The sequence below is a fragment of the Oncorhynchus masou genome, chromosome 24 (assembly GCF_036934945.1).
Source record: "Oncorhynchus masou masou isolate Uvic2021 chromosome 24, UVic_Omas_1.1, whole genome shotgun sequence".
Taxonomy (NCBI): Eukaryota; Metazoa; Chordata; class Actinopteri; order Salmoniformes; family Salmonidae; genus Oncorhynchus; species Oncorhynchus masou.
The window spans coordinates 6747986-6872609 of NC_088235.1; the positions used below are offsets into that span (position 1 = coordinate 6747986).

The 124624-nt window shown below is 45.9% G+C and overlaps 1 protein-coding gene and 3 pseudogenes across 1 annotated transcript; 3 read left to right on the forward strand and 1 right to left on the reverse strand.

Moving 5' to 3' along the window:
* The first annotated feature begins 4864 nt into the window (after window positions 1-4864).
* Window positions 4865-42730, forward strand: LOC135513374 (disintegrin and metalloproteinase domain-containing protein 9-like). Its single transcript, XM_064936300.1, has 23 exons — window positions 4865-5022; window positions 9511-9620; window positions 9725-9801; window positions 10189-10267; window positions 13085-13161; window positions 17157-17349; window positions 17499-17561; window positions 17915-17986; window positions 18614-18783; window positions 19554-19644; window positions 23606-23736; window positions 24678-24849; window positions 28323-28412; window positions 28648-28843; window positions 29227-29335; window positions 29816-29996; window positions 30339-30428; window positions 31040-31145; window positions 37855-37984; window positions 38750-38773; window positions 40580-40670; window positions 42131-42171; window positions 42291-42730. The coding sequence occupies exons 1-23, from the start codon at window positions 4953-4955 to the stop codon at window positions 42388-42390; spliced, it is 2463 nt and encodes an 820-aa protein (XP_064792372.1). The 5' UTR covers window positions 4865-4952; the 3' UTR covers window positions 42391-42730.
* Window positions 42731-47284: 4554 nt separating this feature from the next.
* On the forward strand, window positions 47285-74701 carry LOC135511810 (L-seryl-tRNA(Sec) kinase-like; annotated as a pseudogene).
* An 11314-nt stretch (window positions 74702-86015) lies between these two features.
* LOC135511811 (zinc finger protein Pegasus-like) lies at window positions 86016-89984 on the reverse strand (annotated as a pseudogene).
* Window positions 89985-90037: 53 nt separating this feature from the next.
* LOC135511812 (short/branched chain specific acyl-CoA dehydrogenase, mitochondrial-like) lies at window positions 90038-121538 on the forward strand (annotated as a pseudogene).
* Window positions 121539-124624: the final 3086 nt, after the last annotated feature.

Sequence of the window (124624 nt, forward strand, 5' to 3'; positions counted from 1 at the left end):
GTGGACATTGAGGTTTCAGCCCTTGGAGGTGACATTGAGGTTTCAGCCCTTGGAGGGGGACATTTAGGTTTCAGCCCTTGGAGGAGGGGAGGTGGACATTGAGGTTTCAGCCCTTGGAGGAGGGGAGGTGGACATTGAGGTTTCAGCTCTTGGAGGTGGGGAGGTGGACATTGAGGTTTCAGCCCTTGGAGGTGGACATTGAGGTTTCAGCCCTTGGAGGTGGACATTGAGGTTTCAGCCCTTGGAGGTGGGGAGGTGGACATTGAGGTTTCAGCCCTTCGAGATGAATATTGAGGTTTCAGCCCTTGGAGGAGGGGAGGTGGACATTGAGGTTTCAGCCCTTGGAGTTGGGGAGGTGGACATTGAGGTTTCAGCCCTTGGAGGTGGGGAGGTAGACATTGAGGTTTCAGCCCTTGGAGGTGGGGAGGTAGACATTGAGGTTTCAGCCCTTGGAGGTGGGGAGGTAGACATTGAGGTTTCAGCCCTTGGAGGTAGACATTGAGGTTTCAGCCCTTGGAGGTAGACATTGAGGTTTCAGCCCTTGGAGGTGGGGAGGTAGACATTGAGGTTTCAGCCCTTTGAGGTGGGGAGGTAGATATTGAGGTTTCAGCCCTTGGAGGTGGACAATGAGGTTTCAGCCCATGGAGGTGGACATTGAGGTTTCAGCCCTTGGAGGTAGACATTGAGATTTCAGCCCTTGGAGGTGGGGAGGTGGACATTGAGGTTTCAGTCCTTGGAGGAGGGGAGGTAGACATTGAGGTTTCAGCCCTTGGAGGGGGACATTGAGGTTTCAGCCCTTGGAGGTGGGGAGGTGGACATTGAGGTTTCAGCCCTTGGAGGGGGACATTGAGGTTTCAGAGAGAGAGAGAAAGATAATTGCTATCCCAGTTAACAATTCTAGGGAGAAAGAATGTTTTTGTAATGTCACCCGTAATGTCCCCCTAATGTTTGAGTGTTTTCCATTTGTCAGGGGAACATTCTATCTATGTTTTGGTGTTACAGTTAGGAGAACATGATGGCAGAAAGAGACAGGAAAGAGGGGGCAGTTTTCACTGGACTAAGAGTAGGACACATCCGGATGAACAACTTATTACACCTAACAGGAAGGTGTGGTTACTGCCAGGAATTTGAAACTGTAAGATAGAGAGAGAGAGAGAGAGAGAGAGAGAGAGAGAGAGAGAGACAGAGAGAGAGAGAGAGAGATGCTATCCCAGCTAACGTTTTTGTAACGAAAACTATACTACCTACTGTAGTAAACTGTAGAGTACTATACTACACCTTAGAATACTATACTACACACTGTAGAATACTATACTACACACTGTAGAATACTATACTACACACTGTAGAATACTATACTACACACTGTAGAATACTATACTACACACTGTAGAATACTATACTACACACTGTAGAATACTATACTACACACTGTAGAATACTATACTACACCTTAGAATACTATACTACACACTGTAGAATACTATACTACACCTTAGAATACTATACTACACCTTAGATTACTATACTGTCAGGATTTGGCCAGGGTTGTTCCGGTTTTTGGTCACTAGATGCCCCCATTGTGCTTTTTGACCTTTTGTTTTCCCTTGATCCCCATTATTATTTGCACCTGTGCCTCGTTTCCCCTGATTGTATTTAAACCCTTAGTTTTCCTCAGTTCTTTGCTCTGTGTTTGTATGTTAGCACCCTGCCCTAGTATTCTGTGTACTCTTGTTGATCCCGGTGGACGCTCTTGTGGAATTCTGTTTTTTTTTTGTTCTTGTTTATTTATTTTTGAGTATCTTTTGAGACTTTTTATGTTATACCTTGTGGATTTACCTTTGTTCTTGTGGAATTCCTTTTGAGCTTGTGGAGTTACATGTTTTCCTGAAGGACTTCACTTTTTACTTTATTAAATACACCGTCTCAAGTACTGCTGTGTCTGCCTCATCTTCTGGGTTCTGCTGGCTATTCGTGGCTCAGTTGGTTAAGTGACTGTTTCTCACTCCGGAGACCCAGGTTCGTAACCGGGTCCTGACAAACTCTCATCTCATATACATACCTATATACTGTACTCTATATCATCTACTGCATCCTTATGTAATACATGTATCACTAGCCACTTTAAACAATGCTACCTTATATAATGTTACTTACCCTACATTATTCATCTCATATGCATACGTATATACTGTACTCTATATCATCTACTGCATCTTTATGTAATACATGTATCACTAGCCACTTTAACTATGCCACTTTGTTTACATACTCATCTCATATGTATATACTGTACTCGATACCATCTACTGTATCTTGCCTATGCTGCTCTGCACCATCACTCATTCATATCTTTATGTACATATTCTTTATCCCCTTACACTGTGTATAAGAAATTTGTTTTGGAATTGTTAGTTAGATTACTTGTTGGTTATTACTGCATTGTCGGAACTAGAAGCACAAGCATTTCGCTACACTCGCATTAACATCTGCTAACCATGTGTATGTGACAAATACAATTTGATTTGATTTATTTGATTTGATATTTAATTTGCATATACCCTGCCCATTCGCCTCCCCCTTATCCCAATTTGTGCCACCCATAAGTGAAAAAGCTTTGTGTTCCCAACAGGTGATAGTCCAAAGCTTCTGCTCTTTTCTATCTGGTCAGACCCCCCAGTCCTACTTACAGGTTATGCAAAAGGTGTTATTTTAGTATTTCTCAGAAAGAAAGCCCCCCACTTCTATGTTCCTCAGGGAGAAAGCCCCCCACTTCTATGTTCCTCGGGGAGAAAGCCCCCCACTTCTATGTTCCTCAGGGAGAAAGCCCCCCACTTCTATGTTCCTCAGGGAGAAAGCCCCCCACTTCTATGTTCCTCAGGGAGAAAGCCCCCACTTCTATGTTCCTCGGGGAGAAAGCCCTCCCACTTCTATGTTCCTCAGGGAGAAAGCCCCCCACTTCTATGTTCCTCGGGGAGAAAGCACCCCACTTCTATGTTCCTCGGGGAGAAAGCCCCCCACTTCTATGTTCCTCGGGGAGAAAGCCCCCCACTTCTATGTTCCTCGGGGAGAAAGCCCCCACTTCTATGTTCCTCGGGAGAAAGCCCCCACTTCTATGTTCCTCGGGAGAAAGCCCCCCACTTCTATGTTCCTCGGGGAGAAAGCCCTCCCACTTCTATGTTCCTCAGGGAGAAAGCACCCCACTTCTATGTTCCTCGGGGAGAAAGCACCCCACTTCTATGTTCCTCGGGGAGAAAGCCCCCCACTTCTATGTTCCTCGGGAGAAAGCCCCCACTTCTATGTTCCTCGGGAGAAAGCCCCCCACTTCTATGTTCCTCAGGGAGAAAGCCCCCCACTTCTATGTTCCTCGGGGAGAAAGCCCCCCACTTCTATGTTCCTCGGGGAGAAAGCCCCCCACTTCTATGTTCCTCGGGGAGAAAGCCCCCCACTTCTATACTACATCTCTGGTTCAGGCTGTTGAAGAGCTCCACATTGTTATTCAGTCACTGCAGGCCTCCCTTTATGGACTCAAACTGGCCGTGAAAATCTGGTCTTGAATGTACAAAAAACTAAATTCATGACCTTTACCAGAGCCTGAACTCTGCCAGAGAAGGTTAGCATGGTCACATCTGGTGGTTCATCCAATGAAAAAGTGTCATCCTACAAAATATCGAGATATCTGATTGGATGACAAGTTGAAGCTTGTTCAGGCCACTTTTCTCTCTGTAATTAATTATGGTGACTTGTTGTGCTGTATATGCATGCAGCCTCCTCTGTCTAACAGAGACTGGACTCTGTTAATCACGCAGCCTCCTTTGTCTAACAGAGACTGGACTCTGTTTATCATACAGCCTCCTCTGTCTTACAGAGACTGGACTCTGTTTATCATGCAGCCTCCTTTGTCTAACAGAGACTGGACTCTGTTTATCATACATCCTCCTCTGTCTTACAGAGACTGGACTCTGTTTATCATGCAGCCTCCTCTGTCTTACAGAGACTGGACTCTGTTTATCATACAGCCTCCTCTGTCTAACAGAGACTGGACTCTGTTAATCACGCAGCCTCCTCTGGAACAGTCTACAATCCCTGCTTCATCTAGTTATGTTACTGCCACTGAATGGAATAATCTACAATCCCTGCTCCATCTAGATATGTTACTGCCTCTGAATGAATGTAAAATATTGCTGGGAGACTCTGTTACAGAGGAGTGTAAATGCTTGTTTTAGTCTGGATCATGTTGTATTGTATTGTTGTATGTTTTAATTCTGTAATGTATTGATTGTTGCTGCCTTCTTGGTCAGGTCTCCCTTAAAAAAGAGACTCTCTCTGTCTCAATGGGCTTTTCCTGGTTAAATAAAGGTGAAATAAAAAAATTAATAAAAATGTTTGGTGGGACATTGATGGGATATTCTCCTAATTCACAGAAAACTGGACACATGAATGAGCTTGCAAGGTTCCCATGAAACATGTTACGAACATGAATGTGTTAAGTTCAGAGAACATGGTTAACACCTTCTGGGTTCGATCTATTAGAAATTAAGGGAATGGCCTCCAGGAAACGTTCCTATGAAACTGGTAACGACCTATGGAGCTCCTCTGAAGGGAACGTTCTCTAAAGTTGTGGGAATGGTTTTATGTTAGCTGGGATGAGAGAAGATTTAAAAAAAAAGTGAATATCAGTAGATATAGTTTGCAACGTTTCGTAAAAACATTAAAGATAACTGGGGCTGACAGGTTGAATTTAGTTTCGGTCCTCTCTGGCCCACACTCCAGTACAGTAGGTGGCGGTAATGCGCCATAACGTTGGATTCCAAACGCAGATAAACACCACAGAAGAAGAGTAACTTTAGACACACCCCCTCTGGCTCACCGGCGCACCCCCCCCGAGCCTTCTCACCTGCCCTGTCCGCCTCCACAGCTGTCGTCAATGGGCAAATGTTGTAGCAAGGATCATGGTGGCGAAAAGTGTAGTTACTTTAGTGTTTCTAATTTGTTGCATCGTTGGAACCGAGAACAATAAAGGTGGGTGAGAGATTGAGATGTATTTTTTATTGCCTCGGTGTTAACCTTCTTCATTACGCTTGGTACCTGTTGCGATTACAATGCCTCGGGAATTTGATTGTGAAATGTAGCCTACCTGATAACAAGGCTACTTTGTCTATCATACCGTTTAACTCTACTTATTAACCGCTAATAGAGGCTATTTCACAACTATCCGCGACACGTTGTGCTTGCGCACAAAATAATTACTTTTGTTAGCGCTTGTTATAAATTCTGATCCAGGCTCGGTCTTATTGTTTCCGATGTGCCTGAAGGTTTGGGCTGTGATGTAAGAGCTGATCCTGGATCACTTTGTGATGCGTGGAACCGAATATGAAACGTCGGCTCAACAAATACAACATGGAATGTGGCACACCACAAAAATATATACATTTTGAAAAATGTAATTTCACTTGTTAAGAGACTAACATTTTTTAAATATTTTCTTTAGTTTTGCTATTTTTATTTAAGGTTAAGAAATAGAAAGTGGGAAGTTTACTTTAGTTTTTGTGTTCTGGAAGCCAAGAGAACTCGCTACAGATTGTTACATCAGATAATGTGAAGAGGACTTGCCACCCCGCATAGCCTGGTTCCTCTGTAGGTTTCTTATCTCCACCTGGCACAGCCAGAAGAGGACTGGTCACCCCTCATAGCCTGGTTCCTCTCTAGGTTTCTTCTTAGGTTCCTGGCTTTTCTATGGAGTTTTTCCTAGCCACCGTGCTTCTACACCTGCATTGCTTGTTGTTTGGGGTTTTAGGCTGGGTTTCTGTACAGCACTTTGAGATATCAGCTGATGTACGAAGGGCTTTATAAATACAGTTGATTTCATTTAAACAAATATTTGTGGTATATGTTACTGGGAGTTACAGGTTAGATACTGTTTGGCACAGAGAAGTGTTATCTACTTCCTCAATTCATGGAAACGGGGAACTTTTAAAATTTCCGTGTAGAGTTGCAGACGGTCTATTATGAATGTCGAAGATTAATATATACCTTTTTTTAGGAAATGTTTCTGGCTATGTTGTTGCTACGGTGGCTCAAGAGAGGCAAACAACAGTAATATTGCTGCGTTTTTCTTCTTCTAGTTTTTCAAGCCTCTGTGTTTCGGGAGTATGAGAGCACAGACGATATCTGCCAGGAGAAAGCTGAACCCGAGGTGCTTCCCACTGGGCAGCTGTAGAATGGTGTTGTTGGTGGTAGCTAATGTGGCAATTATTTCCCCCTCACATACGTTTATTTCAATTAAGATAGCAGCCTACACAATACATAACTATATGCCACAACATGAATGATTTTTCTTTGTTACAGTTCATATAAGGAAATCAGTCAATTGATATAAATGTATCAAGCCCTAATCTATGGATTTCACATGACTGGGCAGGGGCTCGGCCATGGGTGGGCCTAGGAGGGCATGGTCCCACCCTCGGGGGAGCCAAGCCCAGCCAATTAGAGAAAGTTTTTTTCCCCCACAAAGGGGCTTTATTACAGACAGAAATGTGGGGGTCCCGGGCTGGTGGGGTAACACGTGGTCTGCAGTTGGGAGGCCGGTTGGACGTAATAGAAAAATTCTTTAAAACGATGTTGGAGGCATTTTTTTTGGTAGAGAAATTAACATAACATTCTCAGGCAACATCTCTGGTGGACATTCTTGCAGTCAGCATGCCAATTGCACGCTCCCTCAGAACTTGAGACGGCTGTGGCATTGTGTTGTGTGACAAACCTGCACATTTTAGTGGTCTTTTATTGTCCCCAGCACAAGGTGCACCTGTGTAATGATCATGCTGTTTATTCAGATTCTTGATATGCCACACCTATCAGGTGGATGAATCATCTTGGCATTTTCCGTATGCACAACAATGTTCTCAAAATAGATGACTTAAATATTGTGGTTGCATAAGTATTCAGCCCCATTGTTTAGGCAAGCCTAAATTAGTTCATGAGTCAAATTTGGATGAAGAAGTCACACACAAGTTATATGGATTCACTCTGTGTGAAATAAGAGGTTGACATGTTTTTGTTTTAATTACTTCCTCTGTCATACATGTACATCCGTCCGTAAGGAGCCTCAGTCAACTATTGAATTTCAATCACACATTTAACTACAAAGACCAAGGGAGCTTTTGGAAAGCCTCATAAAGAAGGGCAGTGATTGGTAGATGGGTCACAATAACAAATCAGACATTGAAGGGCAGTGATTGGTAGATGGGTAACAATAACAAATCAGACATTGAATATCTCTTTCAGCACGGTCAAGTTAATAATTATGCAGTGGATGATGTATTAAAACCACCCAGACACAGCAAAGATAGTCGTCCTTCTCAACTGAGCTGCAGGACAGGAATTAACCTGGATGTCACCATGAGGTCATTGGTGATTTAAAGCATGGCTGTGACGGGAGAACTGAGGATGAATCAACATTGTAGTGACTCAACGATAACGACTGAAATGACATTGAAAAAGTATACATTATAAAAAATATTCCAAAACATGCATCAAGAACAACAACAAGGCAACAAGAAGTACTGTTAAAAACATTTTTAAAAAACAAACACTTTTTGTCCAAATGCACCAAAATAATTTGGGGCAACACATCACTAAGTTAAGGCGTCCGCATGCCTCCCTGTCGAAACAGGTCAGAACTGTTTGTGCATATATTATGACAACATTTTGTGACATTCGTGTTAGTTTTGGCAATAATCGCGCGACTACAATCTCCTTGAAATTAAAGTCAAAATGAATGACAGATTTCTTGAGTCATTTTAGATGAATTTAAGATGAATTCAGACTATATTTAGGAAGTGTATACTGGCTCATGTTTTTCAAGTGAATATCTTTTATGGGAGTATGTGAGCAGACTCGTTTGGCTAGCATAGCTGGGCTAGCATAGCTGGGCTAGCATAACTGGGCTAGCATAGCTCGGCTAGCATAGCTCGGCTTGGCGCCAGCGAAACTTAAGCATGCTGACACCTGGAATACCTCCTTATTTTCAAGCATGGTGGTGGAGGCTGAATCATGTTATGGGTATGCTTGACATCGTTAAGGACTAGGGAGTTTTTCAGAATAAAAATCAATGGGATTGTGCTAAGCACAGGCAAACCTGCTTCAGTTTGGTTTACACCAGAGACTGGCAGAGGAATTCACCTTTCAGCTGGACAATCTAAAACACAAGGCCAAATTCACACTAGAGTTGCTTACCATGAAGTCAGTGAACGTTGGCCACTCAGGTTACAGGTTTGACTTAAATCTACTTGAATATCAATGGCAAGACTTGAAAACTGCTATTGAGCTGTGATTCCCAACATCTTGACAGAGTTTAAAGTATAATGGCTAATATTGCACAATACAGGTGTGGTAAAGCTCTTAGAGACTTACCCAGAAAGACTTGCAGCTGGAATCACTCTTAGAGATGTACCCAGAAAGACTCGCAGCTGGAATCACTCTTAGAGACTTACCCAGAAAGACTCGCAGCTGGAATCACTCTTAGAGACTTACCCAGAAAGACTCGCAGCTGGAATCGCTGTTAGAGACTTACCCAGAAAGACTCGCAGCTGGAATCACTCTTAGAGACTTACCCAGAAAGACTTGCAGCTGGAATCACTCTTAGAGACTTACCCAGAAAGACTCGCAGCTGGAATCTCTCTTAGAGACTTACCCAGAAAGACTCACAGCTGGAATCACTCTTAGACTTACCCAGAAAGACTTGCAGCTGGAATCACTCTTAGAGACTTACCCAGAAAGACTTGCAGCTGGAATCACTCTTAGAGACTTACCCAGAAAGACTCGCAGCTGGAATCACTGCCAAAGGTGTTTTGTTTTAACATGTATTGATTCAAGGAAGTCTTATGCGAAGACTTTATTTTCTATTAATCTTTAAAAAAATGTTCACAAAATAAACTTTGACATCAGAGTATTTTGTGTAGATTGTTTATAAAAAAAAAAGACAATTAACCATTTGAATGCCACGTTGTAACACAATAAAATGTGATGAAATCCAAGGAGAATTGCGAGGCCCTGTATTTATGATGCAAGGTGACTCGTAGATCAGTCCGTCTCCATTCACCTTTCAGGTCGGCTTCAATGTCGACAGCACCTCATGAGTCACCAATACTCAGCAATGCATCAGGTTTTCCACTCATTTATTTCACTTGGGACCATGCCAGTGTGTCATCATTGACACATTTCAGTAGATTGATTGTTTTTTACTTGATGAATTAGCTGTTTTGTTTGATTGGCCGGTTAGACTTTGGCTGTGTGTCATCTTGGCCACTGGAACACGAGTTGGCCATCGGAACACGAGTTGGCCACCGGAACACGGGTTGGCCACCGGAACACGGGTTGGCCACCGGAACACGGGTTGGCCACCGGAACACGGGTTGGCCACCGGAACACGGGTTGGCCACCGGAACACGGGTTGGCCACCGGAACACGGGTTGGCCACTAGTTCATGGCTGTTCTTTCTACCCTTTTCAGATATTTTCAATGGACAAACATCTAAACTTTCCAGCTACACGGTTGTAAAGCCTCAGCGTGTTCACAGGAGATGGGCAAGAAATGCCGACAGACTTCCTGACTGGGGAAAGGTAAGGTTTCCTCTACAGGTCCCTCAACTCCGGGTTTCACACATGATGGTACATGACCACTGGTGTATTGTCATGTGACTGTGTTGTGTTGGAACTCATTTCAGACTGAAGAACCCGAGGAACGTTCTTATTCATTGATCATCGACAACAAGGAACATTTCCTACATCTACAAAAGAACACGTATGTCAGTTTATTTTCTATTACGCACTGGTAATGACCTTACGTACTGGCAATGACCTTACGTACTGGCAATGACCTTACGCACTGGTAATGACCTTACGTACTGGTAATGACCTTACGTACTGGTAATGACCTTACGTACTGGCAATGACCTTACGTGCTGGCAATGACCTTACGTGCTGGCAATGACCTTATGTGCTGGCAATGACCTTACGTGCTGGCAATAACCTTACGTACTGGCAATGACCTTACGTACTGGCAATGACCTTACGTACTGGTAATGACCTTACGTACTGGTAATGACCTTACGTACTGGTAATGACCTTAAGGTCACACAATTCTATTCTTGTGGAGTGATCAGTGTATTTGTTCTTCTTTTGTCATCAGAGAGTTTTTATCCAAAAGCTTTGTTCAGTTTTCCCATGATGCCAGTGGGAATCTGACGCCTACATATCCTAAACCTGATGTAAGTAGCAGAGACTCCATTACAGAATGACATTGGGTGGATTGTAAAGGGAGACTCGGGTGGGAGGTGGACTGACGAGCTGGGTGGGAGGTGGACTGACGAGCTGGGTGGGGTGGGAGGTGGACTGACGAGCTGGGTGGGGTGGGAGGTGGACTGATGAGCTGGGTGGGCGGGGGACTGACGAGCTGGGTTGGGTGGGAGGGGGACTGACGAGCTGGGTGGGAGGGGGACTGACGAGCTGGGTGGGAGGGGGACTGACGAGCTGGGCGGGGTGGGAGGGGGACTGACGAGCTGAGCTGGGTGGGAGGGGGACTGACGAGCTGAGCTGGGTGGGAGGGGGACTGACGAGCTGGGTTGGGTGGGAGGGGGACTGACGAGCTGGGTTGGGTGGGAGGGGGACTGACGAGCTGGGCTGGGCGGGAGGGGGACTGCTGAGCTGGGCTGGGCGGGAGGGGGACTGACGAGCTGAGCTGGGCGGGAGGGGGACTGACGAGCTGAGCTGGGCGGGAGGGGGACTGACGAGCTGAGCTGGGCGGGAGGGGGACTGACGAGCTGAGCAGGGCGGGAGGGGGACTGACGAGCTGGGTGGGGTGGGTCGGGGGACTGACGAGCTGGGTGGGGTGGGTCGGGGGACTGACGAGCTGAGCTGGGCGGGGAGGGGGACTGACGAGCTGAGCTGGGCGGGAGGGGGACTGACGAGCTGGGTGGGGTGGGTCGGGGGACTGACGAGCTGGGTGGGGTGGGAGGTGGACTGACGAGCTGGGTGGGGTGGGAGGTGGACTGATGAGCTGGGTGGGCGGGGGACTGACGAGCTGGGTTGGGTGGGAGGGGGACTGACGAGCTGGGTGGGAGGGGGACTGACGAGCTGGGTGGGAGGGGGACTGACGAGCTGGGCGGGGTGGGAGGGGGACTGACGAGCTGAGCTGGGTGGGAGGGGGACTGACGAGCTGAGCTGGGTGGGAGGGGGACTGACGAGCTGGGTTGGGTGGGAGGGGGACTGACGAGCTGGGTTGGGTGGGAGGGGGACTGACGAGCTGGGCTGGGCGGGAGGGGGACTGCTGAGCTGGGCTGGGCGGGAGGGGGACTGACGAGCTGAGCTGGGCGGGAGGGGGACTGACGAGCTGAGCTGGGCGGGAGGGGGACTGACGAGCTGAGCTGGGCGGGAGGGGGACTGACGAGCTGAGCTGGGCGGGAGGGGGACTGACGAGCTGGGTGGGGTGGGTCGGGGGACTGACGAGCTGGGTGGGGTGGGTCGGGGGACTGACGAGCTGAGCTGGGCGGGAGGGGGACTGACGAGCTGAGCTGGGCGGGAGGGGGACTGACGAGCTGGGTGGGGTGGGTCGGGGGACTGACGAGCTGGGTGGGGTGGGTCGGGGGACTGACGAGCTGAGCTGGGTGGGAGGGGGACTGACGAGCTGAGCTGGGTGGGGTGGGTCGGGGGACTGACGAGCTGAGCTGGGTGGGAGGGGGACTGACGAGCTGAGCTGGGTGGGAGGGGGACTGACGAGCTGAGCTGGGTGGGTGGGGGACTGACGAGCTGGGTGGGGTGGGAGGGGGACTGACGAGCTGGGTGGGGTGGGAGGGGGACTGACGAGCTGGGTTGGGTGGGAGGGGGACTGACGAGCTGGGAGGGGACTGACGAGCTGGGTGTGGAGGGCTGGCAGGATGCGAGGGGGGCTACATATACTACCAGTCAAAAGTTTGGACACACTTACTCATTTAAGGGTTTTCCTTTCTTTTTACTATTTTCTACATTGCAGAATAATAGTGAAGACATCACAACTATGAAATAACACATATGGAATCATGTAGTAACCAAAAAATGTGTTAAACAAAAATACATTTAATATCCTTCAAAGTAGCCACCCTTTGCCTTGATGACAGGTTTGCACACTCTTGGCATTCTCTCAACCAGCTTCCCCTGACATGTTTTTCCAACAGTCTTGAAGGAGTTCCCACATATGCTGAGTACTTGTTGGCTGCTTTTCCTTCACTCTGCAGTCTAACTCATCCCAAACCATCTCAATTGGGTTGAGGTCGGGTGATTGTGGAGGCCAGGTCATCTGATGCAGCTCTCCATCACTCTCCTTGTTGGTCAAATAGCCCTTACACAGCCTGGAGGTGTGCTGGGTCATTGTCCTGTTGAAAAACAAACGATAGTCCCACTAAGCGCAAACCAGATGGGATGGTGTATTTCTGCAGAATGCTGTGGCAGCCATGCTGGTTAAGTGTGACTTGAATTCTAATAAGTCACAAGCAGTGTCACCAGCCAAGCACCATCACACCACCACCTCCTCCGTGCTTCACGGTGTGAACCACATGTTGAGATCATCCGTTCACCTTCACTGCATCTGACAAAGACACAGAGATTGGAACCAAAAATCTCCAATTTGGACTCATCAGACCAAAGGACAGATTTCCACCAGTCTAATGTCCATTGGTTGTGTTTCTTGGCCCAAGCACACCTGTTAATTGAAATGCATTCCAGGTGACTACCTCATAAAGCTGGTTGAGAGAATGCTAAGAGTGTGCATAGCTTTCATCAAGGAAAAGAGTGGCTACTTTGAAGGATATTAAATATATTTAGATTTGTTTGGGTACTACATGATTCCATATGTGTTATTTCATCGTTTTGATGTCGTCACTATTATTCTACAATGTAGAAAATAGTAAAAATAAAGAAAAACCCTTCAATGAGTAGGTGTCCAAACTTTTGACTGGTACTTAACATGCATACGCTATGGCTGTATATTTCCACGTGGTGTTTTTAAAAGACATGCCTGTTTATAGCTGTGTGTGTGTGTGTGTGTGTTGCAGGTCCATTGTTATTACCATGGGGATGTGGAGGATCATGAAGAATCTTTGGTCGCCCTCAGCACCTGCTCAGGCCTCAGGTCTGTCTCTCATTCACTTATATAGAATAATACTACTAACCCTAAACTACAGAGGACCATGTTCTACTAACTGACCTATAGAGGACCATATTCTACTAACTGACCTATAGAGGACCATGTTCTACTAACTGACCTATAGAGGACCATGTTCTACTAACTGACCTATAGAGGACCATGTTCTACTAACTGACCTATAGAGGACCATGTTCTACTAACTGAACTACAGAGGACCATGTTCTACTGACTGAACTACAGACGACCATGTTCTACTAACTACAGAGGACCATGTTCTACTAACTGACCTGCAGAAGACAATGTTCTACTAACTGACCTGCAGAGGACCATGTTCTACTAACTGAACTACAGAGGACCATGTTCTACTAACTACAGAGGACCATGTTCTACTAATTGACCTGCAGAGGACCATGTTCTACTAATTGACCTGCAGAGGACCATGTTCTACTAACTGACCTGCAGAGGACCATGTTCTACTAACTGACCTGCAGAGGACCATGTTCTACTAACTGACCTACAGAGGACCATGTTCTACTAACTGAATTACAGAGGACCATGTTCTACTAACTGACCTACAGAGGACCATGTTCTACTAACTGGCCTACAGAGGACCATGTTCTACTAACTGACCTACAGAGGACCATGTTCTACTAACTGAACGACAGAGGACCATGTTCTACTAACTGAACGACAGAGGACCATGTTCTACTAACTGACCTACAGAGGACCATGTTCTACTAACTGAATTACAGAGGACCATGTTCTACTAACTACAGAGGACCGTGTTCTACTAACTGACCTACAGAGGACCATGTTCTACTAACTGACCTACAGAGGACCATGTTCTACTAACTGAACTACAGAGGACCATGTTCTACTAACTGAACGACAGAGGACCATGTTCTACTAACTGAACGACAGAGGACCATGTTCTACTAACTGAACGACAGAGGACCATGTTCTACTAACTGAACGACAGAGGACCATGTTCTACTAACTGAACGACAGAGGACCATGTTCTACTAACTGAACGACAGAGGACCATGTTCTACTAACTGAACGACAGAGGACCATGTTCTACTAACTGAACGACAGAGGACCATGTTCTACTAACTGAACGACAGAGGACCATGTTCTACTAACTGAACGACAGAGGACCATGTTCTACTAACTGAACGACAGAGGACCATGTTCTACTAACTGAACGACAGAGGACCATGTTCTACTAACTGAACGACAGAGGACCATGTTCTACTAACTGAACGACAGAGGGCCATGTTCTACTAACTGAACGACAGAGGGCCATGTTCTACTAACTGAACGACAGAGGGCCATGTTCTACTAACTGAACGACAGAGGGCCATGTTCTACTAACTGAACGACAGAGGGCCATGTTCTACTAACTGAACGACAGAGGGCCATGTTCTACTAACTGAACGACAGAGGGCCTGAGGCTATGTTCTCCTAACTGCAGAGGACCGCGTTCTCCTAACTGCAGAGGACCGCGTTCTCCTAACTGCAGAGGACCGCGTTCTCCTAACTGCAGAGGACCGCGTTCTCCTAACTGCAGAGGACCGCGTTCTCCTAACTGCAGAGGACCGCGTTCTCCTAACTGCAGAGGACCGCGTTCTCCTAACTGCAGAGGACCGCGTTCTCCTAACTGCAGAGGACCGCGTTCTCCTAACTGCAGAGGACCGCGTTCTCCTAACTGAACTACAGAGGACCATGTGCTTTTGTATTTGTAGACTTGTAGAATAAAACACATCTGGGTTGTGTTTTATTCCACATCCAGTGTTCCAATCAGAGGGTTCTCCAGTCCTCTTCTGTTCCAATCAGAGGGCTTCATCATTTCATAATAGTTTCCTGGTTTGTCTAACCAGTTATCCTGACTTTCTCTGTCCTCTAATAGTTTCCTGGTTTGTCTAACCAGTTATCCTGACTTTCCCAGTTCTCTAATAGTTTCCTGGTTTGTCTAACCAGTTATCCTGACTTTCCCTGTCCTCTAATAGTTTCCTGGTTTGTCTAACCAGTTATCCTGACTTTCCCTGTCCTCTAATAGTTTCCTGGTTTGTCTAACCAGTTATCCTGACTTTCCCTGTCCTCTAATAGTTTCCTGGTTTGTCTAACCAGTTATCCTGACTTTCCCTGTCCTCTAATAGTTTCCTGGTTTGTCTAACCAGTTATCCTGACTTTCCCAGTTCTCTAATGGTTTCCTGGTTTGTCTAACCAGTTATCCTGACTTTCTCTGTCCTCTAATAGTTTCCTGGTTTGTCTAACCAGTTATCCTGACTTTCTCTGTCCTCTAATAGTTTCCTGGTTTGTCTAACCAGTTATCCTGACTTTCCCTGTCCTCTAATAGTTTCCTGGTTTGTCTAACCAGTTATCCTGACTTTCTCTGTCCTCTAATAGTTTCCTGGTTTGTCTAACCAGTTATCCTGACTTTCCCTGTCCTCTAATAGTTTCCTGGTTTGTCTAACCAGTTATCCTGACTTTCCCAGTTCTCTAATAGTTTCCTGGTTTGTCTAACCAGTTATCCTGACTTTCCCTGTCCTCTAATAGTTTCCTGGTTTGTCTAACCAGTTATCCTGACTTTCCCTGTCCTCTAATAGTTTCCTGGTTTGTCTAACCAGTTATCCTGACTTTCCCTGTCCTCTAATAGTTTCCTGGTTTGTCTAACCAGTTATCCTGACTTTCCCAGTTCTCTAATGGTTTCCTGGTTTGTCTAACCAGTTATCCTGACTTTCTCTGTCCTCTAATAGTTTCCTGGTTTGTCTAACCAGTTATCCTGACTTTCTCTGTCCTCTAATAGTTTCCTGGTTTGTCTAACCAGTTATCCTGACTTTCCCTGTCCTCTAATAGTTTCCTGGTTTGTCTAACCAGTTATCCTGACTTTCTCTGTCCTCTAATAGTTTCCTGGTTTGTCTAACCAGTTATCCTGACTTTCCCTGTCCTCTAATGGTTTCCTGGTTTGTCTAACCAGTTATCCTGACTTTCTCTGTCCTCTAATAGTTTCCTGGTTTGTCTAACCAGTTATCCTGACTTTCCCTGTCCTCTAATAGTTTCCTGGTTTGTCTAACCAGTTATCCTGACTTTCCCAGTTCTCTAATAGTTTCCTGGTTTGTCTAACCAGTTATCCTGACTTTCCCTGTCCTCTAATAGTTTCCTGGTTTGTCTAACCAGTTATCCTGACTTTCCCTGTCCTCTAATAGTTTCCTGGTTTGTCTAACCAGTTATCCTGACTTTCCCTGTCCTCTAATAGTTTCCTGGTTTGTCTAACCAGTTATCCTGACTTTCCCAGTTCTCTAATGGTTTCCTGGTTTGTCTAACCAGTTATCCTGACTTTCTCTGTCCTCTAATAGTTTCCTGGTTTGTCTAACCAGTTATCCTGACTTTCTCTGTCCTCTAATAGTTTCCTGGTTTGTCTAACCAGTTATCCTGACTTTCCCTGTCCTCTAATAGTTTCCTGGTTTGTCTAACCAGTTATCCTGACTTTCTCTGTCCTCTAATAGTTTCCTGGTTTGTCTAACCAGTTATCCTGACTTTCCCTGTCCTCTAATAGTTTCCTGGTTTGTCTAACCAGTTATCCTGACTTTCCCAGTTCTCTAATAGTTTCCTGGTTTGTCTAACCAGTTATCCTGACTTTCCCTGTTCTCTAATAGTTTCCTGGTTTGTCTAACCAGTTATCCTGACTTTCTCTGTCCTCTAATAGTTTCCTGGTTTGTCTAACCAGTTATCCTGACTTTCCCTGTCCTCTAATAGTTTCCTGGTTTGTCTAACCAGTTATCCTGACTTTCCCTGTCCTCTAATAGTTTCCTGGTTTGTCTAACCAGTTATCCTGACTTTCTCTGTCCTCTACTTCTAATCGCGGACTTCAGCTTGATTCCAGGAAGTGTTGTTTAACCATTGTGGTGATCTTGTGAATGAAAAGTAATTTGTCAGCATTGATTTGTGAATCCGTCTGTTGCACTTCTTCTTCGTAGGGGTGTCATTCTCCTTGGCAACCAGAGTTATGGGCTGGAACCAGTCAAGCAGTCGCCAAACAACGAGCACCTCCTCTACCGCCTGGAGCACAGCCAATCGGAGCCCTTTGTCTGTGGAGTGACCAATGAGACGTCGCGCACCGAGAGTCACTCGCCTTTCGACCCTTCCCTCTCGATGACGGCACTGTTACGGGTCTGGATGTTTCCGTTACACAGCATGGCAGAATGTAACATGTGTTTTCAGGGGGAATCTTCTGGATGTCTGTCACACTAAACATGGAGATGAATGAATGTACCCGTCTCACCTAGGACTTCCTCTCTTCTTCTTCTTCTTCCGAACAGACAAAACGTAATCTACCTCAGACCAGATATGTAGAGGTGGTGTTGGTTGCTGACTTTCTCAGGGTAAAATACTTACTATTTTTCTAATTTTCTAGATGATGTATAACTTGTGTAGGCGAACAGAGGTTTCCCGACCTCTCCTCTTGGGCGCCCAGCCGTTCCATGCATTTGAACTATAACCCCAGCAGAGATTCAACTGGTCAACTAATCATCAAGCCCTTTTCAATAGGTCAATCAGAAAGGATAGTTCAGGGCTTCAACACAATTGTGAAAATGTCTGAGGGTCCTCGAGGAGAGGTTTCAGAGCCACTTGCCTCATGTATAATCGTAGGTTAATGCTACTCCAACGGGTTAGAATGTATTCCTACACGATGATCAGCTGACTGAGTTCTTCCTCTTTCTGACCATGACCACAGTACACCTACAAGAAGAAGAACGAGACAGCGGTGCGAGAGGAGATGGTGGAACTAGCCAATCTGCTGGATGGGGTGACAAAGCATCTTTCCCTCCTCTCTCTCTCCGTCTGTGTCTCTCTGTCTGTCTGTGTCTGTCTCTCTCTCTCTCTGTGTCTCTGTGTCTCTCTCTCTGTGTCTGTGTCTGTGTCTGTCTCTCTCTCTCTCTCTCTGTGTCTCTCTGTGTCTCTCTGTGTCTCTCTGTGTCTCTCTGTGTCTCTCTGTGTCTCTGTGTCTCTCTGTGTCTGTCTGTGTCTGTCTGTGTCTGTCTGTGTCTCTGTCTGTGTCTGTCTGTCTGTGTCTCTCTCTCTCTCTGTGTCTCTCTGTGTCTCTGTTTGTCTGTCTGTCTCTGTGTCTGTCTGTCTGTGTGTCTGTCTGTCTGTGTGTCTGTGTGTCTGTCTGTGTGTCTCTCTCTACTCAGTCTCAAGCAAACAACAATGTTACCCTGTAATGTACTTCATTAATCCTCATCATCCTCATTGAGACATAAGGCTACGATGAGCTCTAATAATTACAGTAGTTTTATATCGGGTGCAACAGGTCAGCTACCGGGTCCAGATTTGAATTTGAGTCTGCTAGACTATGTGGCTGTGTATCTGTTGTCTGTAAATAATTAGCATGACGTGATATATTTACTACGTATTGTTCTGTATTGGTCTCCAGTACTATAAGAGGCTGAATATCCGCGTGGTGCTGGTAGGCCTGGAGATCTTTAAGGACGCCAACCCCTTCAGTGTGGAAGGCTCTGCGGGGGAAGTGTTGGGACTGTTCGTCAACTGGAGGAAGACAGTACTGCTACCGCGGATCAGGCATGATGACGCACAGCTAATTGTGTGAGTGGAAGAGATGTAATGGTTCTGATTGGCTCATTTGGTAAGAGAATGATGCCTAATAGGTTTGTGGGTTCAGTTCCCATAGTGATCACTTGTACACATATTAACAATGTCCTGTAATGTTTTTCTCTCCTTGTTTCCCCAGTGGTCTGTTAGTTGATCATCTTTGTCCTGTAATGTTTTTCTCTCCGTTTCCCCAGTGGTCTGTTAGTTGATCATCTTTGTCCTGTAATGTTTTTCTCTCCCTGTTTCCCCAGTGGTCTGTTAGTTGATCATCTTTGTCCTGTAATGTTTTTCTCTCCTTGTTTCCCCAGTGGTCTGTTAGTTGATCATCTTTGTCCTGTAATGTTTTTCTCTCCTTGTTTCCCCAGTGGTCTGTTAGTTGATCATCTTTGTCCTGTAATGTTTTTCTCTCCTTGTTTCCCCAGTGATCTGTTAGTTGATCATCTTTGTCCTGTAATGTTTTTCTCTCCCTGTTTCCCCAGTGGTCTGTTAGTTGATCATCTTTGTCCTGTAATGTTTTTCTCTCCCTGTTTCCCCAGTGGTCTGTTAGTTGATCATCTTTGTCCTGTAATGTTTTTCTCTCCCTGTTTCCCCAGTGGTCTGTTAGTTGATCATCTTTGTCCTGTAATGTTTTTCTCTCCCTGTTTCCCCAGTGGTCTGGTAGTTGATCATCTTTGTCCTGTAATGTTTTTCTCTCTGTGTTTCCCCAGTGGTCTGTTAGTTGATCATCTTTGTCCTGTAATGTTTTTCTCTCCCCGTTTCCCCAGTGGTCTGGCGCAAGCATATGCAGGAGGGATCCTGGGCATGGCGTTCGTGGGCACAGTGTGTTCGATGGCCACAGCTGGAGGAATCAATGTGGTTAGTAGTGATAGGTTTTATATCTTAACCATTAGGTATAGTATTCACCAGTAGGTGTATATAGTATTCACCAGTAGGTGTATATAGTATTCACCAGTAGGTGTATATAGTATTCACCAGTAGGTGTATATAGTATTCACCAGTAGGTGTATATAGTATTCACCAGTAGGTGTATATAGTATTCACCAGTAGGTGTATATAGTATTCATCAGTAGGTATGTAGTATTCACCACTAGGTATATAGTATTCACCACTAGGTATATAGTATTCACCACTAGGTATGTAGTATTCACCAGTAGGTGTATATAGTATTCACCAGTAGGTGTATATAGTATTCACCAGTAGGTATGTGGTATTCACCAGTAGGTATGTGGTATTCACCAGTAGGTGTATGTGGTATTCACCAGTAGGTGTATGTGGTATTCACCAGTAGGTGTATGTGGAATTCACCAGTAGGTGTATGTGGTATTCACCAGTAGGTGTATATGGTATTCACCAGTAGGTGTATGTGGTATTCACCAGTAGGTGTATGTGGTATTCACCAGTAGGTGTATGTGGTATTCACCAGTAGGTGTATGTGGTATTCACCAGTAGGTGTATGTGGTATTCACCAGTAGGTGTATGTGGTATTCACCAGTAGGTGTATGTGGTATTCACCAGTAGGTGTATGTGGTATTCACCAGTAGGTGTATGTGGTATTCACCAGTAGGTGTATGTGGTATTCACCAGTAGGTGTATGTGGTATTCACCAGTAGGTGTATGTGGTATTCACCAGTAGGTGTATGTGGTATTCACCAGTAGGTGTATGTGGTATTCACCAGTAGGTGTATGTGGTATTCACCAGTAGGGGTATGTAGTATTCACCAGTAGGTGTATATAGTATTCATCACTAGGTATATAGTATTCACCGGTGGGTGTGTAGCAGAGTAGTCATTATAACCTAGCCAGAGACAGGACCCTAACACCTAGTAGACTAATCATTGTAACCTAGACAGGACCCTAACACCTAGTAGATTAATCATTATAACCTAGACAGGACCCTAACACCTAGTAGACTAGTCATTATAACCTAGACAGGACCCTAACACCTAGCAGACTAGTCATTATAACCTAGACAGGACCCTAACACCTAGTAGACTAATCATTATAACCTAGACAGGACCCTAACACCTAGCAGACTAGTCATTATAACCTAGACAGGACCCTAACACCTAGTAGACTAATCATTGTAACCTAGCCAGAGACAGGACCCTAACACCTAGTAGACTAATCATTATAACCTAGCCAGAGACAGGACCCTAACACCTAGTAGACTAGTCATTGTAACCTAGACAGGACCCTAACACCTAGTAGATTAATCATTGTAACCTAGACAGGACCCTAACACCTAGTAGACTAGTCATTGTAACCTAGACAGGACCCTAACACCTAGCAGACTAGTCATTGTAACCTAGACAGGACCCTAACACCTAGTAGACTAGTCATTGTAACCTAGCCAGAGACAGCAGACTAATCATTGTAACCTAGACAGGATCCTAACACCTAGCAGACTAGTCATTGTAACCTAGACAGGACCCTAACACCTAGCAGACTAGTCATTGTAACCTAGACAGGACCCTAACACCTAGTAGACTAGTCATTGTAACCTAGACAGGACCCTAACACCTAGTAGACTAATCATTGTTTCCTAGACAGGACCCTAACACCTAGTAGACTAGTCATTTTAACCTAGACAGGACCCTAACACCTAGTAGACTAGTCATTGTAACCTAGACAGGACCCTAACACCTAGTAGACTAGTCATTGTAACCTAGCCAGAGACAGCAGACTAATCATTGTAACCTAGACAGGATCCTAACACCTAGCAGACTAGTCATTGTAACCTAGACAGGACCCTAACACCTAGTAGACTAGTCATTGTAACCTAGACAGGACCCTAACACCTAGTAGACTAATCATTGTAACCTAGACAGGACCCTAACACCTAGTAGACTAATCATTGTAACCTAGACAGGACCCTAACACCTAGTAGACTAATCATTGTAACCTAGACAGGACCCTAACACCTAGTAGACTAGTCATTGTAACCTAGACAGGACCCTAACACCTAGTAGACTAATCATTGTTTCCTAGACAGGACCCTAACACCTAGTAGACTAGTCATTTTAACCTAGACAGGACCCTAACACCTAGTAGACTAGTCATTGTAACCTAGACAGGACCCTAACACCTAGTAGACTAATCATTATAACCTAGACAGGACCCTAACACCTAGTAGACTAATCATTGTAACCTAGACAGGACCCTAACACCTAGCAGACTAATCATTGTAACCTAGACAGGACCCTAACACCTAGCAGACTAATCATTGTAACCTAGACAGGACCCTAACACCTAGTAGACTAATCATTGTAACCTAGACAGGACCCTAACACCTAGCAGACTAATCATTGTAACCTAGACAGGACCCTAACACCTAGCAGACTAATCATTGTAACCTAGACGGGACCCTAACACCTAGTAGACAAGTCATTGTAACCTAGACAGGAGCCTAACACCTAGCAGACTAGTCATTGTAACCTAGACAGGACCCTAACACCTAGCAGACTAATCATTGTAACCTAGACAGGACCCTAACACCTAGTAGACTAGTCATTGTAACCTAGACAGGACCCTAACACCTAGTAGACTAGTCATTGTAACCTAGACACGACCCTAACACCTAGTAGACTAATCATTATAACCTAGACAGGACCCTAACACCTAGTAGACTAATCATTGTAACCTAGACAGGACCCTAACACCTAGTAGACTAGTCATTGTAACCTAGACAGAGACCCTAACACCTAGTAGACTAATCATTGTAACCTAGCCAGAGACAGGACCCTAACACCTAGTAGACTAGTCATTGTAACCTAGCCAGAGACAGGACCCTAACACCTAGTAGACTAATCATTATAACCTAGACAGGACCCTAACACCTAGCAGACTAATCATTATAACCTAGCCAGAGACAGGACCCTAACACCTAGTAGACTAATCATTGTAACCTAGACAGGACCCTAACACCTAGTAGACTAGTCATTATAACCTAGACAGGGCCCTAACACCTAGCAGACTAATCATTGTAACCTAGACAGCTAGTACCATCTGAGGCTGTGGTTGTCAGTGTTGTGAGGTTGTCAGCCACCTGATAGGTTTAGATTATTCATGAGTCAGTCAGATGTAGAAGACAATAGTGCAGTTTGTTCTCAGACACACCATGGCTTCCTCCCGAATGGCACCCTAACGAATGGCACCCTAACGCATGGCACCCTAACGCATGGCACCCTAACGCATGGCACCCTATTCCCTTTTAAAACACTACTTTTTTACCCGGAGCCTTAATCAACAGTAGTGCACTATATAGGGAATAGGGTTCTATAGGGCTCTGGTCTAAAGTAGTGCACTATATAGGGAATAGGGTTCTATAGGGCTCTGGTCTAAAGTAGTGCACTATATAGGAAATAGGGTTCTATAGGGCTCTGGTCTAAAGTAGTGCACTATATAGGGAATAGGGTTCTATAGGGCTCTGGTCTAAAGTAGTGCACTATATAGGGAATAGGGTGCCATTTGGGGCTCATGTCATTAATAACACAGGAGTTAATCTGCTATGCAAATGTAAACAGGTAAAACCAGTCCACGATGACGAAGCACAGTGTCTTTGTGTCATTCCACAGATTCTTCTTCGTGTCGTAATGTACCGTGTGTAATTCCATGTTCCAAAGGCTCCTGCTAACATTTTATAGTATTCAGATGGTTTTTTCAACTCCTTTTGTGCTTTTGGTTTAAATCAATTATCATTTTCTCCTAAAACATATATATATATATATATATATATATATATATATATATATATATATATATATATATATTTTAACCATTCCACATCTGAACAGCATGTGGTCTTCTATCTCCACAGTATAGTGGGGACAATCTGGGCTACGTCTCTACTGTCGTGGCCCACGAGATGGGCCATAACCTGGGCATGAATCACGACACCGGCCGCTGTAGCTGTAATGGAGGGAGCTGTATCATGGCTGCCTCGGCAAGGTAAGTAACGTACTGGCCTCGACCGCCACAAAAAACCTAAAGCAACGTTCTGCTTTTCATTTTGACCCTTTTCCTGAGCGTTGTCTTTTTCAGAGGCCATCTGCTCTTCAACCTGTTTGTTGAACTATATTATTATGTAAGGCTGACATTATTTACACATCTGCTGAGTTTATTTATTTATTTTTTATTTTACCTTTATTTAACTCGGCAAATCAGTTAAGAACAAATTCTTATTTTCAATGACGGCCTAGGAACAGTGGGCCTGTTCAGAATGACAGATTTGTACCTTGTCAGCTCGGGGGTTTGATCTTTCAACCTTCCGGTTACTAGTCCAACGCTCTAACCACGAGGCTACCCTGCCGCCCCACTATATATACAAAAGTATGTGGACACCTCTTCAAATGAGTGGATCTGGTTCATTCGGGCCCACACCCATTGCTGACAAGTGTATAAAATCTAGCACACTGCCATGTAATCTCCATAGACAAACATTGGCAGTAGAATGACCTTACTGTGGAAACGTCTAGGGGCGACAACGGCACAACGTCGGCACAACGTCAGCACAAGATGTGTTCATCAAGAGCTTCATGAAATGTGTTTCCGTGGCCGAGCAGCCGCACACAAGCCTAAGATCACCATGTGCAACGCCAAGCGTCGGCTGGAGTGGTGTGAAGCTCACCACCATTTGCAAATAAATTCATTAAAAATCCAACAATGTCATTTTCTGGAAGAAAAAAAATCTCATTTTGTCTGTCATAGATGAAGTGTACCTATGATGAAAATTACAGGCCTCTCTCATCTTTTTAAGTGGGAGAACTTGCACAATTGGTGGCTGACTAGATACTTTTATGCCCCACTGTATGTCTCATAGAAATGAAGTCGTGTGACTGATTGATTCCATCGGTATTCATGTACAGCGGCGTCTGTCTTCCCCTCCCTAGTGGATCCACCCTCTTCAGTGACTGTAGTGCCTCTGACTTTGAGCGCCTGGTCCTGCGTGGAGGAGGGGTGTGTCTGTTGAACCAGCCCTCCCAGTCCAACATCGTCTCTGTGGCTAAATGTGGCAACGGCATGTTAGAGGAAGGAGAGGACTGTGACTGTGGAACACCCCAGGTACTGTCTCACTCACCTGTCTTCCTGTCTGTCCTTACCTGTCTTCCTGTCTGTCCTTACCTGTCTTCCTGTCTGTCCTGGGTGCCTCAACGGCATGTTAGAGGAAGGAGAGGACTGTGACTGTGGAACACCCCAGGTACTGTCTCACTCACCTGTCTTCCTGTCTGTCCTTACCTGTCTTCCTGTCTGTCCTTACCTGTCTTCCTGTCTGTCCTTACCTGTCTTCCTGTCTGTCCTGGGTGCCTCAACGGCATGTTAGAGGAAGGAGAGGACTGTGACTGTGGAACACCCCAGGTACTGTCTCACTCACCTGTCTTCCTGTCTGTCCTTACCTGTCTTCCTGTCTGTCCTTACCTGTCTTCCTGTCTGTCCTTACCTGTCTTCCTGTCTGTCCTGGGTGCCTCAACGGCATGTTAGAGGAAGGAGAGGACTGTGACTGTGGAACACCCCAGGTACTGTCTCACTCACCTGTCTTCCTCTCTGTCCTTACCTGTCTTCCTGTCTGTCCTTACCTGTCTTCCTGTCTGTCCTTACCTGTCTTCCTGTCTGTCCTGTCGACATGGTGCCTCACCCATGATACTAGTGGGACAAAGTTACCTATTGAATGGCTTTCTGTTATGCTTGATTCGTTGATTCATTCAAACATTGAATGGCTTTCTGTTACGCTTGATTCGTTGATTCACTCACATTGAATGGCTTTCTATTATGCTTGATTCGTTGATTCACTCACTCATTGATTGATGATGTATAATTGATTCAGAATGATTTTTCTAATATATATAATATTTCTAATGTTACTTTGTGTAAATGGGAGCTTTGACTGAGTGTTGTATTTTGGATTCATTAAGGATCCCTATTAGTTCCTGCCAAGGCAGCAGCTACTCTTCCTGGGGTTTATTATGGATCCCCATTAGTTCCTGCCAAGGCAGCAGCTACTCTTCCTGGGGTTTATTATGGATCCCCATTAGTTCCTGCCAAGGCAGCAGCTACTCTTCCTGGGGTTTGTTATGGATCCCCATTAGTTCCTGCCAGGGCAGCAGCTACTCTCACTGGGGTTTATTATGGAACCCCATTAGTTCCTGCCGAGGCAGCAGCTACTCTTCCTGGGGTTTATTGTGGATCCCCATTAGTTCCTGCCAAGGTAGCAGCTACTCTTCCTGGGGTTTATTATGGATCCCCATTAGTTCCTGCCAAGGCAGCAGCTACTCTTCCTGGGGTTTATTATGGATCCCCATTAGTTCCTGCCGAGGCAGCAGCTACTCTTCCTGGGGTTTATTATGGATCCCTATTAGTTCCTGCCAAGGCAGCAGCTACTCTTCCTGGGGTTTATTATGGATCCCCATTAGTTCCTGCCAAGGCAGCAGCTACTGTACCTGAGGTCCAACAACATTAAGGCAGTTAAATATAATTAAACATTTACATTCCAACAGATTTCACAACACATTATGTGTGTTCTCTAAGGTCCATACTTTACAGTACATAGTGTGTGTGTCCTCCCAGTCCCACTGTTTCATAAGGTGTATTTTTGCCTGTTTAAAAACAAATCTGATTTTACTGCTGCATCAGTTACCTGATGTGGAATAGAGTTCCATGTGGTCATGGCTCTATGTAGGACTGTGGAATAGAGTTCCATGTAGTCATAGCTCTATGTAGTACTGTGGAATAGAGTTCCATGTAGTCATGGCTCTATGTAGTACTGTGGAATAGAGTTCCATGTGGTCGTGGCTCTATGTAGTACTGTGGAATAGAGTTCCATGTAGTCATGGCTCTATGTACTGTGGAATAGAGTTATGTAGTCACTGTGGAATGGAGAGTTCCATGTGGTCATGGCTCTATGTAGTACTGTGGAATAGAGTTCCATGTAGTCATGGCTCTATGTAGTACTGTGGAATAGAGTTCCATGTAGTCATGGCTCTATGTAGTACTGTGGAATAGAGTTCCATGTAGTCATGGCTCTATGTAGTACTGTGGAATAGAGTTCCATGTAGTCATGGCTCTATGTAGTACTGTGGAATAGAGTTCCATGTGGTCATGGCTCTATGTGGTACTGTGGAATAGAGTTCCATGTGGTCATGGCTCTATGTAGGACTGTGGAATAGAGTTCCATGTGGTCATGGCTCTATGTAGTACTGTGCACCTCCCATAGTCTGTTCTGGACTTGGAGACTGTGAAGAGACCTCTGGTGGCATGTCTTGTGGGGTATGAATGGGTGTCTGAGCCGTGTGCCAGTAGTTCAAACGGACAACATGTCAGTGCTTCTTACAAGAAGTAGTGATGAAGTCAATCTCTCCTCTACATTGAACCAGGGCATATTATTGATGTTAGCTCTCCGTGTACATCCAAGTCATTTCCCATGTCCTTCTTTTGTGGCACGTGACAACACGACTGGACAGTAGTCCAGGTGCCACAAAACTCAGGCCTGCAAGTGCTGTTAAGACAGAGCAGTGCTTGATTATGGACAGACTTTAACCCATCATATCAATATGTTTTGACCATGACTGTTCACAATCTAGTGTTACTCCAAGCAGTTTAGTCACCTCAACTTGCTCAATTTCCACATTCATTGCAAGATTTAGGTGAGGTTTAGGGTTTAGTGAATGATTTGTCCCAAATACTATCAGCTTATTTATATTGCCACCCATTCTTAAACTGACTGCAGCTCTTATTGCAGTGATTTCACTTGCTGTGATCGCTGACGTGTATAATAATGAGTCCTCAGCATACATAGACGAACACAGCATTTTCTCAGAGCCAATGGCAGCTCATTAGTAAAGATTGAACAAAGCAAGGGGCCTAGACAGCTGCCCTGGGGAATGCCTCACTCTACCAGGATTATGTTGGCTTCCGTTAAAGAACACCCTGTGTGTTCTGTAAGACAGGTAACTCTTTATCCACAATATAGCAAGTGGTGTAAGGCCATAACACATATGTTTTTCCAACAGCAGATTATGACCGATAATGTCAGAAGCTGGACTGAAGTCTAAAAAAAAAACATCCCCCAAAATCTGTTAATTTTCAATTTCTCTCAGCCAATCAGTCATTTGTGTTAGTGCTATGCTTGTTGAATGACCTTCCTTATATTTGTGCTGAAAATGTTAACTTGTTTACAGTGAACTAGCATTGTATCTGCTAAAAACAATATCCACAAAAGTTTAAGGGTTGGTAACAGGCTGATTGGTTGGCTGTTTGATCCAGTAAATGGGGCTTTGCTATTCTTGGGTAGCGGTTTGACTTTTGCTTCTCTCCAGGCCTGGGGGCACCTTCCTGTAAGGCTTAGATGGAAAATAGGAGTGGCAATATCGTTCAATATTATCCTCAGCCATTTTCTATAAAAAATGTCAGGTAGCTTGTCATGGTTGATTCAAAATTACAATGCATGTATTTTATAATTTGGTCAGTTATCCATGGATGTGTATAGGTTCAGAATTTAGTTTTTGACATGCATAAGTTTACTAATCTTGCCGATATTGCAGGAATGTACCAATAAATGCTGTGACGCAGCCACCTGTAAGTTGACCTGGGGATCGGCCTGCGCTCAGGGAGGCTGCTGCAAGGACTGCAAGGTTAGTCCAGCTGCTGTCGGTCTTCAAAACCGTATGGATTAGGGCGCTCCCCAAACCGGACAGCAAATCAATGATTTTCAATTAAAGCAGTTTGTTGGTGGGGGAGGGCCTAGGATTGTGTTGAGCTATTTCGTCAGAGGTTTCAACTTGGGAGGTGTCAACTTTTGATTTTAATGATGAAAACCGATTTTGAAAATGAATGTTTCTCCGGCCTAATTTCTCTCCAATTTTTCAGATCAGTGTGTCAGGGACACCGTGCAGGGGATCTGTCAACTCATGCGACCTCCCAGAATACTGCAACGGCTCCACATCCTTCTGTCCATCAGACTTCTATTTCATGGATGGGCTTCTCTGTGAGAACGACGCGGCGTACTGTTATGAGGGCCGCTGCCAGACCTACGACTACCAATGCAAACATCTTTTTGAAACGGGTACAAAATAAACATATTTATATATATGATTTTATTTTTATTTTATATATTTTATTTTATATATTTTATTTTTATTTTATACATTTGATTTTATTTAAATTTTATACATTTGATTTTAATTTTATATATTTTATTGTATTTTTATTTTATATTTTTTATTTTCTATATTTGATTTTAATTTTCTATATTTTCTTTTAATTTTATATATTTTCTTTTAATTTTATATATTTTAATTGTATACTTTTTATTTTATATATTTGATTTTTATTTTATATATTTGAATCAAGAAAGTAACTGTGACCTTGTGTCTGACAGTTAATATTTTCCTTCTTTTATTTCTTAAGTCTGAAATTTTAAATGTTTTGATTTATGTTTCTTCCCAGGTGCAAGCAAAGCAGCAGACATCTGCTTCCAGACGGCGAATCTAAAGGGGGATGCGTTTGGGAACTGTGGAATGACGTCGTCAGGAACCTATGTGAAATGTAGTTTGGCGTAAGTGATCTGAATTCGCCATTCATAATTGACAATAATTCATAATGAGAAATGTTTAATTACTGTTAAGTTTTAGAACACCTACTCATTCTAGGGTTTTTCTTCATTTTTAATATTTTCTACATTGTACATTGTAGTGAAGACATCAAAACTATGTTATAACACATATGGAATCATGTAGTAACCAAAAAAAGTGTTGGTAGGTTGAGAGAATGTCAAGGCAAAGGGTGGCTCTGTAAAATATATTTTGAATTGTTTAACACTTTTTTTTGTTTAACACATGATTGTAATTTTGACATTTACATTCTTGCCCCCGGGGCGGAGTGTGGGGCCCGGCCCCCCGGGGCGGAGTGTGGGGCCCGGCCCCCCGGGGCGGAGTGTGGGGCCCGGCCCCCCGGGGCGGAGTGTGGGGCCCGGACCCCCGGGGCGGAGTGTGGAGCCACTACTGACTCCCTCCCTGTCTCCACTGTGTTCCTGCAGTAATGCCATGTGTGGGAAGGTACAGTGCACTAACGTAAACACCAACAACCCTCCTCCTGGAGGCTCCGTCAGTAACCAGATCATCGATGGTTCTTCGTGTGTCAACGCAGACTTTAACCTGGGCTCTGATGTTCTGGACCCTGCCTATGTCAACCAGGGCAGCCCCTGCACCAAGGGGAAGGTAAGATTAGCATTTTTGGTTTCAGTGTCTTCAACTTTGTCCCTTTGTGTCTTTCTAAGATGATGTCACTTCCTCCACAGGGCGGGTGGTGTGTGTGTTGAGCCATTTCTTCCACAGGGCGGGTGGTGTGTGTGCTGAGCCATGTCTTCCACAGGGCGGGTGGTGTGTGTGCTGAGCCATTTCTTCCACAGGGCGGGTGGTGTGTGTGCTGAGCCATTTCTTCCACAGGGCGGGTGGTGTGTATTGAGGCGGCAGGACAACCATAATGCCTTGTAGTCATTGCTAGTGGAGGTTTGTTTGAATCCAGAGATGATATCCAGGACTCCTCTCTTCTTCTTCCAGGCCTGCCTTGACTTCCAGTGTGTGAATGCCTCAGCTCTACTGCCTGTTGACCTCCACTGTGACGCCAGCAACACATGTAACAGCCGGGGGGTAAGACAAGGTCTCATTCTACATACATCGCGTACAGGCCATCTGATTGGCTCTTCTGGGGAGAGATCTCACCCTCTGGAAGGGGTTGGGTACATCACGTTTTACAGGCCATCTGATTGGCTCTACTTGGGAGAGAGACCAGTGTCTATTGTATTGGCTGGTTGATTAGTTAATTGATTGGCTCTACTTGGGATAGACCAGTGTCTATTGTATTGGCTGGTTGATTAGTTAATTGATTGGCTCTACTTGGGATAGACCTGTGTCTATTGTATTGGCTGGTTGATTAGTTAATTGATTGGCTCTACTTGGGAGAGAGACCAGTGTCTAGTGTATTGGCTGGTTGATGAGTTAATTGATTGGCTCTACTTGGGAGAGAGGCTTGTGTCTATTGTATTGGCTGGTTGATTAGTTAATTGATTGGCTCTACTTGGGAGAGAGACCAGTGTCTAGTGTATTGGCTGGTTGATGAGTTAATTGATTGGCTCTACTTGGGAGAGAGACCAGTGTCTATTGTATTGGCTGGTTGATGAGTTAATTGATTGGCTCTACTTGGGAGAGAGACCAGTGTATTGGCTGGTTGATTAGTTAATTGATTGGTATATCTCCCCCAGGTGTGTAACAACCAGGGCCACTGCCACTGTAATGACGGCTGGGGACCTCCTCACTGTGCCAAGTCAGGGAGAGGGGGCAGTGTGGACAGCGGGCCTGCACAGATAGGTAATCTTCACTGCACACCTTTCCTCTGTCTACCTGCCTGTCATTATAGAGGGGTACTGTTCACTGCACACCTTTCCTGTCTCTACCTGCCTGTCATTATAGACAGGTACTGTTCACTGCACACCTTAACTCCCTCTACCTGCCTGTCATTATAGACAGGTACTGTTCACTGCACACCTTTCCTGTCTCTACCTGCCTGTCATTATAGACAGGTACTGTTCACTGCACACCTTTCCTGTCTCTACCTGCCTGTCATTATAGACAGGTACTGTTCACTGCACACCTTAACTCCCTCTACCTGCCTGTCATTATAGACAGGTACTGTTCACTGCACACCTTTCCTGTCTCTACCTGCCTGTCATTATAGACAGGTACTGTTCACTGCACACCTTTCCTGTCTCTACCTGCCTGTCATTATAGACAGGTACTGTTCACTGCACGCCTTTCCTGTCTCTACCTGCCTGTCATTATAGACAGGTACTGTTCTGCACACCTTTCCTGTCTCTACCTGCCTGTCATTATAGACAGGTACTGGTACTGCACACCTTTCCTGTTCTACCTGCCTGTCATTATAGACCTTTGCACACCTTTCTCTGTCTCTACCTGCCTGTCATTATAGACAGGTACTGTTCACTGCACACCTTAACTCCCCTACCTGCCTGTCATTATAGACAGGTACTGTTCACAGATTACCTTTCCTGTCTCTACCTGCCTGTCATTATAGACAGGTACTGTTCACTGCACACCTTTCCTGTCTCTACCTGCCTGTCATTATAGACAGGTCACTGTTCACTATCACGCCTTTCCTGTCTCTACCTGCCTGTCATTATAGACAGGTACTGTTCACTGCTGACCTTTCCTGTCTCGACCTGCCTGTCATTATAGACAGGTACTGTTCACTACACTTTCACTCTGCCTGTCATTATAGACAGGTACTGTTCACTGCACACCTTTCCTCTGTCTACCTGCCTGTCATTATAGACAGGTACTGTTCACTGCACACCTTTCCTCTGTCTACCTGCCTGTCATTATAGACAGGTACTGGTCACTGCACACCTTTCCTGTCTCTACCTGCCTGTCATTATAGATAGGTACTGGTCACTGCACACCTTTCCTGTCTCTACCTGCCTGTCATTATAGACAGGTACTGGTCACTGCACACCTTTCCTGTCTCTACCTGCCTGTCATTATAGACAGGTACTGTTCACTGCACACCTTTCCCTGATTACCTGCCTGTCATTATAGACAGGTACTGATCTTCACTGCACACCTTTCTCTGTCTCTACCTGCCTGTCATTATAGACAGGTACTGGTCACTGCACACCTTTCCTGTCTCTCACCTGCCTGTTTATAGATAGGTACTGGTCACTGCACACCTTTCCTGTCTCTACCTGCCTGTCATTATAGATAGGTACTGGTATCACCTTTCTGTCTCTACCTGCCTGTCATTATAGACAGGTACTGGTCACTGCACACCTTTCCTGTCTCTACCTGCCTGTCATTATAGACAGGTACTGGCACACCTTCTCCCAGACCTTTCCCTGTCTACCTGCCTGTCATTATAGAGGTACTGGTCACTGCACACCTTTCCTGTCTCTACCTGCCTGTCATTATAGATAGGTACTTCCCTGACACCTTTCCTGTCTCTACCTGCCTGTCATTATAGATAGGTACTCACTCACCTTTCCTGTCTCTACCTGCCTGTCATTATAGACAGGTACTGTTCACTGCACACCTTCCTGTCTCTACCTGCCTGTCTATAGATAGGTACTTCCCTGCACACCTTTCCTGTCTCTACCTGCCTGTCATTATAGACAGGTACTGGTCTGCACACCTTTCCTGTCTCTACCTGCCTGTCATTATAGATAGGTACTGTTCACTGCACACCTTTCCTCTGTCTACCTGCCTGTCATTATAGACAGGTACTTCCCTGACACCTTTCCTGTCTCTACCTGCCTGTCATTATAGATAGGTACTGGTCACTCACCTTTCCTGTCTCTACCTGCCTGTCATTATAGATAGGTACTGGTCACTGCACACCTTTCCTGTCTCTACCTGCCTGTCATTATAGACAGGTACTGGTCCTGCTGGTGTTAGTGTGCTCTATGTGTTTAGAAGGATACTGTTCCTGAAATATGCCTCTGGACCTGCCTGTCATCTGTCATTATAGGTAGGTACTATCACTGCACACCTTTCCTGTCTCTACCTGCCTGTCATTATAGATAGGTACTGGTCACCACCTTTCCTGTCTCTACCTGCCTGTCATTATAGAAGGTACTATCACTGCACACCTTTCCTGTCTCTACCTGCCTGTCATTATAGACAGGTACTGTTCACCACGCCTTCCAGTCTCTACCTGCCTGTCATTATAGACAGGTACTGTTCTGCAAACCTTAACTGCTCTACCTGCCTGTCATTATAGACAGGTACGCTCTGCAAACCTTTCCTGTCTCTACCTGCCTGTCATTATAGACACTATCACCACCTTTCCTGTCTCTACCTGCCTGTCATTATAGACAGGTACTGTTCAACACCTTTCCTGTCTCTACCTGCCTGTCATTATAGACAGGTACTGTTCACTGCACACCTTTCCTGTCTCTACCTGCCTGTCATTATAGACAGGTACTGTTCACACACCTTTCCAGTCTCTACCTGCCTGTCATTAAGACAGGTACTATCACCACGCTTTCCAGGCGCTCTGCCTGTCATTATAACACTGTTCACTGCACACCTTAACTCCAGACGCTCTAGGTAAACCTGTCATTACGCTAGACGTCATTATACTAGGTAAACACTACACCACTGTCTCTACCTGCCTGTCATTATAGACAGGTACTGTTCACTGCACGCTTTCCTGTCTCTACCTGCCTGTCATTATAGACAGGTACTGTTCCAGCACGCCTTTCCTGTCTCTACCTGCCTGTCATTATAGAAGGTACTGTTCACCACGCCTTTCCAGTCTCTACCTGCCTGTCATTATAGACAGGTACTGTTCACCACGCTTTCCTGTCTACCTGCCTGTCATTATAGACAGGTACTGTTCACTGCACACCTTTCCTCTGTCTACCTGCCTGTCATTATAGACAGGTACTGGTCAAACACCTTTCCCTGTCTACCTGCCTGTCATTATAGACAGGTACTATCACTGCACACCTTTCCTGTCTCTACCTGCCTGTCATTATAGACAGGTACTGGTCACTGCACACCTTTCCTGTCTCTACCTGCCTGTCATTATAGATAGGTACTGGTCACTGCACACCTTTCCTGTCTCTACCTGCCTGTCATTATAGACAGGTACTGGTCACTGCACACCTTTCCTGTCTCTACCTGCCTGTCATTATAGATAGGTACTGTTCACTGCACACCTTTCCTCTGTCTACCTGCCTGTCACTGTACTGGTCACTGCACACCTTACCTGCACACCTTTCCTGTCTCTACCGCCTCCAGATAGCTACTGGTAAACACTTTCCTGTCTCTACCTGCCTGTCATTATAGACAGGTACTGGTCACTGCACACCTTTCCTGTCTCTACCTGCCTGTCATTATAGATAGGTACTGTTCACTGCACACCTTTCCTCTGTCTACCTGCCTGTCATTATAGACAGGTACTGGTCACTGCACACCTTTCCTGTCTCTACCTGCCTGTCATTATAGATAGGTACTGGTCACTGCACACCTTTCCTGTCTCTACCTGCCTGTCATTATAGACAGGTACTGGTCACTGCACACCTTTCCTGTCTCTACCTGCCTGTCATTATAGATAGGTACTGTTCACTGCACACCTTTCCTGTCTCTACCTGCCTGTCATTATAGATAGGTACTGGTCACACACCTTTCCTGTCTCTACCTGCCTGTCATTATAGACAGGTACTGTCACTCACACCTTTCCTGTCTCTACCTGCCTGTCATTATAGATAGGTACTATCACTGCACACCTTTCCTGTCTCTACCTGCCTGTCATTATAGACAGGTACTGGTAAACACCTTTCCTGTCTCTACCTGCCTGTCATTACGATCCAGGTACTGGTCACTGCACACCTTTCTGTCCACTGTCTCCAGACGCTCTAGGTAAACACTTTCCTGTCTCTACCTGCCTGTCATTATAGATAGGTACTGGTCACTGCACACCTTTCCTGTCTCTACCTGCCTGTCATTATAGACTAGGTACTGGTCACTGCACACCTTTCCTGTCTCTACCTGCCTGTCATTATAGATAGGTACTGGTACTGCACACCTTTCCCTGTCTACCTGCCTGTCATTATAGATAGGTACTGGTCACTGCACACCTTTCCTGTCTCTACCTGCCTGTCATTATAGAAGGTACTGGTCACTGCACACCTTTCCTGTCTCTACCTGCCTGTCATTATAGACACTGGTCACTGCACACCTTTCCTGTCTCTACCTGCCTGTCATTATAGACAGGTACTGTTCTCTAGGTAAACCTTTCCTGTCTCTACCTGCCTGTCATTATAGACAGGTACTGTTCACTGCACACCTTTCCTGTCTCCACCTGCCTGTCATTATAGACAGGTACTGTTCACTGCACACCTTTCCAGTCTCTACCTGCCTGTCATTATAGACACTGTTCATCACCTTTCCTCTGTCTACCTGCCTGTCATTATAGACAGGTACTGTCACCACACCTTTCCTCTGTCTACCTGCCTGTCACAGGTACTGTTCACTGCACACCTTTCCTCTGTCTACCTGCCTGTCCTGCACACTTTCTCTAGGTATAACACTGTCACTGCACACCTTTCCTGTCTCTACCTGCCTGTCATTATAGACAGGTACTGGTCACTGCACACCTTTCCTGTCTCTACCTGCCTGTCATTATAGATAGGTACTGTCACTGCACACCTTCCTGTCTCTACCTGCCTGTCATTATAGCTCCAGGTACTGGTCACTGCACACCTTTCCACTGTCTACCTGCCTGTCATTATAGATAGGTACTGGTCACTGCACACCTTTCCTGTCTCTACCTGCCTCTCATTATAGATAGGTACTGGTCACTCACACCTTTCCTGTCTCTACCTGCCTGTCATTATAGACACTGGTCACCACACCTTTCCTGTCTCTACCTGCCTGTCATTATAGATAGGTACTATCACTGCACACCTTTCCTGTCTCTACCTGCCTGTCATTATAGACTAGGTACTGTCACTGCACACCCCCTGTCTCGCTGCCTGTCATTAAAGGTACTGTCACTGCACACCACTGTCTACCTGCCTGTCATTATAGATAGGTACTGGTCACTGCACACCTTTCCTCTCTCTACCTGCCTGTCATTACGATCCAGGTACTCTAGGTCACTAAACACCTTTCCTGTCTCTACCTGCCTGTCATTAGGTAAACACTTCCTGTCTCTACCTGCCTGTCATTATAGATAGGTACTGTCACTGCACACCTTTCCTGTGTCTACCTGCCTGTCATTATAGAAGGTACTATCACTGCACACCTTTCCTGTCTACCTGCCTGTCATTATAGACAGGTACTGTTCACTGCACACCTTTCCTCTGTCTAAACTGCCTGTCATTATAGCTCCAGGTACTGGTCACTGCACACCTTTCTGTCTACCTGCCTGTCATTATAGACAGGTACTGGTCACTGCACACCTTTCCTGTCTCTACCTGCCTGTCATTATAGATAGCTACTGGTCACACACCTTTCCTGTATCACCTGCCTGTCATTATAGACAGGTACTGGTCACTGCACACCTTTCCTGTCTCTACCTGCCTGTCATTATAGATAGGTACTGGTCAAACACTTTCTGTCTCTACCTGCCTGTCATTATAGATAGGTACTGGTCACTGCACACCTTTCCTGTCTCTACCTGCCTGTCATTATAGATAGGTACTGGTCACTCACACCTTTCCTGTCTCTACCTGCCTGTCATTATAGATAGGTACTGGTCACCACACCTTTCCTGTCTCTACCTGCCTGTCATTATAGACAGGTACTATCACCACTCCAGACGCTCTGGTCACTGCACACCTTTCCTCTATCTACCTGCCTGTCATTATAGATAGGTACTGGTAAACACCTTTCCTGTCTCACCTGCCTGTCATTATAGACGGTACTGGTCACTGCACACCTTTCCTGTCTCTACCTGCCTGTCATTATAGATAGGTACTGGTCACTGCACACCTTTCCTGTCTCTACCTGCCTGTCATTATAGATAAACACTGGTCACTCACACCTTTCCTGTCTCTACCTGCCTGTCATTATAGATAGGTACTGGTCACCACACCTTTCCTGTCGCTCTAGCCTGTCATTATAGATAGGTACTGGTCACTATCACCTTTCCTGTCTCTACCTGCCTGTCATTCTAGATAAACACTGGTCACTGCACACCTTTCCCACGTCTCTACCAGCCTGTCATTCTAGATAGGTACTGGTCTATCACCACGCTCTGACCTGCTCTCATTAAACACTGTCTATCACCACGCTCCTGTCGCCTAGGTCATTATAGACTAGGTACTGGTCACTGCACACCTTTCCTGTCTCTACCTCTAGGTAAACACAGGTCTGTTCACCACCTGAGGTAAACCTGTTCCCAGATTATTCACCACGCCTAGGTAAACACTAATCTATCACCACGCTCACCACGCTCCCAGGGACGGCTCTAGTTAAACACTATCACCACTGCTGTTCCCAGATTATTCCTCTAGGTGCTGATCTTCACTAATAACTATCCATCTGCTTCTACCAGATTATTCCCTGAGGGACGGCCTGCTGATCTTCTTCCTCCTGGTGGTTCCCATCCTGGTCCTGCTGGTGTTAGTGCTGCTCTATGTGTTCAGAAGGGATACCCTGGTAAATATGCCTCAAAGGACCACCACGCTCTAGGTAAACACTATCACCACGCTCCAGACGCTCTAGGTAAACACTATCACCACTCTCCAGACGCTCTAGGTAAACACTATCACCACGCTCCAGACGCTCTAGGTAAACACTATCACCACGCTCCAGACGCTCTAGGTAAACACTATCACCGCTCCAGACGCTCTAGGTAAACACTATCACCACGCTCTAGGTAAACACTGTCTATCACTACGCTCTAGGTAAACACTGTCAGCACGCTCCAGACGCTCTAGGTAAACACTGTCAGCACGCTCCAGACGCTCTAGGTAAACACTATCACCACGCTCCACGCTCTAGGTAAACACGTCTATCACCACGCTCTAGGTAAACACTATCACCACGCTCCAGACGCTCTAGGTAAACACTACAGACGCTCTAGGTAAACACTATCACCACGCTCTAGACGCTCTAGGTAAACACTATCACCACGCTCCAGACGCTCTAGGTAAACACTGTCTATCACCAGACGCTCTAGGTAAACACTATCACTACGCTCCAGACGCTCTAGGTAAACACTATCACCACGCTCCAGACGCTCTAGGTAAACACTATCACCACGCTCCAGACGCTCTAGGTAAACACTATCACCACGCTCCAGACGCTCTAGGTAAACACTATCACCACGCTCCAGACGCTCTAGGTAAACACTATCTATCTCCACGCTCTAGGTAAACACTATCACTACGCTCCAGACGCTCTAGGTAAACACTATCACCACGCTCCAGACGCTCTAGGTAAACACGATCACCACGCTCCAGACGCTCTAGGTAAACACTGTCGTGGATATAAACAATCTATCACCACGATTCCATCCACAGTTTGTGAGTAAAGTCATAAACATGTTTTTTAAATGATCATGACAGCAGCTGTGATGGAAACAAAACATGGAAACATTGAAGTTGACATTTTTATTCGGTACATGAATACTTGAGCGAATAAGTACATTTTGTGTGCTCTGTCATCACGCACTGGTTTCTATCAACAAAACGTATATTTGGTGTTAACACCACTGGTAGGGAAAAAGCATATTTTCGTCATGCTAATTCTAGAATGTTCCTCCTGAAATTCTATCGCTAATTGGATGGACACCTAGCTATGGACACTTACAGTTGAAGTTGGAAGTTTACATACACCTTAGCCAAATTACATTTAAACTCAGTTTTTCACAAATCCTGACATTTAATCAGAGTAAAAATTCCCTGTCTTAGGTCAGTTAGGATCACCACTTTATTTTAAGAATGTGAAATGTCAGAATAATAGTAGAGAGAAATATTTATTTCAGGTTGTATTTCGTTCATCACATTCCCAGTGGGTCAGAAGTTTACATACACTCAATTAGTATTTGGTAGCATTGCCTTTAAATTGTTTAACTTCGGTCAAATATTTCGGGTAGCCTTCCACAAGCTTCCCACAATAAGTTGTGGGATTTCTGTCCCATTCCTCCTGACGGAGCTGGTGTAACTGAGTCAGGTTCTTAGGCCTCCTCGCTCGCACACGCTTTCAGTTCTGCCCACAATTTTTCTATGGGATTGAGGTCTTGGCTTTGTGATGGCCACTCCAATACCTTGACTTTTTTGTCCTTAAGCCATTTTGTAACAACTTTGGAAGTATGTTTGGGGTCATTGTCCATTTGGAAGACCCATTTGCAACCAAGCTTTAACTTCCTGACTGATGTCTTGAGATGTTGCTTCAATATATCCACATAATTTCCCTTCCTCATGATGCCATTTATTTTGTGAAGTGCACCAGTCCCTTCTGCAGCAAACCACCCCAACAACATGATGCTGCCACCCCCGTGCTTCACTGTTGGGATGGTGTTCTTCAGCTTGCAAGCATCCCCCTTTTTCCTCCAAACATAACGATGGTCATTATGGCCAAACAGTTATATTTTAGTTTCATCAGACCAGAGTACATTTCTCCAAAAAGTACGATCTTTGTCCCCATGTGCAGTTGCAAACTGTAGTCTGGCTTTATGGCGGTTTTGGAGCAGCGGCTTCTTCCTTGCTGAGCGGCCTTTCAGGTTATGTTGATATAGGACTCGCCAGAAGCTTCTAAAGCCATGACATCATTTTCTGGAATGTTCCAAGCTGTTTAAAGGCACAGTCAACTGAGTGTATGTAAACTTCTGACCCACTGGAATTGTGATACAGTGAATTATAAGTGAAATAATCTGTCTGTAAACAATTGTTGGAAAAATGACTTTTCTCATGCACAAAGTAGATGTCCTAACTGACTTGCCAAAACTATAGTTTGTTAACAATACATTTGTGGAGTGGTTGATAAATGAGTTTTAATGACTCCAACCCGAGTGTATGTCAACTTCAACTGTAGCTTATGTACACCTAGATTATGAGTAAATCAACAAAATGTCAATAAAGATTCTTGTGTATGTAAATTGGGTTCATCTCATCACAAAACTGTACCAACCTAGATGGTGGCACTTCTCTGATTAGTTTAACAGGTTGTGTGACGTAGAAATTGTATGAGATTAAAAGCATATAGTATGTAAAACTGGGTGACTTTCTCTGGGTCACAGCTGTTGCATTTCACATGATGATTTCTAATGTACGCAGGTCAGGAAACACAGCAAATGGCCAAGCGAATGGCAATGCCCCGAAACAACCAACTACACAACCTCCAGCAACACAGGCCCCACCCCCTCAGGTAAACTGTTCCCCCAGCAACACAGGCCCCACCCCCTTGGGTAAACTGTTCTCCCAGCAACATAGGCCCCACCTCCTCGGGTAAACTGTTCGCCCAGCAACATAGGCCCCACCCCCTCAGGTAAACTGTTCTCCCAGCAACACAGGCCCCACCCCCTCGGGTAAACTGTTCTCCCAGCAACATAGGCCCCACCCTCTCGGGTAAACTGTTCTCCCAGCAACATAGGCCCCACCCTCTCAGGTAAACTGTTCTCCCAGCAACATAAAGGTTCTCCCAGCAACCACCCCTCGGGTAAACTGTTCTCCCAGCAACATAGGCCCCACCCCCTCGGGTAAACTGTTCTCCCAGCAACATAGGCCCCACCCCCTCGGGTAAACTGTTCTCCCAGCAACATAGGCCCCACCCTCTCGGGTAAACTGTTCTCCCAGCAACATAGGCCCCACCCTCTCGGGTAAACTGTTCTCCCAGCAACATAGGCCCCACCCCCTCGGGTAAACTGTTCTCCCAGCAACATAGGCCCCACCCCCTCGGGTAAACTGTTCTCCCAGCAACATAGGCCCCACCCCCTCGGGTAAACTGTTCACCCAGCAACATAGGCCCCACCCCCTCGGGTAAACTGTTCTCCCAGCAACATAGGCCCCACCCCCTCAGGTAAACAGTTCCACTACATGTACAGTGGGATCTGATATTGACACCCCTGATAAAAATTAGCAAAAATGATTCAAATACTCATCTATTTAAAAAATGTATCTATTAAAAAAATTGAAATTATATTATTTAATACATCATTCTCAAAGGTAAGTCTTAGACCATTACTCCATATAGAACCCATACAGATCCTTCATATCCTTTGTCTGTGCTTCTGGACTGCCCTCCTCAATTCAAACCACAGGATTTCAATGGATTTCAAGTCCTGAGACTGAGATGGCGATTGCAAAACGTTGATTATGAACCAATGCTTTGGTCAGATGAGAAGACAGGCCACGTCCACCCAGTGGTGGGTTCTGAGAATACAGGCCACGTCCACCCAGTGGTGGGTTCTGAGAATACAGGCCACGCCCACCCAGTGGTGGGTTCTGAGAATACAGGCCACGTACACCCAGTGGTGGGTTCTGAGAATACAGGCCACGTACACCCAGTGGTGGGTTCTGAGAATACAGGCCACGTCCACCCAGTGGTGGGTTCTGAGAATACAGGCCACGCACACCCAGTGGGGTCTGAGAATACAGGCCACGTACACCCAGTGGTGGGTTCTGAGAATACAGGCCACGCACACCCAGTGGTGGGTTCTGAGAATACAGGCCACGTACACCCAGTGGTGGGTTCTGAGAATACAGGCCACGTCCACTGGTCATGGGAGTGGGCTATACAACACAAACAGATCTAGGACCTTTTCCAGTATGTGACTTATTAATCCGTTTACATGTTGTAGTAATTCTGCTCTCTTCATCTGTTTCCAGCCAATGCCTACATATCCACCATCCTCTACCTCAGGACCCAGGTATTAATGCTTTATCGTAGCATATTGGGGGGGGGGGGGGGGGGAGAGTGTCCACATTAAACGCCTTAGTTGTATGTTTTATTTTTTAATGTTGATTTTAGTTTTGATATGCCACTTAGGTATGGAGAAAACAACAATTGGAACCAACCTCCTGCCTCCCAGCCACCTCTCCCCCATCAGGGCCCAGGTGTTCCCAAACCCATCCCTCCCAGGCATTAACCCTGACAGAAACCCCCCTTCCAACATAATGGGGGCTCTTCCCTTATTCGGCATTTGTAAATTTCATATTTGTATTTTACTCACATTTGTATGTTCGTTTGTGGATATCTAAAAAAGAATAATAATTTAAAAAACATTTTATTGCAGGAACGTGATTTGGTGACAGGGACTTTTTAAGATATTGCTTTTTACATTATTACTATGGAAATGAAGGTAAAATATTTTGTAATAAAAATATACATATTGTTGATATTGTTCAGTTCCAGAAAGGCTCAATTTATTTTATGAGCGGTTTACAATCTTTTTTTAAAATATTACTCATAATAAAAATTTAATATTATTTCCTGCCTTATTGTCCATTTGTTTTATTAGGCCAATCTTTCATTCCAAGGTACAGTAGAATATTACCAGAGTTTCTAAACCCAGAGGCGCAACATCGCGACATTTCTAGTAACGCTTGTGAAACAGACCATGCCGGAGTTTGAAAAGTCAAATCAAATTATTTCTGACTTACTTTGTAGACAGCAGGTGTAGACTAACAGTGGAAATCAGTAGAAAATAACATACAACACAACACAAACAGACCTATACACACACCCACACACAGTGCATTTGGAAAGTATTCAGACCCCTTGACTTTCTCCACATTTCTTTTACGTTACAGCCTTATTCTAAAATAATTACTAAAAAATCCTCAATCTACACACAACATCCCATAATGACAAAGCGAAAACAGGTTTAGAAGTTTTTGCTCATTACTAAAAAAATACATGTATTCAGACCCTTTGCTATGAGACTCATATTGAGCTCAGGTGCATCCTGTTTCCATTGATCGTCTTTGAAATGTTTCTACAGCTTGACTGGAGTCCACCTGTAGTAAATTCAATTGATTGGAAAATATTTGGGAAGGCACAGACCTGTCTATATAAGGTCCCACAGTTGACAGTGCACGTCAGAGCAAAAACCAAGACATGAGGTTGAAGGAATTGTCAGTAGAGCTCCGAGACAGGATTGTGTCGAGGCACAGATCTGGGGAAGGGTACCCAACAATTTCTGTAGCATTGTAGGTCCCCAAGAACACTGTGGACTCCATAATTCTTAAATGGAAGATGTTTGAAACCACTAAGACTCTTCCTAGATCTGGCCGCCCGGCCAAACTGAGCATTCAGGGGAGAAGGGACTTGGTGAGGGAGGTGACCAAGAACCAAATGGTCACTCTGACAGAGCTCCAGAGTTCCTCTGTGGAGATGGGAGAACCTTCCAGAAGGACAACCATCTCTGCAGCACTCCACCAATCAGGCCTTTATGGTAGAGGGGCCAGATGGAAACCACTCCTCAGTAAAAGGCACATGACAGCCCACTTGGAGTTTGCCAAAAGTCATCTAAAGACTCTCAGGCCATGAGAAACAACATTATCTAGTCTGATGAAACCAAGATTAAACTCGTTGGCCTGAATGCCAAGCGTCACCTCTGGTGGAAACCAGGCACCACCCCTACGGTGAAGCATGGTGGTAGCAGCATGCTGTGGGGATGTTTTTCAGTGGCAGGGACTGGGAGACTAGTCAGGATCGAGAGACATTAACTGAGCAAAGTACAGCGACATCCTTCTCCAGAGCGCTCACGACCTCAGACTGGGGCAAAGGTTCACCTTCCAACAGGACATCGACCCTAAGAGCCAAAACAATGCATGAGTGGCGTCGGGACAAGTCTCTGAATGTCCTTGAGCGACCCTGCCAGAACCTGGACTTGAACCCAAACGAACATCTCTGGAGAGACCTGAAAATAGCTGTTCAGTGACACTCCCCATCCAACCTGACAGAGCTTAAGAGGATCTGCAGAAAGGAATGGGAGAATCTCCCCAAATACAGGTGTGCCAAGCTTGTAGCGTCATACCCAAGAAGACTCCAGGCTGTAATCACTGCCAAAGGTGCTTCAACAAAGTACTGAGTAAAGGGTCTGAATACTTATTGAAATGTGATATTTCAGGGTTTTTTTATTATAAACTTACACACATTTTTAAACCCTGTTTTTGTAATTGTTGCCAAAGGTGTAGTAAAGGTTCTGAATACTTGTGGTATTCTAACCAAGGGGTCAAAGTTGAATTCATTTCTTCCAGGTACAGAACATCCTATATGTTCACACTTACACCAACATTAATAGAGGTGTCCCCCAGGGTTCCATCTTAGCTCCAACATGTGCTATGGGCTGAATCATAGCATTTCATATAGAACTCAGAGATCCTATTAATTCAATGGGATCTCTGTGGGCCTGGCGATTTTTAAAGATTTGTCATTTAACTTTAAAAAAAATTGACTTTTTTTATTGTGGCATAAACACAACCAGTCATGATGTTTTTTTTCCATCTGATTGTCAAACATTCTCTACTAAGACGACCCACTGACGTCCGTTCTCTCACAAACACATTTCAAGCCTCCAAACAGTGGCGAATGGAAAGAGACATTGGTTACACAATCACCCAAAGAAGTGTAATGCCATTTGGCTGGGCTATTGTCATTAGGCCAGAATGTATGTGTCCACTGCTGTCCTCGCGCATCTCTATCTGCCACTCATCTCTGCCTTGGAAAATGTCAGTGTTCTCATCGAACCACATGGCATTTTGGAGCATAGTCTACACCACCCGGTTTTCATTTCTCAGGCCTCTTATATGCGGTAATGATTTTTTGTTTTCATGGAGTAATAGCCAACAGCAACTGCCTGTCCTCCAGGACACCTACACCACCCGATGTTACAGGAAGGCCAAAAATATCATCAAGGACAACAACCACCCGAGCCACTGCCTGTTCACCCCGCCATCCAGAAGGTGAGGTCAGTACAGCTGCATCAAAGCTGGGACCGAGAGACTGAAAAACAGCTTCTATCTCAAGGCCATCAGACTGTCAAACAGCCACCACTAGCCGCCTACCACCTGGTTACTCAACCCTGCCCCTTAGAGGCTGCTGCCCTATATACATAGACATGGAGTCACTGGCCACTTTAATAATGGAACACTAGTCACTCTCAACCCTGCACCTTAGAGGCTGCTGCCCTATATACAGAGACATGGAATCACTGGTCACTTTAATAATGGAACACTAGTCACTCTCAACCCTGCACCTTAGAGGCTGCTGCCCTATATACAGAGACATGGAATCACTGGTCACTTTAATAATGGAACACTAGTCACTCTCAACCCTGCACCTTAGAGGCTGCTGCCCTATATACAGAGACATGGAATCACTGGTCACTTTAATAATGGAACACTAGTCACTTTAATAATGTTTACATACTGCTTTACTCATCTCATATGTACTGTATTTTAGTCAATGCCACTCCAACATTGCTCGTCTTAATATTTAAATATTTCTTAATTACATACATCTTACTTTTAGATGTGTGTTTTGTTGTGTATTGTTAGATATTACTGCACTGTTGGAGCTTGGAACACAAGCATTTAGTTAGATATTACTGCTCTGTTGGAACTAGGAACACAAGCATTTAGTTAGATATTACTGCTCTGTTGGAACTAGGAACACAAGCAATTAGTTAGATACTACTGCACTGTTGGAACTAGGAACACAAGCATTTAGTTAGATATTACTGCACTGTTGGAACTAGGAACACAAGCATTTAGTTAGATACTACTGCACTGTTGGAACTAGGAACACAAGCATTTAGTTAGATATACTACTGTTGCTAGAAACTGCTTAGAAACACAAGCATTTGTTAGATATTAACTGTTGGAACTAGGAACACAAGCATTTAGTTAGATATTACTGCACTAGAAACACAAGCATTTAGTTAGATATTACTGCACTGTTGGAACTAGGAACACAAGCATTTAGTTAGATATTACTGCACTGTTGGAACTAGGAACACAAGCATTTAGTTAGATATTACTGCACATTTAGTTAGATATTTGACTGTTGGAGCTAGGAACACAAGCATTTAGTTAGATACTACTGCACTGTTGGAACTAGATACTACTGCACACTTGGAGAGTTAGATACACACTGCTAGGAACACAAGCATTTAGTTAGATACTACTGCACTGTTGGAACTAGGAACACAAGCATTTAGTTAGATACTACTGCACTGTTGGATACTACTGCACTAGGAACACAAGCATTTAGTTAGATACTACTGCACTGTTGGAACTAGGAACACAAGCATTTAGTTAGATACTACTGCACTGTTGTAGGAACACAAGCATTTAGTTAGATACTACTGAACTAGGAACACAAGCATTTAGTTAGATACTACTGCACTGTTGGAACTAGGAACACAAGCATTTAGTTAGATACTACTGCACTGTTGGTTAGATACTACTGCACTGTTGGAGCTAGGAACACAAGCATTTAGTTAGATACTACTGCACTGTTGGAGCTAGGAACACAAGCATTTAGTTAGATACTACTGTACTGTTGGAGCTAGGAACACAAGAATTTAACACAAGCATTTAGCATTTAGATACTACTGAACACAAGCATTTAGTTAGATACTACTGTTGGAACTAGGAACACAAGCACACTGTTGGAGCTAGGAACACAAGCATTTAGTTAGATACTACTGCGCTGTTGGAACTAGGAACACAAGCATTTAGTTAGATACTACTGCACTGTTGGAACTAGGAACACAAGCATATCCCTACACCCGCAATAACATCTGCTGAATATGTGTATGTGACCGATAGCATCGACTAAATATGTGACCAATAGCATTTGATTTGATTTTTAAAACTTTTGTCGAAGGAGTGGCTTTGAGACGGCGTGCACATGCGCAGATCGACACGAGAGGACCCTTAGACCCGATGACGTGTTTGTACGCGTGAGTTTACCTCGTATGAACGGGGACTTCTGTTGGAGAATCAGTTTGAGCCGGTCTTTGATTACTGTCCTGTCTTTTGTATTACTCTGAACATGCCATTGGTTTGGTAGAACCTCCAGCACCGTAGGTGGCAGCACTGGGCCATAAACTAGTATACTTACCAAAACAAAACCACCATCGAAGTACTGGATTATCACGTGGACTTGTTATGGGTCAGGAAGAGGACATTACTCAATAAATAATAGTTTAATAACGTTGCAAAGGTGACAAATCGTTCAGTCGATGGATCTAAAGGAAGATAGTGTTAATTTGCGATGTGCACCCGGATATGCTTGTGTGTTCTCTGCGGTTTACCTGCAGCAGGAAAGTCGACGCTTGCACAGGCGGTCAACTCTCACTCTGTCCAACGAGGATGGCGGTCCGCTGTCATTTCTTACGACGACCTGATTCCCGGTGACGCTTTCAATGTGAAGGAAGTCGAGGAGGATATTCCGCGATCGCAGACGGTACATTACAAGTCCTGTTTATATCAATGTAGACTACTGAAAACTGTCAATGCTCAACTACCCACCTGGGATTTTTTTGTGCCGAAATTCAATCAAATCTGCATTATTGAATTACACTGCCTGTAAAGCAACTGCAATTAGACAACATTTTACCAGAGGAATCAAAAGGGAGTTAATTTCCATATAAATGCGTCATAGGTTTGATTGATACTGGAATGAAACGGCAAGGAGCAGGTCTCGAGCCCTCGAGCTTCTAGCAGGAGTTCCAGCGTTTATAAACCCAGGGTCGTTACAATACGATATACTATTTGAAATAGGCAACAGGGTTTGTCGTGAATTTATTCCTCATGTCACTGTGCCACAACCCCCATGTCTTTCAGCAGACTTCTTTCAGCAGACTCATGTCACTGAAATGAAGACTCAATGGAAACAGGGTTTGTCGTGAATGTATTCCTCATGTCACTGTGCCACAACCCCCATGTCTTTCAGCAGACTGAATGGAAATGAAAGAACAGGGTTTGTCGTGAATGTATTCCTCATGTCACTGTGCCACAACCCCCATGTCTTTCAGCAGACTAAATGGAAATGAAAGAACAGGGTCTTTTTGTGAAAGAACGTGAATGTATTCCTCATGTCACTGTGCCACAACCCCCATGTCTTTCAGCAGACTAAATGGAAATGAAAGAACAGGGTTTGTCGTGAATGTATTCCTCATGTCACTGTGCCACAACCCCCATGTCTTTCAGCAGACTCAATGGAAATGAAAGAACAGGGTTTGTCGTGAATGTCTTCCTCATGTCACTGTGCCACAACCCCCATGTCTTTCAGCAGACTAAATGGAAATGAAAGAACAGGGTTTGTCGTGAATGTATTCCTCATGTCACTGTGCCACAACCCCCATGTCTTTCAGCAGACTCAATGGAAATGTCACAGACAAACGGTGCTGCGGTGTGTTGAACAGCTCCTACAGAGTCCCACAGAGCAGCTACCACCAATCATCTACCAGATCAACAGTGATGCCCGGAGTCGTCTCCTTCACGCCGCTCAGGTCTGCGGGACGCCGACGGGCTCTCCTCAGGTCTGCGGGACACCTTCAGATCGACCACCGCCGCCACTCGTCATTCTGCTGGACGACAACTTCTACTATCCAAGCATGAGATACGAGGTGTACCAACTGGCCAGAAAGCGTATGTTGAATCTGAAAACCCCTGTTGTAGAGAGTTACTGCACCATCTGAAACCCCGTTGTAGAGTTACTGCACCGTCTGGAACCCCGTTGTAGAGTTACTGCACCGTCTGAAACCCCGTTGTAGAGAGTTACTGCACCGTCTGAAACCCCGTTGTAGAGAGTTACTGCACCGTCTGAAACCCCGTCGTAGAGAGTTACTGCACCGTCTGAAACCCCGTTGTAGAGAGTTACTGCACCGTCTGAAACCCCGTTGTAGAGAGTTACTGCACCGTCTGAAACCCCGTTGTAGAGAGTTACTGCACCGTCTGAAACCCCGTTGTAGAGTTACTGCACCGTCTGAAACCCCGTTGTAGAGTTACTGCACCGTCTGAAACCCCGTTGTAGAGAGTTACTGCACCGTCTGAAACCCCGTTGTAGAGAGTTACTGCACCGTCTGGAACCCCGTTGTAGAGAGTTACTGCACCGTCTGAAACCCCGTTGTAGAGAGTTACTGCACCGTCTGAAACCCCGTTGTAGAGTTACTGCACCGTCTGGAACCCCGTTGTAGAGAGTTACTGCACCGTCTGGAACCCCGTTGTAGAGAGTTACTGCACCGTCTGGAACCCCGTTGTAGAGAGTTACTGCACCGTCTGAAACCCCGTTGTAGAGAGTTACTGCACCGTCTGAAACCCCGTTGTAGAGAGTTACCCCGTCTGGAACCCCGTTGTAGAGAGTTACTGCACCGTCTGAAACCCCGTTGTAGAGAGTTACTGCACCGTCTGAAACCCCGTTGTAGAGAGTTACTGCACCGTCTGAAACCCCGTTGTAGAGTTACTGCACCGTCTGAAACCCCGTTGTAGAGAGTTACTGCACCGTCTGAAACCCCGTTGTAGAGAGTTACTGCACCGTCTGAAACCCCTGAGAACCCCGTCTGAAACCCCGAGAGTTACTGCACCGTCTGAAACCCCGTTGTAGAGAGTTACTGCACCGTCTGAAACCCCGTTGTAGAGAGTTACTGCACCGTCTGAAACCCCGTTGTAGAGAGTTACTGCACCGTCTGAAACCCCGTTGTAGAGAGTTACTGCACCGTCTGAAACCCCGTCGTAGAGAGTTACTGCACCGTCTGAAACCCCGTTGTAGAGAGTTACTGCACCGTCTGGAACCCCGTTGTAGAGAGTTACTGCACCGTCTGAAACCCCGTTGTAGAGAGTTACTGCACCGTCTGAAACCCCGTCGTAGAGAGTTACTGCACCGTCTGAAACCCCGTTGTAGAGAGTTACTGCACCGTCTGAAACCCCGTTGTAGAGAGTTACTGCACCGTCTGGAACCCCGTTGTAGAGAGTTACTGCACCGTCTGAAACCCCGTCGTAGAGAGTTACTGCACCGTCTGAAACCCCGTCGTAGAGAGTTACTGCACCGTCTGGAACCCCGTCGTAGAGAGTTACTGCACCGTCTGGAACCCCGTCGTAGAGAGTTACTGCACCGTCTGAAACCCCGTTGTTACTGCACCGTCTGGAACCCCGTCGTAGAGAGTTACTGCACCGTCTGAAACCCCGTTGTAGAGAGTTACTGCACCGTCTGAAACCCCGTCGTAGAGAGTTACTGCACCGTCTGGAACCCCGTTGTAGAGAGTTACTGCACCGTCTGAAACCCCGTTGTAGAGAGTTACTGCACCGTCTGAAACCCCGTTGTAGAGAGTTACTGCACCGTCTGAAACCCCGTTGTAGAGAGTTACTGCACCGTCTGAAACCCGTTGTAGAGAGTTACTGCACCGTCTGAAACCCTGTTGTAGAGAGTTACTGCACCGTCTGAAACCCCGTTGTAGAGAGTTACTGCACCGTCTGAAACCCCGTTGTAGAGAGTTACTGCACCGTCTGGAACCCCGAGAGTTACTGCACCGTCTGAAACCCCGTTGTAGAGAGTTACTGCACCGTCTGAAACCCCGTTGTAGAGTTACTGCACCGTCTGAAACCCCGTTGTAGAGAGTTACTGCACCGTCTGAAACCCCGTTGTAGAGAGTTACTGCACCGTCTGGAACCCCGTTGTAGAGAGTTACTGCACCGTCTGAAACCCCGTTGTAGAGAGTTACTGCACCGTCTGGAACCCCGTTGTAGAGAGTTACTGCTGGAACCCCGTCTGAAACCCCGTCTGAAAGAGAGTTACTGCACCGTCTGAAACCCCGTTGTAGAGAGTTACTGCACCGTCTGGAACCCCGTTGTAGAGAGTTACTGCACCGTCTGAAACCCCGTTGTAGAGAGTTACTGCACCGTCTGAAACCCCATTGTTACTGCACCGTCTGAAACCCCGTTGTAGAGAGTTACTGCACCGTCTGAAACCCCGTTGTTACTGCACCGTCTGAAACCCCGTTTAGAGAGTTACTGCACCGTCTGAAACCCCGTTGTAGAGAGTTACTGCACCGTCTGAAACCCCGTTGTAGAGAGTTACTGCACCGTCTGAAACCCCTGTAGAGTTAACCGTCTGAAACCCCGTTGTAGAGAGTTACTGCACCGTCTGAAACCCCGTTGTAGAGAGTTACTGCACCGAAACCCCTGGAACCCCGTCTGTAGAGAGTTACTGCACCGTCTGAAACCCCGTTGTAGAGAGTTACTGCACCGTCTGGAACCCCGTTGTAGAGAGTTACTGCACCGTCTGAAACCCCGTTGTAGAGAGTTACTGCACCGTCTGGAACCCCGTTGTAGAGAGTTACTGCACCGTCTGAAACCCCGTTGTAGAGAGTTACTGCACCGTCTGAAACCCCGTTGTAGAGAGTTACTGCACCGTCTGAAACCCCGTTGTAGAGAGTTACTGCACCGTCTGAAACCCCGTTGTAGAGAGTTACTGCACCGTCTGAAACCCCGTCGTAGAGAGTTACTGCACCGTCTGAAACCCCGTCGTAGAGAGTTACTGCACCGTCTGAAACCCCGTCGTAGAGAGTTACTGCACCGTCTGAAACCCCGTTGTAGAGAGTTACTGCACCGTCTGAAACCCCGTTGTAGAGAGTTACTGCACCGTCTGGAACCCCGTTGTAGAGAGTTACTGCACCGTCTGAAACCCCGTCGTAGAGAGTTACTGCACCGTCTGGAACCCCGTTGTAGAGAGTTACTGCACCGTCTGAAACCCCGTTGTAGAGAGTTACTGCACCGTCTGAAACCCCGTTGTAGAGAGTTACTGCACCGTCTGAAACCCCGTTGTAGAGAGTTACTGCACCGTCTGAAACCCCGTTGTAGAGAGTTACTGCACCGTCTGAAACCCCGTTGTAGAGAGTTACTGCACCGTCTGAAACCCCGTTGTAGAGAGTTACTGCACCGTCTGAAACCCCGTTGTAGAGTTACTGCACCGTCTGAAACCCCGTTGAAACCCCGAGAGTTACTGCACCGTCTGAAACCCCGTTGTAGAGAGTTACTGCACCGTCTGAAACCCCGTTGTAGAGAGTTACTGCACCGTCTGAAACCCCTGTAGAGAGTTACTGCACCGTCTGAAACCCCGTTGTAGAGAGTTACTGCACCGTCTGAAACCCCGTTGTAGAGAGTTACTGCACCGTCTGAAACCCCGTTGTAGAGTTACTGCACCGTCTGAAACCCCGTTGTAGAGAGTTACTGCACCGTCTGAAACCCCGTTGTAGAGAGTTACTGCACCGTCTGAAACCCCGTTGTAGAGAGTTACTGCACCGTCTGGAACCCCGTCTGGAACCCCGTAGAGAGTTACTGCACCGTCTGGAACCCCGTTGTAGAGAGTTACTGCACCGTCTGGAACCCCGTTGTAGAGAGTTACTGCACCGTCTGGAACCCCGTGGTAGAGAGTTACTGCACCGTCTGGAACCCCGTTGTAGAGAGTTACTGCACCGTCTGGAACCCCGTTGTAGAGAGTTACTGCACCGTCTGGAACCCCGTTGTAGAGAGTTACTGCACCGTCTGGAACCCCGTTGTAGAGAGTTACTGCACCGTCTGGAACCCCGTTGTAGAGAGTTACTGCACCGTCTGAAACCCCGTTGTAGAGAGTTACTGCACCGTCTGAAACCCCGTTGTAGAGAGTTACTGCACCGTCTGAAACCCCGTTGTAGAGAGTTACTGCACCGTCTGGAACCCCGTTGTAGAGAGTTACTGCACCGTCTGAAACCCCGTTGTAGAGAGTTACTGCACCGTCTGAAACCCCGTTGTAGAGAGTTACTGCACCGTCTGGAACCCCGTTGTAGAGTTACTGCACCGTCTGAAACCCCGTCGTAGAGAGTTACTGCACCGTCTGGAACCCCGTTGTAGAGAGTTACTGCACCGTCTGAAACCCCGTCGTAGAGAGTTACTGCACCGTCTGGAACCCCGTCGTAGAGAGTTACTGCACCGTCTGAAACCCCGTTGTAGAGAGTTACTGCACCGTCTGAAACCCCGTTGTAGAGAGTTACTGCACCGTCTGAAACCCCGTCGTAGAGAGTTACTGCACCGTCTGAACCCCGTCGTAGAGAGTTACTGCACCGTCTGGAACCCCGTTGTAGAGAGTTACTGCACCGTCTGAAACCCCGAGAGTTACTGCACCGTCTGAAACCCCGTTGTAGAGAGTTACTGCACCGTCTGGAACCCCGTTGTAGAGAGTTACTGCACCGTCTGAAACCCCGTTGTAGAGAGTTACTGCACCGTCTGGAACCCCGTTGTAGAGAGTTACTGCACCGTCTGAAACCCCGTTGTAGAGAGTTACTGCACCGTCTGAAACCCCGTTGTAGAGTTACTGCACCGTCTGAAACCCCGTTGTAGAGTTACTGCACCGTCTGAAACCCCGTTGTAGAGAGTTACTGCACCGTCTGAAACCCCGTTGTAGAGAGTTACTGCACCGTCTGAAACCCCGTTGTAGAGAGTTACTGCACCGTCTGGAACCCCGTTGTAGAGAGTTACTGCACCGTCTGGAACCCCGTTGTAGAGAGTTACTGCACCGTCTGAAACCCCGTTGTAGAGAGTTACTGCACCGTCTGAAACCCCGTTCTAGAGAGTTAACCGTCTGGAACCCCGTTGTAGAGAGTTACTGCACCGTCTGAAACCCCGTTGTAGAGAGTTACTGCACCGTCTGAAACCCCGTTGTAGAGAGTTACTGCACCGTCTGAAACCCCGTTGTAGAGAGTTACTGCACCGTCTGAAACCCCGTTGTAGAGTTACTGCACCGTCTGGAACCCCGTTGTAGAGAGTTACTGCACCGTCTGGAACCCCGTTGTAGAGAGTTACTGCACCGTCTGAAACCCCGTTGTAGAGTTACTGCACCGTCTGAAACCCCGTTGTAGAGTTACTGCACCGTCTGGAACCCTGTTGAATGTCTTGATAATATTTTTTTTAAAGCTGTTTGAAGCCCGGTGTACAAAACTGAAAGTACAATATGCAAAAATAAGTTTGGGAAGCATAGAAATTGCACACCTAGAACAGATCTACCGCTTTCTAAGACTTGCTTTCAATGAAAATGACAGATCTACAAGTCACATTTCTATGTGCATTTGGTCTGGTCCGCCCAAAAAGTTACAAATTACCAAACAAATGTACCGAACAAAACCAATGATTTCAAAGCTAAACAAACACCTCTTAGCCCAAGGACGACTTTTAAATATGTCCACAGAAAACAAGAACACATTTACTGGAACCACTGTGCAGATAAAGTTTGTTAACAGAATAAAACTGAGGGAGATTCGACCATAATTCTGTTACCAAACTTTTGCATCTGCACAGTTTTTCCAGTAATTTTTTAAAACATTTTTAATTTATTTATTTACTATGTAAATTGTTCAAACAAGTAGTCATTGTGCATAGAATTGTATGTATGATTTGTTAAACTTTGAAATCAATGTTGTTGTTTTTTGTTTCTCATAAGTTTTCGTCTTAAATCAGAGTCTCGGTGTAATTCCGTTTCCGTGGAAACGCCCCGTACCAGTTAACGTTATGTGGTCATTTTAACCAGTTCGTAAATCATAGATATCGTTTGCCTACGGTGACATTTTTCTCTTTGAAACAGACTCTGTGGGATTCTGTCAGGTGTACGTCCACTGTCCCGTGGAGTCGTGTGTCAGTAGAAACCAGCTGAGGCCCCAGCCGTTACCCAGCGACGTTATAGTCGAGATGGCCAAGCGCATGGAGCCTCCAAACCCTCAGAGAAACCCATGGGAGCAGAACAGTGTCACTCTGGACAGCGAACACCACTTCACCATGGAATACATGTGAGTGAGTCTAGGGAAGTGTCCCCTTACACAAGCAATCAAATTAAATGTATTTAGAAAGCCCTTTGTACATCAGCTGATATCTCAAAGTGCTGTACAGAAACCCAGCCTAAAACCCCAAACAGCAAGCAATGCAGGTGTAGAAGCACAGTGGCTGGGAAAAACTCACTAGAAAGGCCAAAACCTAGGAAGAAACCTAGAGAGGAACCAGGCTATGTGGGGTGGCCAGTCCTCTTCTGGCTGTGCCGGGTGGAGATTATAACAGAACATGGCCAAGATGTTCAAATGTTCATAAATGACCAGCATGGTCAAATAATAATAATCACAGGCAGAACAGTTGAAACTGGTGCAGCAGCACAGCCAGGTGGACTGGGGACAGCAAGGAGTCATCATGCCAGGTAGTCCTGGGGCATGGTCCTAAGGCTCAGGTCCTCCGAGAGAGAGAAAGAAAGAGAGAATTAGAGAGCCACACTTAAATTCACACAGGACACCGGATAGGACAGGAGAAGTACTCCAGATATAACAAACTGACCCTAGCCCCCCGACACATAAACTACTGCAGCATAAATACTGGAGGCTGAGACAGGAGGGGTCGGGAGACACTGTGGCCCCATCCGATCCAAGCAATGTGATGTTAACGTAATCAAATGTTACTATTTATCTATATTAACCTTTCACTGTCTCCTTCAGCCAAAGGTTGGTGAAGGTGATCTCTACTGCGTTGGAGAACCCACTGAGTCCAGTCCAGGACAACGCTGAGCAGAAGGTATGTTCTGTTAGTTCATGGAACCCACTGAGTCCAGTCCAGGACAACGCTGAGCAGAAGGTATGTTCTGTTAGTTCATGGAACCCACTGAGTCCAGTCCAGGACAACGCTGAGCAGAAGGTATGTTCTGTTAGTTCATGGAACCCACTGAGTCCAGTCCAGGACAACGCTGAGCAGAAGGTATGTTCTGTTAGTTCATGGAACCCACTGAGTCCAGTCCAGGACAACGCTGAGCAGAAGGTATGTTCTGTTAGTTCATGGAACCCACTGAGTCCAGTCCAGGACAACGCTGAGCAGAAGGTACGTTCTGTTAGTTCATGGAACCCACTGAGTCCAGTCCAGGACAATGCTGAGCAGAAGGTACGTTCTGTTAGTTCATGGAACCCACTAAGTCCAGTCCAACACTGAGCAGAAGGTATGTTCTGTTAGTTCATGGAACCCACTGAGTCCAGTCCAGGACAACGCTGAGCAGAAGGTACGTTCTGTTAGTTCATGGAATCCACTAAGTCCAGTCCAGGACAACGCTGAGCAGAAGGTATGTTCTGTTAGTTCATGGAACCCATTGCCACTTCCATAGGAAATCTCTGTGAAACCCTCCTATATTCTAGTAGGAGGCAGAGCAGCTTACAGTATGGTGATGAGCCTTTTGACCATGTTAACGTGACCTCTGCTGTATTCTGTAGGAGGCTGACCATCAGAGCTCTGTGGTGTATTCTGTAGGAGGCTGACCATCAGAGCTGTGGTGTATTCTATATTCTGTAGGAGGCTGACCATCAGAGCTGTGGTGTATTCTATATTCTGTAGGAGGCTGACCATCAGAGCTGTGGTGTATTCTATATTCTGTAGGAGGCTGACCATCAGAGCTGTGGTGTATTCTATATTCTGTAGGAGGCTGACCGTCAGAGCTGTGGTGTATTCTATATTCTGTAGGAGCTGACCCTCAGAGCTGTGGTGTATTCTATATTCTGTAGGAGGCTGACCATCAGAGCTGTGGTATATTCTATATTCTGTAGGAGGCTGACCGTCAGAGCTGTGGTGTATTCTATATTCTGTAGGAGGCTGACCATCAGAGCTGTGGTGTATTCTATATTCTGTAGGAGGCTGACCGTCAGAGCTGTGGTGTATTCTATATTCTGTAGGAGGCTGACCATCAGAGCTGTGGTGTATTCTGTAGGAGGCTGACCATCAGAGCTGTGGTGTATTCTATATTCTGTAGGAGGCTGACCATCAGAGCTGTGGTGTATTCTATATTCTGTAGGAGGCTGACCGTCAGAGCTGTGGTGTATTCTATATTCTGTAGGAGGCTGACCATCAGAGCTGTGGTGTATTCTGTAGGAGGCTGACCAACAGAGCTGTGGTGTATTCTATATTCTGTAGGAGGCTGACCCTCAGAGCTGTGGTGTATTCTATATTCTGTAGGAGGCTGACCATCAGAGCTCTGTGGTGTATTCTATATTCTGTAGGAGGCTGACCGTCAGAGCTGTGGTGTACTCTATATTCTAGTAGGAGGCTGACCATCAGAGCTGTGGTGTATTCTGTAGGAGGCTGACCATCAGAGCTGTGGTGTATTCTATATTCTGTAGGAGGCTGACCGTCAGAGCTGTGGTGTATTCTATATTCTGTAGGAGGCTGACCGTCAGAGCTCTGTGGTGTATTCTATATTCTTGTAGGAGGCTGACCGTCAGAGCTGTGGTGTATTCTGTAGGAGGCTGACCATCAGAGCTGTGGTGTATTCTATATTCTGTAGGAGGCTGACCGTCAGAGCTCTGTGGTGTATTCTATATTCTGTAGGAGGCTGACCGTCAGAGCTGTGGTGTATTCTATATTCTGTAGGAGGCTGACCGTCAGAGCTGTGGTGTATTCTATATTCTGTAGGAGGCTGACCGTCAGAGCTGTGGTGTATTCTATATTCTTGTAGGAGGCTGACCGTCAGAGCTGTGGTGTATTCTGTAGGAGGCTGACCATCAGAGCTGTGGTGTATTCTATATTCTGTAGGAGGCTGACCGTCAGAGCTGTGGTGTATTCTATATTCTGTAGGAGGCTGACCCTCAGAGCTGTGGTGTATTCTGTAGGAGGCTGACCATCAGAGCTGTGGTGTATTCTATATTCTGTAGGAGGCTGACCCTCAGAGCTGTGGTGTATTCTATATTCTGTAGGAGGCTGACCCTCAGAGCTCTGTGGTGTATTCTATATTCTGTAGGAGGCTGACCATCAGAGCTGTGGTGTATTCTGTAGGAGGCTGACCATCAGAGCTGTGGTGTATTCTATATTCTGTAGGAGGCTGACCCTCAGAGCTGTGGTGTATTCTATATTCTGTAGGAGGCTGACCCTCAGAGCTGTGGTGTATTCTGTAGGAGGCTGACCCTCAGAGCTGTGGTGTATTCTATATTCTGTAGGAGGCTGACCATCAGAGCTGTGGTGTATTCTATATTCTGTAGGAGGCTGACCCTCAGAGCTGTGGTGTATTCTATATTCTGTAGGAGGCTGACCGTCAGAGCTGTGGTGTATTCTATATTCTGTAGGAGGCTGACCCTCAGAGCTGTGGTGTATTCTGTAGGAGGCTGACCCTCAGAGCTGTGGTGTATTCTATATTCTGTAGGAGGCTGACCGTCAGAGCTGTGGTGTATTCTATATTCTGTAGGAGGCTGACCGTCAGAGCTGTGGTGTATTCTATATTCTGTAGGAGGCTGACCATCAGAGCTCTGTGGTGTATTCTATATTCTGTAGGAGGCTGACCGTCAGAGCTGTGGTGTACTCTATATTCTAGTAGGAGGCTGACCATCAGAGCTGTGGTGTACTCTATATTCTAGTAGGAGGCTGACCCTCAGCTGTGGTGTATTCTGTAGGAGGCTGACCCTCAGAGCTGTGGTGTATTCTATATTCTGTAGGAGGCTGACCGTCAGAGCTGTGGTGTATTCTATATTCTGTAGGAGGCTGACCATCAGAGCTGTGGTGTATTCTATATTCTGTAGGAGGCTGACCATCAGAGCTGTGGTGTATTCTATATTCTGTAGGAGGCTGACCCTCAGAGCTGTGGTGTATTCTATATTCTGTAGGAGGCTGACCCTCAGAGCTGTGGTGTATTCTATATTCTGTAGGAGGCTGACCCTCAGAGCTCTGTGGTGTATTCTATATTCTGTAGGAGGCTGACCCTCAGAGCTGTGGTGTATTCTATATTCTGTAGGAGGCAGACCCTCAGAGCTGTGGTGTATTCTATATTCTGTAGGAGGCTGACCGTCAGAGCTGTGGTGTATTCTATATTCTGTAGGAGGCTGACCGTCAGAGCTGTGGTGTATTCTATATTCTGTAGGAGGCTGACCATCAGAGCTGTGGTGTATTCTATATTCTGTAGGAGGCTGACCGTCAGAGCTGTGGTGTATTCTATATTCTGTAGGAGGCTGACCCTCAGAGCTGTGGTGTATTCTATATTCTGTAGGAGGCTGACCGTCAGAGCTGTGGTGTATTCTGTAGGAGGCTGACCATCAGAGCTGTGGTGTATTCTATATTCTGTAGGAGGCTGACCATCAGAGCTGTGGTGTATTCTGTAGGAGGCTGACCATCAGAGCTGTGGTGTATTCTATATTCTGTAGGAGGCTGACCATCAGAGCTGTGGTGTATTCTGTAGGAGGCTGACCATCAGAGCTGTGGTGTATTCTATATTCTGTAGGAGGCTGACCGTCAGAGCTGTGGTGTATTCTATATTCTGTAGGAGGCTGACCATCAGAGCTGTGGTGTATTCTATATTCTGTAGGAGGCTGACCGTCAGAGCTGTGGTGTATTCTATATTCTGTAGGAGGCTGACCATCAGAGCTGTGGTGTATTCTATATTCTGTAGGAGGCTGACCGTCAGAGCTGTGGTGTATTCTATATTCTGTAGGAGGCTGACCATCAGAGCTGTGGTGTATTCTGTAGGAGGCTGACCATCAGAGCTGTGGTGTATTCTATATTCTGTAGGAGGCTGACCATCAGAGCTGTGGTGTATTCTATATTCTGTAGGAGGCTGACCATCAGAGCTGTGGTGTACTCTATATTCTAGTAGGAGGCTGACCATCAGAGCTGTGGTGTATTCTATATTCTGTAGGAGGCTGACCCTCAGAGCTGTGGTGTATTCTATATTCTGTAGGAGGCTGACCATCAGAGCTGTGGTGTATTCTATATTCTGTAGGAGGCTGACCCTCAGAGCTGTGGTGTATTCTGTAGGAGGCTGACCATCAGAGCTGTGGTGTATTCTATATTCTGTAGGAGGCTGACCCTCAGAGCTGTGGTGTATTCTATATTCTGTAGGAGGCTGACCATCAGAGCTGTGGTGTATTCTATATTCTGTAGGAGGCTGACCATCAGAGCTGTGGTGTATTCTATATTCTGTAGGAGGCTGACCCTCAGAGCTGTGGTGTATTCTATATTCTGTAGGAGGCTGACCCTCAGAGCTGTGGTGTATTCTATATTCTGTAGGAGGCTGACCCTCAGAGCTGTGGTGTATTCTATATTCTGTAGGAAGCTGACCCTCAGAGCTGTGGTGTATTCTATATTCTGTAGGAGGCTGACCCTCAGAGCTGTGGTGTATTCTATATTCTATAGGAGGCTGACCATCAGAGCTGTGGTGTATTCTATATTCTGTAGGAGGCTGACCCTCAGAGCTGTGGTGTATTCTGTAGGAGGCTGACCATCAGAGCTGTGGTGTATTCTATATTCTGTAGCAGGCTGACCATCAGCGCTGTGGTGTATTCTATATTCTGTAGGAGGCTGACCATCAGAGCTGTGGTGTATTCTATATTCTGTAGGAGGCTGACCCTCAGAGCTGTGGTGTATTCTATATTCTGTAGGAGGCTGACCCTCAGAGCTGTGGTGTATTCTATATTCTGTAGGAGGCTGACCCTCAGAGCTGTGGTGTATTCTATATTCTGTAGGAAGCTGACCCTCAGAGCTGTGGTGTATTCTATATTCTGTAGGAGGCTGACCCTCAGAGCTGTGGTGTATTCTATATTCTATAGGAGGCTGACCATCAGAGCTGTGGTGTATTCTATATTCTGTAGGAGGCTGACCCTCAGAGCTGTGGTGTATTCTATATTCTGTAGCAGGCTGACCATCAGCGCTGTGGTGTATTCTATATTCTGTAGCAGGCTGACCATCAGAGCTGTGGTGTATTCTATATTCTGTAGGAGGCTGACCCTCAGAGCTGTGGTGTATTCTGTAGGAGGCTGACCATCAGAGCTGTGGTGTATTCTATATTCTGTAGGAGGCTGACCATCAGAGCTGTGGTGTATTCTATATTCTGTAGGAGGCTGACCCTCAGAGCTGTGGTGTATTCTATATTCTGTTAGAGGCTGACCATCAGAGCTCTGTGGTGTATTCTATATTCTGTAGGAGGCTGACCGTCAGAGCTGTGGTGTATTCTATATTCTGTAGGAGGCTGACCGTCAGAGCTGTGGTGTATTCTATATTCTGTAGGAGGCTGACCATCAGAGCTGTGGTGTATTCTATAGGAGGCTGACCCTCAGAGCTCTGTGGTGTATTCTATATTCTGTAGGAGGCTGACCGTCAGAGCTGTGGTGTATTCTATATTCTGTAGGAGGCTGACCATCAGAGCTGTGGTGTATTCTATATTCTAGTAGGAGGCTGACCATCAGAGCTGTGGTGTATTCTATATTCTGTAGGAGGCTGACCATCAGAGCTGTGGTGTATTCTATATTCTGTAGGAGGCTGACCCTCAGAGCTGTGGTGTATTCTATATTCTGTAGGAGGCTGACCCTCAGAGCTCTGTGGTGTATTCTATATTCTGTAGGAGGCTGACCGTCAGAGCTGTGGTGTATTCTATATTCTGTAGGAGGCAGACCCTCAGAGCTGTGGTGTATTCTATATTCTGTAGGAGGCTGACCGTCAGAGCTGTGGTGTATTCTATATTCTGTAGGAGGCTGACCGTCAGAGCTGTGGTGTATTCTATATTCTGTAGGAGGCTGACCATCAGAGCTGTGGTGTATTCTATATTCTGTAGGAGGCTGACCGTCAGAGCTGTGGTGTATTCTATATTCTGTAGGAGGCTGACCCTCAGAGCTGTGGTGTATTCTATATTCTGTAGGAGGCTGACCGTCAGAGCTGTGGTGTATTCTGTAGGAGGCTGACCATCAGAGCTGTGGTGTATTCTATATTCTGTAGGAGGCTGACCATCAGAGCTGTGGTGTATTCTGTAGGAGGCTGACCATCAGAGCTGTGGTGTATTCTATATTCTGTAGGAGGCTGACCATCAGAGCTGTGGTGTATTCTGTAGGAGGCTGACCATCAGAGCTGTGGTGTATTCTATATTCTGTAGGAGGCTGACCGTCAGAGCTGTGGTGTATTCTATATTCTGTAGGAGGCTGACCATCAGAGCTGTGGTGTATTCTATATTCTGTAGGAGGCTGACCGTCAGAGCTGTGGTGTATTCTATATTCTGTAGGAGGCTGACCATCAGAGCTGTGGTGTATTCTATATTCTGTAGGAGGCTGACCGTCAGAGCTGTGGTGTATTCTATATTCTGTAGGAGGCTGACCATCAGAGCTGTGGTGTATTCTGTAGGAGGCTGACCATCAGAGCTGTGGTGTATTCTATATTCTGTAGGAGGCTGACCATCAGAGCTGTGGTGTATTCTATATTCTGTAGGAGGCTGACCATCAGAGCTGTGGTGTACTCTATATTCTAGTAGGAGGCTGACCATCAGAGCTGTGGTGTATTCTATATTCTGTAGGAGGCTGACCCTCAGAGCTGTGGTGTATTCTATATTCTGTAGGAGGCTGACCATCAGAGCTGTGGTGTATTCTATATTCTGTAGGAGGCTGACCCTCAGAGCTGTGGTGTATTCTGTAGGAGGCTGACCATCAGAGCTGTGGTGTATTCTATATTCTGTAGGAGGCTGACCCTCAGAGCTGTGGTGTATTCTATATTCTGTAGGAGGCTGACCATCAGAGCTGTGGTGTATTCTATATTCTGTAGGAGGCTGACCATCAGAGCTGTGGTGTATTCTATATTCTGTAGGAGGCTGACCCTCAGAGCTGTGGTGTATTCTATATTCTGTAGGAGGCTGACCCTCAGAGCTGTGGTGTATTCTATATTCTGTAGGAGGCTGACCCTCAGAGCTGTGGTGTATTCTATATTCTGTAGGAAGCTGACCCTCAGAGCTGTGGTGTATTCTATATTCTGTAGGAGGCTGACCCTCAGAGCTGTGGTGTATTCTATATTCTGTAGGAGGCTGACCATCAGAGCTGTGGTGTATTCTATATTCTGTAGGAGGCTGACCCTCAGAGCTGTGGTGTATTCTATATTCTATAGGAGGCTGACCATCAGAGCTGTGGTGTATTCTATATTCTGTAGGAGGCTGACCCTCAGAGCTGTGGTGTATTCTGTAGGAGGCTGACCATCAGAGCTGTGGTGTATTCTATATTCTGTAGCAGGCTGACCATCAGCGCTGTGGTGTATTCTATATTCTGTAGCAGGCTGACCCTCAGAGCTGTGGTGTATTCTATATTCTGTAGCACGCTGACCCTCAGAGCTGTGGTGTATTCTATATTCTATAGGAGGCTGACCCTCAGAGCTGTGGTGTATTCTATATTCTGTAGGAGGCTGACCATCAGAGCTGTGGTGTATTCTATATTCTGTAGGAGGCTGACCCTCAGAGCTGTGGTGTATTCTATATTCTGTAGCAGGCTAACCATCAGAGCTGTGGTGTATTCTATATTCTGTAGCACGCTGACCCTCAGAGCTGTGGTGTATTCTATATTCTATAGGAGGCTGACCCTCAGAGCTGTGGTGTATTCTGTAGGAGGCTGACCATCAGAGCTGTGGTGTATTCTAGTAGGAGGCTGACCCTCAGAGCTGTGGTGTATTCTATATTCTGTAGCAGGCTAACCATCAGAGCTGTGGTGTATTCTATATTCTGTAGCAGGCTAACCATCAGAGCTGTGGTGTATTCTATATTCTGTAGCAGGCTGACCATCAGAGCTGTGGTGTATTCTATATTCTGTAGCAGGCTGACCCTCAGAGCTGTGGTGTATTCTATATTCTGTAGGAGGCTGACCATCAGAGCTGTGGTGTATTCTATATTCTGTAGGAGGCTGACCATCAGAGCTGTGGTGTATTCTATATTCTATAGGAGGCTGACCATCAGAGCTGTGGTGTATTCTATATTCTATAGGAGGCTGACCATCAGAGCTGTGGTGTATTCTATATTCTATAGGAGGCTGACCATCAGAGCTGTGGTGTATTCTATATTCTATAGGAGGCTGACCATCAGAGCTGTGGTGTATTCTATATTCTGTAGGAGGCTGACCATCAGAGCTGTGGTGTATTCTAGTAGGAGGCAGACCCTCAGAGCTGTGGTGTATTCTATATTCTGTACGAGGCTGACCCTCAGAGCTGTGGTGTATTCTATATTCTGTAGCAGGCTGACCATCAGAGCTGTGGTGTATTCTATATTCTGTAGCAGGCTGACCCTCAGAGCTGTGGTGTATTCTGTACGAGGCTGACCCTCAGAGCTGTGGTGTATTCTATATTCTGTAGCAGGCTGACCATCAGAGCTGTGGTGTATTCTATATTCTATAGGAGGCTGACCCTCAGAGCTGTGGTGTATTCTATATTCTGTAGGAGGCTGACCCTCAGAGCTGTGGTGTATTCTATATTCTGTAGGAGGCTGACCCTCAGAGCTGTGGTGTATTCTATATTCTATAGGAGGCTGACCATCAGAGCTGTGGTGTATTCTATATTCTGTAGGAGGCTGACCCTCAGAGCTGTGGTGTATTCTATATTCTATAGGAGGCTGACCATCAGAGCTGTGGTGTATTCTATATTCTGTAGCAGGCTGACCATCAGAGCTGTGGTGTATTCTATATTCTGTAGGAGGCTGACCCTCAGAGCTGTGGTGTATTCTATATTCTGTAGGAGGCTGACCATCAGAGCTGTGGTGTATTCTGTAGGAGGCTGACCCTCAGAGCTGTGGTGTATTCTATATTCTGTAGGAGGCTGACCGTCAGAGCTGTGGTGTATTCTATATTCTGTAGCAGGCTGACCATCAGAGCTGTGGTGTATTCTATATTCTATAGGAGGCTGACCCTCAGAGCTGTGGTGTATTCTATATTCTGTAGGAGGCTGACCCTCAGAGCTGTGGTGTATTCTATATTCTGTAGGAGGCTGACCCTCAGAGCTGTGGTGTATTCTATATTCTATAGGAGGCTGACCATCAGAGCTGTGGTGTATTCTATATTCTATAGGAGGCTGACCATCAGAGCTGTGGTGTATTCTATATTCTGTAGGAGGCTGACCCTCAGAGCTGTGGTGTATTCTATATTCTGTAGGAGGCTGACCCTCAGAGCTGTGGTGTATTCTGTAGGAGGCTGACCATCAGAGCTGTGGTGTATTCTATATTCTAGTAGGAGGCTGACCATCAGAGCTGTGGTGTATTCTGTAGGAGGCTGACCGTCAGAGCTGTGGTGTATTCTATATTCTGTAGGAGGCTGACCATCAGAGCTGTGGTGTATTCTATATTCTGTAGGAGGCTGACCCTCAGAGCTGTGGTGTATTCTATATTCTGTAAGAGGCTGACCATCAGAGCTGTGGTGTATTCTGTAGGAGGCTGACCATCAGAGCTGTGGTGTATTCTATATTCTGTAGGAGGCTGACCCTCAGAGCTGTGGTGTATTCTATATTCTGTAGGAGGCTGACCATCAGAGCTGTGGTGTATTCTATATTCTGTAGGAGGCTGACCATCAGAGCTGTGGTGTATTCTATATTCTGTAGGAGGCTGACCGTCAGAGCTGTGGTGTATTCTATATTCTGTAGGAGGCTGACCCTCAGAGCTGTGGTGTATTCTACATTCTGTAGGAGGCTGACCCTCAGAGCTGTGGTGTATTCTATATTCTGTAGGAGGCTGACCATCAGAGCTGTGGTGTATTCTATATTCTGTAGGAGGCTGACCATCAGAGCTGTGGTGTATTCTATATTCTGTAGGAGGCTGACCATCAGAGCTGTGGTGTATTCTATATTCTGTAGGAGGCTGACCATCAGAGCTGTGGTGTATTCTATATTCTGTAGGAGGCTGACCATCAGAGCTGTGGTGTATTCTATATTCTGTAGGAGGCTGACCATCAGAGCTGTGGTGTATTCTGTAGGAGGCTGACCATCAGAGCTGTGGTGTATTCTATATTCTGTAGGAGGCTGACCCTCAGAGCTGTGGTGTATTCTGTAGGAGGCTGACCATCAGAGCTGTGGTGTATTCTGTTGCAGGCTGACCATCAGAGCTGTGGTGTATTCTGTTGCAGGCTGACCATCAGAGCTGTGGTGTATTCTGTAGGAGGCTGACCATCAGAGCTGTGGTGTATTCTATATTCTGTAGGAGGCTGACCATCAGAGCTCTGTGGTGTATTCTGTAGGAGGCTGACCGTCAGAGCTGTGGTGTATTCTATATTCTGTAGCAGGCTGACCATCAGAGCTGTGGTGTATTCTGTAGGAGGCTGACCCTCAGAGCTGTGGTGTATTCTATATTCTGTAGGAGGCTGACCCTCAGAGCTGTGGTGTATTCTATATTCTGTAGGAGGCAGACCCTCAGAGCTGTGGTGTATTCTATATTCTGTAGGAGGCTGACCATCAGAGCTGTGGTGTATTCTATATTCTGTAGGAGGCTGACCCTCAGAGCTGTGGTGTATTCTATATTCTGTAGGAGGCTGACCGTCAGAGCTGTGGTGTATTCTATATTCTGTAGGAGGCTGACCATCAGAGGTGTGGTGTATTCTATATTCTGTAGGAGGCTGACCCTCAGAGCTGTGGTGTATTCTATATTCTGTAGGAGGCTGACCCTCAGAGCTGTGGTGTATTCTGTTGCAGGCTGACCATCAGAGCTGTGGTGTATTCTGTAGGAGGCTGACCCTCAGAGCTGTGGTGTATTCTATATTCTGTAGGAGGCTGACCATCAGAGCTGTGGTGTATTCTATATTCTGTAGGAGGCTGACCCTCAGAGCTGTGGTGTATTCTATATTCTGTAGGAGGCTGACCATCAGAGCTGTGGTGTATTCTATATTCTGTAGGAGGCTGACCCTCAGAGCTGTGGTGTATTCTATATTCTGTAGGAGGCTGACCATCAGAGCTGTGGTGTATTCTGTAGGAGGCTGACCATCAGAGCTGTGGTGTATTCTATATTCTGTAGGAGGCTGACCATCAGAGCTGTGGTGTATTCTATATTCTGTAGGAGGCTGACCCTCAGAGCTGTGGTGTATTCTGTAGGAGGCTGACCATCAGAGCTGTGGTGTATTCTATATTCTGTAGGAGGCTGACCCTCAGAGCTGTGGTGTATTCTATATTCTGTAGGAGGCTGACCATCAGAGCTGTGGTGTATTCTATATTCTGTAGGAGGCTGACCGTCAGAGCTGTGGTGTATTATATATTCTATAGGAGGCTGACCATCAGAGCTGTGGTGTATTCTATATTCTGTAGGAGGCAGACCCTCAGAGCTGTGGTGTATTCTATATTCTGTAGGAGGCTGACCGTCAGAGCTGTGGTGTATTCTATATTCTGTAGGAGGCTGACCCTCAGAGCTGTGGTGTATTCTGTAGGAGGCTGACCGTCAGAGCTGTGGTGTATTCTATATTCTGTAGGAGGCTGACCATCAGAGCTGTGGTGTATTCTGTAGGAGGCTGACCATCAGAGCTGTGGTGTATTCTATATTCTGTAGGAGGCTGACCCTCAGAGCTGTGTGGTGTATTCTATATTCTGTAGGAGGCTGACCCTCAGAGCTGTGGTGTATTCTATATTCTGTAGGAGGCTGACCCTCAGAGCTGTGGTGTATTCTATATTCTGTAGGAGGCTGACCCTCAGAGCTGTGGTGTATTCTGTAGGAGGCTGACCCTCAGAGCTGTGGTGTATTCTATATTCTGTAGGAGGCTGACCGTCAGAGCTGTGGTGTATTCTATATTCTGTAGGAGGCTGACCCTCAGAGCTGTGGTGTATTCTATATTCTGTAGCAGGCTGACCATCAGAGCTGTGGTGTATTCTATATTCTGTAGGAGGCTGACCCTCAGAGCTGTGGTGTATTCTGTAGGAGGCTGACCCTCAGAGCTGTGGTGTATTCTATATTCTGTAGGAGGCTGACCCTCAGAGCTGTGGTGTATTTTGTATTCTGTAGGAGGCTGACCCTCAGAGCTGTGGTGTATTCTATATTCTGTAGGAGGCTGACCCTCAGAGCTGTGGTGTATTCTATATTCTGTAGGAGGCTGACCCTCAGAGCTGTGGTGTATTCTGTAGGAGGCTGACCATCAGAGCTGTGGTGTATTCTATATTCTGTAGGAGGCTGACCATCAGAGCTGTGGTATATTCTATATTCTGTAGGAGGCTGACCCTCAGAGCTGTGGTGTATTCTATATTCTGTAGGAGGCTGACCATCAGAGCTGTGGTGTATTCTATATTCTGTAGGAGGCTGACCATCAGAGCTGTGGTGTATTCTATATTCTGTAGGAGGCTGAACCTCAGAGCTGTGGTGTATTCTATATTCTGTAGGAGGCTGACCCTCAGAGCTGTGGTGTATTCTATATTCTGTAGGAGGCTGACCATCAGAGCTGTGGTGTATTCTATATTCTGTAGGAGGCTGACCCTCAGAGCTGTGGTGCATTCTATATTCTGTAGGAGGCTGACCATCAGAGCTGTGGTGTATTCTATATTCTGTTAGAGGCTGACCCTCAGAGCTGTGGTGCATTCTATATTCTGTAGGAGGCTGACCATCAGAGCTGTGGTGTATTCTGTAGGAGGCTGACCATCAGAGCTGTGGTGTATTCTATATTCTGTAGGAGGCTGACCCTCAGAGCTGTGGTGTATTCTATATTCTGTAGGAGGCTGACCATCAGAGCTGTGGTGTATTCTATATTCTGTAGGAGGCTGACCGTCAGAGCTGTGGTGTATTCTATATTCTGTAGGAGGCTGACCGTCAGAGCTGTGGTGTATTCTATATTCTGTAGGAGGCTGACCGTCAGAGCTGTGTGTCCAGTGTGGTCCACCAGGCTGACCGGGCCTGCAGACGCCTGGTCTCACAGGCCATGCAGAAGGCCAGAGGTCAGTGTTCATCCTTACTGTGATCCTTAAAGTTCACACACACACACACACACACACACACACACACACACACACACACACACACACACACACACACACACACTGATAGAGTTTGCCGGCTGAGAGTACTGAGCGACTCTGAACGGAATGCCAGGCGTAATTTGCAAGCGGAAAATGTTGTCAGCCATACGTCCCCCGGCAGTCGGTCCCTAAAACCCTCCGTGCCGAACGAACGTCACACAAAGTGCAGATGAACAGCACGTGGACATTTTGGGGTGTTTCCCCTCCCCTTTAAAAGGTAGACTCAGTGAGATGACGTTGCCCGCACGAAATAAACACAATGTCCGGTCCATTTCCACAACAACTAAAAGAGGTGATGAAGCACGAGACGACTAAACTTCTCTGTTTTTTTTTGGGGGGGAACCCGTACCAACCACGTGGTAGCAGCGTGAAGCTCCCCTCGTGACGCGTGGTAGCGGCGTGAAGCTCCCCTCGTGACGCGTGGTAGCAGCGTGATGCTCCCCTCGTAGCGCGTGGTAGCAGCATGAAGCTCCCTCGTGACGCGTGGTAGCGCCGTGAAGCTCCCCTCGTAACGCGTGGTAGCAGCGTGAAGCTCCTCGTAACGCGTGGTAGCGGCGTGAAGCTCCCTCGTAACGCGTGGTAGCGGCGTGAAGCTCCCCTCGTGACGCGTGGTAGCAGCGTGAAGCTCCCCTCGTAACGCGTGGTAGCGGCGTGAAGCTCCCCTCGTAACGCGTGGTAGCGGCGTGAAGCTCCCCTCGTAACGCGTGGTAGCGGCGTGAAGCTCCCCTCGTAACGCGTGGTAGCAGCGTGAAGCTCCCCTCGTAACGCGTGGTAGCGGCGTGAAGCTCCCCTCGTGACGCGTGGTAGCGGCGTGAAGCTCCCCTCAGATACTCTTTTACTGTGTGAGAACATGGCAGTAATGTCTTGCCTCGCGCTCAACTCAAAATCTTGTTTCAACGTCGTCTGGAGTCTAACTTTAAAAAAAAGAGAGTTAATAGTGGCAAGGCATGTAGTAGCCAGTGGTTAGAGTGTAGAGGCGGCAGGTAGCCTAGTGGTTAGAGGCGGCAGGGTAGCCTAGTGGTGGCAGGGTAGCCTAGTGGTGGCAGGGTAGCCTAGTGGTTAGAGGCGGCAGGGTAGCCTAGTGGTTAGAGGCGGCAGGTAGCCTAGTGGTTAGAGGCGGCAGGGTAGACTAGTGGTGGCAGGGTAGCCTAGTGGTTAGAGGCGGCAGGGTAGCCTAGTGGTGGCAGGGTAGCCTCGTGGTTAGAGGCGGCAGGGTAGCCTCGTGGTTGAAGACGGCAGGGTAGCCTCGTGGTTAGAGGCGGCAGGGTAGCCTCGTGGTTAGAGGCGGCAGGGTAGCCTCGTGGTTAGAGGCGGCAGGGTAGCCTAGTGGTTAGAGGCGGCAGGGTAGCCTAGTGGTTAGAGGTGGCAGGGTAGCCTAGTGGTGGTAGCGGCGTGAAGCTAGGGTAGCCTCGTGGTTAGAGGCGGCAGGGTAGCCTCATGGTTAGAGGCGGCAGGGTAGCCTCGTGGTTAGAGAAGGCAGGGTAGCCTAGTGGTTAGAGGTGGCAGGGTAGCCTAGTGGTTAGAGGCGGCAGGGTAGCCTAGTGGTTAGAGGCGGCAGGGTAGCCTCGTGGTTAGAGCGGCAGGGTAGCCTAGTGGTTAGAGGCGGCAGGGTAGCCTAGTGGTGGTAGCGGCGTGAAGCTAGGGTAGCCTAGTGGTTAGAGGAGGCAGGGTAGCCTAGTGGTTAGAGGCGGCAGGGTAGCCTCGTGGTTAGAGGCGGCAGGGTAGCCTAGTGGTGGCAGGGTAGCCTAGTGGTGGCAGGGTAGCCTAGTGGTTAGAGGCGGCAGGGTAGCCTAGTGGTTAGAGGCGGCAGGTAGCCTAGTGGTTAGAGGCGGCAGGGTAGACTAGTGGTGGCAGGGTAGCCTAGTGGTTAGAGGCGGCAGGGTAGCCTAGTGGTGGCAGGGTAGCCTAGTGGTTAGAGGAGGCAGGGTAGCCTCGTGGTTAGAGGCGGCAGGGTAGCCTCGTGGTTAGAGGCGGCAGGGTAGCCTCGTGGTTAGAGGTGGCAGGGTAGCCTAGTGGTTAGAGGCGGCAGGGTAGCCTAGTGGTTAGAGGCGGCAGGGTAGCCTAGTGGTTAGAGGCGGCAGGGTAGCCTAGTGGTGGTAGCGGCGTGAAGCTAGGGTAGCCTAGTGGTTAGAGGAGGCAGGGTAGCCTCGTGGTTAGAGGCGGCAGGGTAGCCTCGTGGTTAGAGGCGGCAGGGTAGCCTAGTGGTTAGAGGCGGCAGGGTAGCCTAGTGGTTAGAGGCGGCAGGGTAGCCTCGTGGTTAGAGGCGGCAGGGTAGCCTAGTGGTTAGAGGCGGCAGGGTAGCCTAGTGGTGGTAGCGGCGTGAAGCTAGGGTAGCCTAGTGGTTAGAGGAGGCAGGGTAGCCTAGTGGTTAGAGGCGGCAGGGTAGCCTAGTGGTGGTAGCGGCGTGAAGCTAGGGTAGCCTCGTGGTTAGAGGCGGCAGGGTAGCCTCGTGGTTAGAGGCGGCAGGGTATCCTCGTGGTTAGAGGCGGCAGGGTAGCCTCGTGGTTAGAGGCGGCAGGGTAGCCTCGTGGTTAGAGGCGGCAGGGTAGCCTCGTGGTTAGAGCGGCAGGGTAGCCTCGTGGTTAGAGGCGGCAGGGTAGCCTCGTGGTTAGAGCGGCAGGGTAGCCTCGTGGTTAGAGAAGCGGCAGGGTAGCCTCGTGGTTAGAGGCGGCAGGGTAGCCTAGTGGTGGTAGCGGCTTGAAGCTAGGGTAGCCTAGTGGTTAGAGGAGGCAGGGTAGCCTAGTGGTTAGAGGCGGCAGGGTAGCCTCGTGGTTAGAGGCGGCAGGGTAGCCTCGTGGTTAGAGGCGGCAGGGTAGCCTAGTGGTGGTAGCGGCGTGAAGCTAGGGTAGCCTAGTGGTTAGAGGAGGCAGGGTAGCCTAGTGGTTAGAGGCGGCAGGGTAGCCTCGTGGTTAGAGGCGGCAGGGTAGCCTCGTGGTTAGAGGCGGCAGGGTAGCCTAGTGGTTAGAGGCGGCAGGGTAGCCTCGTGGTTAGAGGCGGCAGGGTAGCCTCGTGGTTAGAGAGGCGGCAGGGTAGCCTCGTGGTTAGAAGGCGGCAGGGTAGCCTCGTGGTTAGAGGCGGCAGGGAGCCTCGTGGTTAGAGGCGGCAGGGTAGCCTCGTGGTTAGAGGCGGCAGGGTAGCCTCGTGGTTAGAGGCGGCAGGGTAGCCTAGTGGTTAGAGGCGGCAGGGTAGCCTAGTGGTGGTAGCTGCGTGAAGCTAGGGTAGCCTAGTGGTTAGAGGAGGCAGGGTAGCCTAGTGGTTAGAGACGGCAGGGTAGCCTCGTGGTTAGAGGCGGCAGGGTAGCCTCGTGGTTAGAGGCGGCAGGGTAGCCTAGTGGTTAGAGGCGGCAGGGTGGCCTAGTGGTTAGAGGCGGCAGGGTGGCCTAGTGGTTAGAGGCGGCAGGGTGGCCTAGTGGTTAGAGGCGGCAGGGTGGCCTAGTGGTTAGAGGCGGCAGGGTGGCCTAGTGGTTAGAGGCGGCAGGGTGGCCTAGTGGTTAGAGCCGCGGCAGGGTAGCCTAGTGGTTAGAGGCGGCAGGGTAGCCTAGTGGTTAGAGGCGCAGGGTAGCCTAGTGGTTAGAGGCGGCAGGGTAGCCTAGTGGTTAGAGGAGGCAGGGTAGCCTAGTGGTTAGAGGCGGCAGGGTAGCCTAGTGGTTAGAGGCGGCAGGGTAGCCTAGTGGTTCGAGTGGAGGGGTGGCAGGGTAGCCTAGTGGTTCGAGTGGAGGGGCGGCAGGGTAGCCTAGTGGTTAGAGTGTTGGACTAGTAACCAGAAGGTTGCAAGTTCAAACCCCCGAGCTGTCAAGGTACAAATTTGTCGTTCTGCCCCTGAACAGGCAGTTAACCCACTGTTCTTAGGCCGTCATTGAAAATAAGAATTTGTTCTTAACTGACTTGCCTGGTTAAATAAAGGTTTAAAAAAAAATAGAGCGAATGAATGATTGTGTGTTTTATATTTTAGGTTTCTAAGTAGAACGTTTCTTGACTCACGACCTCCCCTTACTTCTTTATTACGATCACCAGTAAATCACAACTCTTCATCCTCTATGTTCAGAACATCAACTCCCCCGAGAGGATGAGGTCTCTGGCAGCCGACCTCAATGAATCCAAAACCACGTTTCTCCAGGACCTGCGGAGACAAGTCCTCCAACCCTTAACCCAGGGAGACGGCGTGGAGGTAGAGCGGGTTGTGAGACGGAACCCAGGGAGAGGGCGTGGAGGTGGAGCGGGTTGTGAACGGAACCCAGGGAGAGGGCGTGGAGGTAGAGCGGGTTGTGAACGGAACCCAGGGAGAGGGCGTGGAGGTGGAGCGGGTTGTGAACGGAGCCCAGGGAGAGGGCGTGGAGGTAGAGCGGGTTGTGAACGGAACCCAGGGAGAGGGCGTGGAGGTGGAGCGGGTTGTGAACGGAGCCCAGGGAGAGGGCGTGGAGGTAGAGCGGGTTGTGAACGGAACCCAGGGAGAGGGCGTGGAGGTAGAGCGGGTTGTGAACAGAACCCAGAGGGCGTGGAGGTGGAGCGGGTTGTGAACGGGCCCAGGAGAGGGCGTGGAGGTGGAGCGGGTTGTGAACGGAGCCCAGGGAGAGGGCGTGGAGGTGGAAGCGGGTTGTGAACGGAACCCAGGGAGAGGGCGTGGAGGTGGAGCGGGTTGTGAACGGAGCCCAGGGAGAGGGCGTGGAGGTGGAGCGGGTTGTGAACAGAACCCAGGGAGAGGGCGTGGAGGTGGAGCGGGTTGTGAACGGAGCCCAGGGAGACGGCGTGGAGGTAGAGCGGGTTGTGAACGGAACCCAGGGAGAGGGCGTGGAGGTAGAGCGGGTTGTGAACGGAACCCAGGGAGAGGGCGTGGAGGTAGAGCGGGTTGTGAACGGAACCCAGGGAGAGGGCGTGGAGGTAGAGCGGGTTGTGAACGGAACCCAGGGAGAGGGCGTGGAGGTAGAGCGGGTTGTGAACGGAACCCAGGGAGAGGGCGTGGAGGTGGAGCGGGTTGTGAACGGAGCCGTGGACGTCTTCAACAAAGAGAAACAGGAAATCATTGCAAGATACCTTCCTCCTTGTGACAGAATAAAATGACACATAACGAGGGATAGATGATAGCCATTATGTAACTTTCATTGGTTCTGTGTAAATAGTCACACATATTGACATTAGTAATTACATTTCTATATTTTTCTGACAAAATGTCCAACCTGTTAGGTGCATATACAGGGTGGAACCGGCGAGGTGGGAGTTAACAGGGTGGAAATGTGGAGGCTAACTTAGCTGTAGCACTGGGTGGAACCTAGCAGGGTGGAAATGTGGAGGCTAACTTAGCCGTAGCACTCGGTGGAACCTAGCGAGGTGGAAATGTGGAGGCTAACTTAGCCGTAGCACTGGGTGGAACCTAGCAGGGTGGAAATGTGGAGGCTAACTTAGCCGTAGCACTGGGTGGAACCATGCAAGGTGGAAATGTGGAGGCTAACTTAGCCGTAGCACTGGGTGGAACCTAGCAAGGTGGAAATGTGGAGGCTAACTTAGCCGTAGCACTGGGTGGAACCTAGCAAGGTGGAAATGTGGAGGCTAACTTAGCCGTAGCACTGGGTGGAACCTAGCAAGGTGGAAATGTGGAGGCTAACTTAGCCGTAGCACTGGGTGGAACCTAGCAAGGTGGAAATGTGGAGGCTAACTTAGCCGTAGCACTGGGTGGAACCTAGCAAGGTGGAAATGTGGAGGCTAACTTAGCCGTAGCACTGGGTGGAAACTAGCAAGGTGGAAATGTGGAGGCTAACTTAGCCGTAGCACTGGGTGGAACCTAGCAAGGTGGAAATGTGGAGGCTAACTTAGCCGTAGCACTGGGTGGAACCTAGCAAGGTGGAAATGTGGAGGCTAACTTAGCCGTAGCACTGGGTGGAACCTAGCAAGGTGGAAATGTGGAGGCTAACTTAGCCGTAGCACTGGGTGGAACCTAGCAAGGTGGAAATGTGGAGGCTAACTTAGCCGTAGCACTGGGTGGAACCTAGCAAGGTGGAAATGTGGAGGCTAACTTAGCCGTAGCACTGGGTGGAACCTAGCAAGGTGGAAATGTGGAGGCTAACTTAGCCGTAGCACTGGGTGGAACCTAGCAAGGTGGAAATGTGGAGGCTAACTTAGCCGTAGCACTGGGTGGAAACTAGCAAGGTGGAAATGTGGAGGCTAACTTAGCCGTAGCACTGGGTGGAACCTAGCAAGGTGGAAATGTGGAGGCTAACTTAGCCGTAGCACTGGGTGGAACCTAGCAAGGTGGAAATGTGGAGGCTAACTTAGCCGTAGCACTGGGTGGAACCTAGCAAGGTGGAAATGTGGAGGCTAACTTAGCCGTAGCACTGGGTGGAACCTAGCAGGGTGGAAATGTGGAGGCTAACTTAGCCGTAGCACTGGGTGGAACCTAGCAGGGTGGAAATGTGGAGGCTAACTTAGCCGTAGCACTGGGTGGAACCTAGCAAGGTGGAAATGTGGAGGCTAACTTAGCCGTAGCACTGTGAGTGATCAAGATCCAGCTAGCATAATGGTGAACACTTGAAGATCATTTTTTTTTACTGTTCTGTCAAACACAATTTGAAATGATCAAATGTTCATCTAATTTAGCCGAATAGGGGGGGACATTTTAAGAGTGAGACCGTACTGACTCACATCATGAAACATTCAAATGTAGATGTAAAGCGAATGTTGACACTAATGCAGTGTTGTTGTTGACACTTAATGTAGTGATGTTATTGACACTAATGTAGTGTTGTTATTGTTGTTGACACTAATGTAGTGTTGTTGACACTTCCTGATTGTGATGGTCAAAAATGCAAATAAAATTCCCATTGAGATCGATATCTTTTGTGTTTTTATGGAAAAGGACAACCTGGCTTTCTATTTAAAGCTCTTTGGAATCCACATTTTACAGTGAATAAGTGGTGTTATTTCCTGGGAACAGAAAAGGCACTGCATAACAGGAATGAATGACCCGGTCTGTGAGAGACACATCTTGCTTGTTTGTCGGTGACCAAATACTTATTTTCCACCATAATTTGCAAATAAATTCATTAAAAATCCTACAATGTGATTTTCTGGATTTTTTTTCTCATTTTGTCTGTCATAGTTGAAGTGTACCTATGATGAAAATTACAGGCCTCTCATCTTTTTAAGTGGGAGAACTTGCACACTAGGTGGCTGACTAAATACTTTTTTGCCCCACTGTATATGGTTTTAAAGAGGGCTGTTTGACAACATGTCGTTCAATGTCCATGTATGTGGTTTTATAGAGAGCTGTTTGACAACATGTAGTTCAATGTCCATGTATGTGGTTTTATAGAGGGCTGTTTGACAACATGTAGTTCAATGTCCATGTATATGGTTTTAAAGAGGGATGTTTGACAACATGTCGTTCAATGTCCATGTATGTGGTTTTATAGAGAGCTGTTTGACAACATGTAGTTCAATGTCCATGTATGTGGTTTTATAGAGGGCTGTTTGACAACATGTAGTTCAATGTCCATGTATGTGGTTTTATAGAGGGCTGTTTGACAACATGTAGTTCAATGTCCATGTTATTTGGTTTTATAGAGGGCTGTTTGACAACATGTAGTTCAATGTCCATGTATAGGGTTTTATAGAGGGCTGTTTGACAACATGTAGTTCAATGTCCATGTATAGGGTTTTTGGATGATGGTCTCAAGTTAGGCGAAGGGAGGGAGGCCTCCTTAACGCGCAACAAGATGAATTGTCTTCAGCATCAGCGAATATTAACTTATTACATGATTTCTGTTTTGTTGAAATATAAACTAGAAGAGTCCCTTGGCCATTTGAATATTTTACTTCCTGGAAAGGCAACCTCCCCGCAGGAAACACATCACACAACTATACCATGTCATCAAATAGTCTCTACGTGACCTCTATACCCCTCTCTCCGTGACCTCTATACCCCTCTACGTGACCTCTATACCCCTCTCTACGTGACCTCTATACCCCTCTCTCAACGTGACCTCTATACCCCTCTCTACGTGACCTCTATACCCCTCTCTACGTGACCTCTATACCCCTCTCTACGTGACCTCTATACCCCTCTCTACGTGACCTCTATACCCCCTCTCTACGTAACCTCTATACCCCCTCTCTACGTGACCTCTATACCCCTCTCTACGTGACCTCTATACCCCTCTCTATGTGACCTCTATACCCCTCTCAACGTGACCTCTATACCCCTCTCTAACTGACCTCTATACCCCTCTCTACGTGACCTCTATACCCCTCTACGTGACCTCTATACCCCTCTCTCCGTGACCTCTATACCCCTCTCTACGTAACCTCTATACCCCTCTCTACGTAACCTCTAAAACCCTCTCTACGTAACCTCTATACCCCTCTCTAACTGACCTCTATACCCCTCTCTACGTGACCTCTATACCCCTCTACGTGACCTCTATACCCCTCTCTCCGTGACCTCTATACCCCTCTCTCCGTGACCTCTATACCCCTCTCCGTGACCTCTATACCCCTCTCCGTGACCTCTATACCCCTCTACGTGACCTCTATACCCCTCTCTACGTAACCTCTATACCCCTCTCTACGTAACCCTCTAAAAGCCTCTCTACGTAACCTCTATACCCCTCTCTACGTGACCTCTATACCCCTCTCTACGTGACCTCTATACCCCTCTCTACGTGACCTCTATACCCCTCTCTACGTAACCTCTATACCCCTCTCTACGTAACCTCTATACCCCTCTCTACGTAACCTCTATACCCCTCTCTACGTGACCTCTATACCCCTCTCTAAGTGACCTCTATACCCCTCTCAACGTGACCTCTATACCCCTCTCTACGTGACCTCTATACCCCTCTCTACGTGACCTCTATACCCCTCTCTACGTGACCTCTATACCCCTCTCTCCGTGACCTCTATACCCCTCTCTACGTGACCTCTATACCCCTCTCTAACTGACCTCTAAAACCCTCTCTACGTGACCTCTATACCCCTCTCTACGTGACCTCTATACCCCTCTCTACGTGACCTCTATACCCCTCTCTACGTGACCTCTATACCCCTCTCTACGTGACCTCTATACCCCTCTCAACGTGACCTCTATACCCCTCTCTACGTGACCTCTATACCCCTCTCTACGTGACCTCTAAAACCCTCTCTACGTGACCTCTATACCCCTCTCTACGTGACCTCTATACCCCTCTCACCGTGACCTCTATACCCCTCTCAACGTGACCTCTATACCCCTCTCTCTGTGACCTCTATACCCCTCTCTACGTGACCTCTAAAACCCTCTCTACGTGACCTCTATACCCCTCTCTACGTGAACTCTATACCCCTCTGTGACCTCTATACCCCTCTCTAACTGACCTCTATACCCCTCGCTACGTAACCTCTATACCCCTCTCTACGTGACCTCTATACCCCTCTCTACGTGACCTCTATACCCCTCTCTCCGTGACCTCTATACCCCTCTCTACGTGACCTCTATACCCCTCTCTAACTGACCTCTATACCCCTCTCTACGTGACCTCTATACCCCTCTCTACGTAACCTCTAAAACCCTCTCTACGTAACCTCTATACCCCTCTCTACGTGACCTCTATACCCCTCTCTGTGACCTCTATACCCCTCTCTACGTGACCTCTATACCCCTCTCTACGTGACCTCTATACCCCTCTCTACGTGACCTCTATACCCTCTCTACGTGACCTCTATACCCCTCTCTACGTGACCTCTATACCCCTCTCTACGTGACCTCTATACCCCTCTCTAACTGACCTCTAAAACCCTCTACGTAACCTCTATACCCCTCCCTACGTGACCTCTATACCCCTCTGTGACCTCTATACCCCTCTCTAACTGACCTCTATACCCTCGCTACGTAACCTCTATACCCCTCTCTACGTGACCTCTAAAACCCTCTCTACGTAACCTCTATACCCCTCTCTACGTGACCTCTATACCCCTCTCTACGTGACCTCTATACCCCTCTCTACGTGACCTCTATACCCCTCTCTACGTGACCTCTATACCCCTCTCTACGTGACCTCTATACCCCTCTCTACGTGACCTCTATACCCCTCTCTACGTGACCTCTATACCCCTCTCTACGTGACCTCTATACCCCTCTCTACGTAACCTCTATACCCCTCTACGTGACCTCTATACCCCTCTCTACGTAACCTCTATACCCTCTCTACGTGACCTCTATACCCCTCTCTACGTGACCTCTATACCCCTCTCTACGTGACCTCTATGACCCCTCTACGTGACCTCTATACCCCTCTCTACGTGACCTCTATACCTCTCTACGTGACCTCTATACCCCTCTCTACGTGACCTCTATACCCCTCTCTACGTGACCTCTATACCCCTCTCTACGTGACCTCTATACCCCTCTCTACGTGACCTCTATACCCCTCTCTACGTGACCTCTATACCCCTCTCTACGTGACCTCTATACCCCTCTCTAACTGACCTCTAAAACCCTCTCTACGTAACCTCTATACCCCTCTCTACGTGACCTCTATACCCCTCTCTAAGTGACCTCTATACCCCTCTCTAACTGACCTCTATACCCCTCTCTACGTGACCTCTATACCCCTCTCTACGTGACCTCTATACCCCTCTCTACGTAACCTCTATACCCCTCTCTACGTGACCTCTATACCCCTCTCTACGTGACCTCTATACCCCTCTCTACGTGACCTCTATACCCCTCTCTACGTGACCTCTATACCCCTCTCTACGTGACCTCTATACCCCTCTCTACGTGACCTCTATACCCTCTCTACGTGACCTCTATACCCCTCTCTACGTGACCTCTATACCCCTCTCTACGTGACCTCTATACCCCTCTCTACGTGACCTCTATACCCCTCTCTACGTGACCTCTATACCCCTCTCTACGTGACCTCTATACCCCCTCTACGTGACCTCTATACCCCTCTACGTGACCTCTATACCCCTCTCTACGTGACCTCTATACCCCTCTCTACGTGACCTCTATACCCCTCTCTACGTGACCTCTATACCCCTCTCTACGTGACCTCTATACCCCTCTACGTGACCTCTATACCCCTCTCTACGTGACCTCTATACCCCTCTCTCCGTGACCTCTATACCCCTCTCTACGTGACCTCTATACCCCTCTACGTGACCTCTATACCCCTTTCTACGTGACCTCTATACCCCTCTCTACGTGACCTCTATACCTCTCTACGTGACCTCTATACCCCTCTCTACGTGACCTCTATACCCCTCTCTACGTGACCTCTATACCCCTCTCTACGTGACCTCTATACCCCTCTCTACGTGACCTCTATACCCCTCTCTACGTGACCTCTATACCCCTCTCTAACTGACCTCTAAAACCCTCTCTACGTAACCTCTATACCCCTCTCTACGTGACCTCTATACCCCTCTCTACGTGACCTCTATACCCCTCTCTAACTGACCTCTATAACCCTCTCTACGTAACCTCTATACCCCTCTCTACGTGACCTCTATACCCCTCTCTACGTGACCTCTATACCCCTCTCTACGTGACCTCTATACCCCTCTCTACGTGACCTCTATACCCCTCTCTACGTGACCTCTATACCCCTCTCTACGTGACCTCTATACCCCTCTCTACGTGACCTCTATACCCCTCTCTACGTGACCTCTATACCCCTCTCTACGTGACCTCTATACCCCTCTCTACGTGACCTCTATACCCCTCTCTACGTGACCTCTATACCCCTCTCTACGTGACCTCTATACCCCTCTCTAACTGACCTCTAAAACCCTCTACGTAACCTCTATACCCCTCCCTACGTGACCTCTATACCCCTCTGTGACCTCTATACCCCTCTCTAACTGACCTCTATACCCCTCTCTACGTAACCTCTATACCCCTCTCTACGTGACCTCTATACCCCTCTCTACGTAACCTCTATACCCCTCTCTACGTGACCTCTATACCCCTCTCTACGTGACCTCTATACCCCTCTCTACGTGACCTCTATACCCCTCTCTAACTGACCTCTATACCACTCTCTAACTGACCTCTATACCTCTCTACGTGACCTCTATACCCCTCTCTAACTGACCTCTATACCTCTCTACGTGACCTCTATAACCCCTCTCTACGTGACCTCTATACCCCTCTCTACGTGACCTCTATACCCCTCTCTCCATGACCTCTATACCCCTCTCTACGTGACCTCTATACCCCTCTCTAACTGACCTCTATACCTCTCTACGTGACCTCTATAACCCCTCTCTACGTGACCTCTATACCCCTCTCTACGTGACCTCTATACCCCTCTCTCCGTGACCTCTATACCCCTCTCTACGTGACCTCTATACCCCTCTCTACCCCTCTCTACGTGACCTCTATAACCCTCTGAAATCAGAAAGTCTGTTGTTCTAACTTCTTTTAATAACCAAATAATATGAAGTCCTGTATTTACAATAGGCCTGTATGATATAAATAATAAACTCAGTCTTAGTGATGTAATATATTACAATGGGCCTGTATGATATAAATAATAAACTCAGTCTTAGTGATGGTAATAATGTAATATATTACAATAGGCCTGTATGATATAAATAATAAACTCAGTCTTAGTGATGGTAATAATGTAATATATTACAATAGGCCTGTATGATATAAATAATAAACTCAGTCTTATGTAATGTAATATATTACAATAGGCCTGTATGATATAAATAATAAACTCAGTCTTAGTGATGGTAATAATGTAATATATTACAATAGGCCTGTATGATATAAATAATAAACTCAGTCTTATGTAATGTAATATATTACAATAGGCCTATATGATATAAATAATAAACTCAGTCTTAGTAATGGTAATAATGTAATATATTACAATAGGCCTATATGATATAAATAATAAACTCAGTCTTATTAGTAATGTAATATATTACAATAGGCCTATATGATATAAATAATAAACTCAGTCTTATGTAATGTAATATATTACAATAGGCCTATATGATATAAATAATAAACTCAGTCTTATGTAATGTAATATATTACAATAGGCCTATATGATATAAATAATAAACTCAGTCTTCTTAGTAATGGTAATAATGTAATATATTACAGTTACTGTAACAAATGACAATAACATAAAAGGCCTTTTCAAGGTGTTAACATTTGACTGAAATTATACACTGAACAAAAATATAAACACTATGTAGAGTGAAGGTCCCATGTTTCATGAGCTGAAATAAAGGACCCCCGCCCCCTCCATAAGAAATCATTAAAAAACTAAAATCCCAGAAATGTTCCATACACACAAAAAAAACATATTTATCTCAAATGTTGAGCCCAAATGTGTTTCCATCCCTGTTAGTGAGCATTTCCCCTTTGCCAAGATAATCCATCCACCTGACAGATGTGGCATTCGAAAATTTGACAGTACGTCCAAAACCAGCCTCACAACCCCAGTGTGTAACCACGCCAGCCCAGGACCTTCACATCTGGCTTCTTCCCCTGTGGGATCTGAGACCAGCCACCCGGACTGTTGATTAAACTGTGGGTTTGCACAACCATAGATATTTTACACAGGCTGTTAGAAACCTTCTCAGGGAAGCTCATCTGCTCGTTGTCCCTCACCAGGGTCTCGACCTGACTGCAGTTCAGTGTCGTAACTGACTTCAGTGGGGACATGCTCACCTTCGATGGCCCCCGGCACTCTGGAGAAGGGTTCTCTTCACGGATGAATCCCTGGTTTCAACTGTATTGGGCAGATGGCTGACCGTGTGTTTGGTGTCGTGTGGACAAGCGGTTTGCTGATGTGAACAGAGTGCCCCATGGTGGCGGTGGGGTTATGGTGAGGGCAGACATAAGCTATGGACAACGAACACAAGTACATTTTATCGATGGCGATTTGAATGCTCAGAGATCCTGAGGCCCATTGTCGTGCCGTTCATCCTCCTCCATCACCTCATGTTACATCATGATAATACACAGAGACACCATGAAGAGAACCTGAGGCCCATTGTCGTGTCATACATCCTCCTCCATCACCTCATGTTACATCATGATAATGCTCGGCCCCATGTCGCAGCGATCTGTACACAATTCCTGCAAGCTGAAAATGTCCCAGTTCTTCCATGGCCTGCATACTCACCAGACATGTCACTCATTGAGCATGTTTGGGATGCTCTGGATCAACATGTACGACAGCGTGTTCCAGTTCCGCCAATATCCAGCAACTTCACACAACCATTGAAGAGGAGTGGGACAACATTCCATAGGCCCCAATCAACAGCCTGATCAACTCTATGTGAAGGAGATGTGTCACGCTGCATGAGGAAAATGGTGGTCACACCAGACACTGACTGGTTTTCTGATCCACTCCCTGTTCTGTTTGTTTGTTAAGGTTTGTTTGCGTGTATTCCCGGTCATGTGAAATCCATAGATTAGGGCCTAATGAATCATATGAATTGTAACTCTTTGAATCTTTTACATTTTTGCAATTTAAATTTATATTTTTCTTCCGTGTACATCAGAATCTACATATTTCTACCCTTGTGGTGTTTCATATCATAACATTACTTTCTCCATAGTCCAATATAGATCATTGATTGGGAGCCAATCCTACACATCCTAGATCACTGCATAGAAAACACAACTCCAATACGGGGACCATTAGACACTGCTACATCAATCTGGATGTCTATGTTTCCAGAAAACAAACAGGAAATCCTATTTAACATACACTATGAAAAACAAACTCCAGGCCGTCACTTGAACTGTGCAAATCATTTCAGTACTCAGGAAGGGGTGGTGTTACGTTACTGTCTGTAAGGACCACAATCATCTCCAACACTGCTACAACTTATGTGAAATACTTTGAAATACTTTTTTAAAGGTTCAGAAGAATACTTTAACCTTTTGATCAAGTACGATTTATCCAAGTCCGAATGATTTGTCTCGAACGCAAATGGTATTCAAGCTACAGATCATTGTTAATTTAGGAGGTATTAGCTAAAGAGCACCAGTTAATATGAATCAGTAAGGCTAGCTGAAGGTAAGAAATTATGTGATTGGCAGCAACAGAGAACACATGGAATCAACCGGAATGTGGAACAGAGAACACATGGAATCAACTGGAATGTGGAACAGAGAACACATGGAATCCATCTGAATGTGGAACAGAGAACACATGGAATCCATCTGAATGTGGAACAGAGAGCACATGGAATCAACCGGAATGTGGAACAGAGAACACATGGAATCAACCGGAATGTGGAACAGAGAACACATGGAATCAACCGGAATGTGGAACAGAGAACACATGGAATCAACCTGAATGTGGAACAGAGAACACATGGAATCAACCTGAATGTGGAACAGAGAACACAATGGAATCAACCGGAATGTGGAACAGAGAACACAATGGAATCAACCGGAATGTGGAACAGAGAACACATGGAATCAATCTGAATGTGGAACAGAGAACACAATGGAATCAACCGAATGTGGAACAGAGAACACAATGGAATCAACCGGAATGTGGAACAGAGAACACAATGGAATCAACCGGAATGTGGAACAGAGAACACAATGGAATCAATCTGAATGTGGAACAGAGAACACAATGGAATCAACCGGAATGTGGAACAGAGAACACAATGGAATCAACCGGAATGTGGAACAGAGAACACAATGGAATCAACCGAATGTGGAACAGAGAACACAATGGAATCAACCGGAATGTGGAACAGAGAACACAATGGAATCAACCGGAATGTGGAACAGAGCACACAATGGAATCAACCGGAATGTGGAACAGAGAACACAATGGAATCAACCGGAATGTGGAACAGAGAACACAATGGAATCAACCGGAATGTGGAACAGAGAACACAATGGAATCAACCGGAATGTGGAACAGAGAACACAATGGAATCAACCGGAATGTGGAACAGAGAACACAATGGAATCAACCGAATGTGGAACAGAGAACACAATGGAATCAACCGGAATGTGGAACAGAGCACACAATGGAATCAACCGGAATGTGGAACAGAGCAGAGTGATAATAATAATAATAATAATAATAATAATAATAATGTCTAAGCTGAGAGCATTAATATGCACAGATGTCATTCACTTCAAGCCGTTGATATAATGTTTTTACACTCACAATAAAGTGAGACACTACTATACACAATGTATAATAAAGCCGGTCTGTTTGTCAATGTTGAGCACCTGTTTGGACCAATGGGCTTGTTCTTGCTTCATGCCTTAACTCCTCACGCCATCTGCACAACACTGTATATAGACTTTTTCTATTGTGTTTTTGACTGTACATTTGTTTATTCCATGTGTAACTCTGTGTTGTTGTTTGTGTCGCACACTTTGGCTTTATCTTGGCCAGGTCGCAGTTGTAAATGAGAACTTGTTCTCAACTAGCCTACCTGGTTAAATAAAGGTGAAATAAAAAAATTAAAAAATAAGGCAAGGTCAAAACTGTTTAAATTCTAGTCACAGCAACCAGATACCTTGCTAATCGCTATTTAAACTATACGTTTAGTCACTCGCATGTAACATCACCAATATTTATGTAACTAATTCAGATTTGGGCTCTCGTGTGGCGCAGTGTCTAAGGCACTGCATCAAGGTGCAAGAGACGTCACAACAGTCCCTGGTTCAAATCCAGGCTGTATAACATCCGGCCGTGATTAGGAGTCCACGCAAATGGCCCAGCGCCATCAAGGTTTGGCCCCGGGGTAGGCTGTCATTGTAAATAAGAATTTGTTCTTAACCGACTTGCCTCGTTAAATAAAAGGTTACATTTAAAAAATAAGAAGTGACTTTCTTTAAATTCTCAGACGGCACCGAGGAGGACTCGTGATAAATGTCTCCAACCTCCAGATTGCTTTTCCCATTTATAGAAACATCAATTCCTCATTTCAAAGTAACACTCACTCTCTAAGTTATATCATTAAAAAAAAACACACAATAAAATCTAGATCAGAATCGCTCTGATCCCTGATTATCATAAACACGGAATAAGTGAATGTTCTCTGTGTGACGCCAAACATCGTTTGAATTCATCTCTCGGGTTCCTGTGGAAGTCAGTCACAGCGTGTGTTGCCCGCGAGCGAAGTGGCAGGCGAAGTCATACCTGTTCCTGCACTTACAGCCGCAGACATTACACCGGAAGGGGTTCTCGTAGCCGTGGCAACCCATGTGAATGGTATACATGATGTTGTCTGAGAAGTAGGTGTCGCAGTGCTGGCAGCTGTGCAGCATCTGTGGGTCTGGGTGCTGTGTGCTACCGAGCAGGGCAGGGGTACTGGGCTGGCTGTTACTAATGCTAGCTGAGCTGGTGCGTGTGTGTGCACTGTGCTCACTGCTGGGTTCTGGGTCCACAGGGCTGGGGCTGTAGTTCCTGCTATGGCCTGCAGGGGGTTGGAGGTCCTCGGGGCTTGTTGGGGAGGAGGTTTGGTGGTGGTGGTGGTGGTGGTAGTGGTGGTGGTGGGCACCACTTTGACTGGCGGACAAAGATACTGACACTGCAATCGGTGCACCAGAGGCCTGCTGGATGAGGAACGGCTTGACGTCGTTGCAGGACAGTCTGTCAGGAGACACAGGGGTCTGGTCCACTGGGGGGAGGTTGGACAACTGGCCTGCCAGCGTAGACAGCTGGTTCAGTGGATTATTGTCCACCATCATGTCACTGTTGGCTGGCTCCTCCCAGTCCCATGGTCCTTCACATCGCTCTCGTACACCTCCTGGTTCAGGTAGTCTGGTTTCCCCACCACCATGGAGGGAGGGCTGAAGTTGATGAGGAGGTGTCTGCTGTAGCCCCCCAGGCCCAGGGAGCTGCCACTCTTCTTCTGTAGGACGTTCAGCATCTTCTTGTTGGACAGGAAGGCGGGCAGCCCCGCCCCTTCGTGGGTAAAAGCTTGTGGCGGCGCCGGCGGTGGTGGGACAGGTTGCTGCGGTCGCTGCAACGGAAGGAGCAGAGGTCACACTTGTAGGGCTTCTCTCCCGTGTGGGAGCGCATGTGGGCCTCAAGGTGGCGCTCGTAGGCAGAGGCGAAGGGGCACAGCTGGCAGCGGTGAGGCTTCTCTCCTGTTAAATCAACAAAGAGGGAATGTTTAGGTTTATTTTAACATCTCGGCACAACTCCAACATCCATTAACATGTAACGCCACACAATATAAATACAAGTTTTAAAAAATATATAAAAAAATAAGATCCTAACTATATGGGCGGTGCAAAGGGGGCGGACTGACCATCTGGCATGTTGGGCAAATGCCAGATGGGATGGTCCGTTTTACCTGTGTGAATTCTGATGTGCTCTATCAGGCGAGCTGTGCCTTTACTGGCATAGCTGCAGTAGCTACACTTGAGCTTGCCGTCGAAGGTCCTCTGGAAGCCGTCCACCAGCAGCCCAGAGCTGTCGTCCAGAGAGACTTCCACCGACCCATTGTGATGGTCACTGTCTGGGAGAGCTGCTACTACCGGGAGAGGAGACGACAACACACACAATTAAATAGATACTTTACAGGCTATTTTTTTTCACCCGGAAATTGCTCTAAACAAATAGCCAACCTCACAGACACACAAAAAAGCCTATAGGTCTGTAGCTCAAATCACATCGAGAATTTATTCGGAAGCAGGATTTGTAAAATCACATTTTTACATTGATCTATTTTCCGGTGACAAACTATATATTCTGGCAAGACAATCTAGTCAGAAACCATTTGTGGCGCAGTCCTGTTTATGTCTGGTGCTCGAAAGATAGGAGAGGATCACTTGAGATGCATTAGGGTCATCTTTGTTACTTTAATATCTCCACAATATGGTATCTAAATGTAACAGTATAACTTTAGACCGCCCCCCTCGCCCCATACCCGGGCGTGAACCAGGGACCCTCTGCACACATCAACAACTGACACCCACGAAGCATCGTTACCCATCGCGCCACAAAAGCCCAGCCCTTGCAGAGCAAGGGGAACTACTACTTCAAGGTCTCAGAGCAGGTGACGTCACCGATTGAAACGCTATTTAGCGCGCACCACCGCTAACTAAGCTAGCAGTTTCACATCCGTTACATAAACAGAAGAACCACGCATTGGTCCTCCAGAGGGTCCCTTTCAGATGACGGCCCATCGCCACTAAATAAACACGTTCAAACACACCTATTAGGGTTTTCCCCGTAGCGCTGGGCCGTTCCACTGGTTTCACTTCCCAAAGAAAAATTAGGGATATGGCATATTTTGGGGGGCGATTTAAAAAAAAAATATATATATATATCATAAGTTAAAAGTAAATTACTCTGATAGTGTTCATAACATTCTCACCAGCTTGGAGGTGGTCGGGCTCTATCTCCCCACCGACAGAGCCCGAGATCATGTTGACATGGTGTGTTTGCTGTGTCAGGTACTCTTGAAAGTCCTTTATGAAATCCAGAGGTTTTAGATCATCATCCATTTGGCAAGATGGGGTGTTATATGATGACTTCTGATCACTTCCCCCGAAACCTGTAAGATAAGGCAATAATATATATTTTTTTACCTTTATTTAACTAAGCAAGCTAGTTAAAGAACAAATTATTTACAATGAAGGCCTTCCTGGGAACAGTGGGATAACTGCCTTGTTCAGGGGGAGAATGACAGATTTCTACCTCGTCAGCTCAGGGATTTGATCTTGCAACCTTTCGGTTACTCGTCCAACGCTCGGTCACTAGCTACCTGCTTGACGATTTAACATAATGAACCACATGATCATCACATTGTTACAATACCACTGCATGTATGCCATAACCTGTTGCCCAATATTGGACGAAATGAGCCTAACGTTACTCCTTAGTCCATCTTCTATTTGAGGGGGAGGAAGGGTAGCCTAGTGGTTAGAGCGTTGGACTAGTAAAGGTTGCAAGTTCAAACCTCCGAGCTGACAAGGTACAGTTGACCTACTGTTCCTAGGCCGTCATTGAAAATAAGAATTTGTTCTTAACTGACTTGCCTAGTTAAATAAAGGTAAAATAAGGGCTGCTCTGCCAAAACAGCCGAAGACTCCCACCTGAATCGATTGCGGTACGGTTCTTGAAATATAAATCGCTCGCACAACGAAATAATTTCACAAATGCAAAATAATTATTTTATGTAGCGCACAGTGTTTTAACCGCTGCAGCCGAAAGTATTTTTCAGTGAAAACAGTTTGTGACATCGGTCTTCCGTTTAGACACAGGTTACATGCAGTAACGTGTAAATATGGCCGTGTGGGTATCTAACCCAATAAAGGCGTGTCAGTTTAACAACTTATTTATTTTTTCGCCCGATATGAAAGATACGGTTATTATGATTCCAGCAAGCTATGCGGTTAATGTTCAGACCGGCCGTCGAGGCTCTTATTAATAAAACTCCCCCTTACAGAAAACGCCTTCATCCAAGGACTCTTCCAATGTAATGGAACTGAGAGTCATGATCAAAGACGAGCCATAAACCATTATGTGGGCAGTCAGTCACGATGATAAGTATGTTGTCACCCCAAAACATCTCATAACAGTGGCAGCATGTTGATACACCGCCCATAACTTCACTACTATCGGCGTTGCTCGTTAACGTTAGTTAATATCACGTTAGTAATGTGAGCTTGACATTTTACTTACCAGCTGGTCGTCAATCACAGCACCGTTAAAAAAAAAATAGACACGACAACTTACGCTTTCCCATCCGTTCTTATGTTAATTCTAAGACCGATGTCAAGATGGACATTTCAAACACGATCTAGACAATCAAAATATATGTGATGACGAGTTAATGTTATCTGGTTGTGCTATTACAAAGAGAGAGCAGGGAGCTCTATGTGTTATAGTAGCTATGCAACAGTAAAATGACTCCCATTTCAGAAGCACAGAGCTGACTGTCAGTGAAAAGCTCCTAGTTGGAAATACAACAGCAGAAAGAGAACGGGTCTGCCTCGAGAAACATGTTTATTTGATTAAAGATACCCTGCGTATATAAAATTGAAGACATGAGTAAAAAGCTGATCACGTTCTACCAAAGTGAAAGATGCGAAAAGCGTTCCACGGTCGCTGTTTCACCCGGTCAATAGGAAAGTGAACACACTCAGATGTAAACAAGAGAAAACATGGCTTCGCCCTTGATCAGGTGCTTCTCAAAGGTGAGACGAATAAGTAATGCAAAAGCGGTTTCTTCGTTCATATTGTTGTTTTTAGGATATGTTGTTCATGTGTAGTCATACTTCATTAAAAAACACTTACTTAGTTTTTTAGTGACTTTAAATTACCCCATTGCATAACCTGCTATCACACAATGCGTTGGCTCGTTAGCTGCATGATAATAAAAATAACATAACGTTAGCTAGTTAGTTACCGCCTCCGTCAGTTACACCACAAGTTACTCATGAAGAAATGTCCTGCCTGTGTCACTGCTTTTTATCTTGTCCTATATAGCCACCACTCTCATATTCACTCATTTGGAGTATGGATATATGTTTGTTGCCTGACGACTCAAACTGAATTGTTCCACTGCTCTATTGTCGCTAGCTACGTTCACTATTTAACATTTTAGAAGTGCTCAGAAAGTGATTTTTTAAAAACCTGAGTGCCAAAACATTCCAAGAGCTAAAGGTGCTCAAAGTTGACCTATTCTTGCATACCCCACTTTACCATGAGACATCCGTGTCTTCACTACCTGGAAACAAATAAACGGTTGAGTTTGATATCATAAAAGCTTAAAAACAGGGTTGTCAAACTATTTTATAATTTCTTTAAAAAAAATATTTTTTAATAAAAATTACATTTTGTTAACCTTTTAACGTCAATGATCTAAAACCGTATAAACTACGATTTTTTTTGTTCACTCTCCAAATTCGCATATATTGTAGCCCTACTTGTGCCCACCATCGGTTGACACAACATGCTCTTGACTACAGGGTGGGTATAATGTTTTGCCGGATAAATGTACTAAAATGGGGGGGGGGAATGGAAATGCTACTTAAAAAAATGAGTTAATGCTTTTGTAGATTATTTATATTTAAGGTTAAATAAAAATTAAAAATAAATATTAAAAAATTGTCTTTTTTTTTGAATAGACAACCCTGTTTTTAAGCTTTTATGAAAACAAACTCAACTGTGTATTTTTTTCTGGTGATGAAGACATGGATGTCTCATGGTCTGGTGGGGTATGCAAAACAGGTCACACTTCTCTTGAATGTTTTGGCACTCATGTCCAAAAAGTCACTTTCTGAGCACTTCTACGACGGGCAAATATGTGTGAAAGGTTTGGTACAAATCAAAGGGGGTGCTGTCAAAAAGGGATTGAATTAAAATGGATTTAATCAAATGGATGGCTGCCCGAACAAGGAGTTTGGATAGCCGGGCAAATCACGTTTGTGGATTGAGTAGAGTGGCAACTTTTTGCCTAGGCACTCAAGTTGTATCGTGTAATCCATCAGCAAAAATGTAACTGTGTTATTTCAGGTTGGTAGGCAGGTGTCCCGACCATGGAGTGTGTGCCAACATGGGCTGCGGAACAGATCCACCCAACCAGACATGTCTGCAGAGCAGGCTGCTGCTCTGGGGGTCACCTACCCTCCACTACAGACATATTCTGAGGAGGAGGGGATGATGAGGGATGCTGGTGAGTTGGAGCATGCCGGATATATATATATATATATATATATATATATACAGTAGGCAGAGATATATATAGATATAGATATAGATATAGATATATAGATATACAATACAAGTCAAAAGTTGACCTACTCATTCAAGTTTTTTTTTTTTTTTTACTATTTTCTACATTGCAGAATAATAGTGAAGACATCAAAACTATGAAATAACACATGGAATCATGTAGTAACCAAAAAAGTGTTAAACAAATCAAACTATTTTACATTCTTAAGTATCCACCCTTTGCCTTGACAGCTTTTCACACTCATGGCATTCTCTCAACCAGCTTCATGAGGAATGCTTTTCCAACAGTCTTGAAGGAGTTCCCACCAATGCTGACTTCTTGTTGGCTGCTTTTCCTTCACTCTGTGGTCCAACTCATCCCAAACCATCTCAATTGAGTTGAGTTGAGGTTGGGTGATTGTGGAGGCCAGGTCATCTGATGGTCAAATAGCTCTTACGCCGCCTAGAGGTGTGTTGGGTCAATGTCCTGTTGAAAAACAAATGATAGTCCCACTAAGCCCAGACCAGATGGGATGGCATATCAATGCAGAATGCTGTGGTAGCCATGCTGGCTAAGACTGCCAAGAATTCTAAATAAATCACAGACCGTGTCACCAGCAAAGCACCCCACACCATAACACCTCCTCCATGCTTCATGGTGAGAACCACACGTGCTGAGATAATCCGTTCACCTACTCTGCGTTTCAAAAAGACAGTGGTTAGAACCAAAAATCTCAAGTTTGCACTCTACAGACCAAAAGGACAGATTTCCACCAGTCTAATGTCCATTGCTCGTGTTTCTTGGCCCAAGCAAGTCTCTTCTTACTGATGTCTTTTAGTGGATTTTTTGCAGCAATTCAACCATGAAGGCCTGATTCACGCAGTCTCCTCTGAATAGTTGATGTTGAGATGTGTCTGTTACTTGAATTCTGAAGCATTTATTTGGGCTGCAATCTGAGGCTGGTAACTCTAATGAACTTATCCTCTGCAGCAGAGGTAACTCTGGGTCGTCCTTTTCTGTGGCGGTCCTCATGAGAGCCAGTTTCATCACAGCACTTGATGGTTTTTGCGACTGCACTTGAAGAAATTTTCAAAGTTCTTGAAATATTCCAGATTGACTGACCTTCCTGTCTTAAAGTAATAATGGACTGTTGTTTCTCTTTGCTTATTTGAGTTGTTCTTGCCATAATATGGACTTGGTCTTTACCAAATAGGGATATCTTCTGTATATCACCCCTACCTTGTCACAATACAACTGATTGGCCCAAACTTATTAACAAGGAAAGAAATTCCACAAAATGAACTTTTAACAAGGCACACCTGTTAATTGAAATGCATTCCAGGTGACTACCTCATCAAGCTGGTTGAGAGAATGCCAAGAGTGTGCAAAGCTGTCATCAAGGCAAAGGGTGGCTACTTTGAAGAATATTAAATAGATTTTGTTATTTCATAGTTTTGATGTCTTCACTATTATTCTACAATGTAGAAAATAGTTCAAATAAAGAAAAACCCTGGAATGAGTAGGTGTGTCCAAACTTTTGACTTTGTGTGATTATATATAGCTAGCACTAAAACCAACCAATACGATTTAATAAACAGACTGGATCATGCTATGGATTGGTCTAATTTGTCATGAATTTGGTTTTATGTAAGTTCAATTAATCAAGTCACATTGCATTTCATTTTAATGTCCCACATTTGAACAGTGAAAAAGTTTGCACAGGAGCGTCTTGCCCCGTTTGTGTCGAAGATGGACGAAAACTCTCTCATGGACCCGGAAGTGATAAAGTCACTCTTTGAACAGGGGGTATGTGTTCCTCTTCTTTACATCCTATGGTCATTAGGCTCAGGGCATTTCCATGTAAAAGGACCCATTTTAGAACCAACGTGAAGCTCATAGGTGGCATTTCCATGTAAAAGGACCCATTTTAGAACCAACGTGAAGCTCATAGGGGCATTTCCATGTAAAAAGACCCATTTAGAACCAACGTGAAGCTCATAGGGGCATTTCCATGGAAAAGGACCCATTTAGAACCAACGTGAAGCTCATAGGGGCATTTCCATGTAAAAGGACCCATTTAGAACCAACGTGAAGCTCATAGGGCATTTCCATGTAAAAGGACCCATTTAGAACCAACGTGAAGCTCATAGGGGCATTTCCATGTAAAAGGACCCATTTAGAACCAACGTGAAGCTCATAGGGGCATTTCCATGTAAAAGGACCCATTTAGAACCAACGTGAAGCTCATAGGGGCATTTCCATGTAAAAGGACCCATTTAGAACGTGAACGTGAAGCTCATAGGGGCATTTCCATGTAAAAGGACCCATTTAGAACCAACGTGAAGCTCATAGGGGCATTTCCATGTAAAAGGACCCATTTAGAACCAACGTGAAGCTCATAGGGGCATTTCCATGTAAAAGGACCCATTTAGAACCAACGTGAAGCTCATAGGGGCATTTCCATGTAAAAGGACCCATTTAGAACCAACGTGAAGCTCATAGGGGCATTTCCATGTAAAAGGACCCATTTAGAACCAACGTGAAGCTCATATGGGCATTTCCATGTAAAAGGACTCATTTAGAACCAACGTGAAGCTCATAGGGTCATTTCCATGTAAAAAGGACCCATTTAGAACCAACGTGAAGTGGGGGTAAAATTTAAAGCTAAGTGCAGTTATCCTCTCAAGGTGAGGTAATTTTGACCCCTACCTTTAAAAATAAAATACAAAATAGTAATAAACTATGGCTAGTTAAACAAAATTGCATTTTCAATTAGTAGAAAATAATATAATTGACGCTTATTTATTTTTTAGCATACAGCTCAGTGTTTGAATGAATTATTTTATACAGTCATTTAAGCTCCTCTTTATCAAGGGTGTCAATCATTTCGGACCCTACTGTGTGTTTTAAGATATTTTCAATTCTCTCTTCATGGGGATAATGAATGTTTACAGAAATAACAAGTAAAGGTAGTTGGTGTTTATGCTAATATACATTTTGTTCATGAATGATTAATTGTTTAAAAACGTGTAATTCCGTTACCAAATCGGTAACGGAATTACAAAAAAAAAAAAGTAACAGAATTACTGCAATTGAATTGGCTACAATGGCAAATCATAGTAGTCGCAAACCATAGTTGAGGTACCTGCTACTGTCCCCCTTCCACTGACTGTTATATTCAACTCATAGGCCTGGACTGCCCCCCCCCCCCCCCAGTTTGTCACCTCTCCCAGCTCATACTGACACCTACCCTCTTTGATGTAACCAGCATCCTCACCCACTGAAATGGTGTCAGTCCGCCCTGTCCTTGATTTCAAACGTCCACAGATGTAGATTGTTTTGGTCCGGAGCGGCGTTCATTTGGCCCGGACAGAGACGTCTATAATTGGTTCTGATTTGATCCGGTCATAGAAGTTTGGACATCACAGTAGAGTAGAGCACAGTGTAGTGTACTGCACTGAACATATCTACTGTACTGAACTATACTCTGCTGCACTGTGATGTGAAACATAGATGTCTATGATTGGTTCAGATTTGGTCTGGTCCGGACCAACCAAATCTGGTCTTATTTGGGGGCGGAGCTCATTAGAATATTAGCCAGTGTGTAGAATAATACCCAAATATGTAAAGCAGGATATAACCCAGGATACATCACCATGAAGATAATTATATTCATATCCATAATTATGCATTTCTGTAGAATACTGATCAGGGACCCATGATTTAATTCCGTTACCGTAATTCTGTTACCTGATGGAAATCAACTTTGTGTAGTTCAATAACCAAAATATTTTTGGGGGAGTCGAGGTGTCATGTCTGCAGAAAGAATGGGATATCAGCAGACATCTTGGAATCTTAATTCTCAAGACACTGAGTGGACAAAATGTTCAATGACAGACGAATCAGGTGAATCCAGGTGAAAGATATGATCGCTTATTGATGTCACCTGTTAAATCCACTTCAATCAGTGTAGATGAAGAGGAGGAGACGGGTTAAAGAAGGATTTTAGAGCCTTGAGACATGGATTGTGTATGTGTGACATTCAGAGGGTGAATGTAATGTGCAAGACTAAAATTGAAGTGCCTTTGAACAGGGTGTGGTAGTAGGTGCCAGGCGCACCGGTTGGTGTCAAGAACTGCAACGCTGCTGGGTTTTTTCCACACTCAACAGTTTCCTGTGTGTATCAAGAATGGTCCACCACCCAAAGGACATCCAGCCAACTTGACACAACTGTGGGAAGCATTAGAGTCAACATGGGCCAGCATCCCTGTGGAACGCTTTCGACACCTTGTGGAATCTATTTCCTGACAATTAAGTCTGTTCTGAGGGCAAAAGGGGGTGCAACTTAATATTAGGATGGTGTTCCTAATGTTTTGTACACTCAGTGTATTTTTAGAGTTTTTGTAAAGCGTTCTCACATAAGAAACTGAGGGAGATTTTACCGAAATTCTGTTACCAAACTTTTCATCGGCGCAGTTCTTCCAGTGAATGTATTTTTGTCAAATGGGGAATTGTTCAAATTAGTCCTTGTGCATGGAGTTGGTTTGTTAAACTTTTTAAATAAATGTTTTTTTTGTTTAGTAATATTTGGAAGTCCCAGCATAATTCCGTTACCGTGGAATAGACCTAACCTACCTCCGCCATGTTCATTAGACACTGCCTTGATGTCAAAAAGGACACTGCCTTGTTGTCCAAAAGGACACTGCCCTGTTGCCTGCCCTGTTGTCAAAAAGGACACTGCCTTGTTGTCAAAAAGGACACTGCCTTGTTGTCAAAAAGGACACCTGCCCTGTTGTCAAAAAGGACACCGCCCTGTTGTCAAAAAGGACAAAAGGACACCGCCCTGTTGTCCAAAAGGACACTGCCCTGTTGTCAAAAAGGACACCGCCCTGTTGTCAAAAAGGACACCGCCCTGTTGTCAAAAAGGACACCGCCCTGTTGTCAAAAAGGACACCACACTGTTGTCAAAAAGGACACTGCCCTGTTGTCAAAAAGGACACTGTTGCCCTGTTGTCCAAAGGACACTGCCCTGTTGTCCAAAAAGGACACTGCCCTGTTGTCAAAAAGGACACTGCCTGTTGTCAAAAAGGACACTGCCTGTTGTCAAAAAGGACACCGCCCTGTTGTCAAAAAGGACACGTTAAAGTATGTCCTGAACACCGCCCTGTTGTCAAAAAGGACACTGCCCTGTTGTCAAAAAGGACACTGCCCTGTTGTCCAAAAGGACACTGCCTTGTCAAAAAGGACACTGCCTTGTTGTCAAAAAGGACACTGCCCTGTTGTCCAAAAGGACACTGCCCTGTTGTCCAAAAGGACACTGCCTTGTCAAAAAGGACACTGTTGTCCAAAAGGACACCGTCCAAAAGGACCTGTATGTCCTGAACACCACCCTGTTGTATGTACCTGAGTATTCCCCATTAACTTGTCAGATGTTCCATTGTCACTTCCCAGCTGATTGTCCAGAGTATGGACACCGGCTCCCGTTCTTCTCCTCCATCCTGGTCATTGAGGAGCTGGCCAAAGTGGACACCGCCGTGCTGTGTGACATCCAGAACACCCTCACACACGCTGTTCACCAAGCTGGGGACCGCAGCCCAGAAAAGGCTATCTCAGCCGGCTGTCAACAGACATGGTGAGTGATTAAACAGGAGGCGTGACACCGATTTTATTCCGGGTTGTCCGAAAGGAAAAATGTGGCCTATGTGTTTTGTCCAAAGGTAGTGTATCTATGTGTTTTGACAGTGTGTATCTATGTTGTTCGGGTAGTGAGAAGATTTAAGGACAGTGTGTTTTTGTTTTGTCCAAAAGGATGTGTTTTGCCTTGTGTTTTAAAAGGACACTGTACTAGTAAGTTTAAATAAAGCTTTGACACTGCTAACGTCTCTTGATTATGTCCAAAGGACTACTGGTTCACAAGACATTTAACAGACAAACAGGACACTTCAGAAAATATCCCTTGTTAAACACATTGTGTTGTTGTTACAGCCTGAATTTAAAATGGATTCAATTGGGATTTTTTAATGCATCATGTTATGGGTATGCTTGCAATTGTTAAGTACTGGGGAGTTTTTCAGGATAAAAACAAAAATAAACTGAATAGAGCTAAGTACAGGTAAAGTCTTTGAGGAAAACCTGCTTCATTCTTCACTCTGTTTCTTCTTCGTGTTGTATCTTGGACCATATTTTACAGCTGTTTCTTCTTCTTCTTCGTGTTGTATCTTGGACCATATTTTACAGCTGGGGTTTTTAGATTGTGCCTGCGATTGGTTGAGACACAACAGGATCTTGATCTTGAATCTTGCCCTTGTTGAACTGTAGACCACCCTGATACCTTGTTGTCCTTGTAGTTGTACCTGTCCATTTATTGCCCACCTTGTTGTCCTTACTGTAGTCAGATGTAATTGTTGATACCATTGTCACTTCCATGTAATGATGCTGATACCTTGGGCATAGTTCAGACCTGTCCAGAGCTGATACCTTGTTGTCCTGTACTGTAGTTCCAGACCTGTCCATGTAAAGATGCTGATACCTTGTTTCTTACTGTAGGTTCCATCCTGGTCCATGTATGGGTATCCTTGTTGTTCTGTACTGAGGTCCATGTAATGATGCTGATACCTTGTTGTCCTGTACTGTAGGTTGGTAGTTCCAGACCTGTCCATGTAATGATGCTGATACCTTGTTGTCCTGTACTGTAGGTTGGTAGTTCCAGACCTGTCCATGTAATGATGCTGATAACTTGTTGTCCTGTAGGTTGGTAGTTCCAGACCTGTCTATGTAATGATACCTTGTTGTCCTGTACTGTAGGTTGGTAGTTCCAGACCTGTCCATGTAATGATGCTGATACCTTGTTGTCCTGTACTATAGGTTGGTAGTTCCAGACCTGTCCATGTAATGTTCACCAAGTTCCTGGGGACCTTGTTGTCCTGTACTGCAGTTGGTAGTTCCTGTCCATGTAATGATGCTGATACCTTGTTGAACTGTAGGTTGGTAGTTCCAGCTGTCCATGTATCTCAGCCGGCTGTCAGACAGACATGCTGATACCTTGTTGTCCTGTACTGTAGTTCCAGACCTGTCCATGTAATGATGCTGATACCTTGTTGTCCTGTACTGTAGTTCCAGACCTGTCCATGTAATGATGCTGATACCTTGTTGTCCTGTACTGTAGTTCCAGTTCCTGTCCATGTAATGATGCTGATACCTTGTTGTCCTGTACTGTAGGTTGGTAGTTCCAGACCTGTCCATGTAATGATGCTGATACCTTGTTGTCCTGTAGTTCCAGACCTGTCCATGTAATGATGCTGATACCTTGTTGTCCTGTACTGTAGGTTGATAGTTCCAGACCTGTCCATGTAATGATACCTTGTTGTCCTGTACTGTAGGTTGGTAGTTCCAGACCTGTCCATGTAATGATGCTGATACCTTGTTGTCCTGTACTGTAGTCCCAGACCTGTCCATGTAATGATGCTGATACCTTGTTGTCCTGTACTGTAGGTTGGTAGTTTCTGCCTGTCCATGTAATGATACCTTGTTGTCCTGTCCTGTAGGTTGGTAGACCTGTGATACCTTGTTGTATGTAGTTCCAGATGTCCATGCAGTGTTGTCCTGTCCTGTAGGTTGGTAGTTTCTGCCTGTCCATGCAGTGATACCTTGTTGTCCTGTACTGTAGGTTGGTAGTTTCTGCCTGTCCATGTAATGATACCTTGTTGTCCTGTCCTGTAGGTTGATAGTTCCAGACCTGTCCATGTAATGATACCTTGTTGTCCTGTCCTGTAGGTTGGTAGTTCCAGACCTGTCCATGCAGTGATACCTTGTTGTCCTGTCCTGTAGGTTGGTAGTTTCTGCCTGTCAGAAGCAGAGTTTCTGGGAGCGATGCCTTCTCTCTGAAGACGCGTGCTGACAAACACGGGGACTATTACATCATCAACGGTTCCAAGATGTGGATCAGCAACGCAGAGCAAGCCGGGGTGTTTCTGGTGATGGCCAACGTGGACCCGTCTGCTGTGAGTTCAACCCCACGCAGTCACCAACCCACGCAGTCACCAACCCAACCCACGCAGTCACCAACCCACGCAGTCACCAAACAAACCCACGCAGTCACCAACCCACGCAGTCACCAACCCACGCAGTCACCAACCCACGCAGTCACCAAAGTCACCAAACAACCCCACGCAGTCACCAACCCAACCCAGGCAGTCACCAACCCAACCCAGGCAGTCACCAACCCAACCCAGGCAGTCACCAACCCAACCCACGCAGTCACCAACCCACGCAGTCACCAAACAAACCCACGCTGTCACCAACCCAACCCACGCAGTCACCAACCCACGCAGTCACCAAACAAACCCACGCAGTCACCAAACAAACCCACGCTGTCACCCAACAACAGGGTCTAGTTCATTCGGGGCACACCGAAGCATAACATTTTAAAACGCTGTGCAACGGAAAAGGAAAACGTCATTTTATTATTGGACAAGTTCAGATAGTAACTCCGTTTCACTGTTTTGGACAGTTTTGTCTTCTTCCGTTTCATGTCTAAGGAACATATCCTTGATTTCCGCCTCATGGTCAGGTAACTTAGTTATCCTTCCAACCTGTACGAGTTATGGTAGTGTTTGTCTTGTCTTCAGACTGTAGAGGAGTTTCTCCTTAGTGTTTGTCTTGTCTTCAGACTGTAGAGGAGTTTCTCCTTAGTGTTTGTCTTGTCTCCAGGCTGTAGAGGAGTTTCTCCTTAGTGTTTGTCTTCAGACTGTAGAGGAGTTTCTCCTTAGTGTTTGTCTTCAGACTGTAGAGGAGTTTCTCCTTAGTGTTTGTCTTGTCTTCAGGCTGTAGAGGAGTTTCTCCTTAGTGTTTGTCTTCAGACTGTAGAGGAGTTTCTCCTTAGTGTTTGTCTTGTCTTCAGACTGTAGAGGAGTTTCTCCTTAGTGTTTGTCTTGTCTTCAGACTGTAGAGGAGTTTCTCCTTAGTGTTTGTCTTCAGACTGTAGAGGAGTTTCTCCTTAGTGTTTGTCTTGTCTTCAGACTGTGGAGGAGTTTCTCCTTAGTGTTTGTTTGTCTTCAGGCTGTAGAGGAGTTTCTCCTTAGTGTTTGTTTGTCTTCAGACTGTAGAGGAGTTTCTCCTTAGTGTTTGTCTTCAGACTGTAGAGGAGTTTCTCCTTAGTGTTTGTCTTGTCTTCAGACTGTAGAGGAGTTTCTCCTTAGTGTTTGTCTTGTCTTCAGACTGTAGAGGAGTTTCTCCTTAGTGTTTGTCTTCAGACTGTAGAGGAGTTTCTCCTTAGTGTTTGTCTTCAGGCTGTAGAGGAGTTTCTCCTTAGTGTTTGTCTTGTCTTCAGACTGTAGAGGAGTTTCTCCTTAGTGTTTGTCTTCAGACTGTAGAGGAGTTTCTCCTTAGTGTTTGTCTTGTCTTCAGGCTGTAGAGGAGTTTCTCCTTAGTGTTTGTCTTCAGACTGTAGAGGAGTTTCTCCTTAGTGTTTGTCTTGTCTTCAGACTGTAGAGGAGTTTCTCCTTAGTGTTTGTCTTCAGGCTGTAGAGGAGTTTCTCCTTAGTGTTTGTCTTCAGGCTGTAGAGGAGTTTCTCCTTAGTGTTTGTCTTGTCTTCAGGCTGTAGAGGAGTTTCTCCTTAGTGTTTGTCTTGTCTTCAGACTGTAGAGGAGTTTCTCCTTAGTGTTTGTCTTCAGACTGTAGAGGAGTTTCTCCTTAGTGTTTGTCTTCAGACTGTGGAGGAGTTTCTCCTTAGTGTTTGTCTTCAGACAGTAGAGGAGTTTCTCCTTAGTGTTTGTCTTCAGACTGTAGAGGAGTTTCTCCTTAGTGTTTGTTTGTCTTCAGACTGTGGAGGAGTTTCTCCTTAGTGTGTTTGTCTTCAGACTGTAGAGGAGTTTCTCCTTAGTGTTTGTCTTCAGACTGTAGAGGAGTTTCTCCTTAGTGTTTGTCTTCAGGCTGTGGAGGAGTTTCTCCTTAGTGTTTGTCTTGTCTTCAGGCTGTGGAGGAGTTTCTCCTTAGTGTTTGTCTTCAGACTGTGGAGGAGTTTCTCCTTAGTGTTTGTCTTCAGACTGTGGAGGAGTTTCTCCTTAGTGTTTGTCTTCAGACTGTAGAGGAGTTTCTCCTTAGTGTTTGTCTTCAGACTGTGGAGGAGTTTCTCCTTAGTGTTTGTCTTGTCTTCAGACTGTGGAGGAGTTTCTCCTTAGTGTTTGTCTTCAGACTGTAGAGGAGTTTCTCCTTAGTGTTTGTTTGTCTTCAGACTGTAGAGGAGTTTCTCCTTAGTGTTTGTCTCCAGACTGTAGAGGAGTTTCTCCTTAGTGTTTGTTTGTCTTCAGGCTGTGGAGGAGTTTCTCCTTAGTGTTTGTCTTGTCTTCAGACTGTAGAGGAGTTTCTCCTTAGTGTTTGTCTTCAGACTGTAGAGGAGTTTCTCCTTAGTGTTTGTCTTGTCTTCAGACTGTAGAGGAGTTTCTCCTTAGTGTTTGTCTTCAGACTGTAGAGGAGTTTCTCCTTAGTGTTTGTCTTGTCTTCAGACTGTGGAGGAGTTTCTCCTTAGTGTTTGTCTTCAGACTGTAGAGGAGTTTCTCCTTAGTGTTTGTCTTCAGACTGTAGAGGAGTTTCTCCTTAGTGTTTGTCTTGTCTTCAGACTGTAGAGGAGTTTCTCCTTAGTGTTTGTCTTCAGACAGTAGAGGAGTTTCTCCTTAGTGTTTGTCTTCAGACTGTAGAGGAGTTTCTCCTTAGTGTTTGTCTTGTCTTCAGGCTGTAGAGGAGTTTCTCCTTAGTGTTTGTCTTCAGACTGTAGAGGAGTTTCTCCTTAGTGTTTGTCTCCAAACTGTAGAGGAGTTTCTCCTTAGTGTTTGTCTTGTCTTCAGGCTGTAGAGGAGTTTCTCCTTAGTGTTTGTCTTCAGACTGTGGAGGAGTTTCTCCTTAGTGTTTGTCTTCAGACTGTAGAGGAGTTTCTCCTTAGTGTTTGTCTTCAGACTGTAGAGGAGTTTCTCCTTAGTGTTTGTCTCCAGACTGTAGAGGAGTTTCTCCTTAGTGTTTGTCTTGTCTCCAGACTGTGGAGGAGTTTCTCCTTAGTGTTTGTCTCCAGACTGTAGAGGAGTTTCTCCTTAGTGTTTGTCTTCAGACTGTAGAGGAGTTTCTCCTTAGTGTTTGTCTCCAGACTGTAGAGGAGTTTCTCCTTAGTGTTTGTCTTCAGACTGTAGAGGAGTTTCTCCTTAGTGTTTGTCTTGTCTTCAGACTGTAGAGGAGTTTCTCCTTAGTGTTTGTCTTCAGACTGTAGAGGAGTTTCTCCTTAGTGTTTGTCTTGTCTTCAGGCTGTAGAGGAGTTTCTCCTTAGTGTTTGTCTTGTCTTCAGACTGTAGAGGAGTTTCTCCTTAGTGTTTGTCTTCAGACTGTAGAGGAGTTTCTCCTTAGTGTTTGTCTTGTCTTCAGGCTGTAGAGGAGTTTCTCCTTAGTGTTTGTCTTGTCTTCAGACTGTAGAGGAGTTTCTCCTTAGTGTTTGTCTTGTCTTCAGACTGTAGAGGAGTTTCTCCTTAGTGTTTGTCTCCAGACTGTGGAGGAGTTTCTCCTTAGTGTTTGTCTCAGACTGTAGAGGAGTTTCTCCTTAGTGTTTGTCTTCAGACTGTAGAGGAGTTTCTCCTTAGTGTTTGTCTTCAGACTGTAGAGGAGTTTCTCCTTAGTGTTTGTCTTGTCTTCAGACTGTAGAGGAGTTTCTCCTTAGTGTTTGTCTTGTCTTCAGACTGTAGAGGAGTTTCTCCTTAGTGTTTGTCTTGTCTTCAGACTGTAGAGGAGTTTCTCCTTAGTGTTTGTCTTCAGGCTGTAGAGGAGTTTCTCCTTAGTGTTTGTCTTCAGACTGTAGAGGAGTTTCTCCTTAGTGTTTGTCTTGTCTTCAGGCTGTAGAGGAGTTTCTCCTTAGTGTTTGTCTTCAGGCTGTAGAGGAGTTTCTCCTTAGTGTTTGTCTTCAGACTGTAGAGGAGTTTCTCCTTAGTGTTTGTCTTCAGACTGTAGAGGAGTTTCTCCTTAGTGTTTGTCTTGTCTTCAGACTGTAGAGGAGTTTCTCCTTAGTGTTTGTCTTCAGACTGTAGAGGAGTTTCTCTTTAGTGTTTGTCTTCAGACTGTAGAGGAGTTTCTCCTTAGTGTTTGTCTTGTCTTCAGACTGTAGAGGAGTTTCTCCTTAGTGTTTGTCTTCAGACTGTAGAGGAGTTTCTCCTTAGTGTTTGTCTTGTCTCCAGGCTGTAGAGGAGTTTCTCCTTAGTGTTTGTCTTGTCTTCAGACTGTAGAGGAGTTTCTCCTTAGTGTTTGTCTCCAGGCTGTAGATGAGTTTCCCCTTAGTGTTTGATGTCCTGTTGAGTGGTAGCTCCTAGGAAACAGCTCCTTCCTGGTTTCCACGCTGTTGGAACCTGTGTATGTGCCCAATAGTTTGATTTTGTATCAAGCAGTAAATGACAGTATCTGCCTCTTTTGTTGACAGGGTCACAGAGGTATCACCTGCTTCATCGTGGACAGAGACGCAGAGGGGCTTCAGATCGGCAAGAAGGAGAACAAACTTGTCCTCTCAACCTGGATAACTGAGAGCTTCTTCAACCTGTCCTCTCAACCTGGATAACATCAAGGTAGGTAGGCTCTTCAACCTGTCCTCTCAACCTGGATAACATCAAGGTAGGTAGGCTCTTCAACCTGTCCTCTCAACCTGGATAACATCAAGGTAGGTAGGCTCTTCAACCTGGATGACCTGTAGGCTCTCAACCTGGATAACATCAAGGTAGGTAGGCTCTTCTCTTCAACCTGGTCCTCTCAACCTGGATAACATCAAGGTAGGTAGTAGGCTCTTCAACCTGTCCTTCAACCTGGATAACATCAAGGTAGGTAGGCTCTTCAACCTGTCCTCTCAACCTGGATAACATCAAGGTAGGTAGGCTCTTCAACCTGTCCTCTCAACCTGGATAACATCAAGGTAGGTAGGCTCTTCAACCTTCTTCAACCTGGATAACATCAAGGTAGGTAGGCTCTTCAACCTGTCTCTCAACCTGGATAACATCAAGGTAGGTAGGCTCTTCAACCTGGATAACATCAAGGTAGGTAGGCTCTTCAACCTGATAACATCAAGGTAGGTCTCAACCTGGATAACATCAAGGTAGGTAGGCTCTTCAACCTGTCCTCAACCTGGATAACATCAAGGTGGAGGCTCTTCAAACATAGGCTCTTCAAGGTAGGTAGGCTCTTCAACCTGTCCTCTCAACCTGGATAACATCAAGGTAGGTAGGCTCTTCAACCTGTCCTCTCAACCTGGATAACATCAAGGTAGGTAGGCTCTTCAACCTGCTCAACCTGGATAACATCAAGGTAGGTAGGCTCTTCAACCTGTCCTCTCAACCTGGATAACATCAAGGTAGGTAGGCTCTTCAACCTGTCCTCTCAACCTGGATAACATCAAGGTAGGTAGGCTCAACCTTCAACCTGGATAACATCAAGGTAGGTAGGCTCTTCAACCTGTGTTCTCAACCTGGATAACATCAAGGTAGGTAGGCTCTTCAACCTGTCCTCTCAACCTGGATAACATCAAGGTAGGTAGGCTTCAACCTGTCCTCTCAACCTGGATAACATCAAGGTAGGTAGACTCTTCTGTCCTTCAACCTGGATAACATCAAGGTAGGTAGGCTCTTCAACCTGTCCTCTCAACCTGGATAACATCAAGGTAGGTAGGCTCTTCAAGCTGTCCTCTCAACCTGGATAACATCAAGGTAGGTAGGCTCTTCAACCTGTCTTCAACCTGGATAACATCAAGGTAGGTAGGCTCTTCAAACAACCTGTCTTCAACCTGGATAACATCAAGGTAGGTAGGCTCTTCAACCTGTCCTCTCAACCTGGATAACATCAAGGTAGGTAGGCTCTTCAACCTGTGACAACATCAAGGTAGGTAGACTCTCAACCTGGATAACATCAAGGTAGGTAGGCTCTTCAACCTGACACACATTCAACCTGGATAACATCTAAAGGTATCAACTCTTCAACCTGGATAACATCAAGGTAGGTAGGCTCTTCAATGTAGGCTCTTCAACCTGTAGAGCGATTCTCTTCAACCTGGATAACATCAAGGTAGGTAGGCTCTTCAACCTGTCCTCTCAACCTGGATAACATCAAGGTAGGTACACTGAAAAGCTGTCCTGCTCAACCTGTCCATTCAACATGGATAACATCAAGGTAGGTAGGCTCTTCAACCTGGATAACATCAAGGTATATTAGGCTGTAACCGGTCCTCTCAACCTGGATAACATCAAGGTAGGTAGGCTCTTAACCTGGATAACATCAAGGTAGGTAGGCTCTTCAACCTGGATAGAACATCAGGTAGGTAGGCTCTTCAAGCTGTCCTTCAACCTGGATAACATCAAGGTAGGTGGCTCTTTAACCTGCTCTTCTTCAACCTGGACCAACATGTAGGCTCTTACCTGGACAACATCAAGGGATGTCTTAATCAGCTGTCAACCTGGATAGGTTTATATCTGGCTCTTAACCTGTCCTCTCAACCTGGATAACATCAAGGTAGGTAGGCTCTTTCAACATCAAGGTAGTTTTGTAGGCTCTTCCGTTGTCCTCTCAACCTGGATAACATCAATGTAGGTAGGCTCTTTAACCTGGATAACATCAAGGTAGGTAGACTCTTCAACCCGTCCTTTCAACCTGGATAACATCAAGGTAGGTAGGCTCTTCAATTCAACCTGGATAACATCAAGGTAAGGCTATTTTAACCTGATAACATCAAGGTAGGTAGACTCTTCAACCGTCCTCTTCAACCTGGATAACATCAAGGTAGGTAGGCTCTTTAACCTGGATAACATCAAGGTAGTTGATCTTCAACCTGGATAACATCAAGGTAGGTAGGCTCTTCAACCTGGACAACATCAAGGTAGGTAGACTCTTCAACCCGTCCTCTTCAACCTGGATAACATCAAGGTAGGTAGGCTCTTCAACCTGGATAACATCAAGGTAGGTAGGCTCTTCAACCTGGACAACATCAAGGTAGGTAGGCTCTTCAACCTGGACAACATCAAGGTTGGTAGGCTCTTCAACCTGGACAACATCAAGGTTGGTAGGCTCTTCAACCTGGATAACATCAAGGTAGGTAGACTCTTCAACCTGGACAACATCAAGGTAGGTAGACTCTTCAACCTGGATCATGATCCTCTTCATATACCTCCACAACATCAAGGTTGGTAGGCTCTTCAACCTGGACAACATCAAGGCACACACTCTTCAACCTTCATAAATATAACATGTCTAAATGTAACAACAACCAACAATGAAAAGCTGAATCTGAAATGCATCAACCTGTCCATCAGATCAGAAGCATGTTGATTGAATGGTAATGTAATGTGTGTATAATAATGACCTTCTAGCTGCGTATATGAAATGTGTCTGTACTCTCTGGAAGTGGCCAGTTTTAGTGTATCCGTATTTTAGATTCTGTCTATATATTTTGTCGGGCTGAGCCCATTTAGTCGACTGGTCCATTGATTGGTCCATAGGCTGTTGGGTCGACCAGAGATTTCTTCAGTCGAACAGACTATTACATTATTTTCATTGGCATACAAGACACCCGTGTGATTTGCGTCTGTCCGAGTGGACCAATCCGTTGCGGAGGCCGTGGGGATGTCGTAGTCCATCACTGTTAGACGTGCTACTGAAGTTTATATCTGGGTTATATTATGTAAGAACAACGGTGCAACGCTAATAAATACATAAATATTATTTTATAACGACGGCTCTTTCTCCCACCACGTTGGGTGTAGATGTAATGCTGTCCGCGGTTCGAACCGTTGAATATGCCCTCTTTCCTTACACCACGTTGCTATGTACATAATAGCAACGGTAACCAGCATGTTCTTAATGTTGCTATGTACATAATAGCATTGTTAACCAGCATGTTGGTTACCGTTGCTATGTACATAATAGCATTGTTAACCAGCATGTTGGTTACAGCTATGTACACATCAAAGGTAACCAGCATGTAATGTTAGCATATGTATCATAGCAAAGGTAACCAGCATATTGGTTACCGTTGCTATGTACATAATAGCATTGTTAATTGTTAGCAATGTTAGTGCCGTCAAACACCCTCTTGAATAATTTTGTGTCTTTAATTATTTAATCAAACAGTGCGCTTAAAAGCATCAGACAAGCTCAGTGCATATAGTTGATTTGATTAAAACACATAGGGTGTGTCTATATATGAATGAAAAATACACATTTAAAAATGTGATTCAACCAATGGATTGGTCGAAAGAACTGAGGACACTTGGTCGACCCAAGAGTTATTTTCTAAAGGGTGTCGGAGGACGGAGCCTAATATTTTGTCTGTTGTTGGCACCAACATTTCACCAAGTCAAATTCTGGCTACGTTGAAATGTACTTGCGAATAAAAGTGATTCTGGTTTTGGTTGAAGGTTCCTGGGAAGAACATCTTGGGTCAGATCGGATACAGCACCACACGGATACAAGTACGCCATCGGCATGCTGAACGCACCACATCTAAAGGCAGGATTGGGATACGCCGCTCAGATGCTGGGGCTGGCTCAGGGTTGCTTCTGACCAGGCCGTTCCCTACACCAGACAGAGGGTTCAGTTCGGCAAACGCATCTTCGACTTCCAGGTTAAAAACGTATTAATTTAAAAACATTTTTATACATTTCCTGGTCATGGAATTAATGTTTCTCCACTTGTAGGTGTTGCTGCTATGACCAGTGTGTGGCTTGCTGACTTCTATCAAACTCATCTTTGTGATTTATTTTAAAAGCCTCCATTATTCTCCATCTTTAACAATAATCGAGGTCATTTAGCAGACACTTAAAAACAAAAATCCAAAGCGACTCAGTCATGGCTGCATACGTTTTAGCCTGGCTGGCCCAGCGGGAATCGAACCCACAGCCCTGGCATTGCAAGCGCCATGCTCTACCACCTCAGCCACACAGAACCAGTGTTGTTATTGGAAGGAAACTCCAGCACACTAGTGATCATGATGCTTATATAATGTGATACAGCACCACATCTAAAGGGTGTTCTGTAATGTGATACAGCACCACATCTAAAGGGTGTTCTGTAATGTGATACAGCACCACATCTAAAGGGTGTTCTGTAATGTGTTACAGCACCACATCTAAAGGGTGTTCTGTAATGTGATACAGCACCACATCTAAAGGGTGTTCATGCAGCACCACATCTAAAGGGTGTTCTGTAATGTGATACAGCACCACATCTAAAGGGTGTTCTGTAATGTGTTACAGCACCACATCTAAAGGGTGTTCTGTAATGTGATACAGCACCACATCTAAATGTGTTACAGGCCACAGCACCACATCTAAAGGGTGTTCTGTAATGTGTTACAGCACCACATCTAAAGGGTGTTCTGTAATGTGATACAGCACCACATCTAAAGGGTGTTCTGTAATGTGTTACAGCACCACATCTAAAGGGTGTTCTGTAATGTGTTACAGCACCACATCTAAAGGGTGTTCTGTAATGTGATACAGCACCACATCTAAAGGGTGTTCTGTAATGTGTTACAGCACCACATCTAAAGGGTGTTCTGTAATGTGATACAGCACCACATCTAAAGGGTGTTCTGTAATGTGATACAGCACCACATCTAAAGGGTGTTCTGTAATGTGTTACAGCACCACATCTAAAGGGTGTTCTGTAATGTGATACAGCACCACATCTAAAGGGTGTTCTGTAATGTGATACAGCACCACATCTAAAGGGTGTTCTGTAATGTGTTACAGCACCACATCTAAAGGGTGTTCTGTAATGTGATACAGCACCACATCTAAAGGGTGTTCTGTAATGTGATACAGCACCACATCTAAAGGGTGTTCTGTAATGTGTTACAGGCCAGCACCACATCTAAAGGGTGTTCTGTAATGTGTTACAGCACCACATCTAAAGGGTGTTCTGTAATGTGATACAGCACCACATCTAAAGGGTGTTCTGTAATGTGTTACAGCACCACATCTAAAGGGTGTTCTGTAATGTGTTACAGCACCACATCTAAAGGGTGTTCTGTAATGTGTTACAGCACCACATCTAAAGGGTGTTCTGTAATGTGATACAGCACCACATCTAAAGGGTGTTCTGTAATGTGATACAGCACCACATCTAAAGGGTGTTCTGTAATGTGATACAGCACCACATCTAAAGGGTGTTCTGTAATGTGATACAGCACCACATCTAAAGGGTGTTCTGTAATGTGTTACAGCACCACATCTAAAGGGTGTTCTGTAATGTGATACAGCACCACATCTAAAGGGTGTTCTGTAATGTGTTACAGCACCACATCTAAAGGGTGTTCTGTAATGTGATACAGCACCACATCTAAAGGGTGTTCTGTAATGTGATACAGCACCACATCTAAAGGGTGTTCTGTAATGTGTTACAGGCCATGCAGCACCACATCTAAAGGGTGTTCTGTAATGTGTGCACCACATCTAAAGGGTGTTCTGTAATGTGTTACAGCACCACATCTAAAGGGTGTTCTGTAATGTGTTACAGCACCACATCTAAAGGGTGTTCTGTAATGTGATACAGCACCACATCTAAAGGGTGTTCTGTAATGTGTTGTTACAGCAGCACCACATCTAAAGGGTGTTCTGTAATGTGATACAGCACCACATCTAAAGGGTGTTCTGTAATGTGATACAGCACCACATCTAAAGGGTGTTCTGTAATGTGATACAGCACCACATCTAAAGGGTGTTCTGTAATGTGATACAGCACCACATCTAAAGGGTGTTCTGTAATGTGATACAGCACCACATCTAAAGGGTGTTCTGTAATGTGTTACAGCACCACATCTAAAGGGTGTTCTGTAATGTGATACAGCACCACATCTAAAGGGTGTTCTGTAATGTTTTACAGCACCACATCTAAAGGGTGTTCTGTAATGTGTTACAGCACCACATCTAAAGGGTGTTCTGTAATGTGTTACAGCATGCAGCACCACATCTAAAGGGTGTTCTGTAATGTGTTACAGCACCACATCTAAAGGGTGTTCTGTAATGTGATACAGCACCACATCTAAAGGGTGTTCTGTAATGTGTTACAGCACCACATCTAAAGGGTGTTCTGTAATGTGATACAGCACCACATCTAAAGGGTGTTCTGTAATGTGTTACAGGCCACATCTAAAGGGTGTTCTGTAATGTGTTACAGCACCACATCTAAAGGGTGTTCTGTAATGTGTTACATGCCATGCAGCACCACATCTAAAGGGTGTTCAGGCCATGCAGCACCACATCTAAAGGGTGTTCTGTAATGTGATACAGCACCACATCTAAAGGGTGTTCTGTAATGTGTTACAGCACCACATCTAAAGGGTGTTCTGTAATGTGTTACAGCACCACATCTAAAGGGTGTTCTGTAATGTGTTACAGCACCACATCTAAAGGGTGTTCTGTAATGTGATACAGCACCACATCTAAAGGGTGTTCTGTAATGTGATACAGCACCACATCTAAAGGGTGTTCTGATACAGCACCAATCTAAAGGGTGTTCTGTAATGTGGTGCAGCACCACATCTAAAGGGTGTAATGTGATACAGCACCACATCTAAAGGGTGTTCTGTAATGTGATACAGCACCACATCTAAAGGGTGTTCTGTAATGTGATACAGCACCACATCTAAAGGGTGTTCTGTAATGTGTTACAGCACCACATCTAAAGGGTGTTCTGTAATGTGATACAGCACCACATCTAAAGGGTGTTCTGTAATGTGTTACAGCACCACATCTAAAGGGTGTTCTGTAATGTGTTACAGCACCACATCTAAAGGGTGTTCTGTAATGTGTTACATACAGCACCACATCTAAAGGGTGTTCTGTAATGTGTTACAGCACCACATCTAAAGGGTGTTCTGTAATGTGTTACAGCACCACATCTAAAGGGTGTTCTGTAATGTGATACAGCACCACATCTAAAGGGTGTTCTGTAATGTGATACAGCACCACATCTAAAGGGTGTTCTGTAATGTGTTACAGCACCACATCTAAAGGGTGTTCTGTAATGTGTTACAGCACCACATCTAAAGGGTGTTCTGTAATGTGTTACAGCACCACATCTAAAGGGTGTTCTGTAATGTGTTACAGCACCACATCTAAAGGGTGTTCTGTAATGTGATACAGCACCACATCTAAAGGGTGTTCTGTAATGTGATACAGCACCACATCTAAAGGGTGTTCTGTAATGTGATACAGCACCACATCTAAAGGGTGTTCTGTAATGTGTTACAGCACCACATCTAAAGGGTGTTCTGTAATGTGTTACAGCACCACATCTAAAGGGTGTTCTGTAATGTGTTACAGCACCACATCTAAAGGGTGTTCTGTAATGTGATACAGCACCACATCTAAAGGGTGTTCTGTAATGTGTTACAGCACCACATCTAAAGGGTGTTCTGTAATGTGATACAGCACCACATCTAAAGGGTGTTCTGTAATGTGTTACAGGCCATGCAGCACCACATCTAAAGGGTGTTCTGTAATGTGATACAGCACCACATCTAAAGGGTGTTCTGTAATGTGTTACAGCACCACATCTAAAGGGTGTTCTGTAATGTGTTACAGCACCACATCTAAAGGGTGTTCTGTAATGTGTTACAGCACCACATCTAAAGGGTGTTCTGTAATGTGATACAGCACCACATCTAAAGGGTGTTCTGTAATGTGTTACAGCACCACATCTAAAGGGTGTTCTGTAATGTGATACAGCACCACATCTAAAGGGTGTTCTGTAATGTGATACAGCACCACATCTAAAGGGTGTTCTGTAATGTTACAGCACCACATCTAAAGGGTGTTCTGTAATGTGATACAGCCACATCTAAAGGGTGTTCTGTAATGTGTTACAGGCCACATCTAAAGGGTGTTCTGTAATGTGTTACAGCACCACATCTAAAGGGTGTTCTGTAATGTGTTACAGCACCACATCTAAAGGGTGTTCTGTAATGTGTTACAGCACCACATCTAAAGGGTGTTCTGTAATGTGATACAGCACCACATCTAAAGGGTGTTCTGTAATGTGATACAGCACCACATCTAAAGGGTGTTCTGTAATGTGTTCTGTAATACAGCACCACATCTAAAGGGTGTTCTGTAATGTGTTACAGGCCATGCAGCACCACATCTAAAGGGTGTTCTGTAATGTGATACAGCACCACATCTAAAGGGTGTTCTGTAATGTGTTACAGCACAGCACATCTAAAGGGTGTTCTGTAATGTGATACAGCACCACATCTAAAGGGTGTTCTGTAATGTTACAGCACCACATCTAAAGGGTGTTCTGTAATGTGATACAGCACCACATCTAAAGGGTGTTCTGTAATGTGTTACAGCACCACATCTAAAGGGTGTTCTGTAATGTGTTACAGGCCACATCTAAAGGGTGTTCTGTAATGTGTTACAGCACCACATCTAAAGGGTGTTCTGTAATGTGATACAGCACCACATCTAAAGGGTGTTCTGTAATGTGTTACAGCACCACATCTAAAGGGTGTTCTGTAATGTGATACAGCACCACATCTAAAGGGTGTTCTGTAATGTGTTACAGCACCACATCTAAAGGGTGTTCTGTAATGTGTTACAGCACCACATCTAAAGGGTGTTCTGTAATGTGTTACAGCACCACATCTAAAGGGTGTTCTGTAATGTGTTACAGCACCACATCTAAAGGGTGTTCTGTAATGTGATACAGCACCACATCTAAAGGGTGTTCTGTAATGTGATACAGCACCACATCTAAAGGGTGTTCTGTAATGTGATACAGCACCACATCTAAAGGGTGTTCTGTAATGTGTTACAGCACCACATCTAAAGGGTGTTCTGTAATGTGATACAGCACCACATCTAAAGGGTGTTCTGTAATGTGTTACAGGCCATGCAGCACCACATCTAAAGGGTGTTCTGTAATGTGATACAGCACCACATCTAAAGGGTGTTCTGTAATGTTACAGCACCACATCTAAAGGGTGTTCTGTAATGTGATACAGCACCACATCTAAAGGGTGTTCTGTAATGTGTTACAGCACCACATCTAAAGGGTGTTCTGTAATGTGTACAGCACCACATACAGCACCACATCTAAAGGGTGTTCTGTAATGTGTTACAGCACCACATCTAAAGGGTGTTCTGTAATGTGTTACAGCACCACATCTAAAGGGTGTTCTGTAATGTGATACAGCACCACATCTAAAGGGTGTTCTGTAATGTGTTACAGCACCACATCTAAAGGGTGTTCTGTAATGTGATACAGCACCACATCTAAAGGGTGTTCTGTAATGTGATACAGCACCACATCTAAAGGGTGTTCTGTAATGTGTTACAGCACCACATCTAAAGGGTGTTCTGTAATGTGTTACAGCACCACATCTAAAGGGTGTTCTGTAATGTGATACAGCACCACATCTAAAGGGTGTTCTGTAATGTGCAGCACCACATCTAAAGGGTGTTCTGTAATGTGTTACAGCACCACATCTAAAGGGTGTTCTGTAATGTGATACAGCACCACATCTAAAGGGTGTTCTGTAATGTGATACAGCACCACATCTAAAGGGTGTTCTGTAATGTGATACAGCACCACATCTAAAGGGTGTTCTGTAATGTGTTACAGCACCACATCTAAAGGGTGTTCTGTAATGTGTTACAGCACCACATCTAAAGGGTGTTCTGTAATGTGTTACAGCACCACATCTAAAGGGTGTTCTGTAATGTGATACAGCACCACATCTAAAGGGTGTTCTGTAATGTGTTACAGCACCACATCTAAAGGGTGTTCTGTAATGTGATACAGGCCATGCAGCACCACATCTAAAGGGTGTTCTGTAATGTGTTACAGCACCACATCTAAAGCACCACATCTAAAGGGTGTTCTGTAATGTGTTACAGCACCACATCTAAAGGGTGTTCTGTAATGTGTTACAGCACCACATCTAAAGGGTGTTCTGTAATGTGATACAGCACCACATCTAAAGGGTGTTCTGTAATGTGTTACAGCACCACATCTAAAGGGTGTTCTGTAATGTGTTACAGCACCACATCTAAAGGGTGTTCTGTAATGTTCTGTAATGTGATACAGCACCACATCTAAAGGGTGTTCTGTAATGTGATGCACCACATAAAGGGTGTTCAGCAGCACCACATCTAAAGGGTGTTCTGTAATGTGTTACAGCACCACATCTAAAGGGTGTTCTGTAATGTGTTACAGCACCACATCTAAAGGGTGTTCTGTAATGTGTTACAGCACCACATCTAAAGGGTGTTCTGTAATGTGTTACAGCACCACATCTAAAGGGTGTTCTGTAATGTGTTACAGCACCACATCTAAAGGGTGTTCTGTAATGTGTTACAGCACCACATCTAAAGGGTGTTCTGTAATGTGATACAGCACCACATCTAAAGGGTGTTCTGTAATGTGATACAGCACCACATCTAAAGGGTGTTCTGTAATGTGATACAGCACCACATCTAAAGGGTGTTCTGTAATGTGTTACAGCACCACATCTAAAGGGTGTTCTGTAATGTGTTACAGCACCACATCTAAAGGGTGTTCTGTAATGTGATACAGCACCACATCTAAAGGGTGTTCTGTAATGTGATACAGCACCACATCTAAAGGGTGTTCTGTAATGTGTTACAGCACCACATCTAAAGGGTGTTCTGTAATGTGTTACAGCACCACATCTAAAGGGTGTTCTGTAATGTGATACAGCACCACATCTAAAGGGTGTTCTGTAATGTGATACAGCACCACATCTAAAGGGTGTTCTGTAATGTGATACAGCACCACATCTAAAGGGTGTTCTGTAATGTGTGATACAGCACCACATCTAAAGGGTGTTCTGTAATGTGTTACAGCACCACATCTAAAGGGTGTTCTGTAATGTGATACAGCACCACATCTAAAGGGTGTTCTGTAATGTGTTACAGGCCACATCTAAAGGGTGTTCTGTAATGTGTTACAGCACCACATCTAAAGGGTGTTCTGTAATGCACCACATCTAAAGGGTGTTCTGTAACAGCACCACATCTAAAGGGTGTTCTGTAATGTGTTTCAGGCCACATCTAAAGGGTGTTCTGTAATGTGTTACAGCACCACATCTAAAGGGTGTTCTGTAATGTGATACAGCACCACATCTAAAGGGTGTTCTGTAATGTGTTACAGGCCATGCAGCACCACATCTAAAGGGTGTTCTGTAATGTGTTACAGCACCACATCTAAAGGGTGTTCTGTAATGTGATACAGCACCACATCTAAAGGGTGTTCTGTAATGTGATACAGCACCACATCTAAAGGGTGTTCTGTAATGTGTTACAGCACCACATCTAAAGGGTGTTCTGTAATGTGATACAGCACCACATCTAAAGGGTGTTCTGTAATGTGATACAGCACCACATCTAAAGGGTGTTCTGTAATGTGATACAGCACCACATCTAAAGGGTGTTCTGTAATGTGTTACAGCACCACATCTAAAGGGTGTTCTGTAATGTGTTACAGCACCACATCTAAAGGGTGTTCTGTAATGTGTTACAGCACCACATCTAAAGGGTGTTCTGTAATGTGATACAGCACCACATCTAAAGGGTGTTCTGTAATGTGATACAGCACCACATCTAAAGGGTGTTCTGTAATGTGTTACAGCACCACATCTAAAGTGTTCTGTAAAAGGGTGTTCTGTAATGTGTTACAGCACCACATCTAAAGGGTGTTCTGTAATGTGATACAGCACCACATCTAAAGGGTGTTCTGTAATGTGTTACAGCACCACATCTAAAGGGTGTTCTGTAATGTGATACAGCACCACATCTAAAGGGTGTTCTGTAATGTGTTACAGCACCACATCTAAAGGGTGTTCTGTAATGTGATACAGCACCACATCTAAAGGGTGTTCTGTAATGTGTTACAGCACCACATCTAAAGGGTGTTCTGTAATGTGTTACAGCACCACATCTAAAGGGTGTTCTGTAATGTGATACAGCACCACATCTAAAGGGTGTTCTGTAATGTGATACAGCACCACATCTAAAGGGTGTTCTGTAATGTGTTACAGCACCACATCTAAAGGGTGTTCTGTAATGTGTTACAGCACCACATCTAAAGGGTGTTCTGTAATGTGTTACAGCATCCATGCAGCACCACATCTAAAGGGTGTTCTGTAATGTGATACAGCACCACATCTAAAGGGTGTTCTGTAATGTGTTACAGCACCACATCTAAAGGGTGTTCTGTAATGTGTTACAGCACCATGCAGCACCACATCTAAAGGGTGTTCTGTAATGTGTTACAGCACCACATCTAAAGGGTGTTCTGTAATGTGTTACAGCACCACATCTAAAGGGTGTTCTGTAATGTGTTACAGCACCACATCTAAAGGGTGTTCTGTAATGTGATACAGCACCACATCTAAAGGGTGTTCTGTAATGTGATACAGCACCACATCTAAAGGGTGTTCTGTAATGTGATACAGCACCACATCTAAAGGGTGTTCTGTAATGTGTTACAGCACCACATCTAAAGGGTGTTCTGTAATGTGTTACAGCACCACATCTAAAGGGTGTTCTGTAATGTGTTACAGCACCACATCTAAAGGGTGTTCTGTAATGTGATACAGCACCACATCTAAAGGGTGTTCTGTAATGTGTTACAGCACCACATCTAAAGGGTGTTCTGTAATGTGTTACAGGCCACATCTAAAGGGTGTTCTGTAATGTGTTACAGCACCACATCTAAAGGGTGTTCTGTAATGTGATACAGCACCACATCTAAAGGGTGTTCTGTTATGTGTTACAGCACCACATCTAAAGGGTGTTCTGTAATGTGTTACAGACCACATCTAAAGGGTGTTCTGTAATGTGATACAGCACCACATCTAAAGGGTGTTCTGTAATGTGATACAGCACCACATCTAAAGGGTGTTCTGTAATGTGATACAGCACCACATCTAAAGGGTGTTCTGTAATGTGTTACAGCACCACATCTAAAGGGTGTTCTGTAATGTGATACAGCACCACATCTAAAGGGTGTTCTGTAATGTGTTACAGCACCACATCTAAAGGGTGTTCTGTAATGTGATACAGCACCACATCTAAAGGGTGTTCTGTAATGTGATACAGCACCACATCTAAAGGGTGTTCTGTAATGTGATACAGCACCACATCTAAAGGGTGTTCTGTAATGTGTTACAGCACCACATCTAAAGGGTGTTCTGTAATGTGTTACAGCACCACATCTAAAGGGTGTTCTGTAATGTGATACAGCACCACATCTAAAGGGTGTTCTGTAATGTGATACAGCACCACATCTAAAGGGTGTTCTGTAATGTGATACAGCACCACATCTAAAGGGTGTTCTGTAATGTGTTACATACAGCACCACATCTAAAGGGTGTTCTGTAATGTGTTACAGCACCACATCTAAAGGGTGTTCTGTAATGTGTTTCAGGCCATGTTCAGCACCAGATCGCCCATGTAGCCACCCAGAAGAGGCTGCCAGGCTGCACCACATCAACGCTGCCCGGCTGAAAGGTTACAGACCTTTCATCAAGGAGGCCTGCATGGCCACTTCACCTCAGAGGTGAGCTGAATGTAGAGACCAGGGCCCATGTTCATACAGCGTCACATCAGAGTGCTGATCTACGATCATATAATCACTGGACTGGTCCTGTATCAGAACCCTGCTCGGGGGGGTCCCGTAATGTGATCGGGGGGGTCCCGCCCCCTGCTAAAGGGTGTTCTGAGGGTCCCGCCCTGCTCGGAGATCTAAAGGCCCTGCTCTGTAATGGGGTCCCGCCCTGCTCGGAGAGGGGTCCCGCCCTGCTCGGAGAGGGGTCCCGCCCTGCTCCGAGAGGGGTCCCCGCCCTGCTCTTCAAATAGAGGGAATGAACAGTGCACATCCAAAAAAAATTCATTCAACAGCATCAAAGTATTTGTGTTGACTGTTCCTTGTTCTTTTCTGCATAAATTAGGTGGCAACGTTGACCACTTCAAAATGCATCGAGTGGATGGGAGGGGTCGGCTTCACCAAAGACTACCCTGTTGAGAAGTACTACAGAGATTGTAAAATAGGTACGTTTCTATGGCTAGTTCCAAAGCTATCCTGTACTGTTGCCATGCAACCCGGTGGGTAACATGACTCTGTGGGTTGGTGTTTAGGAACGTCATTACTACAGTTAGCTAGCTCGTTATTGGGCCACAGCAAGGTGGAGTGGGCAGGGGGAGGGGCTGGGCTACGCAGAAGGTAATCTGATCCTCAAAGAATTTCTCTGTCTGATCTTGGTGTTCTAGGAGAGAGGGGGTGGGTGCTAGGAGAGAGGGGGTGGGTACTAGGAGAGAGGGGGTGGGTGCTAGGAGAGAAAGGGGTGGGTACTAGGAGAAAGGGGGTGGGTGCAGCAGGAGAGAGGGGGTTCTGTAATGGAGAGAGGGGGTGGGCACTAGGAGAGAGGGGGTGGGTGCTAGGAGAGAGGGGGTGGGTGCTAGGAGAGGGGGTGGGTGCTAGGAGAAAGGGGGGTGGGTGCACAGGAGAGGGTGGTGGGTGCTACAGCAGAAAGGGGGTGGGTGCAAGGAGATCTAAAGGGGGTGGGTGCACATCTAAAGGGGGTGGGTGCAACATCTAAAGGGGGTGGGTGCAAGGAGAGAGGGGTGTGTCCAAAATAAGAGGACGGGGCCCTGTGGCGTCCTGGGTACAGCACCACATCTGTGGCATCCTGGGTACAGCACCACATCTAAAGGGTGCCCTGTAATGTGTTACAGGCCTGCAGCACCACATCTAAAGGGTGCCCTGTGGTGTCCTGTAAACATCTAAAGGGTGTTCTGTAATGTGTTACAGCACCACCTGGGTAATGTGATACAGGGCCCTCTAAAGGGTGTTCTAGGTAAGAGGGCGGGGCCCATCTGGGTGTTCCTAGGTGATACAGGGCGGGGCCCATGTAAAGGGTGTTCTGTAAGAGGGCGGGGCCCTCTAAAGGGTGTTCTAGGTAATGAGGGCGGGGCCACATCTAAAGGGTGTTCCTAATGTGTTACAGCACCACATCTAAAGGGGCCTGTAATGTGTTTACAGCACCACCTAAAGGTGTTCTCTTGACACAGAGGGCTGTAATGTGGGGCACCCATGTAAAGGGTGTTCCTAATGGTAAGAGTACAGCGGGGCCATCTAAAGGGTGTTCTGTAATGTATGAGGGCGGGCATCTAAATGTTCTGTAAGACACACCCACATCTAAAGGGTGTCCTGTAAGCTCTTACAGCACCACATCTAAAGGGTTTCTGTAATCGGTCGGTTCTACATTAAAGGGTGACTGTTGATGACAGAGACTTTGGCAGATCCAGGCTGTAATGTGAGACAGCACCACATGAACTGGTTCTCTTTGTGTCCAGTACTGACTAAGGGGTGTTCTGTATTTTAATTCCTATCTAAAGGGTGGTCTCCAGTAGGTTATGGACATAATGTGATAACATGTTGTTCTGTAATGTTCTATTCCAGTATTGGTGTAATGGGCATTAAAGCTGTTTCTCCGTCTCCAGTATTGGTGCCATGGTCATTAAAGCTGTTTCTGCTAATGGGTAATGGGCATTAAAGCTGTTTCTCCGTCTCCAGTATTGGTGTAATGGTCATTAAAGCTGTTTCTCTGTCTCCAGTATTGGTGTAATGGTTTCTCATCTCCAGTATTGGTGTAATGGTCATTGTTTCTCCGTCTCCAGTATTGGTGTAATGGGCATTAAAGCTGTTTCTCCGTCTCCAGTATTGGTGTAATGGGTAAAGCTGTTTCTCCGTCTCGAGAGGGGTATTGGTGTAATGGGCATTAAAGCTGTTTCTCCGTCTCCAGTATTGGTGTAATGGGCATTAAAGCTGTTTCTCCGTCTCCAGTATTGGGTGTAATGGGCATTAAAGCTGTTTCTCCGTCTCCAGTATTTGTGGGCATTGCTGTTTCTGTCTCCAGTATTAGGTGGGCATTAAAGCTGTTTCTCCGTCTCCAAAATTGGTGTAATGGGCATTAAAGCTGTTTCTCCGTCTCCAGTATTGGTGTAATGGTAAAGCTGTTTCTTAAAGCTGTTTCTCCGTCTCCAGTATTGGTGTAATGGGCATTAAAGCTGTTTCTCCGTCTCCAGTATTGGTGTAATGGGCATTAAAGCTGTTTCTCCGTCTCCAGTGGGCAGGGTGTAATGGGCATTAAAGCTGTTTCTCCGTCTCCAGTATTGTCTGGTCTGCATTTGGTGTTCTAGGATGTAATGGGTGCATTAAAGCTGTTTCTCCGTCTCATTAAAGGAGAGATTGGTAATGGGCATTAAAGGGGGTGGGTGCTAGGAGAGAGGTATTGGTGTAATGGTCATTAAAGCTGTTTCTCCGTCTCCAGTATTGGTGTAATGGTCATTAAAGCTGGTCTCAGGAGATTGGGGGTAATTAGGAAAGCTGTTTCTAGGAGTAGGGGTTGGTGCAAGGAGAATGGGTATTAGGAAAGGGGGTCTGCCAGTATTGGTGTAATGGTCATTAAAGCTGTTTGGGTATTGGTGTAATGGTCATTAAAGCTGTTTCTCTTTGTATCTACACAGGTACCATTTATGAGGGCACAACCAACATCCAGCTGTCCACCATGGCCAAGTTTATAGACAAGGAGTATGACCACTGACCTCTTGACCTGCCCTGGCTGTTTCCTCATCGTGTAGACTGGCCCTGGTGGCTGTTTCCTAGGAGACTGTGCTGCCCTGGCCCTCGGAGGTAGACTGACCTCCTGGGTGACCTCCTGCCCTGACCTCCTGTTTCAGCTAGGAGACCGACCATGGGTGCTACGACACAGGTAGCATGGAGACTGGGGTGTGACCTCCTGACCTGGTCCTCAGCATGGAGACTGACCTGACCTCCTGACCTGACCTCCTGCCCTGACCTCCTGCCCTGACCTCCAGGCCCTGGTCCTCAGCATGGAGACCAACCTGACCTCCTGCCCTGACCTCCTGCCCTGACCTCCTGCCCTGACCTCCTGCCCTGACCTCCTGACCTGGTCCTCAGCATGGAGACCGACCTGACCTCCTGACCTGGTCCTCAGCATGGAGACTGACCTGACCTCCTGCCCTGACCTCCTGCCCTGACCTCCTGCCCTGACCTCCTGCCCGGGGTCCTATTTCACCGACACTGACCTCCTGCGGTCCTGACCTCCTGCCCTGACCTTTGCCCTGACGGTTCCTGACTGGTCCTCAGCATGGCAGATCCAGGCTGAGTCCTGCCCTCCTGACCTGGTCCTCAGCATGGAGTACCGACCTGAAACCTCCTTTTGATTCCTGCCCTGGACCTCCTGGTGACCTCATGACCTGGTCCTAGCATGTTGTCTGTAATGTTCTGGTCCTCAGTATTGGTGTAATGGTCCTGCTGACCTCCGTCTCCTGATTGGTCCTAGCATGGGATTAAAGCTGTTTCTCCTGCCCAGTATTGGACCTCCTGGGCCCTAAAGCTGTTTCTCCGTCCTCCAGCATTGGAGTCATTAAAGCCGACCTGACCTCCAGTATTGCCCTGACCTGTTTCTCCTGACCTCCTGCCCTGACCTCCTGACCTGGTCCCTCAGCATGGTCATGGAGAACCTGACCTCCTGACCTGACCTCCTGATCTGACCTCCTTCTCCTGACCTCCTGACCTGGTCCTCAGCATGGAAAGCCGACTCTGACCTCCTGTATTGGTGACCTGGTCCTCAGCATGACCTCCTGACCTCAGTATTGGTGACCTCATTGACCTGTTTCTCCTGTCTCCAGATTGGTGTAATGCCCATTAAAGCCTCCTGCCCTCCTGACCTGGTCCTCAGCATGGAGACCGACCTGACCTCCTGACCTGGTCCTCAGCATGGAGACCGACCTGACCTCCTGACCTCCTGACCTGGTCCTCAGCATGGAGACCTGACCTGACCTCCTGCCCTGACCTCCTGACCTGGTCCTCAGCATGGAGACCGACCTGACCTCCTGACCTCCTGACCTGGTCCTCAGCATGGTGACCGACCTGACCTCCTGGCCGTCTTTGTATCTACACTCCATCTTTGTGACCAACTGGATTTGATCGCCGTTGTTGAACTGTTGACCACTGGGATTTGACCTGCCCTGGCTGTTTTCAATCTGAATGGTTGGAAGTTGGCTGTTTCCTCATCGTGATATGACCATTTCCTGCCCTGACCTCATGACCTGCCCTGGGTTAGTGGAGACCGATACATGGTCAACAGTCTGCCTGGCTGTACCCTTCAGCCATCGTGCAGACTGAATAGAGCCCTGACCTCGTGCCCTGACATTGACCTGTCCTCAGCATGGAGCATGTGTGAACCTCCTGCTGACTATAGGTACTGGAGGATGACCTCCATAATCATGTTCAGCATGGAGTCAATGTATCTGATGCTTTCCACTTTGGACCAATGGATTTAATGGTTACTGGTTCCAGACCTGTTGATAGATAGTGTAACGTAGCTCTGAATGGTGGAAGTTGGTACAACTGATATCCATTTTAAAGACCATGTTAGGGTTAGTGGAGACCGTAGCTCATGGTCAACAGTCTGTACCCCTTCAGCCAACCTGACTGAATAGATCGTGTCAGACATTAGCTGCCGAGGGCATGTTGAACCACTGCTGACAGTACTGGATTCCAGACATGTTGATAGTCAATGTATCTGATGCTTTCTATGGATGGATTAATGGTTACTGTTTCCAGACCTGTAGATAGATAGTGTAACGTAGCTCTGGGGTGTTGGTACAACTGTTTCCAGACCTGTTGATAGATAGTGTAACATAGCTCTGGTGTGTTCAACTGTTTCCAGACCTGTTGATAGATAGTGTAAGGTAGCTCTAAATATGTTGGTACAACTGTTTCCAGACCTGTTGATAGATAGTGTAACGTAGCTCTGGGGTGTTGGTACAACTGTTTCCAGACCTGTAGATAGATAGTGTAACGTAGCTCTGGTGTTTTCAACTGTTTCCAGACCTGTAGATAGATAGTGTAACGTAGCTCTGGGGGTGTGTGTTCAACTCTTTTCCCCTACTTCCATGGCTCTTCCAGAATGTTCCACCTCAGTACCTTGTGTTTTTTTTGTTTTACAAACGCATAAGAATACATCATGTTAATTCAACAGTATTGGTTTGACTATTGACTCGTCTGATTTTAAATAGTCTCGTAATAAATCAGTGCCTTTCATCCCAGCATAGTTTGTTGTTTATTTTGTAACGCCATGAGATATAATATAATACCTCCGTTAGACGTCGTCTGCTGGGTGGTTTCGGCTCTACTGTTGTCACGGTAACCATGTTTACAGCGGTGGAGTAGATCCATCCTGTCTTTCAGCGCTCTTACTCTATTTTAAAGATTTATCTGGGAATTAGTTTCACACAACTGGAAGAGATTGTCTACTTTTTTACTATTCATCAACTTCTTTGACCATACTAATAAATATTGAATAAGTGTTTTTAATGATCTTGTTGTCTTATTTCAGCTAAGGTATTCGTGCGGCTATCCTTCTAAATCTCGTTTAGCTATAGTTAAAGTACCAAAGCCCAACTCCTAGAAAATCTGTTTCTCAGCCACTAGATGGCAGACATTTCCTTGTTTTTCTGAGTCTGAGAGGTGAGGTTTGTTCGTATGTCACAGTAAAAGCCACAGACCGTAACCTCCAAAGAGCAGTAAATTAAAACAACTTCTAATAGCCTTGTCAGCCCTAATGTTATTTTATTGCAATTGAATTACGCTCAGGTTTCAGACCTGAAGAGAACTCATTAAATAATTCACTCTCTCAGGAGCAGTTTGTCAGATAGATAAGATTGATTAGATTTCCCTACGAGACACGGTCTTGTCCATACAATACAAGGGATATTGTTCTCTCCCCCAGACAGCATAGTTAGTACACACAACATGGTGGACCTATATCAGCTGTCTGCCAGTAATTATATCTGTTCGACAGAGCAAATGAACATTCATCACTGACTGAGTTGATTCTGTATGATTCAGTCTAGCTACATGACTTGGTGT

Coding starts and splice junctions, on each gene's coding strand:
- LOC135513374 (XM_064936300.1), top strand. CDS start 4,953: ATGGTGGCGAAAAGTGTAGTTACTTTAGTGTTTCTAATTTGTTGCATC. Junction 9,802..10,188: donor CTACATCTACAAAAGAACAC/GTATGTCAGTTT, acceptor TTTTGTCATCAG/AGAGTTTTTATCCAAAAGCT. Junction 30,429..31,039: donor ACACATGTAACAGCCGGGGG/GTAAGACAAGGT, acceptor TATCTCCCCCAG/GTGTGTAACAACCAGGGCCA.